The sequence below is a fragment of the Bos taurus genome, chromosome 4 (assembly GCF_002263795.3).
Source record: "Bos taurus isolate L1 Dominette 01449 registration number 42190680 breed Hereford chromosome 4, ARS-UCD2.0, whole genome shotgun sequence".
In the NCBI taxonomy this organism is placed as follows: Eukaryota; Metazoa; Chordata; class Mammalia; order Artiodactyla; family Bovidae; genus Bos; species Bos taurus.
In genome coordinates this window covers 105249038-105370933 of record NC_037331.1, presented here as the reverse complement: position 1 = coordinate 105370933, position 121896 = coordinate 105249038, and the positions used below count along the sequence as shown (strand labels likewise).

The 121896-nt window shown below is 41.9% G+C and overlaps 2 protein-coding genes across 5 annotated transcripts; one reads left to right on the top strand and one right to left on the bottom strand.

Moving 5' to 3' along the window:
- Nucleotides 1-781: 781 nt before the first annotated feature.
- Nucleotides 782-97316, bottom strand: MGAM (maltase-glucoamylase). Of its 4 annotated transcripts, XM_059885968.1 has the most exons (50): nt 96969-97316; nt 93567-93662; nt 89869-89953; nt 85493-85619; nt 83081-83199; nt 71326-71446; nt 70100-70206; nt 69101-69252; nt 68054-68225; nt 64466-64565; nt 58494-58606; nt 57770-57895; nt 56757-56888; nt 56490-56606; nt 55281-55394; nt 53682-53766; nt 51559-51676; nt 50384-50555; nt 48970-49086; nt 47166-47320; nt 44681-44765; nt 43808-43864; nt 43150-43274; nt 39864-39952; nt 38638-38687; nt 38047-38214; nt 35240-35392; nt 33554-33754; nt 30784-30938; nt 29318-29486; nt 28937-29033; nt 27760-27872; nt 25583-25708; nt 23980-24108; nt 23627-23737; nt 23047-23109; nt 18198-18332; nt 17655-17742; nt 16685-16823; nt 15371-15504; nt 15221-15255; nt 14776-14892; nt 13304-13452; nt 12648-12732; nt 11674-11730; nt 7700-7824; nt 6140-6228; nt 4797-4846; nt 3665-3835; nt 782-1809 (listed from the first exon to the last, which is right to left on the bottom strand). In XM_059885968.1, exons 4-50 carry the CDS (start codon nt 85617-85619, stop codon nt 1726-1728), a joined length of 5496 nt encoding a protein of 1831 aa, XP_059741951.1. In that variant the 5' UTR covers nt 89869-89953; nt 93567-93662; nt 96969-97316; the 3' UTR covers nt 782-1725. The 4 variants fall into 4 exon arrangements, with proteins under 4 accessions (XP_059741951.1, XP_059741950.1, XP_024846967.1 ...); XM_059885967.1 differs by lacking the exon at nt 89869-89953; XM_024991199.2 differs by lacking the exons at nt 89869-89953; nt 93567-93662.
- A 7905-nt stretch (nt 97317-105221) lies between these two features.
- On the top strand, nt 105222-106425 carry TAS2R38 (taste 2 receptor member 38). The gene has a single exon (XM_002687080.3). The coding sequence runs from the start codon at nt 105344-105346 to the stop codon at nt 106349-106351; it is 1008 nt and encodes a 335-aa protein (XP_002687126.1). The 5' UTR covers nt 105222-105343; the 3' UTR covers nt 106352-106425.
- Nucleotides 106426-121896: the final 15471 nt, after the last annotated feature.

Below are 121896 nucleotides of genomic sequence, written 5' to 3'. Positions count from 1 at the left end.
CCTTATGGAGGCACTGACACATGAGTATAGAAGTATAATCTGGCTTCCTGGCATCAAAAAACAAAAAGAAAGAAAGGGGGAAGGTGGGAGTGATGAATTAGGAGTAGGGGCATTAATAGATACATACTACTGTATTTAAAATAGATAAGCAGCAAGGATTTACTACGGACATGTTCTCTGTGTGGAAACAGTATTCAGTATCTTATAATAACCCATAATGGAAAATAATCTGAAAAATACATATGTATGTATTAACATATACATATATAGCTGAGTTACTTTGATGTACAACTGAAACTAACACAATATTGTAAATCAACTATACATCAATTTTAAAAAGAAAAGAAATTAAAAAGACATAGAAAAGTAAACACTATCTCCAATATACTCATTTTCAAGTAATACTTAAATATCTTTGTTAAACATTAGTATGTAATTTCTTTGTTCTCAAATTCTAACCATCTAGTGTTTTAACCAATACCATTCCAAATTCTGTTTTTTCCAGGGTTGATATGTTACCCAATATAGTAATTTTTATGATGATTAAAACAACAATCATCCAAGTACACTCTCCCACAAACCTAAGCCTTAAGAGAAACCCATGCCAGAGACATAAGGAAAAGGGTGGATAATCACAGGTCTGTTCATTCCACTGGTGAATTACCCTGCAGGCACTCTGATGCCAAAGAGAACAAGACCAGTTCACAAGGGTTGGCTGAATAAGAAGTCTTAATGCCAAAGTGAGATTACCCATGGTCAAATTACCACAGAATTCAAAATCTCTTGTAAATCTGCTCATTTATTTTCCTTTGGCATATAAATTGCATGCATTTGTGTGAATTGTGGTTATGTACATTAGGCACAGAATAGAGGAATAAGATTTACACATTTCAAAGCACACCACAGTAAAAAGAAATAAAATAAGTTACTTTTTACATTCAAACTCCTTCCTTCAACTTCGCCTGCTCAAATCTCACCCCAGCCCTATTCCCTTGTGTTAAGAATTTCCTCCTAACCCCTCCTCTTGCTTTCAAATGAATTGGCTCTTCCTTCCTCCTTCTAATGAGGCTACTATTCTTCATATTTTTGCATTATCCTCTTACTTGTAATGATCACGTTTGTCCTTACCACCTGCTGTCTCTCATCTTTCCTACTTATCTTCCCTGCATTGGCCTTTTCTTCCCTTTGGATCATGCTCTTAGCATACTAACCCATCTCCTTATAACCACCTGGCAGATGTTCTTTCTGGATATTTTGTGTGTGTGTGTGTGTGGTGTTCGTTAACTCCAGGACCTGACCTGTCCTGGAAAGCTGTAGCTTATATATTTAGCAGGAGTGGGTCCATCACCTAATTACACACACATACACAGGCACACATGCTTCATCATGGACCCAGTGCATCTTCAGCCAATATATGATGAGCCATCAGTACATTCTAATCACACAGAGACATTAAGATAACCCACAGTTTTCCACACCTCCCTCCAGCCTATTCCAAAGGGCTAAACCACAGACCAAACAAAACAAAACTAAGAAAATATTTTAGCCATACTGGGTATACACTGATTAGCAACACACAATAATTTTATGAGCATGAAGCATTGGGTTGGCCAAAAAAGTAGGTTCAGGTTTTTCTGTAACATCTTGAGGAAAAACCCGAATGAAGTTTTTTGGCCAACCGAATATACAAGTAGTTTCAAAGCCATTTGAGGTTAGGATCTTGCTCTAAAAATTCGGCGTGCTTCTCCACATCAATGAAGTGAAATTATGTAGGCTGATGTTTCTGCTGGTCACATCAATATTTAACACCTGTTGGGAATCAAAGAAAAAGTATTGGCCATCTGGTGATGGAAGTTTCCTGCAGTTGAACAAAACAGACAGAAGCCAGTGATCCACAGACACTTTCACAAGTCATTGCCTAGCTTCCAGACCACCCTCAGATTTTCAGGTGAGAAGGGTGTTTCTTAATCCCTTAGAGTACAAAAAGCATTCAGTGATAGGGAAACGATGACAAGACCCTAAATAATGAAACACACAACCACTGCAGAGAAGCAATTGCACAGACAAATTGGAGACAATGCTCTCATTTCCATTACTCGGAGCTCTCCTTTTGTTTTCCACTTCTCCTATTCCCTCATAGTGCCTTGATGATTGTCCAGAAAGAGTCGATATTTCAGCATTTTTTTCTAGGCAAATACTTTCCATAGTTTCACCACACGTGCAGCAGTCAGCTTGTGTGTCAGCAACAAACTTGGGCAAAGTCCTTTATAAGCTCTTGGTAGAGCTGGGGAAGTTGGTTGACAAGAAAACCACAAACATGAGGAAACAAATAAAAACACAAAACTTAAGGAAATCTTTTGTTTCAGGCCTTGTAATCAGAAAGGATTATGAGAGAAAAAGAGTTCTGTGCAAAGCAAGAAGCAAGCACATAAGGAAACAGCCCATTTACTGTGAGGCTCGGTACTAGGACCACTACACTGCAGTAATTCCAAGGTGCAGATTTTTCACATATTTAATATTCAAGATCTGTTCTACAATCAACAGCCTCGGAATTACTGTGAACAAGTAGCTCTCCTGACGACTGTTCGTCTGTGCGTGTGTGAACTTCATTGTTATTACTGGTATTATGAATGGACGGACTGCAAACCACTTAAAGATTATTTCAGAAACGAATATAAATCTTGACTGACAGTAAAATAAAGAAAATGCTATGATGAAAACTTGTATAAGACATATAAGTGGCTTTGGAGAAAATTTCATAGACAGCAGTGAAAGAATTTCCACAAAAAGATGTATCACCAATACCTCTGATAATAGAGAGGAGATACCTTAACCAATTCCATGCCACATAGCCTCCTGTTAAAATAATAAAGTAAATTAAAAAAAATAAAGTAAATTAGATGTTACCATAGAAATTTAAATTAAATATTTCATGTAAGTTATTTAATTATGAAATTCAGTATTTAATTTACTTAATTGTTAAATATTAAGGCAAATATTTAATTTAAATAGTAACTTAAAGTAAATTAAAATTTTACATAGAAACTTAAATCGAAGAGAATGTGTGATACAAATTGGCTAAGATATGTCTAATATCTCCTCACATTCAGAGTTTACCTCTTTTAAATTATTAATACTTTGATGCAGATGTCTCAATGTCCATGTGTCTCTACCCAACATTTTCCTCTGTAGTATCATATTAAAATGATAAAAATCTCTGTTTAAAGGAGTTTTGTTAAAGCTTCTGTACTTTTAAATAGAAGTTTTAAGTGAGAGGAAAGCATTGTCTCATGCTTTTGTAATCTTGTTTTCTTTCTTTGTGGCACATGAAAAAATGCAGCAACCTTTAACTGATGGGTGTCTTATAATTGATGAAAGGCAGTAGTTAAAGCTGTTTGAGAAGTAGATCAAAGACAAGTTTTCCTTAAGTTTGCAGACAGGAGGACATACATGACAGATAAGGATCCAGACCATCAATTCCAGATGGTGACAAACTCTGAACTTTCCCTTCATTTCTATGTTGTCCACCCAGACACCCTGAACACAGAGGGATTCCAGAAAGGCTTTGCAGGAGAGGGTGTTGTTGGGAATGGGAGCAGGCAGGAATTGCACTCCATAGCTCAGGGTTGGGAAATACCATTTGGACTTTGAACTGGTCACAAACCTGTGTTGTAGAGTTGTAGGAGAAGGTGGGTGTTATAACCACGCCACTTGCAGAGATGCTGACACTGGAAATGGAGTCACTGCCCACTCCCCAGACCTCAAAGTAGCCCAGTCTCAAAGGGTTTGTATTGCTGATGTAGTTGTTGAAAATTATATGACTGTGCATCATATTCTGTCAATTGGAGACAAAAGAAACCAGAGGGGGGTGGAGAACAGCAAAATTTGTTCAAATTTCTTACAACCTCTTTTTAGGCACAAATGTAGAGCATGAAATAAGACAATTTAAGAGTCCCCACCTTGTGACCTTGTACAGTGAGACCATGGTTTTAACATTCTGCCTCCTATCACCAGCCATCACCCAACTTTGCACTGTTTAAACACCAGTAAGGTCTCTAGAGTCACCCCAACTCTAAGGAGACAAAGAATCTCAGCTAGCAGGAACCTTTATATTCCGCATGTGGAGAAGTAACAAAGCATGCCAATCATTCCAAGGCAACATAGGAACAAGGGCTAGAAAACATTGAAATGGTCTGTCCATCTTGCTTGGTGAATTGGACTAAGTTACTGATGAAATATGAGTGTGTTTAATCACAGAAAACTTCCTGGGAGCACTTGACATCTCTATCTGAAGTCTAGAGAAGGGTAAGATGCAAATTAGGGTTAGGACTCTTGAGAGTTTCTTGACTGCAAGGAGATCCAACCAGTCCATCCTAAAGGAGATCAGTCCTGGATGTTCATTGGAAGGACTGATGTTGAAGCTGAAACTCTAATACTTTGGCCACCTGATGCGAAGAGCTGACTCATTTGAAAAGACTCTGATGCTGGGAAAGATTGAGGGCAGGAGGAGAAGGGGACAACAGAGGATGAGTTGGTTGGATGGCATCACTGATTCAATGGACATGAGTTTGGGTAAACTCCGGGAGTTGGTGATGGACAGGGAGGCCTGGTATGCTGCGGTTCATAGGGTCGAAAAGAGTCGGACACGACTGAGCAACTGCACTGAACTGAAGGTGCAAATTAGTAACGTGAACAGTGAAGGAATTCTAAGTGATGATGTATATCCTACGACGTCCAGCACCCTAGTAAGCTGGCAGAACTCTACATTCACCCTTCATAGTCCCAGCCACACTCACCTGGCTGACGGAAAAGTGCGCCAGGTAATAGAGTCCTTTTTCATAGGTATCTGCAAACAAACAGCAAAGTAAGCATGACCTGGAACTACACCCTAGAATTCTAACGGCTTACCTATCTTGGTTGGGAAAGTAGGGATGTTTTTTGTTCGTGATCTTTTTAAATTTTATTTTTCTTCTTTACAGACTTTTGAGAGAGATGAGTCAGAATCCGCCCCCAACCTCAGTTTACACAGACTGTCTGAAACAAGTGTATACAGATGCCTCGGTCTAACAGAGTCCCCTCCTATAATGGCGTTTTCTAACATCATTCTTAATCCTCTTCTCTCTTTTGTGATTCCCAACTTCTTGGTAGTCACCTCGGAATTCCCAAATTTCTTCTGCTAGAGACACATATATGCACACACGTGCATGCACACCCACATCACAAACAGCAAGACTGGTGTGCAACTGGTCGGTTAATCTTGGGTGGTTTTAGGCAATTTTTTAAATGCAGTCTCCAGAGAAGAGACTTTTTTGTTCTTATCCTTAATTTATGCCACAGGTCCAGGGAGAATATCTTTAAGGGTGGACTAGCCAAAGCCTTATTATTACAGGTACTCCCCCCGCAACACACCCTAACTCTGTGGCTTCCTCCCTCTTCCCCAGAGGCTTGCCTCTTTCGGAGCTCCTTATCACTCAGTCAGAAGACATTGCCTATCCTCTAGAACTGTGCTGTCTGAGATAGCAGCCACTAGATGAATGTAGCTATTTAAATTTAAATTAATTACAATCAAATAAAATTTAAGCTTCGGTTGCTCAAATACTCTTGTCACATTCTAAGTGCTCAACAGTCACATATGCCTAATTGCTACCATGTTGGACAATCCAAATACAGATCATTTCCATTGTTACAGAAAGTTCTATTGGACACCCCTGGGCATAGAAATAACAATAGTACTTGAGACATCCTTCTGAGAGTTTACTAACTCCTGTAAACTCTTAATAGAAACCGCCTCCTCCGAATAATAGCACAGCTATTGCTTTTCTTAGTGGAACACATAATTAGGGAATTGCCTTTGAACATAAACCATATATGGAAGTATAGCTCAGTTGGCTGCAAAGAAACTTTCCCTACAGCTCCTTATATTGCCCTTTTTCACAATGGATTAGGACAGCTAGATAATGGTGAGAGATTCTGAACTAAGCTTCACATAGATGAGGCACAAAGATCATGTATTATGAGTAACAAACGGCTATATTTTAAAATGCACAATTGTCTTAACACATAAAAGGAAATTGTAGCCCTATAAGATATCCAGGAACCTGATATTGACATGAAGGAATTGGAAGCAGCCCTTACTCACCAATGCTTTGCCCATCATCCCAGAAGAGCCAGCCTTCAGCAGCCCCCTCATCATCCAAGGCAACCTTGAAACCTAAGAATTTCTGACGGCTGCAGTGAGGTAGGAAAAAGACATTGGGTAAAAACAAAGCCATAGCCACAAACCAAGCATTTTTGTAAAAACAAAAAGGAAGTGCTGCAAGATATAAAACTGGATACTAGGACTCTGGAGACTTGGGATCTAGCTCTAGTTCTGACTCCGTAGCTCGACAATTTCATGTCAGGAATGAATGAATGAATCAAGTGGAATTTTAAGGCTCTATAAACTCACAGGAGTTCTACAACGTCTACAAAGAACTATAAGCAAATGCACTGGTTTCCTTTCTTTCCCCACTGTGAGGAAAGCCTAATGTTTCAGTCTTTCTTCCTTCACAACCTTATCCTCACATGTACAGGGAGTTCTGCTTACATATGTCCTAAGTTCTTCAGTTTTTAACTGAATTTTTGCAATCAAATAAATAGAGCTTCAAGGATTTTAATTTGACATCAGATAGACATGGATTTTAGTCTCTGTTCAACTACTTACTAACTCTGTGACTCTAAGTTAATCATTTAACCTTCTGAAGCTTCTCTTTGCTCATCTGCAAAATGGGGACGATAACAGTACTAATACCAAGGGCTTAGTTTTCCTTTTGTTAGGAAAAATAGAAAATCTCTAAATAGAAGTCTCCATATTAGTACAGTTCTAGGCACAGAGCAAGCATTCACCTGATGTCAGCTATTATCAATTATTATATGGGTCTAGAATATATAGGTTATACATTAGGCTTAGAATTTTTAAACCTTGCATGTAAGGAATCTCATCCTCAGTTTCCATCTGGCTTACACAAGTTTTTAGCAATAATATTCTTAGCAAAGAGACAATTATGATCCAGATGGTCTTTTAAGGTTTTTTTGATGTGGACCATTTTTAAAGTCTTTATTGAATTTGTCACAGTATTCCTTCTGTTTCACATTTTGGTTTTTTGACCACGAGGTATGTGAGATCCTAGCTGCCTCACCAGGGATCAAACCCGAACCCTCTGCATCGGAAGGTAAAATCAAATCACTGGGCCACCAAGGAAGTCCCTGGTGGTGGTGGTGGTTTAGTTGCTGAACCACCTAGACTCTCACAATACCATGGACTGTAGCATGCCAGGCTCCTGGGTAGTCTTTTAAAACTAGCATGAACCGTGGTTGCTCCTATTTGACTTTCATTTCAAATGTCACTATTTAAACCTAACACCTCACCCACTTAGATCTCAAATAGCTGTTAATTAAGAATTGTTTGAAGAGTACAAAATCCAAAAAAAAGGCTAAAATCCACACAAGCAAGCAAGCAAACAAAAATGTTTACTATTGGGTTAGCCAAAAAGTTCATTCAAATTTTTCCATACCATCTTACAGAAAAACCCAAATGAACTTTTTTGGCCAGCCCCGTAAAAGTGCTTTTGGGCTTGAGGGTACAGTTTACAGATTGGGGGGCTTCACCAGGCTCTGAGTTAACAGGCGTGGAAAGGAGAAATCTGGGGCCCTTGTTCACCTTAAGTGGGTGTTCTGTGCAGGCTCTTGCCAGGGCAGGACATAGCCCCCACGGACATGAAGATTAATGTGGTCAAGAGGTGCCGGCAAGGACTTCCACTCACCCCGGGATTGAATGTCCACACCCTGTGGGCGAGAAGAAGGTCAGGGATGATAAGGGAACGCCTCTGTCTGGACAATGATCTACAAGCCATCTTGTCACGCTCGGGACCTGCTGCCATCTGGCATCGGTTATCACGCTTTTCCCAGGCTCACCACCTGCTATGTGGGCTCCAGGCTGCCAGGACATCAGGTCAGGATCCCAACCATAGCTGCCTCTCACCCTAGCCTCACTCCACATCCTGTTTCTGCCTCCAGCAGCACTGCCAGAGGAGGCTGAGCGATCCTTTTATTTTATTCGGCTCCTGACTCACTCCCCACAAAGACATGTCCAGACGTTCCCTTTGCTTGGTCCCCACTCTGCTTCCATCTCCCTCCACTGCCCCATGCCCTGCTCCCACCAACTTCACTAACACCTTTGACTCCTACTTGACAGAAATCATTAAAGTGAATGGACCTGCTTCACAAATCCTTATCTTTAAGTCACTGTATCTTCCTTTATGTTTTACATCTTGATCTTGCCCCATATGTGACAGGGAGAAGTGGCTCTCACCCCAAGCCATGAACCTCAATTATTTCCTAACATGTTCTCAAGCTGGAGCCCAGCTTCTCATATTCAGCACTATGGACATTCTGGGCCAGCTAACTCTATTGTGGGGGCTGTTTTGTGCTTTCTGGATGTTGACCAATGTCCATCCCCCAGAGGCCAGCAGCCTCTCCCCTACCTTCCACCACATTGTGACAACCAAAAATATCCCCGGGCTTGGCCAGTGTCCCCTGGCAGGCCAGTCCTCCCATCTGAGAATCACCACTTTAGGGGCAAGGAGCAAAGCTACCATTTCTTCACTTTTGGTCCCTGATGTTCATTCTATACAGATTTGATCTGTATCACATTCCCCGGGTCAGACTCTGTTTCAAGGGCAGCCTCAGGACTCCAGAGTCTACAAAACTTAATACAAATTCCAGCCCATATCTCTGGGCTTCTTCAATTTCCTCACTGATATGAGAAAAGTGAATTATATGTTCTCTAATGACAATTTATTCCAATATCTTATGAATACTGGACTGATGATTCTACCTTCAAGTGAATCTTGATGCATGTAAAACTGTCAATGTTATCTTCTTATCAAATTCTTTATTTCTTCCGATTTTTTTTCATTCTACCACACATTGTGGCTACATAGGATATGATACCTTCTCATGATTTCCTTTCTAGTACCTGATGAGTCACAAGCTTGTTTACTTTCCTTTAAATCATTTCTGACTGGGCTCGCCTAAAAAGTGCCTGTTAAAATATTCATAAAGACATGACTCTAAGGTCAAATCTTAAAGCAGCACTATTAAAATAAGAATAGACAACGTAACATGACTTTGTACAGGAGAATTCTCACCAACTGTGTAATCACTGAATATGACTGAAAAGCACTGTTTTTAAAATCCAGTATATAGTCTACACTGTAAACAAACAAAATGGCCACAAGTGAAGTAGATAAAAACTGATTCACACACACTGTATGCTCTTAGTCTTAACTAAAATAGGTAATCAATAAGACAAGTCAGAATAGTTCCCTGCTTCTCCCTGTCCCAATAGTCTACAAATGGTAATGTATGATAGAAAGGAAAGAGGGGTGGATAGAAGCCAACATCATGGCATGTGCAGTCACATAGGCACGACCAAGACAGGCAAAAACTCTGCGAAGAGCTATCAACTGCTGATTCAGCAGCTTGTTTAGAGAATCCGAGAGTCCAAGTAGATGAAGGTCAGCTTTGGCAGAAGTGCACCAGCCTGTCCTGCCTCAAGATACCTGCCCCTTCATCAAACAGGTGGGGCCTGAAGACCAAGAGTAAGCACACCATGTTGCTTTTGCAGTCAGATGAGCCCAGAAGGGACAGTGGGGGATGCGAGTCCACAACTACCCAGGCAGCAATGAGGAAGAGTCATGACGTCCCGGAAGTGGGAGCCACCAGATAGGGAGCTAGGAGTCTTACATTCTTCGCCCACCCTTCACGCAAGCAATTGCTCATTCCCAGTTCCACTGGACAAGCAGCAGAGAAAATGCGCAAAAATGGGAGTTCTCAAAACAAGTGGGGCTTTCTTATTTTTTCTTTTCCTGCTTTCCATCTCTTTGCCTGTCTGTTCTACTTTCTGGGTAATTTCCTAGATTGTACCTTATAATTTCCTTTTAAGCAAAATTCCTGCATCATGCCTTTAATTTGCAAGGATTGCTTTGTGAGTAAGTCTTGTTTAAAGTATGCTTTCTTATTTTAGGCATATCTTCTCATCTTTCTGAGGAAACAAATTTTCTAGTTAACTTATTAATAACATATGTACAGAAAATTATACAAATAACAAGTACACAGCTCAATAAAATTTTACCAAGTGAACACACCCATGAAACCACCACTTAGATCGATGACTATTACCAGCATCTCAAATGGCTCTCTCCTCCCCTCTCATAATAAGCACCACACCAAAGGCAGCAACTTTTCTGATTTTTATCATTTTTGCCTGGTTTTGAACTTGTATTTCATAAATGGAATCATACACTCTTTACTGGTTTGTATGGCCATTTGTGCTCAAGGTTATGTTTGTGATATTTATTATCTTTATTTGTGTAGCAACACTTTATTAGTGTTTAGTTTTAAAAATAGAATACAATCCACTTATCCATTTTACTGTTGATGGACATTTGGCTTATTTCCAGTTTGTTGCTCTTTTACAAATCTTGCTGCTATGAAACCTTCTTGGACTTTTTTGGTAAAATATATACACTCTAGGAATAAATCTGTAACATTATCATTTCTTCCCAGACATACGTTAACATATACATAGCTATATAATTAATTGGTATATATTAATTATATAATTGATTTATAATAAATAGTGATATATATGACATATTAAATAACATATAATTATATATGGTTACTAATATATAATTATATAATGAAATAGGTATTAATTATACAGTTAGCATATAATAGATAGTGATATGCTATCTAATATGTTACTTCAAGTTTGTTTTTATTTTCTGAATTGACAATATTATTTTAATGTAATCTGGGAGAATATAAAAAAATAACAGTCAAAAGCATTTCTGAAAAAGGATGATGACATATTGATCTGTCATATTATACCTATTTACAAAACCCTAAAAAATCTACCAAAAAGAAAAAAAGAATTAAACTCTGACTTCTCTGTATCCCAGCAAAAGGTCCCTGCTGGAACTTTCTGTGAAAGACTCTGTTTCCCCAGCTGAGTCTCTGGGGTTCAGACTAGCCCAGAAAAGTTGTATGATGGAGAAGGTTGTGTTCCTTCCCCATTTCTAAATGCAGTTACGTTACACCAGCTCACAGGAGTCAGGCCTTATGTTCTATGAACCTTTTATACACGCCAAGGACCTTGCTTACCTTAGAAAGTACATTCAACAACGCTTTGGGCATCTCTACTATAGAAGGAGGTATGTAAAAAGACAGAGAGGAAAAGGCTCCTAATACTTATGAACTTCCAGTCTAACAGGGAGGATATAAACAAAAACCATAGTTTCCAGCACAACTTCAAGCATTTTTCTAGTGTCTGCCATTACACAGCACTGTGAAAAGTGGTGGTGTAAGGAAAGAGACAAACTAGCAAAGAACACCCACAAAAAGCCAGGTACGGCAGGAGATGCCTTCATGCATTTCACAGCAACTCTGTGAGCAAAGTGGCCTTTCCACACCTGGAGGTGAGAAAGCTGAGTCCACGAGGGTAAAACTGACTCGTTCAAGAGCACACAGGTGGGTACGGAGCCAGAATTTGACCTGAGGTCTGTCAGAGTCTGAAGACTGAGTGCTACCATTTCCCCAGGTTCTATAGAGGCAATCAGAAAAACTTACCGTGTAGTAATCATACCAGCGGGCTCTAGGGAAATATGCAGTGACATCTCTGGCGTTCTAAAATTAAACAAAAATAAGGTGTGAGTGCAGTAGGCTCAGCTACGGAGGGCAGAGCAACCCATTTGCATAGGAGAGGAGCCAAAACAACAGTAATGGCCTTGGACCCACAGACCTCTCCTCTCTAGAGGTCACTGGTGTTGGGAATGGCTTCCTTCCCTGCCCTCTTCTCAAACTGGGAGATTTGCCTAACCAAAAGTGGTGGCTTCTGTAAAACCCTTTGGGATCCGGAACTTACAGAGGAAAAAAAAATCATCATTTGCCTATAGGCTTATCCCATATCCTCTTCAAAGAGACAAACTGAGGTTGGGTCTAGAGCAGAAAAAAAAAGAAAAAGAAAAATTGCAGGTTTATGGACATCAATACTTCAGAAATTACGATTAGTGCAATAAGTGTTGGAGAAAATCCATTTAACTGATATTTTCATCAGAAGCCTAATCATCGATAAAAGAAGTAAAGAAATGGCTGCCTAAGGACCTCTTTTGGAGGAAGGGAAGGGAAGGGCTGGCCAGTGATGACATTATACATATTGCTGCAAAAACTTCTTCTGAAAAGTTTTGCTTTAACAGTGACAGAGGGTAGGAAGGATTTCTTTGTATTAACAGTACTGCCCCCACCTGACTCCTACTCATTTCAATTAAAGAAGAAACAATTATATCTTCAAGTATAACAGAGGGTTTTTTCCTTCTCGACTGTTCAAGGAATCAGAACTTGATATGCTGATTTTAAAGATGAGGAAGCTGAAGACTGGAACATCTAAGTGAAGGACTTCAGTTCAGAGGGAGAAGAAGAGACAAAGGCAGATGAAGAATAAGAAAGCACCTCTCAGGACCCCAATCCGATGAGGCCTCTGCTCCTTAACTAGTCTCTGGCCTCACAGTTGGGATCCCCTATTCATCAGAGGCCTCCATACTCACAGCCTCCAGGACAGGGCTGACCAGGAAGGCTGGGCCCAGCAGGAACTGACTGTCTACATCCCAGGTCACCCGGTCTGACACAAACCTGGGGAGGGAAACCAAGGTATCACAGTTAGGATCCCCTCTACAGGAGGCCAGGTCAAGGCCTTGAAGAAACTCCTCAAATTCATACCTAAGTTGGAAATGCAGCTGCATTCTATGCCATCTTTATTCTTTCCCTAGATCTACCTTAATCAGATACATATTCACTTTCTACATGTCATGTTCTTCAAACCCAGAAATGGTTGGGTTTAGACATGTCCTCTGCTATCAGTATGTCCAACTTCTTAAACTTCAGTGCAAGCATGGCCTTCATTCCTCAGATATCCCCCTGGAATGCCTTCTTTTATGATGTGAGCTACTACAAATGCCCAAATTAGAAAGAAATTATTCTATGTTGCATTGTCTATCATTTTGAATTTTTTAAAATATTCAGTAGCCTTTTATCACAGAGTGAAGGTGTGACTGACACCATGCTTAGAAGAGTCATAATGTATGGTCTGTGCCTAGAGAGCTTTTGGGAAAGACAGTCATGTCTTTAATTTGGAAGAATTCTGCAACAGCTACTATATAGATGGAAATTATCACAGTCATTGGGATCCTGGCTGGACACTCACTCATGGAGGAGAGGCCGCACGACGGTGCTGCCCTCTGTGCTGGCCTTGTGCATCAGGGTGTAGATATACGGCAACAGGGTGTATCTGGTCTCCAGGACACTCTTGGAGATTGTCACGAAAGTAGAATTCCAGGACACGGGGTCTTGCCTCTAAGGAGAAAAAAAAGAGTGTTCGGTGCTTAGGGGAGCTAGGGGACTTAAAGAGGTCGCTGCACGGTTAGTCCAAAGGAAGATCACACACAGCTAAACCAACAATGACTACAGACGAGGCTCAGCGAATATGTTTAATAGACTGAAGGAAATCACTGAAGCCTTCCCAGGACGGTTGAAAAACTTTCTCGTAAGAAATTGGGCTGGGGGCGGGGGGTACATATCTGGTACAATGCCCAAACCAAAAAAATAATCTGAAGAACATTGAGGAATATGATTCACTGAAACATGAAGATTCTTTCATGTATCTGTTGGCTATTTGTATATATTTTTTTGGAAACCTGTCTATTCCGTTCCTCTGCCCATTTTCAATTCAGATTGCAGGATGGACAGAGATGGATTGTCAAAGTATAAAAACTTCTTGTTAGAAGTTAAATATTTCTGGTGATTAGATGTGCAGCATGGTGCCTATAACTAATGACTGTTGTTCAATTGCTAAGTCATGTCTAATTCTTTGAGACCCCATGGACTGCCACACGCCAGACTTCCCTGTCCTCTTCCCTGTCCTTCACTATCTCCCAGACTTTGCTCAATACTTAGTTTTATTATAGTTAACAATACTATATAATAAGGGCTTCCCTGGTAACTTAGTGGTCAAAGAATTAGCCTGCCATTGCAGGAGACATGGGGTCAGTCCCTGGGTCAGGAAGATCCCCTGCAGGAGGAAATGGCAACCCACTCCAGTATTCTTACCTGGGAAATCTCACAGACAAAGGAACCTGGCGGGCTACAGTCCATGCGGTCACAGAGTCAGACATTACTTAGTGACTAAACAACAACAACACTGTATTATAAACTTGAAAGTTGCTAAGAGTATAGATGTTAAATGTTCTCACCACAAAAAAAAGAATGGTAATTATGTGAAGTGATTGAGGCGTTAACTGACCCTACTGTGGTAATAATTTCATAATATGTTTCAAGTTTTTTTTTAAAAGAACATAAGGGTTTAATGGTTTATAAGATGTCCTTGGGGAATATAAACAACATTGTGTGCTATGTCTGACTCTTTGCGACCCTGTGGATTATAGCTTGCCAAGCTCCTCTGTCCGTGGAATTTTCTAGGCGAGATACTGGAGTGGGTTGCCATTTCCTTCTCCAGGGGAGCTTCCCAACCCAGGAATTGAACCTTCATCTCTTGTATCTCATGCATTGGCAGGCAGAGGCTTTACCACTGCACCAGCTGGGAAGCCTATACATTGCTTGTAGTTCAAATGGGATTTTATGTTCCTGGTGAACTTTTGAGCTCTGAGCTCAATGTCCTACCTTGGTCCCAATGGTATTGTGATTCCTTGCGAAGGGGTAGAAGGCCCCTAGTTGCATCCAGCGAGCACACATTTCATATTCAGCATCTTGAAAGAATCCACAAATATCTGCTCCTGTCTGAAACAAGACAGAACAAAATGGGCCAGTTAATGATTTCTGAAAGATGTCACCATCTGCATCGTGATTAGGAGTGATCCCAAGGACACCACAGGGACTTCCCTGGTGGTCCAGTGGTTAGAGTCCCCCTTGCAATGCAGGTGACAAGGGTTCAATCCCTGCTCGGGAACTAAGATCCCACAAGCCACGGAATAACCAAGCCCACGTGCCGCAACTACTGCATCGGTGTGCTGCAATGAGAGATCCCACATGCCGCAACTAAGACCCGAGGCAGCCAAATAAATAAATAAAAGCTTTTTTTCTAAAAAGAACAGAAAAGGACACTTACGTAGGATATACCAAAGAGACTAAACTCCATCATGCCTGCAAGAGAACCATGGCTGGGTCAGACGAGACACTCATGACCTGCCTCCTCCTCCCTCCCCAGAGAATCCTTGATGCAAGATCCTGATTCCTCTCCCTCCAGCAGCCCACACACCAATGATTGACTTCTTCAGCTGGTCCCATGCAGCCGTGTTGTCACCCAGCCAGTGTCCTCCCCAGCGGCCAGAAGAGGGGAAAGTGGAGCGAGTGATGACGATCCCTCGCTGTCCCGTCACCTCCTGCACAGCTCTGCTCAGAGGGGGACAAGGGCGTGACTTAGCGCAGAGCAGGGGAGGAAAGCCCCAGAGCTCCTGAGCCTACGGCTCAAGGACAAAGCATCTCATGTGTCCCAGAAGAGAACATGGAAAACCGGGTCATGAGGTCCTGACTGACTGATTCCAGGTGATGGAGATCATATTAAAAACTTGTGCCTTTATATGGTATTTACAATGTTTTATAAAAACTACAGAACATAATAGACTCACTGGATCACCTAAAAATAATAGCTAGTCACTGAATCTCACTATCTATTTACTCAATACTCAGTTTAATATACTAGGGAAAGAAGAAGGTGAATTCCTGTATAAGGTTTTCCTTAGGATAATTCTTATTAAGCATGGACTGAGCACACAAAATGAGGCAGGGATAATCCAGTAGAACACCAGTTGGCTAGCCAACAGGAATGACAAAATAAATAAATAAATAAATCCCAATAGAGATGAGTCACTTCTGAAGTCAAGGAAAGAGATACCCAGTCCTCTGTGTTCCCTTCTAATAGCTAAAGTTATTATAGCATCGTCCACACCCTGTGATGATTGCCTGTGTTTCCATGTGTGTTTCCTCCATGAGGACTATTAGCCTTTCACCAGCACGACCAGCTCTTATTTAAATCTGTCCTCCTCACTAGGATCACAGGCTGTGATCCTAGGATCACAGGCTCCATGCTCATGAGTGTTTAATGCTGGGTTGGCAAAAGTGTCCATTGGGGTTTTTCTATACCATGTTACAGAAAAACCCAAATTTTAAGGCCAACCCAATAAGTGAGAATTGCTATAGAGCTATAATTAAAATCTACCCAACTCTTGATGCGAAGAAACCGACTTCATTGGAAGAACCTGAAGAACCGACTTATTGGAAAAGACCCTGATGCTGGGAAAGATGGAAGGCGGGAGGAGAAGGGGACAACAGAGGATGAGATGGTTGGATGGTATCACTGACGCGATGGACATGAGTTTGAGTAAACTCCAGGAGCTGGTGATGGACAGGGAAGCCTGGTGTGGTGCAGTCCATGGGGTCGCAAAGAGTCGGACACAACTGAGCGACTGAACTGACTGACTGAACTCTTGGGGGAGGGAATGAAAGGAGGAGCTTCCCCAGTCCCAGGCTGTCCCCTCAGGCTGTCCCACCGGAGAAGGGCATGACGACTCACTCGTATGTGGGTCTGGTCTGGGCCCACCCGTAGAGGCTGTGCACGTCGTAGTGGCGCACCGGTGAGCCGTCAGGCAGGACCTGCTGGCTCTCCATGCACAGGGTCTTGCTGCTCAGGCCCCGGTCCCTGGACTCCAGATCTGAGGAGAAAGATCTAGCAATGTGACATTGACCCCTGCCTGATCCTATTTAGCCTTGACCTCGCTTCATGGGATTGAAGCAAGGCAGTGTCTGACTCTTAAGGCTAAGCTGACCTCTGCATGGGTCCCTCTTCTCCCCAGCGTCCTGGAAATGTGCCTGGCTCTTAGTTACAGTAGCATCTGCAGGTGTGGTCAGCACCCAGGACCCCAGAGGAGAAAGCAGCGGTGTGCAGAGGACACAGTTGTCAAACATGGACAGGCTCCAACCGAGCTTCTAGCATGTACATTATTTCATATAATTCTTATCATGATTCTTTGAAGAAGATATCATGATCCTCCTTTTACAGTTTAAAAAACTGAGATTTGGAAAGAGCAAGTCATCTGCTAAAGCTCATACCACTCATAGAGAAAATAATAATTGGATCCCAGACATGAACACAAGCACAGTGCCGAAGTCACTGACTCCATGGTAAGGGGAGGCTGTTACTGTCCACCCGCTGGTGACACAACAAATTCCTGGGGAGGGACTCGCATGAGCCTGAGGCAGTAAGACACTGAACTATAGAGTCTGTGGGAGACATTACCACTTGAGTTTCCTGAAAAAAACTGAGAAATTCACTCAAAGGGGCCAATAACTTGCCCACACCCAACTGGGTAAAGTTCTCAGGAATGGACTTGTTACTTTGCTGCACCCCCCTCCACACCCCTGCAAAACAGAGCATCAGTCAGGATGTCCCTGAGCATCAGGGTAAGTGCCAGGTTGCTGGGCTCTTGCAGGACTCACTCCCTGTACTCATGAAGCTGCCAGTAGAGAAGGCCAAGGGTCCTCACATGGCATATAGGGAGGGTGGTTCAGAGTGGCATCCTTGCAGCCTGGAGGGACTGCTCCATTCACGAAGCTCGCTGGTTCATTCATATCCTAGAAATATCAAACCCAGAAGTACTTTACTTTTAAAAAGAGTTACATCCTGTCAACCCAGAGACAAGGAAGCAGAGAGTATACGGTTCACCATCCAATAGTCCCATAGATAGCAGCCCAGGGAGATTCATCACATCCAGCTTAAGAAGATCAGGGAAGCCCTACAGAAGGACTGGCTAGAGGATTTGAAAAAACTCTCACTGAGGGTGTAAAGTAGGCTCGGTTCCAAGGAATTCCTGGTTATCACCTTGGACTTTTATAGCCAGAGCTTCAGACACGGTACAAGCTAAGAGTGGGCCGGTCCTGACTGGAAGAGCTGCACTCTGATGCGTTCAAAGTCTTTCCTGGATGACTATTACCTCTTCGGATTAAAGGTCAGGGATACATATACTGAGGCACGCAGAGCTAGAAAGGCAACTGTCCCCATGTACGCAGACACAAACGTGCACACTTACAATCCACAAGCCATCGAACTTCAAGCTCTTCTCTGGTTCCCGTGGATTGGTGTACAGTTCTCTCAACTCCCTCTTCCACCATGTGGTGGTTGAATTACGGAAAAAGTCTGGAAAGGCCACAAATGCCCGGTATTTCTGTAAGAAGGAAATTTATTTGTCCCAAATAAATATATTAGACAGAAAATTGGCATTTCCTGAAAGCTTAACTTACAAAACCTGTACTGTGTGGTGATAATTAATCCAAACAGAGCTTAAGGAATGTTCTTAGCTTACTTGAAATACAATGAATGCAAAGAATAGAAATGAGCACAAATGAAACCCCTTCTTATCATCTGGAAAGCATTCATGGACTGTTTTCCTCTTTGATTCAACACGAATGGTAGCTACCAACACCCTGAACTCACTGTTTCATCTGTTAGATACCCACTCCTCAACCTCCGTCCTGACGTTTCCTAAGCTCTCCTCAAAGACAAAGCATGAGCCAGGGAGACTGCGGCTTGAAGGGGGCAGAGAGCAGATGTATTGTCAACAGGTTGGAAAGAAACATCCAGGTGATTCTCCCCTATTTCATTCTCGGGAGGAAAAGGCGGTAAGAGGTAAGGTTGCATTTTATTACATTAAACTATCTAACCGATATGTATCTGGGTTTTCTATGGTTTCAGAGTCACCTGAAAAGTGCAGTGTCAAATACTTATTGCATGACCTAGGCTTTAAATATGTACATCATTTCATGTAATTCTTATCCTAATTCTGTGAAGAAGAATTAAGTGTGTGTCAACTAAATTGGAAGAACTTAAAGAGAAAGTTTCAACTCCCCTTTCTCTTATCTTCTTCAAATGATAAAAACAGTGTCTTTATTTTAACCTGGAAAATGGACCCAAGGTATAACTCCAGAACTATAACCCTTTGGAGAGGAAGGCCCTCGTTGACCCTTGTATTCCCCCACCACGCTGAGCTTAGAAACTGCATAATTGTGAATTCATTCCACTTAACAACAGCAAATCTTCATAAATTTCTACATAACCATGATGCTTGTTATGGACCTTTATGGTCCTTTGTATGTCTTAGTAAATCGGTTCTTCTGTGTTCATCAGTGCATTTCAAGAGTTAAAAGCTAAATAATGCTGGTGGCAAGGGTGTGGGTGGCGTGGGAACAGCAGAAAGAGAGCTTGGATTAGGGAACTTCCAGTTCTGATACACAACAGATAATAGGCAAGTGGAAACCAACATCTAGATAGAAGACCACAAGGAACAGCAAGGAAAAACAAAACAAAAATGGATCAGCACACAAGGATCCAGCCCACAGAGAACGTCAAGGTGTTGAGTCACATCACTGAGCATCTTGTGAAGGGGAAGCATGTCAAGAAAGCCTTTTTTGTTAGAAAATGGAGGTAGAAATATAGAAACAACAAACCAGAACCTTTCACCAGAAACAGAGAGCTCCAGCTCAGGCAGAGGAGGAAAATGGAGGATTAGAGTAGACAGAGTCAATACCGGTCATGTCTAAGAGGTAACTGAATTTCGAATGAGATACAAGTGAGCGATTTGACCATTTTGATTTATGAACCCCACTAAAAGGGCTCTTGCCCATGAAATGAAGAAAATTCTGCTGTTCTCCAAGGTCCTAGTTCTACCTCACTCCAGTCTGTGTTCCACTCTTGCTTCATTGCTTCTGCAATGTTATTTCCCCTCATCCTCAACCCATGATGTTCCCACCTGGCCCCATTTCTTAGCAGGTAAACAAAAACAACAACTGGTAAGAAAAAAAAATAGATACATAGATCAGTGGAACAGAATAGAAAGCCCAGAAATAAACCCATGCATATGCAGTCAATTAACCTTTGACAAGGATGAAAGGAACATAAATGGGGAAAGGATTGCCTTTTTTGATATTTGGCAAAACTAATACAATTATGTAAAGTTTAAAAATAAAATAAAATTAGAAAAAAAAAAAAACAGTGTTAGAAAAACATGAAGAGAATTCTCTGGTGGTCCAGTGGTTAAGACTCCATGCTTCCACTGCTGGGGGCCTGGTTTCAATCCCTGATTAGGGAACTAAGACCCTACAAGCTGGGTGGAGCGGGCAAAAGAGAGAAAAGAAAAATGTGGATATCCACATGCAAAAGAATGGAACTGGGGCTTCCCTTGTGGCTCAGTGGTAAAGAATGCAATGAATGCCAATGCAGAAGACACTTGTTTGATTCCTGAGCCGGGAGGATCCCACTTGCTTAGGAGCAACTAAGATCATGTGTCACAACGATTGAGGCTGTACTCTAGAGCTCAGGAGCTGCAGTTACTGAAGCCCGCATGCCCAGAGCCCATGTTCCACAAAAGGGAAGTCACAGGGAGAAGCCTGAGCATCACAACTAGAGAGAGGCCCCCCTTGTCCCAACTAGAGAAAAGCCTGTGCAGCAACGAAGACCAGCACAGCCAAAAAAAATTAAAAAAGAATGAAATTGGACTCCTATCTTATACTGCTCATAAAACTTAATTCAAAATGAATTAAAGATTCAAAAGTAAGACCTGAAACCATAAAACTTCTAGAAGAAAACACAGGAAAAAGCTCCTTGACACTGGTCTTGGCAATGACATTTTGGATTTGACGACACCAAAAGCACTAGCAACAAAAGAAAATGAAGTGAAATACATCAAACTAAAAAGCTTCTCCAAAAAAACAATCAACAAAATGAAAAGGCAGCCTACAGAACAGGAGAAAATATTTAACATGCAAATACCCAAATGAGTTGACATTTTAAATACATATGGAAGCTATAAAGCTCAATAACAAGGAAAATAACCCATAACTAAATCGATTTTAAAATGGACAAATGACCTAAACAGACATATTTGCAAAGAAGGCCTACAAATGGCCAACAGATACATGAAAAGGTTCTTAATATCACTAATCATCAAGGAAATGCAAATCAAAACCACAATGATAAGCTGTTTCGCAGCTTTTATGAGAAAGATGACAGATAACAAGTGTTGGCAAGCACATGAAAAAAAGGGACTTCTTGGACACTGCCGGTGGGAATATAAACTGGTATAGCCAGAAATACAGAAAATACTATGGGGTTCCCTCAAAAAATTAAAAATAGAACTACCAAGTGATCCAGCAATCCTACTTCTGGGTATATCCTCTAAAGGAAGCAAAATTGGTATCTTGAAGAGATATGTCCCATGTTCACTGAAGCTTTACTCACCATAGCCAAGATGTTGAAATAACCTAAGTGTCTGCCCACAAATGAATGGATAAAGAACATGTGGTGTGTGTGTGTGTGTGTGTGTGTGTGTATACAGTGGAATATCATTCAGCTAGGATAAAGAAGGAAAACCTTCCATTTGCAATACCACGGATAAACCTAGAAGGCGTTATTCTAAGTGAAATAAGCCAGATAGAGAAAAACAAACACTGTATGATCTCACATATGTGGAATCTGAGAAAAACAAGTTGAACTCTTAGAAACAGAGAGTAGAATAGTGATTACCAGGTGCCAGGAGGTGGGGAAATGAGGAGATGCTAGTCAAAGGTTGCAAGCCTTAATTTATCAAATGAATGAGTTCCTGGACCTGATATCCAATGTGGTGATTATAGTTAATAATACTGTATTGTATACTTAAATGGTGCTAAGAGAGTAGATTCTCCCCACACAAATACACAAATAGCAACTATCTGAAATGATGGATGTGTTAATTAACCTGATTCTGGTAATCATTTCATGATATACATGTATATCAAGTGATCACATTGTGTACTTTACATATATACAATTTTATTTATCAATTATACCTCAGTTAAGCTGGAGGAAAAAACTAAAAACTAAAATAAATAAGTAAAAGTCAGGGAGCCCATGACCCTGAACTTCTCTGGCAGATGCCTATGTCTACGTGGCCTGCCTGGGCCACCAATCTTCAAGTGATCTTCTGTGAGAAACAATAGAGATTGCAGGAAGCTAGGTTCTCTCCCTTGGATCCTCATCTGAGATCCATGGTAAGTGAGAACCTGTTTCCAGGAGAGAGAAAGTTTTAACATATGGCTAGAAACGTGGAGATACGATCAGAGTTGAGGGACTTCCCTGGTGGTCCAGTGTTTGAGAATCTGCTTGCCAATGCAGGGGACACAGATTTGATCACTGGTCCTGGAAGATCCCACATGCTGCGGAGCAACTAAACCTGTGTGCCACAACTTCTGAAGGCCACATGCCTACAGCCCATGCTTTGCAACAAGAGCAGCCACTGCAGTGAGGAGCCCGTGCACCACAACTAGAGAAAGCCTACGCGCAGCAACAGAGACTCAGCACAGCAAAAGAACGAAAAAAAGATCAAAGCTGAGAAGCCCAAGGAAAGATGGGGGGATTTATAAGAGTGAAGATGGAGAAGTCTACCCACAAAAAGAAAGATGTACAGAGAAAAATACCCAATCAGTAAAGACAGGGGTGAGAGACTATTTGAAGAGGATACTCAAAGCAAAAACTGCAAAAGGAACAATAAATATACTAATTCAGTCAAAAGACAGTGTTTCTTAGAGGTTTCATTCAGTGGAAATTTCCTGGATGTTTGTAATCTGAGAGCCATGGAGTGGAAATCATCACTCTGTCACCTGAAACCATGGACACAAGTAATTTAAGATCTCTGAGTCTTAGTTATGCAAAGCATAAAAATACCTACCTCCCAACTGGGGTAAAATATTGCACACAAAGAGATGGGCACGAGACAGATGCACAGGACACGTTCCCTACATGAGTTTCCTCATCTCGCCCGTGCTCACGGCACAGGGATATCCAGTATCCTAAGCACGGTGGCACCTTCTTGACATCCCTGATCCCCCACATCCACACAAGCCCCTTACCTCCACTTGACTGTCCCAGTCTAGAGAACTGTTTATTACCACATCAGGAAAATCAGGCCAGACCTGTGAAGAAAAACATGTTTTAAAGCAATGCACTAGATAATTTCTCTTATATAGCATTTCCTAAGAAACTATAGGGCTTTCAGGTGGTAAAGAATCCACCAGCAATGCAAGAGACACAGAAGACACGGATTCAATCCTTGGGTTGGGAAGATCCCCTGGAGGAAGAAAATGGCAACCCACTCCAGTATTCTTGCATGAAAAACCCCATGGGCAGAAGAGCCTGGTGGGCTAAAGTCCATGGGGTTGCAATGAGTTGGACTCAACTGAAGGGTTAAGCACACAAGAAATTATAAACCTTGTTCTAGGGGTGATAGTACTTCGATTTTCTTGTAGGATTGATCTAGAGAAAAGTGGATCACACAATGTACACACACATTCCTTTAAAATTCCTTAATAGTGGTGACAAATACCAATGGAGAATATGAGAACTTCTGACCTCAAAGTCCGAATGGAAAAAAGAAAAAAATGCAAACACACTGACAGTGTGGGGATTAGTGAATCACTGCTCAGAGCGTACCTTTCCCCAGACAATGCTCCCATCACTCGGATCTTTGATGAAGACATCATCCTCTACACCCCGTGTGAATGGCAGATAGGGCTTGGTCTCGTTGCCAGAAATGGCTGGGTCCTAAAATCAAAGCACAGGTCAGGTGAGGAAACCAAAGCCAGAGAATGACTCAGGGTAGGGAAAGGGAGAATTTCTCCCAAGAGGATGCATGCCTTCCATCCGTGCTATAGAGCTTCTGTGAACCCAGGGAAATATACTTCATTTCTCTACTCATAGCATGGAAGAAAACACACATAAATCTTTCTCCACCAAACTCCATTCAGTCTTCCAAACAGACTCCACCCAGTCACATAGCAACTAACCAGAATGATAATGACTCGCATCCCATCGGCCCTCATGCGAGTAATCAGAGCTGGAAACCCCTCAAACTCGGCATCAAGGGTGAAGTCCAGCTGCCGCTCCATGTAGTCAATGTCCGAATACTGCACATCCTGGAAGAGAAAAGAGGAAACTCACATAAGCCCAGGTCCACGTGAGAACAATGGTCCAGTAACCAGGGGTGAAGTTCAGACGGCATCTGCTTCATTCTTTCAAACCTCCCTCTGTTACTTGCTAGGCATTAGGTTCTGGAAAATTCACCTAATTCTCAAACTTTTAGTAGTAAAACTAGGAAAAAAAACCTAAATTAGCAAAAAGCAGAATGATAATGTCGACCTCCACAATTTTGTCTGTGGAGATACGTGAAAAAAGTCAATGAGAGTGCTTTGTAAAGGGCCAGAATAAGGAGCGAACAGAGGATGAGATGGTTGGATGGACATGAGTTTGAACAAGCTCTGGGACTTGGTAATGGACAGGGAAAGGCTGGCGTGCTGCAGTCTGTGGGGTTGCAAAGAGTCAGACATGACTGAGCCACTCAACTGAACTGAAAGAGCAAACATAGTTATCTCTTCCAGGAAGCCAACTCAGGTATCAGGGGTTCAGATTCAGACAAAATAATATACTAACACAGTACTAGCACAGTACTAACACAACATGGACAGTAAATCCACTAAAAATATAACAAACAAAAGCATCTGTAATTGCTTTGGAACAACAATCCTGGGGGTAATCAGACACAGCTTTCTTATTAAGAATAAAATATTGCATGCTAGACTTTCCATTAATAGGAAACAAGAGAAAATTCAGAGAATAATATTGATTAATGGAAAAATCAATGGCTCAGCAGTAAAGAATCTGCCTGCCAAAGCAGGAGATGCGGGTTGAATCCCTTTGTCGGGGAAATCCCCTGGAGAAGGGAATGGCAACCCACTTCAGTATTCTTGCCTGGGAAACCCCATGGATGGAGGAGCCTGGAGGGCTGCAGTTCATGGCGTCACAAGAGTCAGATATAACTTAGAGACTAAAAAACAACTCTTCAAGTAAAGGTGAAGTTTGTCTCCACATGTATCTCTTCTGGAAACCAGTCCCAAGATCCCTACATTCAACCAAGAATTAGATCAAAGCTGGGGGAACACTGAGCTTTAGTGCTGGCAAAGTGTCGGAACTGAGGTTATATCTATAGACACAATGGTTTGACTGAATTTGGGTCAATTTCTTTTAATGAAGCAAAACTATTCTCTGGGCTACCTTTTATATGATAGCAGGGATGTTTTAAACTAGATGCCATGAAGTCATGTGAAAGAAATGGAAGCGTGATCTAGTAGACAGAACCCTAGAGCTGACCCAATGCCCTCCTCCTTTGGCAAATCACTGTGACTCTTCGAGTTGGGGACAATGACACCCCTCCACCCGCTTATATTATAACCACTGGGTAGGGTGAGACTGAGTGTGATCCTGTATGTGATCCTGTATGAGAAAGTGCTCTGTAATTTCGTAGAGTCTGACAAAAATCAGACAAATGCAGACATCGAGACAAGGGCTGACCATGAGGTCCCAGAGCCAGAACTCCACAGGCTGACGACATACATAGGGGATCTGTGCAGCCACCATAGCATCGTACAAGCTGGCGATCTCAGAGTCGTTCTGGTATCCATAGCGACACAGCTGAAACCCCAGGGACCAGTAAGGAACCATCACTGGCCGACCGATCAACTAGAAAATAAACAAAATTTAGTCCTTAAAAAGAAGAATTTGGATTAAAGTTGTACACAAAGTAATAATGTTTTTCCAGTGTCCCCAGTTAGATAATCGGCAAACTCAAATCCAGAGAGAAACGAAGAGGATGCAAAGCCACTAGGATAACTTGGAGAAATCATCCTGCCAGGCTTGGCCTCTCTTGAAAATCTGACTTTACTCCTATTTCCAGTGATTTCTAGCTTGCTGGTTAAGAACATGAAATTCAGAAACAAAATGCCTGGGTTGCCCTATAGGATCCAATCTCTGCTGGCTATGTGACTCTGGACAAAAGTGAAATAACCTCTCATACATGTTTCTTCACTTGTAAACCGAGGATAAGGATGTATTTGTCTCATAGTGTTTTGTGACGACTGAGTGAATTAACATATGGAAAGTGATCTGACGTGCAGCAAGTAATATATCAGTGACATAACAGTAAGTTTTATAACACTGTTTGCGGCTGATGCCAAAGCAACTGTGATGACCTCTGCGACCACAGTTATCATGTCCACTATCCCCACCCTCTCCACAATTACCACCACCACCACCACCACCACCACCACACCACCACCACCATCACCACCATCACCACCATCACCACCATCACCACCATCACCACAACACCACCTTCACCACCACCACCACCATCACCACCATCACCACCTTCACCACCACACCACCTTCACCACCACCACCACCATCACCACCACCACCACCATCACCACCATCACCACCACACCACCTTCACCACCACACCACCATCATCACCATCACCACCATCACCACCTTCACCACCTTCACCACCATCACCACCATCACCACCACACCACCTTCACCACCATCACCACCATCACCACCACACCACCACCACCACCATCACCACCATCACCACCACACCACCACCACCACCATCACCACCACACCACCACCACCACCATCACCACCATCACCACCATCACCACCACCTTCACCACCACCACCACCACCATCACCACCTTCACCCCCATCACCACCACCACCATCACCACCATCACCACCACACCACCTTCACCACCATCACCACCACCAACACCACCTTCACCACCATCACCACCACCACCACCACCACCACCACCTTCACCACCACACCACCTTCACCACCACCACCACCATCACCACCTTCACCACCACCACCATCACCACCTTCACCACCACCATCACCACCATCACCACCTTCACCACCACCACCACCACCACCATCACCACCATCACCACCTTCACCACCACCACCACCACCACCATCACCACCATCACCACCTTCACCACCACCACCACCACCACCACCATCATCACCACACCACCATCACCACCATCACCACCTTCACCACCACCATCACCACCATCACCACCTTCACCACCACCACCATCACCACCATCACCACCTTCACCACCACCACCACCACCACCATCACCACCATCACCACCTTCACCACCACCACCACCACCACCATCACCACCATCACCACCTTCACCACCTTCACCACCACCACCATCACCACCATCACCACCTTCACCACCACCACCACTATCACCACCATCACCACCACCACCATCACCACCTTCACCACCTTTACCACCACCACCACCATCACCACCATCACCACCTTCACCACCACCACCACTATCACCACCACCACCACCACCACCACCATCACCACCATCACCACCTTTACCACCACCACCACCATCACCACCATCACCACCTTCACCACCATCACCACCACCACCACCACCACCACCATCACCACCACACCACCTTCACCACTATTACCATTGCCACTGCCAGCTATAACCAGCAGTACTATTATTACTTCTGCTACTCTGCCATGCTCTGAGAGGCTATGAATTTAACAGTTATTGGGATGGATTTATTGTTCATTATTCTATAACCTACCTGTCACCCAGAAAGACCAACAGTTTCAGTTATCATCTAAGAACTACAGAAAGTGCTGTATAAATACTGGGTAACCAACTGAATTCCCTCCTACCTCAGTGTACTGCTGAGTGACAAGCTCTGGAGTTGGCCCTAAAACCACATAAAAGTCCAGAATTCCTCCTGTGGTACGGTATGTCAAGGCAGGCAAGGGCTGGAAGGTCACATCTGGAAATGCAGAAAATATCAATCAATATGGAAACCTTCAAGTGAGAAATTACCCCTGAAATTCATATATTCTCCTTCTTCCTATGCCTCTATTGTAGAGTATTGAGAGAAGGTAATTTGTACTATACCTCACAGAATTTTAAAAGTTAAGTGAATGTCTTCAGGGCATATGCCTGGATTTTTTTCTCTTTGATGCACCTATTACCTTATTATATGTTTTGTCCTTCTGCTCTTTTTAAACTGCTATTATTGATTTTATTTCAGAACAGTTTAAGACTTATAAGAAATTGCAAAAATAGTACTAAAACTTTTCTTGGACACTTCCCCCAGCATCCCCCAATGATAACTCTTATATAACCATTGTATGTCATCAAAACCAGGAAACCAATGTTGACATAATACTATTAACTCAGATACAGGCCTTACTTATTCAGATTTCTCCAGTTTTCACAAGCACGCTCTTTAACTCCACTTCTTGATTCCCCACCCTTTTTCCAATATACTACTCAAATTTTCTTTATACTCTAGTACCCCAAAAGTGAGTGCTCTGACCCAAACTCTCATCACTAAGTCAAATTATATAAATGGCTCCCACTGACTAACCTCTAGGACATGGGACTCCCTTGATTTTGCTATCCCATCCTACATCGTTTATGCCAAATGAGTTAATTCTTATTACTACACTTTGTTGTTGTTTAGTTGTTAAGTTGTATCTGACTCTTGTGCAACCCCATGGACTATAGCCCTCCAGGCTCCTCCATCCGTGGGATTTTCCAGGCAAGACTACTGGAGTGGGTTGTCATTTCCTTCTCCAGGGCATCTTCCTGACCCAGGGATCGAACCTGTGTCTCCTGCATTGGTAGGCGGGTTTTTACCGCTGAACCACCATGAAAGCCCATTATTACATGTTACTGAACTGAAATAAACAGAGTGAAGAAAAAAAAGAACAACACTGTCCACAAGATAATAATTGTGACTTCAGGGGCAACATGATTGAACACATTCTGAAGTTCCTCAAGAAGGACTGATTCACAAAAACAGAGAAGGTGCCAGCATCACCTTACCCATGGCATTGCTGTTCAGCAGGAGCACTCCGTGGGCGCTGCCATCCTCCTCCAGTGCCATGTAGTAGGGGTGGACACCATAGGAGTTCTTCTTGTACTGAGAGAGTCATGGGGAGAAGGGCAGGAGGTTATAAGACAAAGACTGAAAAGAGAGATTGAGAAAAAAAAAAAACTCAACAAATTGATCAATAAGATGTGTCTAGTCTTCTCTGTGAAATAAACACGTAAGAAATAAAGGAGTCTGAGAGTCGACCTGCTTGTCTAAAAGCAGACTGTGAGCATCCGAGTGGGAAGTGGGAAGAGGAAACACCCGCTGTGTGACGTGTACACAGTGTGGGTGGACAGAAGCAACAACCCAGATCCCAAGTGCTCTGCCCTTACCCCCGGGGGTTGGTCTCGGGAGAACATCCCCCACGTGTTCCATTCCAGGTCTCTTCGGAAGGCTGTGTGCTCAGTTTCCCCAAAGCCATAGAGGTACTTGGAGGGGAGGCGCGTGGAGATGCGGATGAACATGTCATTGAAGGTAAAGCCGAGGAGCTGAGAGTCCCAGCTGCAATACAAGAGGGTATGTTTGGAAAAGAAATGGGCTGTTCTAATGACTTCAAGCAGCTAAAGTCTCAGGGAAATTGAACTCTTGATTTCCTGTGGACCTCCCACATAAAACATTAAGTCTGTATGATTAAAATACTCCCAGCCGCCAGGGCTGCAAGTCCAGGAGCCAGCATCTTTCTTCTACTTTCCTTTATCACTCCCTCCCTTCAGTGGTCCCTCCAGGATACCAGATCCAATCATCTTCATCATCTCAGTTGCCCCCACTTCACAGCAACCCTAGTTTCTGCTCTTGCCCCACCAGAGTCCACTTGCTATGTAGCATCCAGAGTTATTTTTTTTTAAGTATCTCACATCATGTCAACCCCTGTTTACAATTCTTCAGTGATTCTCATTGAAGCATCTTGTGAAGTCTTCAAAGCCATTCCTGATCTGAAGCTACCTAAACCCCAGCCTTATCTCCTGCCACTTACCACCTTATATGTGAAACTACTCCACCCACACTGGAATTTTTCCCTTTCATAAGGCAAATTTACTCCTATTTCATGGCCTGTGCACTGACTACTCAATCTGTCTGAAATGTTGCCCATTTCTCCTATCTCCACATGAGAGGCTCCTTCTCCTCCCCAAGGTCCTATTTAAAGCCCACTTCCTTGGAGACATCAACTGTGACCACAGTATCAAAAGCAGTCACCTCCCTATAATTATCAATTACCCTGTGATTTTTCTGGGCTTCCCTGGTGGCTCAGAGGTTAAAGCGTCTGCCTGGAATGTGGGAGACCCGGGTTCGATCCCTGGGTCGGGAAGATCCTCTGGAGAAGGAAATGGCAACCCATTCCAGTACTCTTGCCTGGAGAATCCCATGGAGGGAGGAGCCTGGTAGGCTACAGTCCATGGGGTGGCAAAGAGTCAGACACGACTGAGCAACTTCACTTTCACTTTGTGATTTTTCCTGCATAGTGTTGTCACTATCTAAATCGCTGCATATTTTAACTTAAATTATTTTTGTTATTTCCTTATTATTTTTGTCATAGAAAGAGAGACCTCATCTTCTATAACTACCTAATATGGAGAAGGCATTCCATCAACATTAGTTGAATGAACCCCTAGGTACATGCAATTGACTCAGGAATTACTCCCAGGACACTAAAGATTTCTCATAAGAACAGAAGGAAATGACTTATTCAAGAATCTGGAAATGGCGGGTGCATTGCTTTGAGCAAGGTATCTCCAAGGACACTGGACCTGGCAATGACATGGGGGATCATCAACTCCAAACCAGACTAAGAGCCACTAACATGACAGTGCCTGTACTCTTGCGGCGAATTTCAATCCCAAATGGATTCTTCTTAATGAGGACAGCATAGAGTTGACTCTCAGAGGTGCCAGATGGAATGCTGGGTATGTTGAGAGGGACTGGAACTTCATACCGGTTGTTGCTGGGATCATAAATCTAGACCAGAGGAGACAGATTTTAGGTAAATATAGTAGTCATGAAACCTATACCCTTAGCAGAAACCTCATGTCTTTGACAAAGAGTCTGAACACTATATTTGTCTTCTTTAAGCTCATGATACTGGGAACTTAATTAACAAATGGAAGAACAATGTCAGATTTATCATTTTGATCTGAGTCTGCCATAACTTATGTCTTATGTAATAATGTCTTATAGCAACACATTATTTTCACATTGGTTCTACCTTGGAAAATCAGTCTGGAATTTATGGATATATTCTTTATTATTTTGTTTGTTGGTGTGTCAGTGTACATGACTACCTGAAAACTTTTCTGAATTGAAAAAAATTTCTCCCTTAAAAAACATGAACTCTTCTTGACTAAAATAATCATAGATATTCTCCCTAAAAACTGGGGTCTAAGTTGATTCACTGTGTACCTACTATATTCCTGCCTGATTCTGTACTAGACACAAGGTTTACAAAACTGAGTAAGACACAAGGTCTACTAAACTGAGTAAGACACAGTTACTGCTTTTAAGAAATTCACATGCTAAGAAATTCACATGAAAGGTGAAAGAGCGTGCCCAAAACACCTGAGTGATACATACTATGTACAGCTATACAGAAGTGTTGTAAGATTATAAGGAAGGAAATGCCTATCAGTGTTTCCAGAAGACTGAGATGGTTTCATGGGGAAAGGGGCTGAATCTTCAAAGCTTTATAGCCATTAATCAAGCACAGAAAGAAAACCAAGTCATTCCTGGCAGAGAAATAGACACAAAGGCACAGAGAATTGAAAGAAAGAGGCAATTATTTTGGAGAGAGCTATTGTATAATCCAGGAGGTAGAGCAGGGAAGTGTTAAACCTGAAAAGTTGAGTGAGTTCATTTATTTCAAACCCATTAGGCGCCTACCACATGCCAGTACAAAGGTGAGGATGGAAAGATAGCATAGCATCATCCCTGCATTACAAAATGTGGAAGAATTCATAGTCCAGGTTGATATCAGATTGTGAAGAATCTTTCAGGCAATGCACACTGACCTGAATCTTTACTCTCTCAATAAACATTGAGAACTTACTATGTTCTCGGCTTTGTGTTACATCTCAGAAGTACAAAGATGAAAGGACAAATTCTTGTCCTCGAGAAACTTATAGTTCAATAGTGAAAAAGACCGTAAAAATAGCCCATCACTAATGGTACAGATGAACATATTTTCAGGGAAGAAACAGAGGCACAGACGTAGAGAATGGATGTGTGGACATGGCAATGAGGGGATGGATTGGGAGAACGGGAATGACATATACACACTACCTGTGTAAAATAGCTAGTGGGAGCTGATGTATAGCACAGGGAGCTCATCTCAGTGCTCTGTGGTGACCTAGAGGGTGTGATGAATGGGAAAGAGGTCCAGGATATATGCACACATACCGCTGATTCACTGCATTGTACAGCAGAGACTAGCACAACACTGTAAAGCAACTATATCCCAATGTTTTTTAATTACATAAATAAAAAACGAAAAGCAGACCATCACTTGTCCTGAGATGTCATTAAATCATGAAAGGAAAAGAAACCAGTACACTCTCATAGGTATTTCATATATCCCAAATTCAGTGTCCAAAACTGAATTCATCATTGTATTTTGCCTAAGCCCAAATCTTTCCAGTGTTCCCCTTCTGGTTCCCCTTCATAGATGACAGCACCATCCATGTGGAGACACAAGCCAGAAACTTGGCGATTGTCTTGATGTCTCTCCCTCCCTCATGGCCTGTTTGTAATCAATAACCACATCCCATGATGCTACTTCTTATTCTATTGAAGTTGTCCACATCTCCCTCTCCTTTCTGTACCTGGTCTAAGCTCAATACCTCATCTGGATTACCTAACTGGTAGCGTCCTAACTTGTCTCCTGTTTCACCCTTGTCCTCCCGACCATTTTTCTTACAGTAGAAACAGTAATCATTTGAAAGTGCAGTTTAGGCCAGGCCTCACTGTCCCATCAATGGTCCCAAATTACTCTTAGGATAATGATCTAGTATATTGTGTGTGTGCTCAGTCACTCAGTCATGTCCAGCTCTTTGTGACCCCATGGACTGTAGCTCACCAGGCTCTCCTATCCCTGGAATTTTCCAGGCAAGAATACTGGAGTGAGTTGCCACTTCTTACTCTAGGGGATCTTCCCAACCCAGGGCTTGGATCTGTGTCTCCTGCATCTCCTGTATTGGCAGGCAGATTCTAGTGCCACCTGGGAAGCCCATGTAGGATAAAATATGTACATCAGCTAATTTTCAATGTGTTTTCAGTTGCTGAAAATCACTAATTTAATGCGTGCAAAAATTCACTTGTCAAAAAATCAGAAAAAAGCCTTCATTGTCAACAGTGCCTCAAAAGCCCATCTGAAATATCAAGACACATTTGCCTTGCTTGATACCTGCCCCAAATGGATGGAGAACAAAACTCTGAAAGTGTGTGCCAAGGACTCGACAGTTTTCAATGGCTAACTTAGAAGAGCAAACTGATTGCATGGTTCTGTGATCCTGACAAGCAAAAAATAATGAAACTAAAAAAGTGCAAAGTAGGAACTTGATACATATACTGTCAACACATACCTTAAACTGCAGCATGTTATCCTTATGGTAGGTCACAGTCAGGCGCAGGGAGTTCACTGGTACTGAGGGGAAGGAGTGGGCATACAGAGAAGTCTTTAAGGTGATGACAGCTGAGGCCCCATGTGAGTCATACTGAACATCACTGACAGAGTAGAGATCATTGACGAAATAGCAAAAAGGGACTCCATGAGAACTGGACTCCTGAAAAGTGAAGGCAAATTCAGTTAAGCATGAGCTCTAGGATGACCAGATATAAAGGGGCTAGAAAACGCAATTTTCAGGGAGATAAAGATGAAATCAGTCATTTTCTTATATACTCTTTGGTAGTGACATAAGTTTTCACTCCTGGTCTCTGTGTAAAATTTTGTTGAAAAAAAAAAAAGACCCATTTCTGTCCCATCTATTCTTCACATCCAGATAAAAACTCAGGTTACTTTGGAAGTCTGCCCTTTCTATAGATTTTAAGTAGTGACGTAGGCACTGGTGCCATGCTCATGAAATTGTAGATGGAGTGTAAAGGATTTTACAAAATTACTATGAGGTACCATGCTACATGGGTCAGAATGGCCATCAGTAAAAAGTCTCAAATGCTGAAGAGAGTGTGGAGAAAAGGGAGCCCTCCTACACTGCTGGTGGGGATGTAAGTTAGTGCAGCCACTGTGGAAAACAGTATGAAGGTTTCTCAAAAAACTAAAGACAGAGCTGCCGTAGGATCCAGCAATCCCACTCCTGGGCATACATCCAGATATAACTGAAATTCAAAAAGATGCATGTACCCCAAAGCTTATAGCTGCACTATTGGCAATAGCCAAGTCATGGTAACAATTTAAAGGTCCACAGAAAGATAAGTGGATGAAGAAGATGTGATATATAGACACAATGGAATACTACTCAGCCATAAAAAAGAATGAAATAATGCCATTTGCAGCAACAGGGATGGAACTAGAGATTATCATACTTAGCGAAGTAAGTCAGAAAGAGAAAGACGAATACCACAAAGACAGATATCACCTATACGTGGAATCTAAAGCATGACACAATGAACCTATCTACAAATCAGAAACAGACTCACAGATGTAGAGAACAGACTCACAGTTGCCAAGGGGAGGTGGGGGAGGGATGGACTGGGAGTCTGGGGTTGTTGCTGCTGCTGCTGCTAAGTCGCCTCAGTCGTGTCCGACTCTGTGTGACCCCATAGACGGCAGCCCATCAGGCTCCCCTGTCCCTGGGATTCTCCAGGCAAGAACACTGGAGTGGGTTGCCATTTCCTTCTCCAATGCATGAAAGTGAAAAGTGAAAGTGAAGTCACTCAGTCGTGTCTGACTCTTAGCGACCCCACAGACAGCAGCCCACCAGGCTCCTCCGTCCATGGGATTTTCCAGGCAAGAGTACTGGAGTGGGGTGCCATTGCCTTCTCCAAGTTTGGGGTTAGCAGATGCAAACTATTATATAGAAAATGGATAAATGACAAAGTCCTACCGTACAGCACAGGGGACTATATTCAATACCTTGTGATAAACCATAATGGAAAAGAACATGAAAAAGATAGTCATATATTAATATATGTATAACATAATCATTTCGCTGTACAGTAGAAATTAATACAACATGGTAAATCCACTATGCTTCAATTTAAAACAAAGTGTAGAGGATTTTCATGTATATTAACACCGTCAGCATGGTTACCTCCCAGGCACAACCGCGGGCAGTGCAGTTTTCTGCAGAAACACCAGTCTCATCAGGATAACAGTCTATTTTTTCTTCATCCCTTATCTTCACATCCCACTCCACCGTGTATGTTCCTCCCAGAACAAGATCAATTTCTGTGATAAGGGCCACCTGTAGGAATGGGGAAATATCAAGGAAATGCATCCTCAGGACAAAGACCACGCAAGGTATGAGATTTCTTTCAGGAAAGAAAATAAAAATCAGACCAGTCTCTCAGGAATCCAAGTAACATAGCACTGGAGCTTCCATGAAGAGAGAGGGGTGGGGTGCAGGGAGTTAGCCAATAACCACAGGGAAAATGGTGCAATTCTATCAGAATCTTGTATATAACATTTTGAAAAGAATCAGGTCAACCGCAACCTTCTGTAATCACACTTTTCTCTCCTCCCCTGACTCCTCTTCCTCTTCCTTATTTTGTCACGAAGACTCTCTTCCTGACAGCCCCCTTGTAGCACAGCACACACAAGCATGTGGTGTCATCCTCAGCTGAGCCCATCTTCTTGCCCTCCATCCCCGAAACCAGTATTCCCCACAGGTCTGGAGTGGGGGCAAGAACAGAGAAATAAGAATCATATGGCCTGGGTTCTCCCCTCCATCCCACTGAGGAAACTTGGACAGATTCTTTCAAATTCCTTGGGTCTCAGTTTACCAATTACAAAATTGATAAGTAGACAAAATCGTATCTCCTTCCATTTTTAATATCCTAGTCTCTTTACTAGTCCAAGCCCAGAGCCTCAAAACTTGAAACTTTCTTTGAGTTCCATTCACTAATTCAAATATTTAATTTTTTCTATGTGTTTTTCTTCTGGTTGTCTCCTTGTAAAATAGTAACTTCCATAGTGAAAATTCTCATTTGTCTAGAGTCATAAAATCTCACGCTAAGGATTATCATCCTTCCAGTCTCTCCCCAGTCTACGTTCATCTCACATTTCCCTATACCTCAAAAACCACCACAGAACAACAGTCTCACAATGGTGCATATTGATTCAAGGATCAATAGGAGACCCTTTGAGAATTAGATCACATCCTTCTTAGTTTGGCACCTAAGACCCTCCAAAAGCTGACCACAAGTTAATCTGTCCAAACTAGGCCCTCTTCTAGATGTGGGTCCTGCCTATTCCAGTTATACAGACTCACAGGCTAACAAAAGGCTTTTCTTAGTCCCAGGATTGGCTTATGCTAATACCCCAACCTTGACTGCTTTACCTATGCCAATGCCCTTTCTAGGATAATGGTGCCCATTTGTGAAACAGACTTCTAGCCATGTGCCCAATGGAAAATTCCCTTCTTACTACTTCAGTTTGGAACACCAAACTTCCCAAAGAAGAACTTTTTTTTTTAATCCATGTAACACAGCTGCAGCCATTCATAGCTGAGTGCACCGGAAGTGGCTGGCCAGGGGTTTCTTTCTTGATTTAACAGCCTACCCCTCCCTTTCTTTCATCGTCACCTTTCCCTTTTCCTTCCAGCTCCTTCTTTGTTTTAATTTTTATTTTTTTCTTCTAACAAGGCAAGAGTGACTGGAATTAAGCTATCACTTCCAATCACCAGAGAAGAAAAGACCTCAACACTGACAATCCTGAGGCACTGAACCAATGCCAGAAACTGAGCACTTCCTAAACTCTCAACACCATAAGGGAAAAAAAATCCGTTTGTTTAAACTACCATTTTGCTGAGTTCCCTGTCACTTGCAGCTGAACAAATCTCTACACAGATGTACCATCTTTAAGGTCCAACTCTAGACCTAATGCCACCAAAGCTTTTGCTCAATGACTCCATTAAGCTTTGAACATGAAATTGGAAAGAACATAAGTTAACATTTCCTAAAGGTAGGATTGGGTTGCCTGTCCACCACCTAAATTCAAATAATAACAGAGTTCTTTTGTTTGTATATTTATTAATCTATTTATCAAACTGGTAATTAGTTTATTTTCATATGAACATCTTACAAAGGACTTGCACTTTGCTGCACACATAACCAGTCATATAATACATTATTTCTAACTTTATAACGTATGCATACTCAATGTATGTTGTTAGGACAAAATGTCCAATGATACCAATATATCATTTTAGTAGAAGACAAAATTTACTTATTTGTCTCCAAATTTGGAAGGTTCCTCACAAACCATGATGACCCCACTGCTCCCTATCCCAGATTATCTTGAACCCCTGTAGAAAACAGTGTTGGGGAAAAGGATCCCTCATAATGCTAAAATTTCAGAGGAATTGATAATAACCTATTCAAGAACACTGTCTCAGTAAAAGCGATGAAAAATTCTTGTATTACTGTCACCTAACCAAGTAAGTAGCATTAGCTAAGCTTATCAAATTCATTGACTCAAAATATTTCCCAAGAATGTGTTGGAGTGAGAATCTAGCTCTATAGAGTAAAGAAAAAAAGAAAAGCATCTGAAATTTTAAATTAATGGGAATCCCACCTCAACCCTTCTAGCACCAATCAATCGGCAGCTTTCAGACCCAGTTTTCCTCTAATCCTGTTCCCCAGATTCCTGTCTTTGCTCTTCTTTTGTTCCAGGCAGAGAGAACAGAAGACTGAGGGGCAGATAAGGGAAAAGAGAGGAAAGGACCAGTTTACTCCCTCCCAGTATCTCAGCAGCCTCCTTGTTCATCCCAGCTCTGGCTCCCTCTTTTATTTTTTTCTATCCTAACCCTCTAACTTCCCCACTTCTGACTTCAGAGTGTGCCCTGGTCCTTTAGGAACCAATGCAACCTTGGCAAGGAAGAACATCTAAGCTATTTACCTGTAGGTTGGAATCGTAAGTGACATTAGGAGAAACTTGAATTGGAACACCGTTCTGTTTCACTGTAACCTTGTTAGGCTCCTGGGTTCCAAGGATTTTAATTTCTTTAAATGCTAAATTATTGGGGTCTGTGTAGGTTGATTGCAGAATCTTAACCTCCAGGCGGTTCTGCAAAACAATTAAACACAAAGATCTGCCTTGAATACACAGATGCTCAAGTCATTCAAATAGTCTGTCCTAGACCAGCTACCCAAATGGCCCTGAATGCTTCTTAGTTTTCTCTACTAATGTGCGCTCCAATACAAACTTATTTTTCCCCTGAGGCAGGGAGAAGAAGGGTGAGAGAAACACATACCCACACAAAGGAATTTTTTGAAAATTCATTTTAAAAGACTGACTGCTTTGATTTATCTGTATCATCGCCTCTTTTTACTAACATAGATAATCCGATTATTGGACATTAAGCCATAAACAGAAATGTGTCCCCCTATTGTTATAAATGAAGCTACAAATACACATATACACAAACAGATAGGAGCTAATCATCAGACCAAAGCTCACACTTAAGATTCATAAAAATATACTACTCACTTGGGTGACGGAGAACTCACATAAGAGATAAAGGTTGTTGGCCACAGTATCTGAAAGGAAGAGAAGGGCAAGTCAGACTCTGCCCAATACAGAAAAACAGATTTCATCCTGGTGCTCCTTGAAGCTGTTACAGGGAAGAAGAAAACCTGACTACAAGTTGGATCTGTTTCCTTTACTTTAACCTCTGTTTCCCATTGCTTTTGTTCATTAAAAGGATACTGTCTATACATAATGGCCTGCCTCGGGGAACCCTGCCCTACTCCTAAATGTTAAATCAAAGTGCCTTTGTTCAGGGAGACATCCTTACCCTAAGGGCCTGTGAACAGCTGCAGGAAGGAAGAAATTAACATACCCCCTCTCCAAGGCTGGCCATTCCAGGAGCTAAGTGTAAGACTTAGAATCTTTTGACTTCTTCACCTCCTCATCCTCTAATCTATAAAAGAACCTGACATCCAGACCTTGATATGTGGTTATTTTGAGACATTAGTCTGCCATCTTCTCTATTTGCCAATTTTCTGAATAAAGTCCTTATTCTTTGCCTCAACACCTCGTCTCCAATTTATTGGCCTGTCATGTGGCAAGCAGAGCAAGCTTGGACTCAGTAACAGAGCTTCATGTTGAGAATGACAGATTATAGAGTTTCCAAGGCTGAGCCACTGTTTTCTCTTTTCCTTCCTACCTTAACCTTGAAAGGGTTCCCTCCCTCCCAAGTGCTTCCAAAGCATATGCCTCCAGTGAATCTGCTTCCTAAGCTTCAGCCACAAGAATTCTTAGTGACTGGAGACAGACAAATGAGCTGAGAAGTATGGCTAGATGCAGGTGCACTAGGAAAGTGTCCTCTCACTGCTTCACTAGCATGGGCATGTTTTACATGTCCTCCATGCTTGTTCATAAGCATTTGGAGTGAAGGAAAATGCACTGAATGGCAGAAACAGCCTTGAAAACATATTTCAGGGGCTGATTGAAAATCAAATGAGAGCCTATATATATATACAATATAGCTGGCCAGTGGGAGAATTCTAAGAGATGGAGGGGAGTTTTCCTTCCATCCAAGGAAAGCATCTACCATCCTTTCATCTACCACTATTCCTAAACTGCACAACCAAAACCAGAATTCTTCTCTCGGGTGATAAACGCTGCAGTGCCTGGTGAGCTGTCTCCCACCACTGAATGAGCAGCAGGAGAAACTCAAAGATGACGTCTGGAAACCCCAACGTGGTGCTCACCTTTTGTTTCCCCATCATCCCAGAAAAGTTCTCCTTTTGCTTCTTTGTTCTCATCCAGGGCAATGATTAGACCGAGAGGGTTCCGTCGACTATGGGAAACAAGATTTATGTGAGAGCCAAAGACTTGGGGCTCAAAGAATTTTGCTAAATGAGCTGTGAAGGATTCCATCAGATTTCAAGTGGGAAAGGTTCCTAGCAGCAGATGGCTCTGCTCGTCTTCAGGCACAAAGGCAAAATCTACAGGGGCATCATTTTCCAGAATCACTAGTGTCACAGGAGACAGAAATACGCCAAACACTGGCGAGAAACATCTATGTAGGAGGCAAGAATTTAATCACCAGCATTGCTACAATAAAAGCTGTTAATGCTCTTATTATTTTGAATACAGACTATTAGAAGAGAAATCCTAGATGATAATTGGTTCAGCCTAATTATTTTATAGCTGATACATGCAGGGGAAGTATTCACTGAAGTCAGGAGGACATATTTTTTTCCCTGCCTAAGAACTACGTTGACTAAGAAACCAAGAAAATACAATAGAATCCATCTGTATGAGGACAATTTTCCTAACTTGATTATTTTCAGTTCATTTTGAGACAGAAAAAGGAAACATTCTAATTATTTGCTACATAACTTAGAACAGCAGTCCCCAACCTTTTCGGCACCAGGGACCAGTTTCGTGAAAGACAACTTGCATGGAGCAGGAGTGAGACAGGCGGTTTTGGGATGATTCAAGTGCATTACATTTATTGTGCACTTTATTTCTATTGTTACTATATCAGCTCCACCTCAGATCATCAGGCGTTAGATCCTGGAGGTTGGAGACCCCCACTTAGAAAATGAAACACATGAAACCACTCAAAAGATGCTGAAATATATGGACATAGAAAGGAAGAGCAACGGCATTTGAAAATCTCTCCCTATTTCATCCTCCCCTAAACCACCTCCCAATTTCTGGCTCCTGCTGCACCCCTTACATCCCCTACTGTATTCTTTCACAGTTCAGCCTTCCACAGTGCCCTGAGCAAGCCAGATTCCATTATCAACAAAGGCACTTGCTTTCATTCAACACACACAAACTGAGTAGCTTTCAATGCTAGGAAGTCTAAGAGATACAAAACCAAACAGACCACAGCTCCACTGATGACCTTAAATATTGTAAGAAATATTAAACATATTTACCAAATAATCAAAGCAGAAGGTTGAGTGGCACAGAAGTTAAAATCCTTTCAGGAGTCCATACTGATATTTCTAGCATTATAGTAGCCAGATATGCTGGAGGCTGCCGTATACTCTGAAGATGTATGTACATGCTTAGTTGCTCAGTCCTGTCCAACTCTTTGTGACCCCATGGACTATAACCCGCCAGGCTTCTCTTGGGATTTCCCAGGCAAGAATACTGGAGTGGGTTGCCATTTCCTACTCCAGGGGATCTTCCTGATCCAGAGATCAAACCCACATCTCTTGCAATCTCCAGCACTGGCAGGCAGATTCTTTACCACTGGGCCCCCTGGGAAGCCAATAGCCTGAAGGACTCGTCCACTAAAACATTACTTGGTTCAGATAAATTAGACACCTGAATGTTGCTAATGTGAAACCCAAGGTGACAGCAATCCTCGTTTGCAACCGAAAAGAAGGCTAATCATCTCTGAAGGAATAAGACCTATAATTGGATTCTCGCAGTCACCGCATTTGAAAAACAAAAAAATTACTAAACACATAAGGTAACTAGCCAGCATGAAAGATAGATGGCAAAAGCAACTAACAAGAGATTTATTACGAGTCTACTAAGAATTTCAGAGACTAGAAATCTCAGCTGCAAAGTATAAAGTAACTATGATTGAAATACTTAACAATGTTAAGAAGGGGGGAAAATTAGCTAAGCAGTAAGAAAGTATAAATAATAAGCAGAAAGCTGCAAGTAGCAGCACTCCCTGTGCTGGAGTTTTGGGGGAGGATTTCCCACAGAAGAAATCTGAGTTTAATTTGACAGATCATGCCACTCCAGGTTCGATGCACGATACTGGATGCTTGGGGCTAGTGCACTGGGACAACCCAGAGGAATGGTAGGGGGAGGGAGGAGGGTGGAGGGTTCAGGATGGGGAACACATGTATACCTGTGGCGGATTTATTTTGATATTTGGCAAAACTAATACAATTTTGTAAAGTTTAAAAATAAAATAAAATTTAAAAAAAAAGAATGTACCAGGCAAAGAATGTTGAAAAGGACAATAAATAGAGAAGCCCAAAGGCAGGGAAAGAGGTGAGTATGTTTGGAGAATAACAAGATTTTTGGAATTGCTAATCTAAAGATGTGTAGCAAGATGTGTCAGGAGACACATTTGTTAACTTGAAACCAGATTATGTGGCCTTTAACACTCTGCTAATGACAGATTTTGGAGTTTAACCTGGGAAGCAATAAGTTGATATCCTCATTTTGGAAAGACAGTTTTGGTACCAGTACGCAGAACAGCATAAAGCTGAATAAAGAAAAAGAAAGCAGGTGGTACTGGGTGTATAAATATTTTCCATCAGTATTACAAAGTCAAAATTTGAAAAATTATGGTAGGAAGGAATGTTCAAAAGAAAAGGGTTCCTAACCTCCAAAAAAATTCCCTATTAAAAGCTAATAAGCTAATAATTTAGAGACATGAATATGAATATGAGTCTCTTTAGTATCCGATGGAATGTATAATTTGAGAATCAAAATCATCAAGGAGAAAGTAATGACATGAAGGAGATTTGAACTGCACAGGAAATAATTATTGAACACTGTTTTGCATCACAAGATGCTCATGGCAAGAAAGGAACAGGAAACTGAAATTATAGGGGAGTGGAAATGGACCCAACTCCCTAGAAATGGGGTGTCCGGAGCATAGCACAGTGGAATGATGGTCCAATTAAGGCAGCTGGGGAGATCAACAGACCTCCTTTACCCGGAATAGAGATGTTCCCCAAAACATGAGACTTTCAGGGCTAACACTGAAATGGTTCTAGGAAAACTAGGAAGGTTCACCACTGCAGATGTCCGTCTGTTTCAAAGAGAAAGTCAGAAGGGTTAAGGAAGGACAGAGATTCAGGTCTTTGAAAATCCATCTGGATGCAGCTCTAAATCACAGCTTCTCCAGAAGAAGCCTAGGGAAATCTAGGGACAGAGTTTGATGACCTCACACACACACACACACACAAATGCCCTTCCTCCCCACAGTCCATGCAATGCATCAGCCTCTTCTACGTAGACAACAGATGGGAACAGAAATGACGGAAACCCCCGGCCACACTGTACCTGGCCACCGTGGTCGTGGCTGGCTGCTGCGTGGGGAAGATGTAGCCTCCTCGCAGGTGAAGTCCAATTTTGTCTCCAGGAAGTTCCATCTCCACTTTTTGCTTCCTCCATCTCACTCGGCCCCCCTGAGGCACACAGACAACTCAAACACGTCCACATGCACAGGTCACCTCTTAATCACACGCTGACTTACTTACAGCTGTCTCCTTCTCCCACCTAGCTGAATTGCTGTCTAGCCAGGAAATCAAACAAGAAAAGGGAAAGAATTTAATAACAACAGGTTCTGGAATCAGTTGATGGCTTGGGGGAACACAATGTCTCGCTGAGGCTATTTGACATACATTGTGGGAATTGAGCGTGCTAAATAAGAATCTGGCTCAAAACCAGGCTCAAATTGTCTACTGGCCCCAGTATTTGCCCATGAGACCTTCTACTTCCGTCTAAATTTTATTGCTGAATAAAGTACATGGAAGTATCTTTTTCAGATTTCATCATGACTGATGTCAAGTGACCTAGGCTCACTTTATTGACTCAGCTGTGAAATTACTACTGGAAGCACAGCAGAAACATTCCTCAGTACACAGATAAATGTTTCTCTCTGCCTAGAGGTATCCTGTCTATGAAGCTTGAAAAGTGGAGAAAAGTCAAAGCTACTTACAGTCTCATAGTCATACCAGACAGCGTCAGGCATGTATGCGGTCACTTTCTCTGCACCCTGAAATTAAAACAAAACCTTGTCCTTCATGGCCCAGCCTCTGAAGGAGGAAAAAAAAATGGATTTCTTAGCATTCCCTAGGGAAATTCTTCAATGTGTACTGAGAATGCATACATGGCCTTTCTTTTCTCTGTTATCAACTCGTGCTTTTCTTCTAATAGAGGCGATAACTTGGCAACTCAAAGAAGAACCCCAGGTGGAATCACATTAGGAAGAAGAATAATAATACTGAAACACATGTTGTGATAAAATAACAGTTCCAGGTTTACACTGTATACCGCATTTAACCTCCCCAAGAGTCCCCAGTGATACGGGCTATTGTTATCTCACCTCACAGCCGAGGAACTAGCCCGTCATTTCCCCCAGATGTCACTGGTGTCAAGTGGCAGAGATGACAACCAACACCAAGGTCAGCCTGACCTTAGAATGAGTGCTAGGGCACTGCTCCATCCTGTCTCTCCATCACGGAGCAAGTTATGATCTGCTAGGTGACTCTGACAATGCATAGGACCGTTCTTGATCCCAGAGTCACCCATAGATGCTTCTACATTGATTGGAAACTTGGTCAAGGACAAAAGGCTCCTAGAGACAAAATGTGTACCCGTCTTCCCCAAACTCCAGCACACTGCCTTTAAGGCTGCCCCAGCCTGCATGTAGGAAATGGTTTGGGAATAGGAAGAAGATACATGGTTGCAAGAAGGGAGGAGTTTGGAGTTTGGGAATAGGAAGAAGATACATGGTTGCAAGAAGGGAGGAGTTTGGAGTTAGCCTGAACAAAAGCAGAGATCGCCATGGTTACTCTGTGGGAACACTTGCCTCATCCAGGACTGGAGTGATGAGGAGGCCCGGCCCCCATAAAAACTGCTGGTGCACATCCCAGGTGTTGCTGTCCTGGTAGAACCTAGACATGGAGAAATCGTCCCTGAGATCTGGGCCAGAGCTTTCTGGCGGCTCTCCCCCAAGCCTGTCTAAAACCTGCAGGCTCCCTGCCTGGGGCAAATTCTCCCAACTATTCTGTGACCCCTATTCAATCCCTAGCCCTCCCCGCACTCCTGCAGGCAGACCCAATTTCCCAGCCTCTGTACCCTCCTATGCTTCCCCTAATTTGGACAGAAATTCCTATTTCAGTACTTGTGCTGGGCAGGTTCCAGGCTATAATTCTATTTGCCATATCTCCCTTCAAAAATACAACAAGCAGGATATTTGAAAACTTCAGCTGACTATCCAAAAAGAATTGGATCTGATCACCCTCCTTCAAAAAAAAAAAAAAAAAAAACCAATTAAAAACTTTACTCTTTTCTCTTTTAGGATACCTGCGTTTTAACAGATAATTCCAGGAGATAGCAAAACCTTACCCACAAGAATAAATATATATCATAATATATATTATAATAATATAATACCTGAAGCCTAAAATGTCAGAAACATAAGGAAATTAACTGTGTTTTGATTTTGACAAGAAAAAGTCTCTTTATTTGTAGAGTGTAAAATTATTCTGTTAATTTTAATAAATGAGACCTAGATTCTATTTTTTTTTTTATTGTGATGTGACCAATATAGACCTCAAAGATGTCCCCATTGATTACCAGCAAGTATATTCTCCAATATCCAGGTATTTGGCTTTCAGAACATCTGTGCTCAAAACTGTTAGAATGAATCACGTACAAGCCAATCAATAAAACTGGTTGAATTCTATGTCCAAACTGAGGCTTTGATCTAATTAACAGCAAACACTGCTGCTGCGTCGCTTCAGTCGTGTCCGACTCTGTGCGACCCCATAGACAGCAGCCCACCAGGCTCCCCTGTCCCTGGGATTCTCCAGGCAAGAATACTGGAGTTCAACCTAATATCTTTGTTTTTGTGGGTCGCTTCAGTCGTGTCCGACTCTTGGCCACCCTATGGACTGTAGCCCGCCAGGCTCCTTTGTCCATACTATTCTCCAGGCAGAAACACTGGAGTGGGTTGCCATGCCCTCCTCCAGGGGATCTTCCTGAACCAGGGAATGAACCCGAATCTCCCCCATCTCCTGCGCTGCAGGCAGATTCTTTACCCACTGAGCTACCCGGGAAGGCCAGTTGAGGCAGGGTCCCCACCTAAACCACAGCCTCTGTCTCATGCCGGCTAGCTCCACGTAAGCTTCCCAGCATCATTTCAATCCTCAGTTTCTGAACACGGCTTCCTTCTGCTGATGCTGCTGGGGTCACTCAGAACGCCAACCCCACCACAGAGCTACTCATTCTGCAGCCACTAGAGGGCCCCACAGCATCATCTCGGAAGCAAGGACACACCCTCTCCTAGAACAAATCTCTACCTAGTGAGTATTTCCTCACAGCTGCTTCCAGCCCAAAAACAGGATTGCCTGAAGACCCCAGAGATACCTGCTGGCTAATCTGTTGAGGCATCAGTTCATACTAAGCGACCCTAAGGAGAGTCTCTTAAAAGTGCTCTTTGTTAGAGTCAAATTAGATACTCATTGGGTGAAGATAAAAATTCTGATTTCTGGAAATCCTGCATAGTAGTATTCTTATCAGTGTGTAAATGACAGGCTCATTCCTAGAGCCCAAACAGGGTGCATTACAAAAGCGACCATCAGCTCCAAGATATCAAAGCCTTTAAATCAATGGTCCCCAACCTTTTTGGCACCAGGGACCAGTTTTATAGAAGCCAGTTTTTCCATGGACTTGGGAGAAAGGGGTGCTGGTTTCAGGATGATTCAAACACGTTACATTTATTGTGCACTTTATTTCTATCATTATTACATCAGTTGCACTTCAGATCATCAGGCGTTAGATACCAGAGGTAGGGGACAATTGCTTCTCTTGTGGCTCAGCTGGTAAAGAATCTGCCCACAATGTGGGAGACCTGGGTTCCATCCCTGGGTTGGGAGGATCCCCTGGAGAAGGGAAAGGCTAGCCACTACAGTATTCTGGCCTGGAGAATTTCATGGACTGTGTATGGTCCATGGGGTCGCAAAGACTGGGACTTTCACTTTCAGAGAAGCTAAGGAAGAAAGAACTTAAATGATTTGTCTAAGGTATGGAGTTAGTTGGGAGAACAAAGACCCCAACTCCCATGACTTTTAGAACACTTCTCGTTCCCAAAGGGATAAGGCTATACCACTTAAATATACTTAAAATAGCATTGACATATAGGCAGTAATAGAATTGTAAATGCCAAATGATTATTCAAGTTGAAAAAATATATCTGATTAACTGGATTGTTTTAATTTTCCCACTTCCATTTGATGATACAGTTTCACCCAGTTGTATTGATAAAATTCCTGTGGATTAGATGAACTTACTCATGCAGAAGGGGCCTGGCCACAGTGTCCCCGCGGCTGTGAGCACGGTAGAAGAGTGTGTAGAGATAGGGCAGAAGGGTATAGCGGATGGTCAGGTAGTGCCTGGAGGAATTCAACAGCAGTGAGTCAGGGCCAAAGGAGGCTGGATCCTGGGCCTGGGAAGAAACAAGAGGTGGTAGTTGTCATCTGGTTTTGATCTCGGAGAAGCAGCAGTGAGCGGTGAGTTCCCTGCTCAGGAATTGAACCTGGGTGACCTGAATCAAAACCAGTAATCCTAGCCACTAGACCAGCAAGGGTTTAGAGGCAAGAAGCACATTTTCCCAGGCTCTTGCCTCTGTTTGAAAGCAAGAATGTTTCAAGGAGGGGAACCATAAAAGCAGGTGCAAAGTTTATTATTAGAGACAGCACAAGTGTGAGCGCACACAGAGAAACAGCCTGTTTAATTAAGACAGAAGCAAGGCAGAGAGGCATACCTGGATACACAGGGTGTGGGCATTCCCCCCCCACCTCCCCCACCCCCGCCACTGCCCCCGGATGGAGGAGGGGCTCAGTGAACAGGTGGTTAAGTCATTTATATGGGGCAGTTCTTCTGGGTCTCTGTTTACCTTTGGCCAACTATCTAGTTTCTTTTTCCACTTCTGACCTGTCCTAGGACTCTCCCCAACATGCAATGTGCAACTTTTTCCCAAGATGGGGAAAAAGTCCAGTCCTATGGGGGGCCTTAGCATCACCTATTCTGGGGTGGTACACTCTCTTTTCGATCCCCAAAGAGCCTTCCTGAACATGTGCAGTGTTTCCCTTGCCCCAGGGAGGGGAAATGACCTTGATCCTTTACTCAGGCAGGGTTTGACTCCTCTCTGTTCCTGCCACGACAGTTAAAAAGTGCCCCGTCTGACTATTTACCCTGCTCTTGTTTGGTTGGTTTTTTTCTATCTCAAAGTGCAAATCGGAGGCTGTAAATACCTAGCCTAGGTTGTAAATACCTAGCCTGGAGTCCACTTGCCTCCTTCCTCAGAAAATGCAAACAGGAGGCTAGTGATAAATGCCTCGCCTGGAGCCCATCTACCTCAGAAGGATCTGCAGAAACCAGATTCTATTCATCGCAACTAAGAGTTTTATTCCTGCCAGACCTGGAGCTACCTTGCAACTTTGCTTCTGAGCAATAGGGTTGAGAAAAGAGAGTTCATTTCACCCAGTCAGTGGATGCTCTTCACCCTGTAAGGCCTTCCCCTCGTTCATTCTAGGGGTGCTCTCTCGGCAGTGCATGCTTGCTTAGTTGCTCAGGCGTGTCTGACTCTGCAACCCCATGGCTCCTCTGTCCATGGGATTCTTTCCAGGCAAGAATACTGGAGTGGGTTGCCATTTCCTCCTCCAGGGGATCTTCCCGACCCAGGGATTGAACCTGAGTCTTCTGTGTTTCCTGTATTGGCAGGTGGATTCTTTACTGCTGAATCATTGGGGAAGCTCTTCTCTCTTGGTAGACTCCATTTAAATATCTGAAGTATTTCCTCATTTTTATTCAAAATGAGTAACATAGATAATGTGTCTAGAGGTTTGATTGAAAACCTTCACAGACTTGCCATTTCTTTGACTGCTGCAGCAGAAATAGCAGCAGCCACGGCAACAGAGCATTGTAATGGCACACCAGGAGTTCTGGTCAGTTGCAAACAGTGGTCCCAGTTAGCCTAAGTGAAGCACCAGGGAGGAGGCTAGCTCAACAGATTTCCAGGTGAGGATGAAGGTAGATCCAGTCCTACTGAATGCCAAGTCTATTTTGATCATGTCTCCTGGGAGACTAACTTGCCTTGTAGCCTTGGCCATTGTGATTCCTGGAAAATGGATAGAACGCTCCCAGCTGCATCCACCGTCTGCAGAGCTCTTCAGAAGTATCCAGCATAAAGCCACATATGTCAGCGCCCACCTGGAAGGACACACAGACAGTGAGAGCACGTGGGCCTCACTTCCACTGCTGCCCCTGCTCCTGGGCTGTGCTTTCTACCGAAGACCTGCCAACCCGGCTTGGCTGACCTCTCCCTGAGAAGGCGAATGCAGTGTGATGGAATTGGGCTGTGTCCCATGTCCACTCCTTACTGCCAGGTGACTTCAAATGAGTTCCTCAACCCTCTGTGCCTCAGTTTCCTCATTTTATTAAAGCAGGCACTCTAGGGTTTAGTAAATGAGATGATATAAGTAAAACATGTGACGTACAATAGCTTTTTGGTGAATAGTAACTAGAAATACTGTTGATATTATCACTTTTACCACAGCACTGGCACAATTAATTTTCCAATGGCTAAATCTAATCAGGTCATTCATCTCTTCAAAAATATCCAGTGTCTCCTACTGCTCGTCCTCCTGGTAACTCATGGTAACTGGCTGCAACTCACCTTTCCAGCATCATTTCTCATTCCAGTCCTACATACCCATCCTTACAGATACATCAAATGCTCCCTCTTGCTGGTCTTGTTCAAGTTTATTTCTCAGTCTTAAGATGATCTCCCCTAACCGTTAGTCTGATAAACATACCCACTTTTAAGGTTAAACTCAAGTGCCATCTTCTTTATGAAGTCACTATTGACTTCTTCCCGTGACTCCCCTTGTTTCTTGTAATCTGATTAGAGTTGAAAATTCCCTTTCCTGGGATTTCTTTTAACATTTAAATTATATGTTCCTGTTGGCACTATTACCCTAGCTTGCCATAATTATGTGTGTGAGCTTGTGTATAAACTTGGCGGGGAGGGAAGGAAGGTGTTTCCATTACTATATGTATGTTTCTCTTCATGTACGCCTAGCTCAATACTTTGCTCAGAGTAAGAGCTCAATAAATAGATATGTCGAATTTAACTAAAATATCCCAAAGCCATCTCTAGGACGCTGATAGTGTTGTGCTTCCTCATTTGGATGCAAAATACACAGATGTGTTTCATTTGTGAAAATCCTCATCTGTAACCTTATAGATATGTGCACTTTTTCACATGTAGGTTGTACTTTAATTTAAAAAAAAAATGTTCCAATGATACCACTTCAAGGTGGTATCAAGCTTCTATTTTTATAAGGCAGTACAGTAAAGAATGTCATGGTATCAGTGTCATACTAATGTAGATGGAGCAGTGCTCACCAGACCCTTAGCCCTGGGCTGCGGAGGGCAGAGGAAGGAAGGTTTATTATTTGGAAGCCATCTAGAATGAGGCATTCTGGGGACTGCCGTGTGGACTCACCATGGGGATACCAAACAGGTTGAACTCAAGCATGCCAGGGATGGACCATCGAAGGTCGCTCCAGGTGGCGGCATTGTCTCCTAGCCAGTGGGCTGCAAACTTGCCAGAACCCGCAAACGTAGAACGGGTTAAAATGAGGCTTCTCTTGTTGGGGAACACAGTCTTGACAGTTCTAGAAAGGGAGAGAGGGATTCAATGTGTGACCTTAGTGAGTCTTAGCCCAGAGGTTAATGTGATGCTACTGAAGCTCTCAAGTTAATACCCTACTCTTTTCTTCTAGTTCTCTCCTGTAGGGCTAGATTTGCTATGGGGAGCAGACTGCCCCACTGGGTATGTTTATATTTTATTTTGTTTTAGGCATTCTATGTACACCATTAACTCCATAAAATCAAATTTCAGTACAAGGATACTGAGGTGGTACCTAAAATCCCAAAGCACATGAAGTCTGTAAGTTACTTAACCCTCCGTACACCAGTCTATAGAGTATGGCAGAGAGGAAAATACATGAAACCTTGGACTCGTGCAGAAATGAGTCCAAACTTTGCTCTTACAATTTATTAGCTGTTTGACCTTGGTCGGGTTACTTCCCTTTCTTTCTTCCAATTTTCCATTCATGCATGTATTCATTCTTTCTTTCATTATATACATTCCATAAATATTTATTAGCTTCCTTCCTCCCTTTGGGTTTCCCTGATAGCTCAGTTGGTAAAGAATCTGTCTACAATGCAGTAGACCCCAGTTCAATTCCTGGGTCAGGAAGATCTGCTGGAGAAGGGATAGGCTACCCCCTCCAGTATTCTTGGGTTTCCCTTATGGCTCAGCTGGTAAAGAATCCACCTGCCATGAAGGAGACCTGGATTCAATCCCTGGGATGGGAAGATCCCCCGAAGAAGGGAAAGGCTATCCACTCCAGTATTGTGGCCTGGAGAATTTCATGGACTGTATAGTCCACGGGGTCGCAAAGAGTCGGACATGACTGAATGATTTGCACTTGCATTTTCACTTTCTTATCTACGTGCCCAGGATTTTCTTTATTCATTCAATAACAACAGCCTTACTTATCTTGCCAAATTCTAAAAAATAATAGTAGCACCTGGAATCTGACAAGACTAAGAATCTGGTCATGTATTAAGTCTCTCTGATCATGTGTTGAGCCCATGTGATAATGGCCTTACTCTGCAGTGGTGATGGCCATGGAGTAGCCGTACAGATTGTGGACATCGTAATGCTGCCCCCAGTGCTGCACTGCGTCCATGCAGATGCTCTTGCTGAACAGGTACCCATCCAGGATTTCTGCGACAAAAGAGGGTTCGGTCAATGACAGCCTGAGCTACACATTCCCCGTTTCTCAGCTATCACCAGACAAGGCGGCTCCCCGAGCAGGCAATTTTATGGCCATCTTGGAAGTGGACATACACCATCCGCACAATCAGAGAGCTATATACACAGTAGTTTCTCTGTTATGCAAAACAATTGGGCTGACTTGACACCCACACACATCCTCCCACCTGGGTGCTCAGGTGACCAGAAACAAGAACTTAGAAGTAAGTGGGTCCAGTTAGATTTGAAGTTAAATCTGAAGTCTGCAGACTTAGCTGAGTGATCCAAGAACAAAAATATTTATTAAAAATAAATTTCTATCCCTTCTCTCTGTTGACCAGATACTATAAAGGATGATCGACCAACCTGTCTTTCATTCATCCAATCTTCTCTGCTCCCTTCACACCACTCTGGTTCAGATCCAAATTACTTTGGATCTTAACTCTTGCAATCATTTCCTTAATGGCTTATTTACCTCTGATCTATTGACTTTCTAATTCATATTAGAAGCATACATAATGCCAGATCAGTATTTCCAAAACCATTTGACTGCCCTATTTCCATTACTAAAATATTAGTAATTTCCATCAGCAAAAGAATGAAGCCTCCCATCTAAGTCCCTCACTGTTTAGTCTTGATCCCTTTGTTACAATTTCCTGTTTTCTTGTCAGATTCAGTTCAATTCAGTTGCTCAGTCGTGTCCGACTCTTTGCGACCCCATGAACCACAGCACACCAGGCTTCCCTGTCCATCACCAACTCCCGGAGTCCACCCAAACCCATGTCCATTGAGTTGGTGATGCCATCCAACCATCTCATCCTCTGTCACCCCCTTCTCCTCCTGGCCTCAATCTTTCCCAGCATCAGGGTCTTTTCAAATGAGTCAGCTCTTCACATCAGGTGGCCAAAATATTGGAGTTTCAGCTTCAACATCAGTCCTTCCAATGAACACCCAGGACTGATCTCCTTTAGGATGGACTGGTTGGATCTCTTTGCAGTCCAAGTGACTCTCAAAGGTCTTCTCTAACACCACAGTTCAAAAGCATCAATTCTTTGGCACTCAGCTTTCTTTATAGCCCAATACATGACCACTGGAAAAACCATAGCCTTGACTAGACAGACCTTTGCTGACAGAGTAATGTCTCTGCTTTTTAATATGCTGTCTATGTTTGGTCATAACTTTCCTTCCAAGGAGTAAGTGTCTTTTAATTTCATGGCTGCAATCACCATCTGCAGTGATTTTGGAGCCCAGAAAGATAAAGTCAGCCACTGTTTCCACTGTTTCCCCAACTATTTGCCATGAAGTGATGGGACCGGATGCCATGATCTTAGATTAGAAGTCTTCAAAAGATGCTATAATTTTAGCAGTTTATTCCTTTCTTAATCAAGACACTATTTCTCTGTGAGTCTCTAGTTTTCTTCAAAATACAACAAATGCTGTGATCCTAGCACCACACCCTGGGAGATGCTATTGGTCAAAGTTCAATCAGATCTCTCTAGCATTCTATTCACTGACACGGACTTTGTCCTCCCAAGCCATGGGTTCTGGCTTCCTCTCATCCTGTCATCCAAATCTCTTCTTCACTCTCTTGACTTGACCAAACTTGACTTCATCTGAAGACCAAACCTAGTTATCTGGTCTCTCTCTGGTAAGCCCTGACCTGTCTGGGTCCACACTTGAGAGCAGAATGAACTAACTGCTAGCCTCTGGTTTCTGTACCATATCTTCTCCTGACTTTCCCCTAGAAACAGCTCAGATGTAAGCAGAAGGACTAGGTTGCCCCTTTTGAATTTATGCCTCATCTAAGAAAGCAGGGTGTTTTGATTTTCTTCTCTGGTTTTCTTTATATGGTACCCACATTTTCCTTCCTCTATGCAATTTATGTACAAAGACCCTCAGCAGGTTGTTCATATCTATCCTTATGAATTTAAAATATGAGATATGTGTTGCCACTTTAATCAGACTAATCAATGCTTACTGGGAGTGAATGGGGGATAATTTAGATTGCTCGTGGAACATCCTGAAACTGAGCCATCCACAAAGTTGGCAACTTCATTCATATCCTACAAGACAAAGAGCAAAAACTATTAAGAAAGAGTAACATTTCTTCATATGTTCTACAGATGGTGTCTTTTTTTTTTAAGGACTCAGAGAAATAATTCTACACATTTCTTTTCTAAAGAGGTCCTTAGGTTAAAGAGAGAAACAGATGGTCCTGCCCTGTCTTCCCTACCCATTGAAGGCTTTGTGGAGAAAGTTGTTAAAATCCCTTCAGAATGACATATGTCTTCAATCATTTAAACTGAAATATTTCTCAAAATATTGGGTTGGCCAAAGGTTCATTTGGGTTTTTCCATAACATCTTACAGAAAAACCTGAATGAAATTTTTGGCCAACCCAATATTAGGTGAATCATATTTCAATTTATATGATCCCATATAAATCAACTTATATTGATGCATTCTCTAGATATGCAAATATAGCTATGAATGTACACATATATAAATGCATTTGCATATATAAACATATGCGGAGAGAGTGAGTGAATAAGCAGGTACCCACAGCTGTGCAACTGAGAGGTCTGTAAAGATGCACACGGAAATACTGATAGCAGATGCCCTTCGTTGATATCATTTTCACTCTTCTCATCTGTTTAGCTCTTCTGTTTGCATTTTCTACCTTTCCCTTATAAATAGAAAGAATTTCAATGCTAACACTCCCTAAATTGTGTTGAACACCTCTGGCTCTGCATCAGTTTTCATTCAATATTAGTCTATGAGACATTTGTCTGTTCTGTAGCCACAGTTCTGTCCACACCTGAGTACTCTGGCTCTGGTCAGTGTATCCAACTTGTCTGAATGAAAGAGCCCTGAACTGGCCGTTGAACCATTCAGTTACTTTGTGACAATAACAATGGCTTCCCTGGTGGCTCAGATGGTAAAGAATCTGCTTGCAATGCAGGAGACCCAGGTTCAGTCCCTGGGTCAGAAAGATCCCCTGGAGGAGGGCATGGTGATCTACTCCAATATTCTTGCCTGGAGAATCCCATGGACAGAGAAACCTGGTGGACTACAGTCCATACGGTTGCACAGAGTCAGACGCATCTGAGCCACTGAACACACACAGACTTGGATAGAACTGATTCCTGAAGTAAAACTGAGTTTACTTCCAGTTCTAACAATCTGATTTTGAGTCTAAGCTACCTGTCTTGGTAAGATTATTTGAACAGTAAGAGAGGGAATACTTAGAATTACTGCCACTCTTGCTTTCCTCTCCTCTTGACCCTGTGCTCCATGATTCAGTGACATAGAGATACACAGTCTGAATGTTAGCTGCCTACTCAACAGAATGTTAAGAACTCTAGATAATAATTGAGAACCTACTGTATAGCTCAGGGATATTTACTCAGAGCTCTATGATGACCTAAATGGGGAGGAAATACAAAAATGAAGGGATGTATGTATACATAAAGCTGATTCACTTTGCTGTACAATAGCAACTAACACAACACTGTAAAGCAACTATACTTCAATAAAAATTAATTTTAGGGAAAGAGAAAAAAATGTTAAGAACTCACAATCCAGATTCCATCAAACTCTACTTGACTGTGGAAAAGCTCAAATTCATTTGTCCACCAAGCAGTACACTTAGGGTTGGTGTAATCAGGAAACACAGTTTTTCCAGGCCAGACCTGCAGAAAGAAAAGAAAATAATTAATCAGAGAAAGTTAAATGAACACAGAATAAAATAGAGTAGAGTACTTTACAAAGAAATTCCTAATATGATTATGGCAACAGAGCTGCCCAGACATAGGTCATTTTCAGTTAAGGATGTGAAGCACTTCAAATACTTAGGATAAATAGGAGTTGTCAACTTAGGATAAATAGGAGTTGTCTTCAAGTTAACACTTGAAGAAAAGAAGTTATTAAAAAAAAAAAAAGATTAAATCATTGTTAACGTTCAACTCCCAATCCCAGGAATGATAAATGAGAGAATGGTGGTGGTTTAGTCACCAAGTCCGGTCCGACCCTTGTGATCCCATGGACTGTAGCCCGCCAGGCTCCTCTGTCCATGGGATTTCCCAGACAAGAATACTGGAATGGGTTGCCAGTTATTCTCCAGGGGGTTTTCCTGACCCAGGGATCAAATCCAGGTCTCCTGCATTGCAGATGGATTCTTTACTGACTGAGCACAGGGGAAGCAAATGAGGAAGAGCACTGTGTAATTTCAACTGATGCATCACAAGTTGTATGTTCCAACCATCAATCACTCTTCTCTATTGTCTTCCTATCCACTTCCTGTCAGACACTATGCACTCAGGTCAGCAGAGATATTAGAAGTGAAGCAGCAGATAACACTTTGATGGAAGACAAGAACAAATAGAAATTTGAGAATGAACATCAAACTTGTCAGATAACAGAAAATTGAGTAAAAAAAGGAATTAAAAAGTTCCACTGGATTTCCCAATTTGAAAATAACTGGTTCCATTTGTCAGAGGAGGGATGGGGGGAAAAAGCAGACTGAGGTCAGCTAAAGAGCAAATGGGGAGTGAAGAAGGAAATATTCAGTATCTACGTCTATTGTTCAAAGGGACTTTGCTATGAAGGGAATGTAAGAGCTCAGATGGCTGGTAGGTATTTGGAGATAAAACCACAAGGGCAAGTCGATCCCCAGCAAATATGACAACTGAAAATGTAAAACAAAACAATTATACATACACACACTCACACACATATAACACAGCCACAGCCCCCCCTACCAGCTCCTAGCTTCCCCATTAAGTTACCTCCCCAATGAGTGGAGTCACCCCGTCTGAAGTATTCACCCATATCTTCATATCTGAACCCCGGTCATACGGGCCATAGGGATTACTTAGGGAAGAGTTGTTGGAGATGGCAGGATCCTAAGAAGGAGAAAAATACAGTAAGGAACCTAGCTTTAATCCAGAGGCACTGAAAGGAGATTGGAAATTGGGGATGAGGTGGGGAGAGGGGGCTTCAGTGACAAAAAAGAGCAAGGACCTGATGTGGGGGTATAAGAGTACTGCCCATACCACAATGATGACCAGTTTCTGTCCATTATTGTGTAATTCTTTAACAAACTCAGGGAAGCCCTTGAAAGCTACTGGATCATAAGTGAAGTCCTTTCTTGCGTCCATGTAATCAATATCAGCATGCTGAACATCCTGAAAGGATACACAAGGTCCACAATTTATGGGCCCATCCCTGGAATCACATTAGCTGCATCACTCTACCTTGTTGTCTGGCCCTCTATCATTAAAGTCCAATCTAACAGACAAACCACAACAATCACAAGAAAAATCACTAAGGCTGTCAAAACATATCCATTACCTAAATGCTATGTCATCTGCAATAAAGAAGGGAAGGGGCTGTGTCTCCCACCTCCTCTCCCTCATTTGACTACCCACATTCTGTTTTGTTGCTTCTCTTCTACTTTGAGCCTTCTTTGACATTTATTCTTTCCTAACCTTACTCTTACAAAAACAGTGGAGCCCAGAAAGAAATTGACTCCTGCTCTAGGACCTAAATGTCTGCCTCCAAGGGCATGGGGTAGAGGAGAGAAGAGGATTATTCCAGAGAACTTTGGGCTTTTCCCTTGACATCTCTTGCAAAACCTCACTACTCATTATATAATAGACACATTTAAGTGCAGTCATTTAAAACATAAAAATATGTTATTACATGCATGTACTATATCCTTTCGCTAACTTAAACTAGGAAAATAAATGTCTTGAGAAGTCAAATAAAAAATTCATTATGTGAAATGTAATCAATACAGTAAGCATGTTTTACTATCAAAACATGTGGTAAGAAAAATAGAGAAAGAAACAGATTGTATCCCAACCCCATAATTATGGTCTCTATGTACTATTTCCTGAACCAGTTGCTTTAAAGGAATGGTTGGCCTGACAAGAGTCTGGCATTCTGAATATGTAAAAATATTTTTGTTATATATTAAAAAAAAACTCAGGAGGAGAAAGTATAAACAGATGTTCTTATTCCCCAGTTCTTTTACTTTTGGAGCATTTTTTGAAATCTTACTTACATAAGGCAGCTGCGCAGCACGGTTTCTCTCCACGACTTCTTTCATGTTATCTAGGGTTCCATAGTCATAACGACTGAGATGAAACCCAAGAGCCCAGTATGAGGGTAGGGCTGGCCGTCCAACGAGCTGAAAGAATGGTGTAAAATGAAAGTTAGGAAATACTCTGTTTTTAAAAAATTTTATTCTGAGCATTAGTTTGGGGGCACAAAATATACCCACTTCCCAACACACTATTTCATTAATGTTAGATGCTAGTCTATTTTTCCAATCCCTTTATAAATCATGGAGGGTAGGGTCAAATTGTGGGAGAAGGCAATGGCAAGCCACTCCAGTACTCTTGCCTAGAAAATCCCATGGATGGAGGAGCCTGGTAGGCTTCAGTCCATGGGGTTGCTACCAGTTGGACGCAACTGAGTGACTTCACTTTCACTTTTCACTTTCATGCAATGGAGAAGGAAATGGCAACACACTCTAGTGTTCTTGCCTGGAGAATCCCAGGGATGGCAGAGCCTGATGGGCTGCTGTCTATGGGGTCGCACAGAGTCAGATACGACTAAAGCGACTTAGCAGCAACTTAGCAGCAGGGTCAAACTGTAGTAGCACATTTGTAGCAGCTACTTATAATATTAACAGCATATGTTTATAAGTCACACTTATATTAAATTTCATTTTCATTGTGCTATTTAGGATTTCCTTAATCATAATGATGATATCATAAGTTTACCTCTAGATATTCTTGAACAACTTGCTCTGGAGTATTCCCCAAGAACACGTAGAAGTCAAGAATGCCCCCAATGGTGCGGTAAGTGACAGCTGGGGTGGGCTGGAGGAAAACCTCTTGAAGATTAAAAATGAAGCAAATAAACATTAGAATTTGTTCTAGAGTAATAATCACAAAGTTTTAATTTGTAGACCAGAAGATCCCCAATCATCTGAACACTAATGAAGTGATTCTAATACCTAATTTTTGTATAAAAAGGTACAAACTCTGATGGTCAAAGTCCACCCTCACAGCATGAGAGCGGTCAAAGCATTTGTTCTTTAGCAGATTTTCATACTGGTGACTGGAGTATTTTCAGTGTTGTATCAGGATTTCATGAAAAAGAAACCAGTTTTGTGAAGGGGTTCAGAATAAGCCACTGTGGCATAAGAATCATTATAAGTCGAAGATGTTTGAGTTTCTGAAATCCCTTGTCAACCTAAACACGGAGCCTCTCATAAGCACTCTGCTGTCAGACTTCCCTGGTGGTCCAGAAGTTAAGACTTTGACTTCCAATGCATGGGGTGTAAGTTTGACCCCTGATCAGGGAGCTAAGATACCATGTGCCTTACAGCCAAAATACCAAAACATAAAACAGAAATAGTTTGTAACAAATCCAATAAAGACTTTAAAAAATGTCCACATCAACAAAATCTCTAAAATTAAAAACTTCTAAGAAAAGAACTTACTTGTCATAAACCCCCTACCCTAGAGCAAAACTAATATTCTCTGAGACAATAAATTGGCAGCACACCCAAACAGACACGGCCACAAGAATATCCAACTCTCACTATTCTCCTGCTGCTGCTGTTGCTAAGTCGCTTCAGTCATGTCCAACTCTGTGCAACCCCATAGACGGCAGCCCACAAGGCTCCCCCGTCCCTGGGATTCTCCAGGCAAGAACACTGGAGTGGGTTGCCATTTCCTTCTCCAGTGCATGAAAGTGAAAAGTGAAAGTGAAGTTGCTCAGTTGTTTCTGACTATTAAGCGACGCTATGGACTGCAGCCCACCAGGCTCCCCTGTCCATGGGATTTTCCAGGCAAGAGTACTGGAGTGGGGTGCCATTGCCTTCTCTGCACTATTCTCCTAAGGACTCTCTAATCTTTCCAGAAAGTCATTTGTTGTCCCATTAAATGCCTTCTCATCCCTTCAGGGAGTTATTTGTTTCATCCTAAGTAATTTTCTACCTCTACCTTAGGATGGTAATGTTAGTTGCTCAGTCATGTCTGACTCATTGCGACTCCATGGACTGTAGGCTGCTAGGCTCCTGTGTCCATGGAATTCTTCAGGCAAGAATGCTAGAGTGGGTAGCCATTCCCTTTTCCAGGGGATCTTCCCAACCCAGGGACCGAACCCAGGTCTCCTGCATTGCAGGCAGATGCTTTACCATCTGAGCCAACAGGGAAACCCATAGGATGGTATGTAAATTCTAACCCAAATTCTAACCACCCCTTTGAGCTACTTGTTGAGCACTCTTGTGCATATGTATGTCACACACGTAAATAAACTCGGTCTTTCTCTTACTAACCTGTCTTTTGTCAGATTGATTCACAGGCCCCCAAATACCTAACTTAAGAGGACAGAGAAAAAAATTTTCTCCTCAGGCATTCACAACTACAGAACATGCTCTTCCAATCCCATTACCCATCATAACTACAGAAATATAACCCAGCTACACTCACAGAGGTCATAGCCTCCGCGGATCTCATATCGAGCAAGAGCCAAACTAAAACAATGTCAGAGATGATATTATAAATTCAAAATCTCTCTAAGCCCCCATTGCAGTTTTCAAAGATGAAGTCTCCCCATCACCTTGATTTGCATTAGGGATAATGAAACTAGAATACCTCGTAACACGATACACAAAAATAAATTCAAAATGGATTAAAGACTTAAATGTAAGGCCAGAAACTATAAAGCTCTTAGAAGAAAATATAGGCAGTAGACTCCTTGACATAAATCACAGCAAGATCCTCTATGACCCATGTCCTAGGGTAATGGAAATAAAGACAAAAATAAACAAATGAGAGCTAATTGAACTTAAAAGCTTTTGCACAGCAAAGGAAACTATAAACAAGGTGAAAAGACAACCCTCAGAATGGGAGAAATAATAGGAAATGAAACAACCAACAAAAGGTTAATTTCCAAAATACACAAGCAGCTCATGCAGCTCAACACCAGGAAAACAAAAATCCCAGTCAAAAAGTGGGCAGAAGACCTAAAAAGATATTCCTACAAAGAAGACATACAGATGGCTAGTAAACACAAGAAAAGATGTTCAATGTCACTCATTTTCAGAGAGATGCAGACCAAAACTACAATGAGCAATCACCTCACATTGGTCGGAATGGCCATCAATCTACAAACAATAAATGCTGGAGAGGATGTAGAGAAAAGGAAACCCTCCTACACTGTTGGTGGGAATGTAAATTGATCAGCCACTATGGAGAATAGTATGGAGATTCCTTAAAAATCTAGGAATAAAACTACCATATGAGCCAACAATCCCACTACTGAGCATATGCCCTGAGGAAATCATAACTGAAAAAGACATGTGTACCCCAATGCTCAGTTCAGTTCAGTCACTCAGTCGTGTCTGACTCTTTGTGACCCCATGAATTGCAGCATGCTAGGCCTCCCTGTCCATCACCAACTCCCGGAGTTCACTCAGATTCATGCCCATCGAGTTGGTGATACCATCCAGCCATCTCATCCTCTGTCATCCCCTTTTCCTCCTGCCCCCAATCCCTCCCAGCATCAGAGTCTTTTCCAATGAGTCAACTCTTCTCATGAAGTGGCCCAAGTACTGGAGTTTCAGCTTTAGCATCATTCTTTCCAAAGAACACCCAGGACTGATCTCCTTCAGAATGGACTGGTTGGATCTCCTTGCAGTCCAAGGGACTCTCAAGAGTCTTCTCCAATACCACAGTTCAAAAGCATCAATTCTTCGGCGCTCAGCCTTCTTCACAGTCCCACTCTCACATCCATACATGACCACAAGAAAAACCATAGCCTTGACTAGACGGACCTTTGTTGGCAAAGTAATGTCTCTGCTTTTTAATATGCTATCTAGGTTGGTCATCACTTTCCTTCCAAGGAGTAAGCGTCTTTTCATTTCATGGCTGCAGTCACCATCTGCAGTGATTTTGGAGCCCAGAAAAATAAAGTCTGACACTGTTTCCACTGTTTCCCCATCTATTTCCCATGAAGTGATGGGACCGGATGCCATGATCTTCATTTTCTGAATGTTGAACTTTAAGCCAACTTTTTCACTCTCCTCTTTCACTTTCATCAAGAGGCTTTTGAGTTCCTCTTCACTTTCTGCCATAAGAGTGGTGTCATCTGCATATCTGAGGTTATTGATATTTCTCCCGGCAATCTTAATTCCAGCCTGTGTTTCTTCCAGCCCAGTGTTTCTCATGATGTACTCTGCATAGAAGTTAAATAAGCAGGGTGACAGTATACAGCCTTGACGTACTCCTTTTCCTATTTGGAACCAGTCTGTTGTTCCATGTCCAGTTCTAACTGTTGCTTCTTGACCTTCATACAGATTTCTCAAGAGGAAGGTCAGGTGGTCTGGTATTCCCATCTCTTTCAGAATTTTCCACAGTTTATTGTGATCCACACAGTCAAAGGCTTTGGCATAGTCAATAAAGCAGAAATACATGTTTTTCTGGAACTCTCTTTCTTTTTTGATGATCCAGCGGATGTTGGCAATTTGATCTCTGGTTCCTCTGCATTTTCTAAAACCAGCTTGAACATCTGGAAGTTCACGGTTCATGTATTGCTGAAGCCTGGCTTGGAGAATTTTGAGCATTACTTTACTAGCATGTGAGATGAGTGCAATTGTGCAGTAGTACATGGACACAACCTGGATGTCGACTGACAGATGAATGGATAAAGAAGTTGTGGTACAAATTGTTGTTGCTGCTGCTGTTGTTGTTCAGTCACCAAGTCATGTCCGACTCTTCATGACCCCATGGATGATAGCACACCAGGCTTCCCTCTCTCTCACCATGTCCTGGAGTTTTCCCAAGTTCATGTCCATTGAATCGGTGATTCCATCCAACCATCTCAGCAATATTCCATTGGAATATTACCAGCCATAAAAAGGAATGTATTTGAGTCAGTTCTAATGAGGTGGGTGAACCTAGAGCCTATTGTACAGAATGAAGTAAGTCAGAAAGAGGAAAAGCAAATATCATATATTAACACATACATGTGGAATCTAGAAAGATGGTACCGATGAACCTGTGTGCAACGGAGCAATGGAGATGCAGACAGACAGAACAGACTCACAGACACAGTGGGAGGACAGGGTGGACGAATAGAGTAGCACTGAATTATATACATTACCACAGGTGAAATAGATAGCTAGTGGGAATTTGCTGTACGATGCAGGGAGCTCAACCTGGTGCTCTGTGGCTACTTAGAGGGGAGGGATGGAGTGGGCGGTGGGAGAGTGGTTCAAGGGGGTTGGGACATATGTACACCTATGGCTGATTCATGTTGATGTATGGCAGAAACTAACACAACATTGTAAAGCAATTATCCTCCAATTAAAAAGGAATAAATTCTTAAAAATCCGTCTGATCAGGCTTAGAGGGAAAGGTCACAGGATCCTAGATACTCTAAGTCTACTCAACTTGTTTTCTGGTTCCTTTCAGCCACCGGAAACTGCATTTGCAATACCTCAGTCTATTCTTTGACTATCAGGTAGCTTAGAATCATCTAAGATTCAATTAAGTATCTTAGAATCATCTTGTATCACTCTAGTTATTCTCAGTCTGGTAAAAAACAAAAATCAGAGCCTAATTTTTCAAATTTCTGATTCTTTGCAAACTGATGCTTTTGTAAAATAACACAAAAATGAAACACTAGAAAAAAGGTTCGTGCATGCACTTGGATGCTATAGCAGTGTTTACTTTCAGTTTCTATATTTATGTTACTGTAGACCTGAAACAGTCTGTGAACCTTCCACGAACCACACTTTGAGTGGCCCTGATCTAGTACACTGAGTCTCAGTTGAGAAATCGGTGGGGATCAGTATCCTATGCTGATCATCAACTCTGGGATTCTGACACAATTGATCTTCCACTACAGTGACTGAATCATTTCCCTGGGATTGTATGTGATGGTGCAAGTAGAAAAATAGTTAAGAATCATTGATCTGGTCTAAAACCTTCAGAGATAAGGGAGTGAGCTACTTTCTGGAATCCTATGCTATTACCATGAGATCTTAAACAGTCTGAAAATATTCAGCCTTCAATACTCACCCCACTTTACCTTGCTACCCTTGGTGTCTCAATGCAATATTCACTGCTCAGTTGTATCTCCTTGGTTAGGCTCAGGTATTATACCAATTGGACTTCCCAGGTGGTTCAATGTTAAAGAATTCAGCTGCCAATGCAGGACATGCAAGACATGCAGGTTTGATCCACGAGGTGGGAAGATACCCTGGAATAGGTAATGGCAACCCACTCCAATATTCTTGCCTGGAAAATCCCATGGATGAATAAGCCTGGCGGGCTACAGTTATGGGGTCACAGTCAGACACAGAGCATGCACACGATAGAAGAATTACCTGTTTTTTTTACCAAAGCTGATATTACCCCCTGTACTGGATGGATGTCTGAGGAAGGAGAAAAATAAATTGGTAGAAACTGCCTCAGAATAGATTATAGGGAAGGTTAGCTGTTTTAACTCAAAAATAGAAAATTTTCCAACAGAACAAACAGACTGAAGAAAACCATAAGCTAGGAGAGGACACTCAACTCATGGCCACCTTGGGTCAACAAGTAATGAAATAGGGATGATACAATCAGAGAACATATGAAACCCTAAAGGGCACCATTCCTTTATCATGATGCTGTCAGAAAGGGACTGAAAGTCATTCTTGAGTAGTCTTTTCATGAATATTCCTTTAGTCTTTTACCCATGGCATTGCTGTTCAGCAGAAACACTCCAAAGGACAATCCACTAGCATCTTCAAGGCATAGGAAGAACGTCTGTGCACCATACAAGTTAGTTCCATCCTGCATAAAGACAATTTAAAATAAAAAAACTTTACAAATAAGCCTCCCGTGGCCAGAAATAGCTTAGGAAATCAGTATTAATCATGCAAGAAATGGACAAAAGAACTTGTGGTCAAAGAAGACACAGATTTCTAATACAAGGTCTATATTTGGTTGATGTTAATCAAATGAATTAGTATTTTCTTATACAATGAGTTGGCTGTGAGAGCTTATGATGTGTTAAGATGTAGGAGAACAGAAGTTTTGAAACTGTAGTTCATAACAGCTCTTCTTTATAGGTATCAAAAACAAACTTATGGTTGCTGCTGCTGCTAAGTCGCTTCAGTCGTGTCCGACTCTGTGCGACCCCATAGATGGCAGCCCACGAGGCTCCCCCATCCCTGGGATTCTCCAGGCAAGAACACTGGAGTGGGTTGCCATTGCGTTCTCCAATGCAGGAAAGTGAAAAGTGAAAGTGAGTCGCTGAGTCCTGCCCAACTCTTAGCGACCCCATGGACTGCAGCCCACCAGGCTCCTCCATCCATGGGATTTTCTAGGCAAGAGTACTGGAGTGGGGTGCCACGAAGGGGAAACTTGGCGGGGTGGAGAGGGATAAATCAGAAGCTTGAGATAAACATACACACATTACTATCTATAATATAGATGACCAAAAAGGATCTACAGGGAATCTACTCAATATTTTGTGATAATCTATATGAGAAAAGAATGAATATATGTATATGCATAATTGAATCACTTTTCTGTACACCAGAAACTAACACAACATTGTAAATCAACTATACTCCAATAATTTTTTTTAAAAAAGCAGCTCTCCCCTCAAACAGGCTTGACCTTGACTCAAAGAGGTTTGACCTAACCCCACCTGCAAAAACTCTATCAAGTCCTAATATAAATCAGTTCAGTTCAGTTCAGTTGCTCAGTCGTGTCCAACTCTTTGTGACCCCATGGACTGCAGCATGCCAGGCCTTCCTATCCATCATCAACTCCTGGAGTTTACCCAAACTCATGTCCATTGAGTCGGTGATGCCATCCAACCATCTCATCCTCTGTCGTATACAAATCAGGCACCATTTCATTTGCAACTAGATGGAGATCTATTTAAGATATCTGGTCTTCTAGTCTTTACAAGAGTAAACATTAGAACTTGAGCTGGGCTTCTAGACTTGGGAACAGTAGTTCTCAACCTGGGCCACATTCCACCTCAATTGAAACAGAGCCGCTGGAGACAGAAGCTGGCAGCTATAGTTTGTTGAATTTCCCAGGGTGTTTCCAAAATGTAATCATGTTTGAGAATCACTGCTCTGGGCCAGTATGTCTCAAAATTTGGTGTGCATAAAAATTCCAAAGGGACTTAATTTAAGTGTGGGTTCTAATTTAGTAGTTAGAAGAGAGAGCTGAGAGCCCAAATTTCTCATGTGGTGTTTCCTGTGCTGCATACTTGAAGCAGCAAGGATCCTAGGCTCCTTATTAAACAAGCATCAGCAGCCATATCCCAGATGACCTGCTCTGAATCAACACCTGTCCTGTTTTTCTGATAGGATGTGGTATGGTAAGGAGCATGGGCCAGGGGTTAGATCTTATCTCTGTTCCTTACAACTATTTTTTGTTGTTGTGTTTGTTGTTTAGTCGCTCAGTCGTGTCTGATTCTTTTTCGACCCCATGGACTGTAGCCCGCCGGGTTCCTCTGTCCACGGGATTTCCCAGGCAAGAATACTGGAGTGGGTAGTCATTTCCTTCTCCAGGGGATCTTCCTGATTCAGGGATCCAATCCACATCTCCTGCATTGGCAGGCAGATTCTTTACCACTGAGCTACTAGGCAAGCTCTTGTTTGGGTTTTTGGTTTTATTTATTTATTTTTTTAACATTGTGCTATTTATCTGGCTTCTCTAAACCTCAGTTTCTTTATCTGTTAGATGGAGTAATTAAATTATTTTTTGGAGTTCTTTTGGTAAATAGAGATAATGTATTTTTAAAAGTCATTTAATAAATTATTCCTCTAATTTCCTTTCATCCAGTCACTAGTTCTGCTTAATCAGGAAAGTTGCTGAACAAAACCTGAATGTAGTATTGCTGAGTCTAGAAAATAGCTCTAGTTTGAATTTTAGCAGTAAAAACAAAACAGAAAAAAAATAATAACAACAGTGAAACTTTATTCATTCTATTCTCTCACTGCCCCCAAACATTCTTCAAGGAACGAATGATTAATACAGAATTTTAGTTGATATTTTATCCTATTTTGCTGACAAATCTGGTAAGTTGGTGATTTGTAAAGGTCAACCTAAAATGTGGTGATCAGAATCAACATATTGTGCAGAATCAATATTGGTTTTTCCCACAACTAGTTAGTCCAAAAGGAAAATAAAATAAAAGTAGTTGGTATTTATTGAGCACTATGTGGCAGACACTATTATAGAGACTCTATATGTATCTGTTCATCTAATCACCATCACAACCCTATAAAGTAAGTATACTACCCCCATTTTATGAATGGGGAACTAAAGATACAGAGGAGAAACCTGCCCAGAACCACGTAACTGGTGAGTGCTGTTGTTATTGTTCAGCCACCAAATCACGTCTAACTCTTTGTGACCCCATGGACTGCAGCACATCAGGCCTCCTGTCCCTCACCATCTACTGGAGTTTGCCCAAGTTCATGTCCATTGAATCGGTTATGCCATCCAGCCATCTCATCCTCTGTTGCCCTCTTCTGCTACTGGTGAGTAGCAGTGCCAGAATTCAGACCCGGTAGCCTCACCCTAGCAGCTTGTTCCTAACCATTATAGTGTACTGCATGTACATCTCTTCATGACTAATAGATGGGGAAACAATGGAAACAGTGACAGATTTTATTTTGGGGGGCTCCAAAATTACTGCAGATGGTGACTGCAACCATGAAATTAAAAGACGCTTGCTTCTTGGAAGAAAAGCTAAGACCAAACTAGACAGCATGTTAAAAAGCAGAGACATTATTTTGCTGACAAAGGTCCATCTAATCAAAGCTATGGTTTTTCCAGTAGTCATGTATGGATGTGAGAGTTAGACCATAAAGAAAGCTCAGCACCAAAGAATTGATGTTTTTGAACTGTGGTGTTGGAGAAGACTCTCAAGAGTCCCTTGGACTGCAAGGAGATCCAACCTGTCCATCCTAAAGGAAATCAAACCTGAATATTCATTGGAAGGACTAATGCTGAACCTGAAGTGAAAAACTGACTCATTTGAAAAGACCCTGGTGCTGGAAAAGATTGAAGGCAGGAAGAGAAGGGGACGACACAGGATGAGATGGTTGGATGGCATCACTGACTCAATGGAAATGAGTTTGCGCAAGCTCCGGGAGTTGGTGATGGACAGGGAAGCCTGGTGTGATGCAGTCTATGGAGTTGCAAAGAGACAGACACAACTGAGCGACTGAACCAAACTGTACTGCTAGGAGTGACCTTCATGAAGAGGCTACGATATTTAGTGAAGGGGGACCCATCTGAAAGCTTACCCCATTGGGGGTTGTGTCCCTGGCAAATATGGGCCAGGTCTTCCAGTTCATGTCATGCCGGTACTGCTGGTGCACGTGTTCTCCCAGCCCATACACGTTGGCACTAGGCAGTCGGATGGAGAGCTGCAGGAACTGGTGAGCAAACAGCAGGGGCCCGATGCTGGAGTCAAACCTGGACAAAGGTAGAAAACATGGGACACGTGGGCAAGTAGTGTGGAGAGAATGCAGCTGCTTAGAAAATTGTTCTTATGGCTCAAAGACTCAGTGTGCTGTGCTGGGCTGTGCTCAGTCACTCTGCTGCGTCCACCTCTTTGTGACGCCATGGACTGTAATCCACCAGGCTCCTCTGCCCATGGGATTGTCCAAGCAAGAATACTGGAGTGGGGTGCCATTTCCTTCCCTAGGAGATCTTCCCAACCCAGGGATGGGACCCAGGGATCTCCTGCATTGGAGACTGGATTGGATCTCCTGCATTGGATTATTTACCACTAATGCCACCTGGGAAGCCTTCAAAGACTCAATGCTCCCTGTTTAATTGGCTCCATTTGCCCTCCTGTGATATTTTCCAATGGATAACAAGAAAGAGATCAGGTATCGTTTGGCACATTTCTTAGATTTGTCCCCCTAATACTCTATTATGTGATCAGATTACTCTTACATTATAGTAGCTGCTCCACAGACAGCTACTGGTGCATAGGTGTTAGAAAGATGGAAGGAAAAAAAGGGACAATAAAGAGGAAAAATGACCTAATGGAAGGAAGAAAAAGAAAAAGGACACAGCCCAGTGCCTGGCCTTTAATAAATGCTTAGTAATAACAGAGGAGGAAGAGGAGAAGGGAGGGGGAGAAAGAGAAATAGTGGAGTAGGAAGAAAGAAAGAGGCAGAAAGGCAGTGAAAAATATGCATTTGAAGGTGGAGAGTCTATTCACCATCAATGAGCTTACAGCCTTCTAGAATATTATAGAAAGTCATTCTTTTTCATGTTTACAAACCTCCCTCCTCCATAATCTTCAGACTCAGCTCTCTAGGTAAGTTTCCAAAACTTACAGAACACGATTGTTGCTCGTTCTGATCACTTTGATGCCAAATGGCTGTTTGGAGACCTCAACTTTATACGTCAAGGAAGAGGCAGCATTTCCTGTGAAGGGTTGCACATGTTCATGGGGCACTTCGTATCTGTTCTGGTTTTGGTCAGTTAACTGTCCAGAGAGGTTAGCAAAAAAAAGTCAAAATGAAAACATCTCTACTTTCTCTAAAACAGAAGCATGCCTACCAACACCATGCTTCCCAACACCTATGCTCCTGGCACTGGAATTTGGGCAGCAGATGACATTCTAATCTGAAATTATATCACCCATTTCAGATGTTTAACCCTTGGACGTAAGTTAGTTTTTAGGTAGAAACATACACTGTAAGTCTGCAGACATGACTTATCTCTAGAATTTTCAAAGCTGTGATCATTCTTTTCTTCCCCTCCCTACCACATTTCACATGGGGTATCGAGGGAAAATTCATGAAAGCCAAAACTCACCAGTGAACCCTATAATACATATCTGGGAACTTATCACACTGAAGGAAGGCAATAGGTACCTTCAACATACAGGTGCTAAGTAAGAACATGACAGTAGAGAAAAATACTCTACTAGCAAATTTTTCTCTTTTGTAGTCCTCAGGAAGGGAACAAGAACCTCTCAAAATTTTTTCTAAATAAGCAGGTATCATGTGATACCACTTATATGTGGAACCTAAAATATGACACAAATGAATGTATTTACAAAAGAAAAAGACACAAAGACATAGAAAACAAACTTATGGTTACCAAATGGGAAAGGGGGTTGAGGAGGGATAAACTAGGAACTGGGGATTAACAAATGAAATCTATAATACATAACATATATTAACATATATATGATACATAACAAAACTATAATATATAGCATAAATATTTAAGAACAAGGTCCTACTGTAAAGCACAGGAAACTATATTCAATATCTTGTAATAAACTGTAATAGAAAATAATATGAAAAATATAAATAAACTACAACCTTAAAATGGAAACGGTTAGATGTCTGGTATTCTGCTGTGAGAAGGACATTGTTGACATCATTTCCAAACAGAGGTGAAGACAACCTTTTCAGCTGGGCTGTGAATCCTAACATGAAAAGGAAGAGAGTTTTCAGAGCCAGCTGTGTAAATTCACAAACAACAGCCACATACAAGTAAGCTTTGTGTCAAAGAGGTTGGCGAAAAGCCTTTACTTCCCATCAGAAGAGGAGACACAGATGTGGACCTCATCATACACACATACCACATTGGACCAGATTCTGAAGCTAGGTATTGCTATTACCTTATTCAAAAGCTATGCCTCTCTTCTCCAAAATCTGAACAGAAACATCCTTCTCCTTCCATCAGCCCACCAGTCACTCCTATACCCTTTACACTCTCAGTCCTCAATGCGTTCATATCCATTATTCCCTCTCTGTTGTCTTCATGTTACATCACAGGTGATCGTAGGCACTAATGCCATCTCCTTAGTTAGGTGACACACCAGATGAGAGTCCAGACCTTCTTAGAAAAGTCCATCGGGCCAAGAGGCCCTGGAGGAAGAGCATGCCTCTTCCTTTATGCTAAGAGCCTCCCCCAAGTGGTCAACTTCTGTTACCCCCAGAATCTTCATTATTATGCCTGTATTTTATGATGGGAGAAAAGAAGGGGGGATGTTTAGTCCATGAACAGTGACACTAACTAGCTAACTTTAATAAAATGCTGATAAAATTGGAATTGTTTCCATATCACTAAAATTGCATTATATTAGAGCTGTTGGTAGTCTCAGAGGTGACTGAGTCCAAAACTCTCTCTTTAAAAGTTAGAAACTTGGGGAACAAAGAGATCACAAGGGATGGACAAGGTTACATAAGGAAATGGCAACCCACTCCAGTATTCTTGCCTGAAAAATCCCATGGACAGAGGAGTCTGGTGGGCTACAATCCAAGGGGCCACAAGGAGTTGGACCCAACTGAGTGCACTCGCACACACATAAGGACAAAGACAGGAACAGGACATGTCTCCCAACTCTTAAGACAGAGAGTGATCTTTTCCCTTGATGCCAAAATAGATTCCAGTCCATGCTTAAGGGCAGTGCCCATCCTATCACAGGCCCTGTGGCTGCACAGAGCAACACCCTGCCTACTGCTACAGCTCTCTCCTGCAGTGTATAGAGCCACCCTCCAGAGGACCTGTAGTTCCTTCTTCAGGGCACAGTTCGGCTTACCTGCATTTGTGTTCACGAGGTCGCCCCCTACTTGATAGCCATGACTTTTAGAATAGTAGCACCAGGGCATACTTATGGTTCCCTGAGGACTCCAGCAACAGCCACGCTGGTCACAGGTAGCCTGAAATAAGACATCAGACAGAGTAACTCCATTCATTGATAAATGTGATTGGAGCTTGTGGTCTCATGAACCTTGTTTTACAAATAAGTAACCTGATAGTCAGAGGAATCGTGCCACAGCCCAGTCAAAGCAGTGTTTGCCCTCAAAACTCATTTTTCTGGCTAACATCTTTCTTTGTTATTGTTATCCTATAACACTATATGATTGCAGTGCATTCTATACCTCTCATCAGAATAAACCTGATAAATTTATTTAATGATTCTAAACTACAGTATAGTTATATCACCAGGAAGCCAAAATAACAAATAACAAATAACAGCTTCATTAATTTTGGTTTTGGCTTTTTAAAAAAGGACTTTGCAATTAACTTTATTCAGAAGCTTTGAAATCAAAGTAAATTTGCTTTGACTTTTAAATGTGTATATTATATATCTGTGTATTTAGTATAGGTGACATATATGCATATATATTATGTATATTCATAAATATATATACACATTTTTATATATAGTCTCTCAGTTCATCCCAAGGCAGAAAGCAACTGTTCCATGAAACCCAAATAGATTCTAATTCTTATTTTAAAAAGTTGCATGCCTTTAACTAAATTAAGACTCAATCACATGGATACTACAGGCTACCCAGGTGGCACTAGTGGTAAAGAGCCCTCCTGCCAACAGAAGAAACATGAGAGATGTGACTTTGATCCCTGGGTGGGGAAGATCCCCTGGAGAAGGAAATGGCAACACACTCCAGTATTCTTGCCTGGAAAATCCCACGAACAGAGGAGCCTGGCAGGCTACAGTCCATAGGGTCACAAAGATAGGACATGACTGAAGCGACTCAGCCTGCACGCACATGGATAACTAAAATGAAGACAATTGCTTTCTCATATCAACTAATCTGGAAGAAGCAGTCAAATTAAATACAACAAAATGCAAAGAAAGTGCTCCTCTTGAAATATTATAGCAAAAATAATAGGTTGTAGCTTCCAAGATCAGATTACAGAATGTCTCCTGTCTTACTCCCTGTCTTTCCCTTGTTCTGTTGGAGCCCTCACTCTGGGAGAAGTGAGGTGCTGGACTGCAGAGTGACCCACATGGTGAGGAACCGAGAGAGGTCTGTGGCCCACACCCAGCAAGGAACTCAGGCCCTCAGCCAAACCATCCTTGAGCGGCTGAATTCTGCTAATAATTACAGTAATCACAACACTCTCCCTTGAAAAGGATCATCCCTCCATCCCAGCAGACACCTTGACCACAGTCTGTCAGAAGCCTGTTGGCCAAGAGCACCCAGATACACAGAGGCCAGATTTCTGACCATAGAAACTGTGAGGAAATAATGTTTGCTGTGCCAAGCCATCATTTTGGAGATAATTTCTTCCACAGCAACAGATAACGAGCACACCCTGCTACATTTTACAGATGAAGAACCTCAGGCCACAGAATTCAAAGTTCACAGGGGTGAAGTGATTTGCCAAAGCTCACTAAGTTAGCTACTGAGAAGGCAAGGATCAAAATTTAGTTCTCTTGTCTGTTTCTTTGTTTCCATAGTCTGGGTTAAGTATCTGCTGAACATACTTTCAGGGGGATATGGGAATGCTTTATGAATGTAAGACACATAAAAACTGCTTAGCTATATAAACAATTAGATTTAATCAAATGCTAATTTTTTTATTAATAACTGATATTAAAGATCAAAAAATGGTGTTCTTCTATGGCTTCTATTGCTATGGAATCAGGCTTCATTGTGAACTCAACTAGTCCGCAGGTTTTGTTTTTTCTTTTCAAAACCCATTCAGATGAAACTTCAGTATAACAGGAAAAGAGAAAGGTGTTGAAAAGAGTGTTAAGTAGAATGGTTTCAGGATGCTCCCCAGAGCTTAATAATCTCTTCATTGAACTGGAAAGGGCAAAGATCAAAGAGTGGCCCAGGCAGCAGGAGAAGTTCTGGCTGCCTGGAAACCCCAGGCCCTGCAGCTGAGCTAAGCAGTGATGAGAAGCAGTGTGGGAAGAAGCAGAGCCCAGGGACACAGACAAGAGAGTAAAGAGTATGCGAAATATCGGAAGTGGGTTGCAGAGAAAAGCTATGAAAAACACAACATGAACAGGATCAAAGGCACAGAAAAAGAATCACACCTAAACCCAAGACACAAAACACCCCTTGAAGTCAAACCTAAGGATTAAAATTTAAGAGAAGCTGCCAAAATAATATAGGGTGTAGCATTTTCAATACAGTGCTAAGGGGAAAAAATTCTTAATGCAAAAAATAAGGAAAGAAAACATGTATACAGGAGTGAAGGTGAGTGGGGAGCAGTACATGAAAAAAAGAACAAGTGGAAAACACGAAATGAGACTGTAGTTTTTCAGGTCAATTACTATATGGCTTAATTAATTTAGAAAACAAAGATGATCTGATTACATTTACAGAAATACATTCAGCTGAAGTTGCTTATAGACAGCACACCCAAAATTTAAGCTTAAAAAAGCACAGAAAATGGGGGAAACAGCTATGTGAGAAGAATACTAACCAAAGACTGCTGCTAAGTCACTTCAGTCGTGTCCGACTCTGTGTGACCCCATAGACAGCAGCCCACCAGGCTCCCCCGTCCCTGGGATTCTCCAGGCAAGAACACTGGAGTGGGTTGCCATTTCCTTCTCCAATGCGTGAAAGTGAAAAGTGAAAGTGAAGTCGCTCAGTTGTGTCTGACTCTTCGAGACCCCATGGACGGCAGCCTACCAGGGTCCTCCATCCATGGGATTTTCCAGGCAAGAGTACTGGAGTGGGGTGCCATTGCCTTCTCTGAACCAAAGACTAGAACAACTATAGTAATAGCTGACAAGTAGACTTTAAGTAAATATTCATTATTAGGGAGACACAGAGTCAGTATATGAAGATGAAAGCTCACCAGGAAGATATGACATCTCAAATCTGATATGCACCTGATAATAAAGACTCAGGAAAAAAAATTTAAAGAATCAAAACGTAAACCCGAAAAAGATATTAATTATATCATGGACTAGTTTTAAAGAACTCCCTCAGTAATTGATAGATAAAGTAGACAAAAAAGTAAAGCTACTTTGCTTTTTGCTTAATAGATACATACAGGCTCCTACACTAAGACAGAGGGAGACACTGGGTTGAACTCAGAGATGGTGAGAAACCAGACGCTGAAGACACTGTTTGTTGAGCTCTGCTCCACCTGAGCCTTTCTCCTCCACCCTTCAATCCTTCTTAACATTTAGAGAGAGGAAAAGAAACAAAAAAGCAAGTATTTAGCATCATAGTCAAACTTGAAAGAAAAAGGAAACCTAGAATCTAGTCTTATCCATGAATGTAAAAACCTAAAATAGCACATAGCTTTAACAAAATAAATCAGCCACATATTAAATAAAGAGCAGGTGGTGTTTCTCCCAGAAACACAAGAATTGTTTAATATTAGGTAACCCACTGGCACCCCACTCCAGTACTCTTGCCTGGAAAATCCCATGGACGGAGGAGCCTGGTGGGCTGCTGTCCATGGGGTCACGAAGAGTCGGACATGACTGAATGACTTCACTTTCACTTTTCACTTTCATGCACTGGAGAAGGAAATGGCAACCCACTCCAGGGTTCTTGCCTGGAGAATCCCAGGGATGGCGGAGCCTGGTGGGCTGCTGTCTATGGGGTCACACAGAGTCGGACACGACTGAAGCGACTTAGCAGCAGCAGCAGCAGTAGGAAACCCACTGTATAATTTGTCATAACTTATTAAAGGAAGTGCACAATACAACCCTTTAAATTGATCAGCTATTCAAGATAAAATTCTTGGCAAACTGAGAATAAAAGTAAATTTCTTAGTTGGATAATGGGTATCTACCTAAAACTTATAATAAGCATCTCACTAAATGTGAAATGTTAGAAACATTCCCTTTAAAATCAGAAAAAAAGGTAGATGACCCATATCTATGACTTATTATAATTAAATATGTATAGGAGGTCCTAACACTACAAGACTAATAAGAAAATAAAATTTGCTGTATGACTCAGGGAATTCAAACTGGGGCTTTGTGACAACAGAGAGGGGTGGGATGGGGTGGGAAGTGGGAGGGAGGTTCAAAAGGGAGAGGACATATCTATATCTATGGTTTATTCGTGTTGATGTATGGCAGAAACCAACACAATATTGTCAAGCAATTATCCTTCAATTAAAAATAAATGTTTTACACGTGTACACCTGTGGTGGATTCATGTTGATGTATGGCAAAACCAATACAATATTGTAAAGTAATTAGCCTCTAATTAAAATAAATAAATTTAAATTAAAAATATATATGTTTTAAAAAGAAATATAAATTAATTAATTTTTTTAAAACTGTAAAACAAAAAGGATGAAGCTAAGACGTCATTATTTTCTGACATAATATTGTGTAATTAAAATCCAAGAAAATTTGTAGAAATAAATTTATACTAAATAAGTTAATTATTATATTAGATCTTCTGTTTTCTTTTAAAGTTATAAATTTTTTTCCTTTTTTGCTTTTAGTGTTCCTAGAATTGTTCCTTGAGATTGAGCTTGATTACACTAAAATATAAAACATCTGATCATTAAGACAGCATAAAATAGGTTAACACTACCTCATTACAGCAGAAGACATTTGCAACATGTATAATAAAAACAAGGAAGAGAATCTAGAATAAGGTGAGCAAGAAATGTGTACAAATCAGAATGAGTTGAAAATAAGATAAGACTACATATGCCTTGGAATGTGTTGATCATTAGGTCATTAGGAAGCAGCAGATCTAAGATTAAATTGAAAAATCAGGACCTCAGCAACTGTAGCATTTATAAAAGATAGAAAGCAAGGTTGCAAGGACAAACGAAAACAGGCGAGAAGGAAACATCCCAGGTGCGATGAGAGTCAGCATGAGTGAGTCAGAATTAGCCATCTCCTGCTGCTGGAGGGAAAGGATCCACAGTGGGCCTTGCTCATTCAGCCCTGCCAACCATCCTGTATCAGGTACTGGTTCCTCTAACCCTCCATCCCTCCATCCTGTTCTTACTATACTGTCCAGTGGCTCTCCACATGCTTTATGTTTACCAATACCTGCTCTGATCAAAATTAGAATGGATAAAATGGCTGCATGTCTCTGACACATGCACCATCAGGAGATGAGGTCTACCATTGACTGAATCTGGGCTGGCCTCTGACTGATTCGAGCAACAGAGTGTAAAAAAAATGATGCTACATAGGCACCAGGTCTCATCTTGCCTTTAGAGGCTTGGTAGCTTTATCTCCATCTCCTGCAGCCCCAAGCTGCTGTGTAAGAAGTTGAACTACCCTGCTAGAGAGATTACTGACAGAGAGAGAAGGACTCTGAGACCATATGGAAAGGTGGTGGGGCCCAGGTGAGGTGAACCTCAGAACCATCTTCACCAAGGTGCCAGACATGAGTGAAGCCATCCTGGACCCTCCAGAGCCCATCGGCCTGCAAGTGTTCTGGTGTAGCCATCCCAGTCCACACCACACAGAACAGAAGAACCATCCAGCCAAACCCTTCCCAAATCTCTGACCCATAAAAATGGGAGATGTTACAAAGCGATCGCTGTTCTGCATTTGGAGTAGTTCATTTGGCAGCAGTGAATAAATACAGAGACCATGCTAAGAAAGAAAATAGGGTACCTAAACAATTTAAGTCTGGTTTTTTTGGTCCAACATGGAGGGAATGTGGAGCAGGTATGAAGCAGCAGGGCTCATAGCTGCCTAGCTCTTCTCAGAACAGTTTTATCACTGACCTACAGGGAATCTGAAAACACTGGATGCATTCATTCAAATGAACTAGATCCCAAATCCAGATATAAATATATTTTTAACTATTCAGTTTCTGTATCTCTCCTGCCCTCTGTTGTTATGAATAATAAAGACTTTTCTAAAATGCCAGGAAAGCTTGATGTTGTGAATAAATGTAGAACCAGAAAGTTTTTACACAAAGGCAATAAGAGTGAGGAAAGGTATCCCATTCTCAAATACTGGCAGCAATTTTACAAGTTGAAAAATACTTAACAAAAGACTTCCAGATCACCTTCTACTTAGTCAGACATTACCTGAACAATTTTATGTTCAGCAAATTTTACAAGTTAGTGAAATTAATCTCAATTTATTAAAGTGCCTTCAGTTCAGTCCATTTCAGTCGCTCAGTCATGTCCGACTCTCTTCAACCCCATGAATCGCAGCACGCCAGGCCTCCCTGTCCATCACCAACTCCCGGAGTTCACTCAGACTCACATCCATCGAGTCAGTGATGCCATCCAGCCATCTCATCCTCTGTTTTCCCCTTCTCCTCCTGCCCCCAATCCCTCCCAGCATCAGTCTTTTCCAATGAGTCAACTCTTGGCATGAGGTGGCCAAAGTACTGGAGTTTCAGCTTTACATCATTCTTCCAAAGAAATCCCAGAGCTGATCTCCTTCAGAATGGACTGGTTGGATCTCCTTGCAGTCCAAGGGACTCTCAAAAGTCTTCTCCAACACCACAGTTCAAAAGCATCAATTCTTTGGCACTCAGCTTTCTTCACAGTACAACTCTCACATCCATACATGACCACTGGAAAAACCATAGCCTTGACTAGATAGGACCTTTGTTGGCAAAGTATAGTCTCTGCTTTTCAATATGCTATCTAGGTTGGTCATAACTTTCCTTCCAAGGAGTAAGTGTCTTTTAATTTCATGGCTGCAGTCACTATCTGTAGTGATTTTGGAACCCCCCAAAAATAAAGTCTGACACTGTTTGCACTGTTTCCCCATCTATTTCCCATGAAGTGATGGGACTGGATACCATGATCTTCATTTTCTGAATGTTGAGCTTTAAGCCAACTTTTTTACTCTCCACTTTCACTTTCGTCAAGAGGCTTTTTAGTTCCTCTTCACTTTCTGCCATAAGGATGGTGTCATCTGCATACCTGAGGTTATTGTGCCTTAATTATAGATAATATCGTAATATGCACTTTAAGTTTGGTTTAGAAAGTTAACCTGACCACTTCTTTCTATCCCATAGTGAAGTCTGACAGCAAAGAACATGCCATGTCTACAATTCTTATGATCTAGAATCTCAAGTCCCCTAAATTATAGTACAGTGAAGTTCACAGAACATCTGTCAGGGCCTCAGAGGCACTATTTTAAAGTCTTGTTAACTACAGCGTTTAGTAGCACTCCTGGCACTTGCTCAGTAGTCATCTGTTAATGAATAAATTTCAGTGTCCACATTGTCTCATGTCACTGATAAGGTCTTAACAGTCTGCAAGGGAAATGTGACTTAGTGACCAAGTGGCAGAGTTTTTCAGAAGTACAGCCAAGACCAGAAGTTAATACCCTGGCTCACCTAACATGCTGCTGCCCAATGGCTACACTATTGGTTCAAGACAACTTAAGTCTATATTCAGGCTTTTGCAGCTCACTGCCCTTCCCAGTACAATGGCCCTTAATTAATGTTGTGTGGACACAGAGTAATTCTGAGGTTGGAGACTAATAATGATCTGATATATACTTGCTAATATACTGTAAAACTTGCTCCATTAAACACTTTTTGATAAACTGGAATTTGGAAAAAGATATAAGTAGTAAGTAGATAACTACCAAGTGTGTTTGTTATCAAATATGACAAAGTTTCTGAATAAGAAATAGGGTGACAACTCAAATATCATTGAAAGATTACCATTAGTAGTATTATTAATTGTATCCACAGGAAACACATAATTGCAAAGTGTTCTCAGCTTAACTAAATGGTTCCTCAGGGATTGCAGGTTTAACCATGTAAATCTCTTTTTATACAATACATTCCAATCCTGAAAACCAAAGAGTTGAAAATTATTACCTACCAGCTCTCTCCCAAGCTCGATATCTGGAATTTATGCTAAATATTTCTGCTCCCTGCCATCAGTGGGATCGTTCAACTAAATTCTGGAATAGTGGATTAAAAGGCTTCATCAGCTAGTCCAGAACTAGAGATCAGGACTAGAGGTTTAGCTACTAATAACTGAGCCATCTTTCCTTCTGAGACCCATGAAAGGGGCTCTTTGAGCCCGTTCTCTCTAAAAAGGCTCCCAAGAGCAACTGGCGGGTGGTTGACAGATGACTTTATTCTGTCCTGGACACAGGATTCCCTCCCTTTACTGGGATAAGAAACAATGGAATTTACAACAAAGAATCATCTGAAGGGAGATTTATACTGTTAATTCTTCAACCCCAGAGGAGAGAAGGTAAGAGGAGTAAGAAAACATTATAGCAATGGCCTCAGCAGTAAGACATGGTGCCCAGCCTGGTGTCATGTTCATAATTTCTTCCCACTTCCCTCCCCCATATAGCCTTAATACTTTCCTTCAATAAATACACTTACCTATATGTATATAGATACTTTAATATTAAGTATCTGTATAGCTATTTATCTATATCTATACACACGCATATACATCATTACTCATAGAATCAGAGCCTCTCAACAACAGCCTGGATCACCATATAGCACCCAGGATACTTAAAACACACAACAAATTACCTAAGAAATACCGTCTATGAAAAACCCAACCCCTGAAAGTGCTTTCTAGAGTCTTTCCCTCTGGCTGCGCTGAAGAGGAGCAGGCCAGTGACTGAATGCCAAGATCATAGATTAATTCCTTGGGTATAACACATAGAAGAAAGGCAAAGGTTGTTTGCTGAACTACGATCTTGATACCACAGCGTTTATTAAAAGGCCTTATAATAAAACGAAAGACCAGTTCCTGAGGCAGCAGTGACATGTGACATTCACGTGGCCAGCAACAAGACGGGGTGTTGCAGGAGGGTGAACAGACCGAAGATGCATTAGTCTTCCAGGCAGGCTTCTGAGCAAGTAGTTTCCTAGCACGCTATCACAGGGGCAGGTAAACGGGTGTGGATCAGCTTTCTGGAAACATCCTGCTTCGGCACAACCTGCCTAGACCACAACTTCCCATTCCGGTCGACAAAGCAGCGCAGCGATGGTCCTCTACAGCAAGCTCCAATCTGCCTTATAATCCCGAACACTACATGCTCTCTGGCGCCCATCCTGTAACTGGCCACACGGGACCACTCGCTATGTCCCGTGTGCGCCCCACACGTCCTCTTCTGTCACTTCTGTCACTGTCTCCTCTTTTCTGAACTCACTTTCCCTTTCTCTCATCTCTGTCAAAAATCCTACTTACTGCTAATTCCAGACCACCACCTTCTCCTTGGTGATAATCTCTTCTGTTTTGTGATCCACACAGTATTTTATTTACAACTTATAAATTTTTGTTTTATAGTCTTGTTATTTATTTACTTCAGTTATCTCCTCTACCTATTGAATCTATCATCTAAAACACTAAACTTGTTGACATTTGGCCCCAGATTGAAGTGCCTTCTTTTTCTTTCTCTCTTCTACCTTCTTTTTCCTTTATTTCTACATCTTTTATTCTCTCTCTTCTTAGTTTCTGATTATATTATTTCGTTCAGCCCTCAGTGGCTTCTCCTAGATGCTCTATGTCACATAAAAAAATAAACCCCTGTACCCCAAATCCAAGGTCTTCCAAAATCTGAATCCAGATTTTCTGCTCAGATTCATTTCTTCCAAAATCTGAATCCAGATTTTCTGCTCAGATTCATTTCTTCCTACTCCAAGCAGGCATGTCTCTTCACCAATCTAAGAGTGGGTTGCATTCATTTTTCTCAGGATAAGATGCCAGATGAAGGGTGCAAGAGCTTGGTGAGATGAACTGGTCTAATTGGGATTCCTTCTGATTTTGGCAGGCAGGAGGAGAAAGGGGCAGCAGAGGACCAGATGGCTGGATGGTATCACTGACTCAACAGACGTAAGTTTGAGCAAACTCCAGGAGATGGTGAAGGAAAGGACAGGGAAGCCTGGTATGCTGCACTCCATTGGATCGCAAAGAGCTGGACATGACTTAGCAACTCAACAAAAAAAAAACAACCATATTGGAGCTCTCTCTTGCCTTCAACATGGCCTCTGAGCTTCCTGACTGGTTCTGTCAAATCACTCTTCTCCTAACTACAGTAATTTGAACAGAGACACACATACACCCTTGGAGAATGCCATGTGAAGACAGAAGCAGAGAATGGAGTGATGTAGCTTCAAGCCAAGGAACACCAAGCATTGTGGCATCAGCAGAAGCTAGGACAAATGCATGAAACAGATTCTTCCTCAGAGCTCTCAAAAGGAACCAACCCTAGACTTCCCTGGTGGTCCAGTAGTTAAGACTCTGGCTGCCAATGCAGGGGACACAGGTTCAATCCCAGGTCCAGGAAGATCCCACGTGCCACAGGGCCACTAAGCCTGTGTGCCACAACTAGTGGAGCCCACGCCCTAGAGCTCATGCTCTGCAACAAGAGAAGCCACCACGATGAGAAGCCCGCACCCTGCAACTAGAGAGTAGCCCCACCCCCCGCCACAACTAGAGAAAGCCCGAGCACAGCCACAAAGACCCAGAACAGCCAAAAATAAATAGATAAAGTTATTTAAAAAAAAAAAAGGAACCAACCCTAACAACATCTTGATTTTGGACTTCTAGCCTCCAGATATATGAGAAAAAAACATAGAAATACAATGCTTTTTGGTATTAGGAACTTTAGACAAACTAAAATAGTATCTCTCAAGAACATCACAGATTTTTCCAGCCCACAAACAATAGGACAGCACAGAGGTAAATGTGAGGGTGCCACATGCCCAAGACTCACAGGCAGCAAGCATCCTCTCCGTGCCTGATACAAACCTACCATTACACGTCAGTGGACTTCACTCAGAAGCCTCCAACGTGAATATGACTGATATGGTGTGTGCAATACACTTTATAATCCTAATATCCTGCTGGATTTCAGCTGATGATCAAGAAACATTGCCCTACAGTAAATGCCCAGATGTCTGTACTATCTTTAATCTGGTATTTATTACCTCTTCCTTCAAAACTTGGCTCTGGAAAGTGAAAGTTGCTCAGTCGTGTCCAACTCTTTGCAACCCCATGGACTGACTATACAGACCTTGGAATTCTCCAGGCCAGGATACTGGAGTGGGTAGCATTTCCCTTCTCCAGGGGATTTTCACAACCCAGGGATCGAACCCAGGTGTCCCGCATTGCAGGTGGATTCTTTACCAGCTGAGCCACAAAGGAAGGCTCTGGAAACTGTCCTTATTTGAAATACTGTTTTGTGCCTGTGGTTGACTTTTTATTGTATCCTAGATAACCTGTTGGAAATGTGTAAGGAAAAAAAGAGAGACAGGCAAAGGAGAGAAGAAAGAGTCAGAGAGAACTAGTAACCAAGCAGTGTTACCAGATAAAAGACAAATACATTTTTAGTATGAGTAAGTCCCAAGTCTTACTTGGAACATATACTAAAACAAAATTCTGAAATATCTGAAATTAAATTTAACTGGGCAGCCTATACTTTTATGTGCTGAATCCAGCAACCCAAGGGGATTTTCTAGTTCTTTTCCTAAAGCTGCACTGTCATTTAAGCATGAATACAGGATTACTTTTTCTGAATCAGCAATAATTGCAATGCAAACAACAATTCTAGGGACTACAAACAAACAAACAAAAAACACTTTATCCAATCGCATAAACTCTTAAATGAAAACCAGATCCATAACTCAAACCTTTGTTGGTGATTGGTCAGGGATGCAGTTTATCCGTTCAGAGTCATTTACCACTGGGCACTCAGCAGAACCAGGGGTGGTACTTGTCCCAGAATCTGGGCTAACTGTCGTCCCAGGATCTAGGATTATCCCAAAAACAAACATAAAATGAGACCATCAGACAGAATTAACATCACAGGCATTTGATACCCCCATAGCTCTCAACACTTCCGATTATATGGATGTCACTGCTGATTGGGCTTCACTCTGTGACTTTGAAGTGTACATATTCACTTTATAAAGCTTCATTTTGTTCTTGCTGACTGCATTTAACCCTATATATACCTGTACCTGGATAAGAGCATGACAACCCCCTCCAGTATTCTTGCCTGGGAAATCCTATGGACAGAGAAGGCTGGTGGGCTACAGTCCACAGGGTTGCAAAGAGTCAGACACAACTGAAGCAACTTAGCATGTATGCACACCTGCACCATCTCCTTCTACCAGCAAGGCCTCCCCAAGTGCATACAAGAGCAAGGAGTTGGATTCCACCATTAGATTGGAAGCTCATCAAAGATTTCTTTAGGGCTATCTACAATAAGTTCATAACAATATCAGGACAAAACAATGAGGCTTTTAATAAGCTTTCTTTTCACTAGGGTTTCCAATTCAAAGTGGTGGATTGAGATTTCCCTGGTGGTCCAGTGGTTTAAAGACTTCATTTTCCAATGCAGGGAGTACAGATTTGATCCCTAATTGAGAAGCTAAGATAAGATCCCACCCACATGCCTCAAGGTCAAAAACCAAACATAAAACAGAAGCAATATTGTAACAAATTCAGTAAAGACTAAAAATGGCCCACATCAAAAGAAAACTAACAAACAAAAAACTTAGAAAAAAAAAGGCAAACAAAACACCCCAAAAGTGATGGATTAAAAGAACTTGTTTGTGCCAGTTTCTGCATGCAGGTTTTATTTTCATCTTCAGGATCAGAGAATTTTAAGAATTTAACAACCTTTGAGATTATTTAATCTAGCTTCCCACAAAAGTAGAAATGGCATGGCTGAGAATAAGGGAAGGAGGGAATAGTCTTTCTTCTGGCTACATACTGGCCCTCATTGCCTGCCCCAACTAGGAAGCTGCTCTTAGACGAAGCCCAGATACAAAATCATGGATAACTCAGCACAATCTAGCCCTGCTTTGAAAATAATACAGCTCGATAAACTTTTAATAAACAACTCTATTTGCTGTTATTTTTTTAAAGAACAAACTTGGGCCTAATATACTTTACTTGATTATATACTTATTTGACTATGTTTTATATCAGTTCATTCACTCAGTCGTGTCCGACTCTTTGTGACCCCATGGACTGCAGCACACCGGGCTTCCCTGTCCATCACCAGCTAATCGAGTCGGTGATGCCATCCCACCATCTTACCCTCTGTTGTCCCCTTCTACTCCTACCTTCAATCTTTCCCAGCTTCAGGGTCTTTTCCAATGAGTCAGTTCCTTGCATCAGGTGGCTAAAGTATTGGAGTTTCATATAAGGGTATTATTAATTATTATTGTGAAAAAATACAATTATTTAATGAAATTTGGCCAATATATTTCAAGTGCCAGTTGTGGAATCCTGTACTAGGCTAAACTGGGGGATAAAAGTGTCAGAGTTAGACCTCAATGTATGCCTGTTGTGCTGTCACATTATTTTGCTGACAATATTGTAACACATTCAATAAAGACTAAAAATGGCCCACATCAAAAGCAAACAAACAAACAAAAAACTTTCAAAAAAAACAAACAAAATACCCCAAAAGTGGTGGATTAAAAGACAAAAGTCCCTCTAGTCAAAGCTATGGTTTTTCCAGTAGTCATGTATGGATGTGACAGTTGGACTATAAAGAAAGCTGAGCACTGAAGAATCGATGCTCTTGACCTGTGGTGTTGGAGAAGACTCTTGAGAGTCCCTTGGACTGCAAGGAGATCCATGCTATAGGAAATCAGTCCTCAGTGTTCATTGGAAGGACTGATGCTGAAGCTGAAGCTCCAATACTTTGGCCACCTGATGCAAAGAACTGACTCATTGGAAAAGACACTGATGCTGGGAAAGATTGAAGGCAGGAAGAGAAGGGGACGACAGAGGATGAGATGGTTGGATGGCATCACCGACTCAATGAACATGGGCTTGAGCAAGCTATGGGAGTTGGTGATGGACAGGGAAGCCTGGTGTGCAGTCCGTGGGGTCACAGGGAGTCAGACACGACTGAGCGACTGAGCTGAACTGCGCTGTCACAGTTTGAGTTGGGTGGTCCCCAACACACACATACAGGCTCACACCAGTCAACATGAAAGCATTACTTACTTCCCTGCCATTTATGAGGTTTCTGCTTTGAAAAGAGCAACATGTGGAGGGATAACTCCAGACCTCCTTGTTACCTTGTGATTCCAGGGAATCTCTGGCTGAAAGCACGAAGATGGGAATAGTGATGATAAACACCACAAGCAGAAGAATACTGAGCATGAGCTCCAAAGTAGTGAACTTTTTCAGCTTCTTTCTTGCCATCTACAAAGAAAGAGAAGCAAGTTTAGATTTGAGTTTTCTTTCACATATAGTCAGCGAAGTTTTTTTAATGGAAAAGCTCAAATGTATATACAAGAGGAATGAGTAAAATAACAAAGGCCCAGGTACCCATCAACTATAATTATCAGTTGGGTAATTTCACTCTAAAGTAAGTGTTAGTCAGTCATGTCTGACTCTTTGTGACCCCATGGACTGTAGCCCGCCAGGCTCCTCTGTCCATGGGATTCTTCAGGCAAGAATACTGGAGTGGGTTGTCATTTCATTCTTCAGGGAAACCTTCCTGACCCAGGGATCAAACCCAAGTCTTTTGCATTGGCAGGCAGATTCTTTACCACTGAGCCACAGGGGAAGTCCAATACTATTCTAAATAATATTTCCCATGTAAAGGAAACATCTCTAAGGACTCCTTAGAGATGTTTAATTTGAGCCTGGGGCAGGAAATGTACAGAAGGAGCTTAGGTTATCATGTTAAACCAGCAAGAAGGGAGCTACCAAAGAGTACCAGGAACCAACCTGAAGAGACTCTCATTGGGTTAAGTGGGACAATATGAGCATTAATAATAATAATGCCGTCAGTGGACTAATATGGATGAAACGTATTTAAATCTATGAATTCATAAAGATTTTGGACTAAAAATTCTCATTGATCCCCTTTGGAGGATTCTAGGGATAAACTCCTTAGTTTGAAAACCAGTAAATAAAAAGTCAAATGTTTATCCTACCTTTCCACTACAAACTGTTCCTGAATAAACCAAATGATAGACGAGGGAAAATTTCTTTCTATAGGAATATTTCATTTAATAAGTAAACAAAGAATGATAAAATTACAGTGTCACTGCATCACAACTCCTAATGAAATAGTGGAGTGAAGAAATGCTCCCCAATGGCTGTGAACATTTAAAGCAAAAAAAGAATCTGTTAGATTTTATGTATGTCCTGCTGGAAGATGCTGTTCCCATCTATGCACCATTCATGCTATAGAAAACAAATCTGTATCTGTCAAAGCTCCAGGTCTAATAATTTACAGGAAATACAAGGATGGAGAGACATGTTGGGCTGCATGGAGATGCAATCAGCAAAGTTAAGTATTCCAAACCCACAGGAATTGTAAGATAATAAATGTTTATTGCTTCAAGCTGTTAAATTTGGGGCAATTTGTTATGCAACAATAGATAATTAATATACATGAGTAAATATGACTTTTGAAAAAATACCATTTTTAAAATGATACGTTTTTAAAATATACATTTTTTAAAAATCTGTTTGCCTCTCATCAAAATGGCCTTCTGCATTATATATTTAAATATGGTTACCTGCTCTATGGAACAAAGATAATAAGTTTCTAGCTATAGGAGAGACATATTTCCTTAAGCCTTAAAGAGAAAAAATCCCTCATCAGCATCATCTGATTGACCTCACTTCCCAAATTATAGGGGTCTCAGTGGTGAAACCTTACCATGTCCTAAATTGGAAATACGATTCAGGAAAAATTAAGGTCAAGAAAAATGACAAACATGTATACTTATGGCTGATCCATGTTGCTGTTCAGCAGAAACCAACTCAACTGTAAAGCAATTATCCTCCAACTAAAAATAAATTTTAAAAAAATTAAAGAAAAGAAAAGAAAAATGACAGGAGGCAAATAGAATAAGGAAGCAATTTAAATAGATTTAACTGCTTTTACAGAAAAATTGTTAAAAAAAACAAACACCTACTTAGCAGACTGTTGCCAATCTTTGTATATTCTATTTCATGTGACAAGCATAAACTGTGCAATGACAATGATAAAAATCACTACCCACAATTGAGTAACGTGCTAATAAGATTACGTAATTTGTTGCACGCAATCTTCCTAACAACCCTCAGTGAGTTATTGCTACCATCTTCACTTTCAGATGAGGAAATTGAGCTTCAGCAAGGTCATATAACCTGCCTGATTTCACACAGATGATAAGGGGCAAAGTCACAGTTTGAATACCAGCCCTTTGGAGCTCGCAGCCAGAACTTGTAACCACTACTCTGTTGTTCCATGCCATGATGCCCACGGTGCACTCCCGAGAAAGCTTTTGGCGAGATTGTGCTTTTATCAGATAGTGTCTGGGTCATTAAACAAGTGCTTAGAACGGGTGTGGCCTGGGGTGAGGTGCATAACATGCATTATTTCGTTTTGTCCTGACAACTATCCTCTAAGCTGAGACTGTACGACAGGTTGGACTTTGATAAGTGCTCTGGAGAAAAATAAGGCTTGGGTGGGGGGAGAATGAGGAATGGAGGAGAATGGGGGTGGTGGTTGCAATGTTAATTAGGGAAAGTCTCCTGGAAAAGCTGAAAGTTATTGCTGTACATAAATCATGTGGACTCCATGGTCATTTTTTTCCCTCTTAAATTAAAACGCTTATATGAATAATTGCCAAAGCTCATTTTCCTGGTACTGCTCTAATCATTTAGGCAAAGTAGATAGATAGTCAGGTGGGGCCCAAACTTGAGATGGCTACTTGAATTCTAGATAATTCAGATAAACTAGATAATCCATTTTCATTTTTTTATGTATAGCCGATAGCTGATTGGCATATGGCAATTTAAGTCTTTTAAAAATTCTTTGATAACACGAGGCAAGAGCTCTTGTGGGCAAGAAAGGGTTCATTTTACAGAGACTGAGAATAACTTGCAAAGAGGACCCCAGCAAGTCATGGCTATTCCTCAAAACTCCTGGGTAAAATTTATTGGCCTGATACATTGTCATCTGGATATTTAAAGAATGGGAAGGAAAAAGGGAGCTAACGGTCTTTTTCTCCCAAGTCTTGTCACATCCAAAGTGCAAAGATCTAAAAGCTTGACCTAACTTAGCTGTGTGACCTTGGAAAAACTGCTGAACCCCTCTGGGCCTCATTTTCCTCATCCGAACCCCAAATGCATCATCTCTGGAAGACAGCTATGACCCTATTCTCACCCCAGCAGCAGGGTGTGCAAAGGCTTATTTTGTCCATCACATTTGGCAGTTTTGGAAATTTTCAGATGGAAAATCTCTTCTTCTAGGGCCATCTAGCCCTTAGTATTCCATGCTCAGGGAACAGTTTACATATAAAGTATTGGTATTAGCCCATCAAAATTCATTGGTAAGGGTTGCCTGATGCTAAAAATCTTTGGCATCTGTGCAAGAGTGAGTGAAACAGTGACGTGCTAGCTTAGTTGGGGGTACAGAACAGAAGGGTCCCCCCATCATTTGGTCCTTCCCAGCACAGCAAAACAAAGACCCCTCTCTCTTCTTCCTGCCTGCCTACCATGCACACACACTGTTCCACACTGTGATAAAGAGTAGTAGGCAGTTTAGAGGTTCGGAATACTCCTTCCACACAGGAAAGCCACCATTCAGACTCTCTACTGAAAACCCATGGAAGCCATTTCTAGTGAGACCCACTGGATTGATCGTGGTTTCCCTTCTGTTTCCCCAATCGCAACTCTTCCTTCTCACCTCCATGGCTCATCGGAAAAGGAATGCCCACTGTGTTCAGCTAGACACTCAACAACCAGTGAAGACAGGACTCTCTATTACTTCATTTTGTCAGAGAGGGTCCAGCAACGATCCATCACCTTTCCACTCCCCTAGGCACTCGTTTCATTTTTACACGCGACAGTCAGTCCAGACATCGAGGCTTTCCCTTCATTTCCTTCTTCCAGACCCCACAGGAAATCTCCCGACATACCAAAGCAGGTACACACCCCAATACTTCACACACATACACACACACACACACACACACCCCTTTAGACTCTTACCCATAACAATCTTTATTTGATCAGCAAAGGCACCAAACTCAAAGGGATAGAAACAAATTTCTCAAGTTGCTGACTGTGATGGATTCTTGAAACACCACTTCTCAATCACAGCTCCATGTCATTTTAGAAGGAACATCCCAAATTGCCCTCATCTAACTCCCAAATTCTAACTCCTTCCCCTCACTTCCCCCACCTCGTCTCAAGAATCAGAATTCACCTCGAAAATTAAATCAGTCATCGCCACACACACACACACACACACACGTCTCAAGGACAAAAAGAGTTGTGTTTTGTTTAATATGTGTTTGTATAATTTTGTGGTTTGTTATTGATGCTTATCTTTGTGTTTAACCAGTTAACAAGGGCATCTGATTGAAGGAGATGAGCACAAGTCCACACACACTTGTACACACGCATCTGTAGCCATCAGTGAGCACACAGTTTAGGAACATACCTCATAACCCCGAGGCTGTGTCCTCTCTCTGAAGGATGGGCTGGTAATCCGTGCAGAGCACAGTCCAGAGAAAGCAGCCACAGCCCTGGTAACCAGTTACGGTGCTGATGTTAATGGAGTTCAAATGCAAATCATTGCCCAGCTTTTTCTCAGGCTGATTTGCTGGTTAATTAGTAATCAAGGTCTTCCTCTGAGGTGAACATCCTTTAAGACCTTGGGGCAAGAAGCGACCACCCTGAACCCAGGAACACAGAATGTCTCTGCAGCAGTGACGCTCCATGAGCCTGCTAGCAGAGCAAGACCGACTCAAAGTGTAGATGACAGAGAAGAACAACAACAAAATGATCCAGGTAGCCCAGAAGAGCTCCCTCTCTCCCAGCGACCCCAATCTCATTCACTGATCAGTGTTTGAAGGAAATGATTCTGAAAATGTTTACAAAATAGTTCTCTTCTTCTCCTGCCTCTTTTTAAAGCTGTATGTGTGTGTGTGTACGTGTGTGCGTGGGCTAAAAAGACCCTTTGGCCATCTTATGCTTCCTCTGGACTTCTCTTAGGATTACATTTTTTTATGCATGAGACAAAATACAGAAGTACAAAATAAGGATACCAAAGAAACTAATTTCATTGAGTTACAGTTACTAATAGATAGATAGATAGTGAAGTCGCTCAGTCGTGTCCAACTCTTTGCGACCCCATGAACAGTAGCCAACAAGGCTCCTCCGTCCATGGGATTTTCCAGGCAAGAATACTGGAGTGGGTTGCCATTTCCTTCTTCAGGGGATCTTCCCAACCCAGGGATCGAACCCAGGTCTCCTGCATTGTAGGCAGACGCTTTACCTTGTGAGCCACCAGGGAAGTCACACTTACTAAAATTCTTCTTAAATTGCAGTATAATAATGTATGTTCTTTTTTAGTTCACTCACTCAGTCATGTCCAACTCTTTCCCACCTCATGGACTGCAGCACACCAGGCTTCCCTGTCCATCACCAACTCCCAGAGCCTACTCAAATTCATATCCATCGAATCAGTGATGCCACCCAACCATCTCATCCTCTGTCGTTCCCTTCTCCTCCTGCCTTCAATCTTTCCCAGCTTCAGGGTCTTTTCCAATGAGTCAGTTCTTCGCATCAGGTGGCCAAAGTATTAGAGTTTCAGCTTCAGCATCAGTCCTTCCAATGAATATTCAGGACTGATTTCCTGTAGGATGGTCTGGTTGGATCTCCTTGCAGTCCAAGGGACTCTCAAGAGTCTTCTCCAACACCACAGTTCAAGAGCATCAATTCTTCAGCACTCAGCTTTCTTTATAGTCCAACTGTCACATCCATACATGACTACTGGAAAAACCATAGCTTTGACTAGACGGACCTTTGTTGGTAAAATAATATTTCTGCTTTTTAATGCTATCTAGGTTGGTCATAGCTTTTCTTCCAAGAAGCAAGCGTCTTTTAATTTCATGGCTGCAGTCACCATCTGCAGTGATTTTGGAGCCTAAAAAAATAAAGTCTCTCACTGTTTCCATTGTTTCCCCATCTATTTGCCATGGGATCGGATGGCATGATCTTAGTTTTCTGAATGTTGAGCTTTAAGCCAAATTTTTCACTCTCCTCTTTCACTCTCAAGAGGCTCTTTAGTTCTTCTTTGCTTTCTGCCATAAGGGTATTGTCATCTGCATATCTGAGGTTATTGATATTTCTCCCAGCAATCTTGATTCTAGCTTGTGTTTCATCCAGCCTGGCATTTCGCATGATGCACTCTGCATATAAGTTAAATAAGCAGGGTGACAATATACAGCTTTGATGTACTCCTTCCCCATTTGGATCCAGTCTGTTGTTTCATGTCCAGTTCTAACTGTTGCTTCTTGACCTGCATACAGATTTCTCAGGAGACAGATCGGGTGGTCTGGTATTCCCATGTCTTTAAGAATTTTCCACAGTTTGTTGTGATCCACACAGTCAAAGTGCTTCTTTAAGGATATATTAACTAACAAACCTAGCAGTTACTACAATTTCAAAACAGTATAGACAGTATTTTGAGATTATCTTAGATATATGATATAAAAGTAACCGTGACCTCTCTTGGAACCAAAGTCTGGATACTGCTCACACGACGGTGATTCATGGCCTGACTTTACACTTTGACAGATTAAATGTCAGTATTTCAGCAAAGAAAAAAGCATAAATATTTTCCCCTTCCAATTCACCTACTTTCTGAACTAAATGCATGAACCCCAGGTTAAGAACTCTATTGCTAGGCAGACCCTCCCTCAAAGTAGGACAGATAAGATACAGCATTTTTTCATCTACATTTTGAGTCAGTCTTGCTCTGTTACCAGGCTCATAAATAGGCAGATTGGGGTTGACATATACACACTACCCTATGTGAAACTGGTGACTAATAAGGACCTACTGTATAGCAGAGTGAACTCTACTCAATAGTTTATAATGACTTATATGGGAATAGAATCTAAAAAAGAGTGGATGTATGTGTAACTGATTCACTTTGTTGTACAGCAGAAACTAACCGTGTAAATCATCTCTACTCCAATAAAGTGAAGTGAAACTATCAGTCCCTCAGTCACGTCCAACTCTTTGCGACCCCATGAAGTGTAGCCTGCTAGGCTCCTTTGTCCATATAAGTTTCCAGGCAAGAATCCTGGAGTGGGTAGCCAAAGGGGATCTTCTTGACCCAGGGATCAAACTCGGATCTCCTGTATTTCAGTTGGATTCTTTACCATCTGAGCCACTAGGGAAGCCCCAGTGATGCCAATGATCCATGAACCGATTATTGCCAGTCCCAAGGAAATAAGTATTAAAACTGAGGATAGGTATTTACAAACTTTTATTACCACTTGTCAGAGAAATTTCTGTCTCCTAAACCTAATAATAAAAAATGGAGCTTGTGTTTGTATATATATGTGGTTTTTAATTTAATTCTCCTGGCCACTTATTTTTATTTCAAATTTATGAAAGTCTCAATCTGTGACCTAATGGAAAAATTTTTTAACCTTTTTTTTTTTAATGACAGATCATTTTAAAAACTCAGCTCAACTATGGTTAATGCCTGGTCATTTGCTTTTCTGGATAAGAGAAAATTCAGGGAAAATTCAGGCTAAGGGACCTAAATTTATAAACTGTGTATCACCTAGAAAAACTAGACAAAAGTCAACATCTATTATCATTATTTCATTGTGGACACAGACTATTAAAAATAGAATGAATTTATCATTTTGAAAAGTTTACTCTCTTGTCATTTTTCTCATTTCATCAACCAGTGGAAATGATGGGAACCAGGAAAACCTGCAGACCAGGTACTGGAAATCCCCCATCTACTGTGTTTGTTTGGTACCACAAAGAACTCAGAACTAGAAGAGGAAGGAAAGGAAAACTAAGGTGCATGGAGGCCTGCTGGGTACTGCAGTCTTTTATTGACGTTATCTCATCAGTATTCACAAGGGTCCAAGAGCAGCGAGGGTCTGAACTGCCAGATGGATGCTCGTCAACTCTGCATCAGAGCCCACATGGTCTATTTAGTATTAACCCTAAAGAACGTTAGAGATCATCACATCATTTTACAAGTGAGGAGACTGATCTGAGTTCAAAACCCAGGTCTGTTTACTGGCTGGGGAAGTACAGCCACGTAAATCTCATTTTCCTTAACCTAAATGAAGATCAAAGTGGCACTAGAGGTAAAGAACCCACCTGTCAGTGGAGGAGACGTAAGAGACGAGGGTTCAGCCCTGAGGTGGAGAAGATCCCCTGGAGGAGGAAATGGCAATCCAGTCTGGTCATTCTTGCCTGGAAAAGTCCATGGAGAGAGGAGCCTGGTGGGCTACAGTCCATGGGGTCACACAGAGTCAGACACACTGAGCATGCACGCACCCACACCCCATCAAATTATGAAGATTAAACCCTATAGCACAAGTAAAAGACTTGGTGTTACACAATAAATGGTGTCAGGTACAATTATTATGATTACTATGCATCTGTCACAGCTGTGACCAGAGCCCAGACCCTGGACTCCCAACCACATGTGCTTTCAAATAGGCCAATATCTCCTTCTCTCCTAAATCAGGATTTTGATTGAAGTTGTTGCTCAGTTTCTAAGCCATGTCCAACTCTATGTGACCCCATGGACTATAGCACAACAGGCTTCCCTGTCCTTCACTGTCTCCCACAGTTTGTGCAAACTCATGTTCATTGAGTTGGTGATTCTATCCAACCATCTCATACTCTGTTGCCCCCTTCTCCTACCCTTCATCTTTCCCAGCATCAGGGTCTTTTCCAATGAGTCAGCTTTAGGCATCAGGTGGCCAAAGTATTGGAGCTTCAGCTTCAGCATCAGTCCTTCCAATGAATAGTCAGTGTTGACTCCTTTTAGGATTGACTGGTTTGATCTCTTTGCTGTCTAAGGGACTCTCAAGAGTCTTCTCTAGCACCTCAATTCAAAAGCATCAATTCTTCAGTGCTTAGCCTTCTTTATAGTCCAAGTCTCACATCTGTACATGACTACTGGAAAAATTATGGTTTGACTACATGGACCTTTGTCCACAAAGTGATGTCTCTGCTTTTTAATACACCGTCTAGGTTTGTCATAGCTTTTCTTCCAAGGAGCAAGCATCTTTTAATTTCATGGCTGTAATCATATGTAGTTATTATATGTGTGTTATAACTGAGGGTCTGTCAGAATAGCAATGACAGCAACATTTTTGCAACACGTATTATGACCCATACATTACATTAAAGGATTCACAGACAAGATTTCAATTTCTCCTCATAACTACACTATGAGGCAGGGACTGTTATCACCCTAGTTTTATTTTATCTCTCTTTTTTTTTTTTTTGCCAAGTCACACAGTATACAGGATCCTCGTTCCCCAACCAGGAATCAAACCCATGCCCCCTGCAGTGGAAGTGCAAACTCTTAACCACTGAACCACCTGGGAAAGCCCTATTACCCCAGTTTTCAAGTGGAGAAACCTGAGGCACAAAGAGCAACTGCCCACAACTTGTGTAACTAACAGGAAGTCAAACCAGAGTGCAGACGCAGGCAGTCTCATCAAGCCTGCACTGGAATACAAATGTGAGTAATGTCTCCATAACCTCACAGCCAGGAGCAGGTAAGAAGTTAAATGGCTCTGCTGCAAAAGACAAGAGAGCACTGAAAAATGCCACTGGGAAAAGAACAACCCCAACCAGGAGGGACAGGAAAGAAACCAAAGGCCAAGATAGATGGGAGTGGGAAAGAAAAGAGAGACTGAAGGAGACTGGGGGCTAAGGAATCAACAAGGCACCAAGGTTAGAAGAATGAGACCTGCTTTAGAAACTTTAGCAAAAAGACAGGGGAAGACAGTTGTGGTAAAGTCAGGGACAATATTGTAAAAGTATGCTAGAGCCACCACATCATGGAGATTCTGTTAGCAAGAAGACTCCCACCAGCAACAGGGACCCACCGCAGACAACACACTGCCCAGGCTATCATTAACATGAAATAGATTTCTGAGCCTAGGATTTCTCTGCCTAGGATTCAACGTGCAGGATTATCTGTCACTGTGAGTCTTTACTGAGAATATTGCTTCTTCCCACACCTCCAACAAAAAAAAGTCATAGTCACAGAGAACACTGGGACCTGTGTAAGCTGCATGTCCATTGGAGTGGCCCAAAAGTATGGAACTCTGCTACCATGAGATCCTCCATGGGCATTCCCTGAAGACCAAAGAGCTGGTGGATCACAGTCGATCTTGAGCAAGACCATGCAACCGTCTCCAAACTTCATAGTCCAAACAAAATAGGCATGGTCTATTCTTCAGGATGAATTTCAAACTCTTCTTTCTCTCTTTAAGGCCCTCCTTGTCATTTTGACTCCACTAATCCAGTAATTTTTCACTAAGCACCATTAAACTTGGCTCATGGCTGCTTCTGCACCATTGCCTGAGGGCAGCCCTCCTCCAGGGCTGGATCTACAACCTCTTGTCCTCTGTCTTCTGCAAAAACCCCTCTCCTCTTGCAAAGCTAAGCTTAAAATCCACTTACTTGGTCTGAAATTTTCTCTAAATGCTCAATTTAACATTTTTGGTTCCCCATTTCTGAACAGCTAAAGTCACAGTACATTCAACACTGGTGCTCTGTTTTATAGGTGAGCATACCCCCAAATGCTCAGAGAACATCTAGCCTCCCATCAAGTCCCTGCTGGTTGAGGTCTCTGAGAATGTCCATCAAAGCCCAACCCAAGCAAGGAGCCTGGACTGACCTCTGAGCAGAGAAGGGACAGATGACCGCCCAGTGTGTTTTCCATTCTCCAAGCATTGAACATGACAGTGGAGTCTCCCTTCTCAGAATAAAATCCTGATAAAAACTAAGATACTCATCTGTCTGGGTTTTACCTGCAGTGGACTGTGGGTGGGTTAGATGATCCTGAAAGTATCCATAAATAAGCCAGTTAACTTGAAACAGATGGATGTAACATTGAAATCAAGTTAAACCATCTCTTGGACACTGTTTCCACGTTAAGTCTTCTAGAAAGAGCACGCGGTTTGGAATCAAACAAGCCATGGTTTGAATATTGGATTCTCTTCTATGTGCCACAGACCTTGGGCAATCATTCCAATGTTCGGAAGGTCAATTGCCCTCTCTGTGAATTGGAGGTAATAATAGGCTTGACATATATGACTTTGAGCCTAAGCTGAGATAGTAGGTAACCTGATATCCAGGGTCGCAGTTTCCCCAGTCCCTCCCCAACTGTGTTTTCTTAAAGTTAAAGAAAACCCAGCAAGTGGAACCATTAGCTTAAATTCTGTTAACAACACTTCCTTCAGTTCATCCACCCCCAGAAACAGCCTCACTAGTGTGGGCTGGAGGAAGTGGTCTCTTCCCTCCCTGGACTACCGACAGACAAATGCAGAGCATCAGCGCCTCCCACACTGAACCACAGGCTAAGGGAGAGACACCAGTTGAGCTCCTGACTGTGTTCGCCATGGTTCCTTAACACTCCTTCTTCCCCCATCTTCCCTCACCCCCTTACACAAGCGCATGCCATCTCCACACCTTCATGTCACAAAGCATCTCTCACAGTCTCCATAGCCTACAAAATTTTATAAATCATACCTCTTTTTAGGGCTTCCCTGGTGGCTCAGATAGTAAAAAAAAAATCCACCTGCAATGCAGGAGACACAGGTTTGATCCCTCAATTGGGAAGATCCCCTGCAGAAGGGAATGGCTACCCACTCCAGTATTCTTGCCTGCCTCTTTTTATTGCAACCAAGTTGGTTGTCCTTCTTTTGCCCCCAAAATAAGCTCTTCACATCAGAGGCTATTTGGCAATGAAGAAGTTGCTTAGAGTGAAAGTAATTTGCCCGCCCAGAAATGTTCAAAGGAAGGTGAGAATAAAGCAAACGGGGCATTACAGCATTTCCTCCTCTTGTGAAATACCTATTATTCAGCAGTTTTGCACGGCCTTTCATCCTTTTCTACCTCTCACCCCCATGGACAGGAACATGTGCAAATACCAGCGTGAGTCCAAGGAGAGAGTGATTAGGGATACTACTTAGTATTCACATGTTCATGATAAAACTTTATATTTGTATAACATCTTGCAGTTTTCAGAGCACTTTAATCTGTATTATCTCTCTGATCACCACAAAGAGATAAGGCAGGATTATTTTTAAATCCCATGTATAATGAGGAAACAAATTAAGGAAAATGACTTGCTAAAGGTCATTTAAAGAGTGGCCCAAGTTGAACCTGTGCTAACTTACTTTTAATCTAGTAATCCAATGTTCACAGAGTATGAAGGCAGTAAATCCAGAAATTGCTTTTTTCAGATTAAATATTTGTTCATTCACTCAACAAATTCAAAGTTCACTCTCCACCACGTGTCCCAAAGAGGAAACCTCAGCTCCCTTCTGTTATCAAATTCTACCATCCTCCCCTCATAGGCAGCTATGTCTCTTCAGTTCAAATCTTGTCCTAGAGATTTCTACCATTTCCTCCATGTCCCTCCTCCCCAAAATGTAAGGTACACCAACAAGCTCCTGTAAGGGACCCTACCACAGCCCTGCTCACTGGTCCCAGCTGACTGGACCAGCACTGGACAGATGATCCAACCTGTTCCAATGGGGTGCTCTCTCCCAGAAATTAGGATTTGACACCTAGAGTCTGAATCATACTCACATGTTACTGAGAGGCAGAAATTAAAGCTTTATTGAAAATACCTGTTTTCCCAAAAGAGACTAGAATAGACACATAGAAAGTAGCAGAAGAGATTATTCAACCCCAAAGAAGAAGAAGTAGAGACAAGCTGCCAGTATTTTCCCTATTCTGTGAAGAACAGTGCACAACAGAATTTCATGTGATCCTCCTGCTTCTTCACCAAAATACTATATATATTACTACCACTACTGCTTCTACTACTAACCCATCACCTCCATCACCACCACCACCATCATCCTACCCCCACCATCACCACCATCATCACAACCATCGCCATCACCACCAGCACCATCACCACCACCACCATCACACACCCCCACCATCACCACCATCACCACCACCACCATCACCACCACCGCCATCATCCTACACCCACCATCACCACCATCATCATAACCATTGCCATCACCACCAGCACCATCACCACCACCACCATCACACACCCCCACCATCACCACCATCACCACCACCACCATGACCACCACCGCCATCATCCTACACCCACCATCACCACCATCATCACAACCATCGCCATCACCACCAGCACCATCACCACCACCACCATCATCACCACCATCATCACCACCATCACAATTACCATCATCACCACCACTACCATCACCATCATCACCACCACCATCACCATCATCAGCCTTTCCTGAAGCCATGCTCTATGAGTTTCTATACCCAGCAATCCAACAATTTCTGCTGGCCCTGCTCGTACAGACTCGTCTCCGTTTGTCCAGTGTAAAAACCTTCACCAAAAATCTCTAACCACTCCAGTTCAATCTAACAGTAGAATATTGTCCATACTTTGTTGGCTTCAACAACAACTTGCAATTGTGTGCCCTTCAAATCCTCACAAGTTGCCTCTGAATTATATGGCCTCCCCATAGAAGTGTCTTTTTTAGTTCAGGATACATGTAACCTGGGGCTATGTGGTGATCCACGGAGAGGCACACACCTTGGAAAACTGACTTTAGTCAGAGATCCTTGGAGAATTTCCCTGCTGGTCCAGCGGCTAAGAATCCATCTGCCAATGCAGGGGACATGGACTTACTTCCTGGTTGGGGAAGAGTCCACGTGCCTCAGGGCAACAAAGCCCATGCGCCCAACTACTGAGCCTGCTCTACGAGCCCCAAGCTGCAACTCCGAGCCCATGTGCTGCAACTATTGAACTCTAGAACCCGTGCCCTGCAATAACAGAAGCCACCACAGTGAGACGTCTACAGCCCACAACTGGGGAGTAGCCCCCCCTCGTCGCAACTAGAGAAAGCCTGCACCCAGCAACGAAGACCCAGCACAGCCAAAAATAAAATAAATAAATTTTTTAAAAAGGCCCTTGGAGAAGAATCAGCAATTTGAATCAATATTTGGGAATTATGAAAAATATGGCCGTATAAAGTAATGGCATGCATGAATTTTTTTCAACCCTGAACACTAAGCTTACAGAAATTTTCCTCTGTGATGAGCACCTGGTAAATCTGCTTCCCCCAGGTCCCCACCCCAGGAGAAACCGTGAAAAGAATGCCAGAGGGAATGTCTTCAAGGCACCGACAATGTCTCTCAGCCATGCTCAGGCTCTGGCTGTCCCTGGTACCCTCTTGCCCGGCTCCTCCTCTCTCCCACAAACTCCCTCTCTGTTCCCCTCTCTGGAAATCACCAGGTCACACCACCACCCTCCGTCTCTGCTGGACAGTGAACCCTCACAGTGTCTGCTTGAACACTGCTGCTCCATGGTCTCTTCCTATTTCCACTAGAGTGAAACAGAACAGGACGGATGGTCGGCCAAGGTCTCACAGTTCTATCAGCATTTACTTAAAACCTCCTCTTGCATCATTCATATTAGTGGACAAGACAAAGCTCAAGGAGGGGTCCAAGCACCTTCTAGAGGAACCCTACCCTGAGGTCCCTGCTGGGGAAAGTGACCTATGTATGATTCTAATCACAAGGTTCCGTGCTGGCCCCTGTGCTGCTTGAACCTGGGATGGGCATGAACCCAAGAGAGCCAGGCCTCCAGCTGACTGGCATCTCCAGACTCTGCCTGCTGTGTGAGCACCAGACCACTCAGGTTCTTGTTCTGAATGGAACACACAGAGAATCTGTAGCAGGATTAGTCAGCAGCAGGAGCAAAGTTGAAAGATGGAGCAACAGAAATAAGAGCTGAGTGAGACCATCTTTAAATTCGTCTCCCCGGCTACCTCTCTGCCCTCCTCCCTCTGTCAGTTCAAAGTGGACAGAACACGCTTTGAATCAGGGGTCCCTAACCTCCAGGCCATGGATCAGTGGCCCCGCTAGGAACTGGGCTGCCTAGCAGGAGGTCAGCGGCAGGGGGACGGGCAAAGCTTCATCTTTATGTCCAGCTGCTCCCCATCCTTCTCATTACCGCCTGAGCTCTGCCTCCTGTCAGATCAATGACAGCATTAGAGTCTCAAAGAAGCACAGTGAACGTAATGCACTTGAATCATCCAGAAACCGTCCCCCCGCCCCACCCCATCTGTGGAAAAACCGTCTTCCACGAAACCAGTCCCTGCTGCCAAAAATATTAGGAACCGCTGCTTTAAACGCAGGGAGCAGAGGCTCCGTTTCATTTCCTCTCCTGCTTCCAGTTTTCTGCCTCTTCATAAGTGAACCTAGACACGGGGCTAGCTGGACAAGCTGCCCTTCCCTCAGTCCACTTCCTGGCTTCACGTGCTCAGACAGGCAAACGGACTCAGAGCCATTCTCACAGGCAAGTCATCGGTGAGTCACGGCGTTCGGCTTCCAGTCACAGAGGCCCAAGCACTGTGCCTTAAAGACAGAAAGCGATGACCTTTCTCACTTTCTCTGCTCCCTCTGGAGCACAGTAGTCGCTGGTGGGTTTCAAGAACTTGTAAAACTGCAGGGTTGAGATTCTCTTGGCTTTTCCCTCCTGGCTGGTGCTCCAACCACAACATCCAAGTTCAGGCCCAGACAGAAGAAAAGGAAATGAGGGCTTTCGAAGGGATTTTCCCAACCAATGTCTTCTTCCTGTGTTTCACTGGACACTCTAACCTGAAAGAAAGATGGCAAATGCAGTTTATATTTAGTTAATATTGACACGCCTGATAATACGTCGGCATTGAAAAGGAAAGAACTAATAGTGTGCAGGCAGTTAGCAACAACTGCCACATTGACTCAGCGGACATGAATTTGAGCAAACCCTGCGAGATAGTGAAGGACAGGGTAGCCTGGTGTGCTGCAGTCCATAGAGTCACAAAGAGTCGGACAGGACTTAGCGACTGAACAATAAGTGCTATTGAACAGAATGGCAAGTTAGATGCATGGACTCTGCCTTGGTCTATTGCATGCTCCAAACCAACTAGTATCAGAGCTCTTTCTTGGGAGCTCTTAGACGCAGGTCTAGCTTTTAATAAAGTAATGCACCTTACACCCAATTTCACAGTTGCTCCTTTCATTTGATAGAAGTGATTGTCAGAGCTGGATGGAGGAATTCCCAGGACTCTTGGCTAAATCCCATCTAAAGCATCAGCATCCTAACTCCTCACTTAGTAATTTAGTTACCTTGGCCCAGCTACTTAACGAACCTTTCTGAAACTCTACCTTGTCATCAGTAAAATGGAAGTGTCACCACACTCTTCACAATTCAGCCTACCACAGAGTGATACATGATGAAGTCTTAAGATTTCAATTCTGTAACATATGAGGTCACAGGGTTGCAAGATTAAATCAATGGCTGGGGTGAGCTTGCACAAAGTGAAAGGAACTGAAGTGAAAGTCACTCAGTTGTGTCCGACTGTTTGTGACCCCATGGACTATACAGTCCATGGAATTCTCCAGGCCAGAATAGTGGAGTGAGGAGCCTTTCGGTTCTCTAGGGGATCTTCCCAACCCAGGTCTCCCGCATTGTGGGCGGATTCTTTACCAGCTGAGCCGCAAAGGAAGCCCAAGAATACTGGAATGGGTAGTCTATGCTTTCTCCAGCGGATCTTCCCAACCCAGGAATCGAACCAGGTTCTTCAGCGTTGCAAATGGGTTCTTTACCAACTGAGCTATCACAAGGAGGCCAGGAAGTCCAGACCTCACAGTGGTCTGGTGCCACCTAGTGGCAGCTGTTGAGTAATGATAGGAAGATTCTGGATCCCAAGCTGGCTTGAACTTGGAAAAACGACAGTGACGTGGTTCCATTATCGACTCATCCTCAGGCACCATGCTTCCTGAGAGCCAGTTACCTGGTCTTCCCCACTGGTCTCAAACAATGCTCCATAACTGCCTACCCACAGGGTAAGAAACTCGCCACTCCCCAGGTAGGAATGGGGGCAGGTGCCAGATGAGAAGCCATCCATGGATCACTTTATATTATAATTTACACAAAGGAGAAGGGAACCGGTCTTGGTCAGGAGCCCAGCCCCTCCGATCTCACCTCCTGCTACAAGGCATCCGCTGGCCTCCTCTCACCTACCAGAGCACAGGGCACTTTCTGGTGGACCATGTCCTCCTTCATCACCGTGGCCCTGGTTGAGAACACCACCACCCCAGCCATCTGTTTCCTGTCAGTGATCTGTTCCACTAACATTACCTTGCTTCTTTCAGTTAACCCGGTTATCTCAAGTCACTTAGCTGTGCTTTCCTCTCTAAATTAAAATGCGCTTTCTCCCAGAGGGGTATGCTCATGTAAACCGCCATTTACTCACAGTCCCTGTTGCCTTTGGCTCACTTGCCCCAGATCTCATGGTACTCACTTCTATGTCATGTCTCCCCCGTCACCCCTTTGCTTTGCATCTAGATAATCAATTATGTGAGGGAGGAAAAGTTTGTAGGGACTGTGGAATCTCAGCTCAGTGATGTTTCAAACAGGAAGCTCACTTTGTCCTAAAAAATGTACATACTTTCTTGCAATAGCCAAGATATAGAAGCAACTTAAGTGCACATCACACATGAGTGGATAAAGAAGATGTGGTATATATACAAATACTACTCAGCCATAAAAAAGAATTATATTTTGTCATATGAAACAATATAGATGGACCTGGAGGGTATTTCACTTAGCAAAAGTAAGTCAGAGAAAGACAAATGCTGTATGTTTTCACTTACATGTGAAATTTGTATTTGATGAGAACATATAAGTTTTACTCTCTGAGAAGATTTTATTTATACAATTCAGCGTTATATATGATATGTTACATATCAGATTCTCAGACTTTATTCATCTTCTAGCTTTAAGTTGGGGGCTTCCCAGGTGGCACTAGTGGTAAAGAACCTGCCTGCCAATGCAGGAGATGTAAGAGACGTGGATGGGTTGGATCCCTGGGTCTGAAAAATCCCCTGGAGGAGGGCACAGCAACCCACTCCAGGATTCTTGCCTGAAGAACCCCAGGAGGAACGTGGTGGACTATGGTCCATGGGGTCGCAAAGGTCGAGCACAACTGAAGTGATATAGTGCGCACACACACGCCTGCATTAGCTTTAAATTTGTACCTTTTTACCAACCTCTCCTTGTTTCTCCCACCTACCAAACACTGGAAATCACTTTTTTACTCCACATCTATTAGTTTAACTCCTTTTTCTCATATACAGTGTAAGTGATACCATGCACTATTTGTCCTTCTCTGCCTGACTTATTTCACTTAGCACAGTGTCCTCAAGGTCCATCCCACATCACATGGGACCCATGCAAAACTGGGTTTGGGAAGTCAAGAAAGCATTTCCCTTTCTCATGCCTGAGTAAGATTCCATTGCATCCATTCATCCATTAATGGACACTTGGGTTGCTGCCATATCTTGGCTCTTGTGAATAATGCCACAATGAACATGGGAGTATGGATATATCTTTGATATCCTCTCTCATTTTCTTTGGATATATACCCAGAAGAGGAATTGGTGGATCCTATGATGGCTCTGGAGGCCTGGCGTGCTGCGATTCATGGGGTCGCAAAGAGTCGGACACGACTGAGCGACTGATCTGATCTGATCTGATGATGGCTCTATAACTAGCACTGATTGACTGGACTTCATGGGCCAAGTGTTAGTCACTCAGTCATGTCTGACTCTTTGTGACCCCATGGACTGTAGCCCACCAACCTCCTCTGCCCATGGGATTCTCCAGGCAAGAATACTGGAGTGGGTTGCCACTAAGCACAATCTCAATCATGTTCCATGCATCAATTCAGGTAACCCCTCTGAGATAGGTGTTATTTTGATTGTCATCTCCATTTCATATAAGATGAATTAAGAGGGTTCAGTCATTTGCCAAGTTTGCACAGAGAGGATGAAGCAGAGCTGGGCCTTAACCTGAAAGAGCTTGGTTCCAGAGCCCACACTGTCAACAGTGAGCAGCCTTCAGATGAGGACATCTGAGAAGGGAAGGAGGTCCTGATTATATACCCAGGACCGCTAGGTCACTGTGAAAACTCAGCTGAAATGATGAGGAGGATGGGGGCCCTAAAGGTTTGAACAGAGCAATGACATGATCTTAGTTACATGCTAACAGGATCACGACTGCTGCTTTGTAGAAAGTGTGGTGTGGGAGTAGGGGTGGGAAGCAGAGAGAGCAGTTGCAAGACTTCTGCAATGATCCAGGCCAGATACTCCCCGTTCCCCCTCCCTTCATAGTAAGATGCTGCCTTGTTCATGTCAACGGTCCTCTTGCCAAGCGTGGCACCTGGCATAATGATGATGGCTGAATGAAGTCTTTGCCAACAGCAGTCATACTAGTCAAACGGCAGAGGAACCATGCCTGCCCTTGTCCATATTAAAAACATAGTCTGTGATTCAGAGTCACCCTCGGGGTGATGGAAGGTATGCAAATGGAAAGAGGCACTGTTTCAAACCTCAGTTCACGGAGACTATATGCTTTGCCTGCTGTCAGTTTACTGAAAACCCATAAACAAATTCTACTCTCTTCACCACTCATGGGCGCCCAGATGGGCATGCAAAACTGGGCTTGGAAAGTCAAGATCCTATCCTGTTTGCATCCCTGATGTCATGCCCTGGCCCTCTGGGAAGGCTGTTGTTACAGAATACCTGGGTTTATTCAAAGCTTCTGCGTCAACCAAGAGACAGACCCATCATTCTTCTGCTCTCACGATGAGCATCTGTGTGTATCCAAGGGATATTCTAAAGAAGCACTGTCCCTCTAAGTTTACTGTCTGAACTTTTGATGCACTCACCTTGGGATAACTCTGGACCAAGAGCTGATGCCTTGTAAAGGAAGGTCCTGACTTAGCACACAAATATACTTTCTCTCCTGGGCAGTACATGAGTCTTAGATTAGCCAAGTCAGAAGAGGCATCATGGTGACTCTGACTCACATCGTATCTGTGCCCTCTGAAGTCAGGAATGCATTTCTGTTCTTTTCAGTCCTGGAGTTTGCAGTAGGGATCCTACTCAACGCCTTCATTTTCTTGGTCAATTTCCGGGACCTGGTGAGGAGGCAGCCACTGAGCCACTGTGATCTTGTCCTATTGAGTCTCAGCCTCACCCGGCTTGTCCTACACGGGCTGCTCTTTCTGAAGGCCATCCAGCTTACTCATTTCCAGCGGATGAAAGACCCGCTGAGCTTCAGCTACCAGACCATCATCGTACTCTGGATGATCGTCCACCAAGCCGGACTCTGGCTCACCATGTGCCTTAGTCTCCTCTACTGCTCCAAGATTGTCCGTTTCTCTCACGCCTTCCTGCTCCATGCAGCAAGCTGGATCTCCAGAAAGATCCCCCAGATGCTTCTGGGTGCTATGGTTCTCTCCTGTGTCTGCACTCTTCTCTGCTTATGGGACTTTTTTAGTGGATCTCATTTATCAGCTGTAACTAGGCTACTCATGAATAACAGTACTGAACTCAATTTGAACATTGCAAAACTCAGTTTCTTTCATTCCTTCCTCTTCTGCAGCCTGGCATCCATCCCTTCTTTCTTGCTTTTCCTGGTTTCCTCTGGGATGCTGGTGTTCTCCCTGGGGAGGCATATGAGGATGATGAGGGCCAAAACCAGAGGCTCTGGGGACCCCAGCCTGGAGGCTCACACACGGGCGCTCAGGTCTCTTGTCTCTTTCTTCTGCCTGTATGTGCTGTCACTCTGTGCTGCCTTATTCTCGATACCGTTGCTGATGCTGTGGCACAGCAAGGTCGGGGTGATGGTCTGCATAGGGATAATGGCAGCCTGTCCCTCAGGACATGCAGTCATTCTGATCTCAGGGAATGCCAAGCTGAGGAGGGCTGTGGACACCATTCTGCTTTGGGCAAAGAGCAGCTTCAAGGTAAGGGTGGACCACAAGGCATATCCCAGGACGCCAGATCTGTGTTGAGAGCGGGCACGAAATGGGCCCTGTGTGGCTATGCCTTTGATTGTTCATACAGCCTTCAGAAACCCACTCCAATTTCTTCTATAAAATATAACTCCAAGTCTCTCTACATCAATAGGCCCATCCACAGTAGAATAAAACAATGAAAGCTCTACACATGGCATAGGCAAGTAGAATGGCATTGATTGCCTAGGTTTCTCTTGACAGAAAGTGGTGTCAGTCGCTCAGTCATGACCAACTGTTTGCAATCCCATGGACTGTAGACCGCCAGGCTCCCCTGTCCATGGAGTTCTCCAGGCAAGAACTAGCCCAGGAGACTTATTAACCAAAGCCCTAAGTTGACCTTTTCCAGAAAAAGGTGGTCGGAGATAACCCCCTGTTAATGTCAAAAAAGTTGGGGAAAGGCACAAAATAATAAGACAGACAGATTCTGGTTTTGGGGTAGATGCTTAAACAGATCCAGAGAATCTCTCAAGACATGATCCGCCTTGCTCGTCATGGCTCTTCCACATGACCTTGTCATGAGTGAGATCTCCCATGGTGGCTCCCGGCACCAGCAAATGACTTTTTCCATACACTTTCTAACTTTATTTCAAAAAAAAGAAAACATTCTGCCTACTATTTTTAGCTATGCTGCTGTGGCCGCTCTACTTCTACTTCTCATAATTATTCTTCCTTGTATTGTTAGAACTCTTCAACAGAACACTCAAAAGCTCGAAACTGAATTACATCTGGCTGTCTTAAAAATTAAAAAGGGGGACATGCCGGGAGCCACCACGGGAGATCCCACCCATGACAAGGTCATGTGGAAGAGCCATGATGAGCAAGGCGGATCATGGCTCGAGAGATTCCCTGGATCTGCTCGAGCATCTACCCCAAAACCAGAATCTGTCTCTCTTACTATTTTGTGCCTTTCACCAACTCTTCTGACATTAACAGGGGGCTATCCCCGACCACCTTTCTCCGGAAAAGGTCAACTTAGGGCTTTAGTTAATAAGTCTCCTGGGTATGATAAGAGTGTTTCAATTCAAACTCTTGCAATTAACACACATGATTGTTCACAACTCCCCAACCTTGAAAGACACAGGAAGCCAAAACATTCTAAAAGTCCTAATGAACATAGAGTCCTTTAAGGGATAAAAAATTATTAAAATAGATAGTACTGGTAAAGGGCTTCATTACTGGGCCAATGCTTGCTGCCAAGTTCCCATATCTCTTATCCATTGTGCACCTGAGAGTGCATTGGTTAACATAATTGAAATGTAAGAAAAACAAGTAGCAGCCTTGGAATTAACCACATCAGACCTTTGAGCTAATTGTTTTTGTTGTTGTTGTTGTTGTGACCCACTGCACTTTTGCTCCATGAGAACGTAACTCTGTTTAGTACTTTCTGAGGCTGAGAGAGAGAGAGAGAGAAAAAAAAAAAAAAAAAAACACACTTTAAAGAAAAGTAAGTTTTTTGGTTGAGCAGCCTTTATCAAAAAAGTGTCATAAAATGTCCACAGGCCTCCAAGGCCAGAAGATAATGTACACAACATTGTTTATGGGAAATATATGCAAAAAAATCCTGGTTTTGATAAAGACAAAACAGATGTAATGTTTGGGCTGACTCTGTATGACTTTGCGTCTTTCATTTCCCTCTATGTACAAGTCAAGGTATAAAAGTTCCTTTTGAAAATAAAGTTATGGGCCTCAGTCACCAAAGCTTGGTCTCCCCATGTCATTCTTTTTTCCTTTTCTCTCCTTTTCTCTCTCTGTTCTTCTTTCAGGATGACTCCTTGGAACACAGCTTTATTGACTTTCTGTGTAAACCAAAGAAGATCAAGCCTCTTTCTCTTCTCTTTTATCTATCCCTAATCGCCTATGCCATCATCCTTAGGGTACCCCTAGATCCTACTGAGGCTAGACCCCGACAAGCCAAAGCATGGAAACAATCTAAATGTCCAACAACAGATAAACAGATAAAGATGTGGCACAGGTATACAATAGACTCTTATTCAGCCATGAAAAGGAATGAGACTGGGTCATTCATAGAGATGTGGGTGGCCCTAGAGTCTGTCTTGCAGAGAAAAGTAAGTCAAAAAGAGAAAAACAAATACCAAATATTAATGCATATATGTGGAATCTAGAAAATGGTACAGATGCACGTATTTCCAGGGCAGGAATAGAGACACGGATGTAGAGAATAAACATGTGAACACAGTTTGGGAAGAAGAGGATGGGACAAACTGGGAGAGTAAGACTGACTCATATACACTACCATGTGTAAAATAGATAACCAAAGTTATCCTGTGTGTGAAAGTCATGTCGTGTCTGACTCTTTGCGACCCCATGGACTATACAGTCCATGGTATTCTCCAGGCCAGAATACTGGTATGGGTAGCCTTTCCCTTCTCCAGAGGATCTTCCCAACCCTGGGATTGAACCCAGGTCTCCTGCATTGCAGGCGGATTCTTTACCACCTGAGCCACAAGGGAAGCCCTAGGTTTCCCTCAAAGACAGTGATCCCCACTCTTGGCTGCACATTAGGGGAGCTTTCAAAATCTCAATGGCTAGGCCACACACTAGGCTGATTAAATCAGATCTCTGGAAGTAGAACCCAGGCAACATTTTTTTAAGGACCCCAGGATTACCAGGGTACAACCAATGTTGAGATCCCCTGTTCCTGTCGCTCTTATTATTGAGTGGGACGATGTGATCCTTCAACTGAACTGTACTGTGACCCTTTAATTCCACCTTCCCCTGGAGGACTTGGAGGACTATGGAAGAGAATGATAAAGGACATCCTTTCTTATTTTTCTTCCTCTTGTTTTGCCTAAACTCTCTCTCTGGACATGTCTCCATTACATCTTACTGCTCTCCACAGCTTTTTTAGCATTATATTTTGACATAATCTTATAGTTAAAGTTGCAAGAATTTCCATATACCCTTTATACTCATTTCTTTCACTTGCCCCATTTCTCTCCTCTCCTCCCCACAATTCCAACCCAAAAATATAAGGTTCACTTTAGTCTTCTTCTTCTATATATTCATAATGCCTTTAACCATGAGAAATATCTTCCATTTATGTTCAATATATTTGCCCATTTGCGTACATGCAGCATACAGAAAAAGTGGTTTCATAATTTCTAGTCTTCCCTGGTGGCTCAGATGGTAAAGCGTCTGTCTACAATGCGGGAGACCTGGGTTCGAGCCCTGAGTTGTGAAGATCCCCTGGAGAAGGAAATGGCAATCCACTCCAGTACTATTGCCTGGAAAATCCCAAGGACAGAGGAGCCTGGTAGGCTACAGTCTATGGGGTCGCAAAGAGTCGGACACGACTGAGCGATTTCACTTTCACTTTCTTTCACTTTCACCCTATAACACTGCAGAAGCAAAATAACAAGAGTTCAGTAATTATTTGCAGAATTTTTTCATTTTTAGGCAAAATTTATACACAGTAATATGCACAGGTATTAAATATAAAACTTGATAAATATGTATATACTTACATGTATATATATTCATGTAACCAATACCTCAAATATAATATATAATATTCCCATCAGCGCAGAAAGTTCCAGTATTCCTCTTCCAATAAATCTCCACCCACCATGGGCAACCACTATACTAATTTCTTCACAGTTTATTTCTTCCCATGGATGAGTTTTGTCTGTTCTTTTATGGAATCATGTGGTTTGGACTCTTGTCTTGCTACTTTCACTCCACATAATACCTTTGAGTTTTATAGTTTCTGGTCTTACATTTAGATCTTTAATCCATTTTGAGTTTATTTTTGTTTATGGTGTTAGTAAGTGTTCTAGTTTCATTCTTTTACAAGTGGTTGACCAGTTTTCCCAGCACCACTTGTTAAAGAGATTGTCTTTAATCCATTGTATATTCTTGCCTCCTCTGTCAAAGATAAGGTGTCCATAGGTGCGTGGATTTATCTCTGGGCTTTCTATTTTGTTCCATTGATCTATATTTCTGTCTTTGTGCCAGTACCATACTGTCTTGATGACTGTGGCTTTGTAGTAGAGCCTGAAGTCAGGCAGGTTGATTCCTCCAGTTCCATTCTTCTTTCTCAAGACTGCTTTGGCTATTCGAGGTTTTTTGTATTTCCATACAAATTGTGAAATTATTTGTTCTAGCTCTGTGAAAAATACTATTGGTAGCTTGATAGGGATTGCATTGAATCTATAGATTGCTTTGGGTAGTATACTCATTTTCATTATGTTGATTCCTCTGATCCATGAACACGGTATATTTCTCCATCTATTGGTGTCCTCCTTGATTTCTGTCACCAGTGTTTTATAGTTTTCTATATATAGGTCTTTTGTTTCTTTAGGTAGATATATTCCTAAGTATTTTATTCTTTTCGTTGCAATGGTGAATGGAATTGTTTCCTTAATTTCTCTATTTTCTCATTATTAGTGTATAGGAATGCAAGGGATTTCTGTGTGTTGATTTTACATCCTGCAACTTTACTATATTCATTGATTAGTTCTAGTAATTTTCTGGTGGAGTCTTTAGGGTTTTCTATGTAGAGGATCATGTCATCTGCAAACAGTGAGAGTTTTACTTCTTCTTTTCCAATTTAGATTCCTTTTATTTCTTTTTCTGCTCTGATTGCTGTGGCCAAAACTTCCAAAACTTGAGTTGTTGAATAGTAGTGGTGAAAGTGGGCACCCTTGTCTTGTTCCTGACTTTAGGGAAAATGCTTTCAATTTTTCACCATTGAAGATAATGTTTGCTGTGGGTTTGTCATATATAGCTTTTATTCTGTTGAGGTATGTTCCTTCTATTCCTGCTTTCTGTAGAGTTTTTGAATAAACATTCTTGAATCCACCTTTTGGTGACCGCAGTTTTCATTTCTCTTAGATAAATTCTTAGGAGTGGAATTACTGTGTCATAAAGTTGATGTGCGTTTATTTTTACAAGACACTGCTAAAGAGTTTTCAAGACTGAATCTAGCATTTCAGGTTCCCATCAACAGTGCAGGAGATTTGTTCTACATTTTCAAAAACATTTGGTACTGTCAGTCTTTTTTAATTTGGGCCATTCTAGTGGAGGTGATTAGTATCTCATTGCAGTTTTAATTTGGATTTCCCTGACAACTAGTATTTGCTTTTCTCTGTCTGGCTTATTTCACAAATGCAAAAAGGGAAAATGGTTGTCTGAGGAGGCCTTACAAATAGCTGAAAAAAGAAGAGACGCTAAAGGCAAAGGAGAAAAGGAAAGATATACCCATTTGAATGCAGAATTCCAAAGAATAGCAAGGATAGAAAACAAAGCCTTCTTCGGTGAACAATACAAAGAAATAGAGGGAAACAATAGAATGGGAAAGGCTAGAGATCCCTCCAAGAAAATTAGAGATACCAAAGATGGGCATAATAAAGGACAGAAATGGTATGGACTTAACAGAAGCAGAAGATATTAAGAAGAGGTGGCAAGAATACGCAGAAGAACTATACAAAAAAGATCTTCAAGACCCAGATGGTCATGATGGTGTGATCACTCACCTAGAGCCAGACATCCTAGAATGTGAAGTCAAGTGGGCCTTAGGAAGCATCACTACAAACAAAGCTAGTGGAGGTGATGGAATTCCATTTGAGCTATTTCAAATCCTAAAAGATGATGTTCTGAAAGTGCTACACCCAATATGAAAGCAAATTTGGAAGACTCAGCAGTGGCCGCAAGACTGGAAAAGATCAGTTTTCATTCTAATCCCAAAGAAAGGCAATGCCAAAGAATTCTCAAACTACCACACAATTGCACTCATATCACACACTAGCAAAGTAATGCTCAAAATTCTCCAAGCCAGGCTTCAGCAATATGTGAACTGTGAACCTCCAGATGTTCAAGCTGGTTTTAGAAAAAGCAGAGGAACCAGAGATCAAATGGCCAACATTCACTGGATCATCAAAAAAGCAAGAGAGTCCAGAAAAACATCCATTTCTGCTTTATTGACTATGCCAAAGCCTTTGCCTGTGTGGATCACAACAAACAGTGGAAATTTCTGAAAGAGATGGGAATACCAGACCACCTGACCTGCCTCCTGAGAAATCTGTATACAGGTCAGGAAGCAACAGTTAGAACCAGGTGTGGAACAACAGACGGGTTCCAAATCAGGAAAGGAGTACATCAAGGCTATATATTGTCACCCTGCTTGTTTAACTTATATGCAGAATACATCATGGATGAAGCAAAAGCTGGAATCAAGATTTCCAGGAGAAATATCAATAACCTCAGATATGGAGATGACACCCTATGACAGAAAGTGAAGAGGAACTAAAGAGCCTCTGGATGAAAGTGAAAGAGGAGAGTGAAAAAGTTGGCTTAAAACTCAACATTCAGAAAACTAAGATCATGGCATCTAGTCCCATTACTTAATGGCAAATAGATGGGGAAACAGTGAAAACAGTGACAGACTTTATTTTGGGGGGCTCCAAAATCTGAAGATGGTGATTGCAGCCATGAAATTAAAGGACACTTGCTCCTTGGGAGAAAAGTTATGACCAATATAGACAGCTTATTTAAACGCAGAGACATTGCTTTGCCAACAAAGGTCCATCTAGTCAAAGCTGTGGTTTTTCCAGTGCTAATGTGTGGATATGAGAGTTAGACTATAAAGAAAGCTGAGTGCCGAAGAATTGATGCTGTTGAACTGTGGTGTTGGAGAAGACTCTTGAGAGTCCCTTGGACTGCAAGGAGATTCAACCAGTCCACCCTAAAGGAAATCAGTCCTGAATATTCGTTGGAAGGACTGATGCTGAAGCTGAAACTCCAATATTTTGGCCACCTGATGCAAAGAACTAACTCTTTTGAAAAGACCCTAATGCTGTGAAAGATTGAAGGCAGGAGGAGAAGGGGATGACAGAGGATGAGATGGTTGGATGGCATCACCAACACAATGGACATAAGTTTGAGTAAACTCCAGGTGTTGGTGATGGACAGGGAAGCCTGGTGTGCTGCAGTCCATGGGATCACAAAAAGTCAGACATGACTAAGCAACTGAACTGAACTGAACTGAATGTCCCTCAGGTCCATCTATGCTGTTATGAATGGCAAATGGCAAGATGGCAAGATTTTCTTCTTTCTCACAGCTGAATATTATATATATATATATATATATATATATATATATATATATATATACACACACACACACACACACACACACACATACATGTATGTGTATGCACACACATATCTTCCTTATGCATTCGTCAGTGAACACTTAGGCTGTTTTCACATTTTAGCTGTGGTGAATAATGCTGCAATGAACATAGAAGTGCCCACATCTGTCTGAGATACTAATTTCATTTCCTTCACAATATACACCCAGAAGTAGGACCGCTGTATCATATGAGAGCCCTGTGGGGCTTCCCAGGTAGCTCAGTGGTAAAGAATCCACCAGTCAATGCAGGAGAGGTGGGCTCTATCCTTGGATCAGGAAGATCCCCTGGAAAAGGAAATAGCAACCCACTCCAGTATTCTTTTTTTTTTTTTGGTGTAAGTTTTTTTTTTTTTTTTAACTTTTTTAAAAATTTTATTTAACTTTACAATATTGTATTGGTTTTGCCATATATCAAAATGAATCTGCCACAGGTATACATGTGTTCCCCATCCTGAACCCTCCTCTCTCTTCCCTCCCCATACCATCCCTCTGGGTCGTCCCAGTGCATCAGCCCCAAGCATCCAGTATCGTGCATCGAACCTGGACTGGCGACTCGTTTCATATATGATATTATACATATTTCAATGCCATTCTCCCAAATCATCCCACCCTCTCCCTCTCCCACAGAGTCCAAAAGACTGTTCTATACATCAGTGTCTCTTTTGCCGTCTCGTATACAGGGTTATTGTTATCATCTTTCTAAATTCCATATATATGCGTTAGTATACTGTATTGGTGTTTTTCTTTCTGGCTTACTTCACTCTGTATAATAGGCTCCAGTTTCATCCACCTCATTAGAACTGATTCAAATGTATTCTTCTCAATGGCTGAGTAATACTCCATTGTGTATATGTACCACCGCCTTCTTATCCATTCATCTGCTGATGGACATCTAGGTTGCTTCCATGCCCTGGCTATTATAAGCAGTGCTGCAATGAACATTGGGGTACACGTGTCTCTTTCCCTTCTGGTTTCCTCAGTGTGTATGCCCAGCAGTGGGATTGCTGGATCATAAGGCAGTTCTATTTCTGGTTTTTTGAGGAATCTCCACACTGTTCTCCATAATGGCTGTACTAGTTTGCATTCCCACCAACAGTGTAAGAGGGTTCCCTTTTCTCCACACCTTCTCCAGCATTTATTGCTTTAGACTTTTGTGTCGCAGCCATTCTGACTGGCGTGAAATGGTACCTCATAGTGGTTTTGATTTGCATTTCTCTGATAATGAGTGATGTTGAGCATCTTTTCATGTGTTTGTTAGCCATCTGTTATGTCTTCTTTGGAGAAATGTCTATTTAGTTCTTTGGCCTGTTTTTTGATTGGGTCATTTATTTTTCTGGAGTTGAGCTGTAGGAGTTGCTTGTATATTTTTGAGATTAGTTGTATGTCTGTTGCTTCATTTGCTATTATTTTCTCTCATTCTGAAGGCTGTCTTTTCACCTTGCTAATAGTTTCCTTTGTTGTGCAGAAGCTTTTAAGTTTAATTAGGTCCCATTTGTTTATTTTTGCTTTTATTTCCAATATTCTGGGAGGTGGTTCATAGAGGATCCTGCTGTGACGTATGTCGGAGAGTGTTTTGCCTATGTTCTCCTCTAGGAGTTTTATAATTTCTGGTCTTAGGTTTAGATCTTTAATCCATTTTGAGTTTATTTTTGTTTATGGTGTTAGTAAGTGTTCTAGTTTCATTCTTTTACAAGTGGTTGACCAGTTTTCCCAGCACCACTTGTTAAAGAGATTGTCTTTAATCCATTGTATATTCTTGCCTCCTTTGTCAAAGATAAGGTGTCCATATGTGCATGGATTTATCTCTGGGCTTTCTATTTTGTTCCATTGATCTATATTTCTGTCTTTGTGCCAGTACCATACTGTCTTGATGACTGTGGCTTTGTAGTAGAGCCTGAAGTCAGGTAGGTTGATTCCTCCAGTTCCATTCTTCTTTCTCAAGACTGCTTTGGCTATTCGAGGTTTTTTGTATTTCCATACAAATTGTGAAATTATTTGTTCTAGCTCTGTGAAGAATACTGTTGGTAGCTTGATAGGGATTGCATTGAATCTATAGATTGCTTTGGGTAGTATACTCATTTTCACTATATTGATTCTTCCAATCCATGAACATGGTATGTTTCTCCATCTATTAGTGTCCTCTTTGATTTCTTTCACCAGTGTTTTATAGTTTTCTATATATAGGTCTTTTGTTTCTTTAGGTAGATATATTCCTAAGTATTTTATTCTTTTCGTTGCAATGGTGAATGGAATTGTTTCCTTAATTTCTCTATTTTCTCATTATTAGTGTATAGGAATGCAAGGGATTTCTGTGTGTTGATTTTATATCCTGCAACTTTACTATATTCATTGATTAGTTCTAGTAATTTTCTGGTGGAGTCTTTAGGGTTTTCTATGTAGAGGATCATGTCATCTGCAAACAGTGAGAGTTTTACTTTTTCTTTTCCAATTTGGATTCCTTTTATTTCTTTTTCTGCTCTGGTTGCTGTGGCCAAAACTTCCAAAACTTGAGTTGTTGAATAGTAGTGGTGAAAGTGGGCACCCTTGTCTTTTTCCTGACTTTAGGGAAAATGCTTTCAATTTTTCACCATTGAGGATAATGTTTGCTGTGGGTTTGTCATATATAGTTTTTATTATGTTGAGGTATGTTCCTTCTATTCCTGCTCTCTGGAGAGTTTTTATCATAAATGGATGTTGAATTTTGTCAAAGGCTTTCTCTGCATCTATTTAGATAATCATATGATTTTTATTTTTCAATTTGTTAATGTGGTGTATTACATTGATTGATTTGCAGATATTGAAGAATCCTTGCATCCCTGGGATAAAGCCCACTTGGTCATGGTTTATGATCTTTTTAATGTGTTGTTGGATTCTGATTGCTAGAATTTTGTTAAGGATTTCTGCATCTATGTTCATCAGTGATATTGGCCTGTAGTTTTCTTTTTTTGTGGCATCTTTGTCAGGGTTTGGGATTAGGGTGATGGTGGCCTCATAGAATGAGTTTGGAAGTTTACCTTCCTCTGCAATTTTCCGGAATAGTTTGAGTAGGATAGGTGTTAGCTCTTCTCTAAATTTTGGTAGAATTCAGCTGTGAAGTCATCTGGACCTGGGCTTTTGCTGGAAGATTTCTGATTACAGTTTCAATTTCCGTGTTTGTGATGGGTCTGTTAAGATTTTCTATTTCTTCCTGGTCCAGTTGTGGAAAGTTGTACTTTTCTAAGAATTTGTCCATTTCTTCCACGTTGTCCATTTTATTGCTATATAATTGCTGATAGTAGTCTCTTATGATCCTTTGTATTTCTGTGTTGTCTGTTGTGATCTCTCCATTTTCATTTCTATTTTTATTGATTTGATTTTTCTCCCTTTGTTTCTTGATGAGTCTGGCTAATGGTTTGTCAATTTTATTTATCCTTTCAAAGAACAAGCTTTTGGCTTTGTTGATTTTTGCTATGGTCTCTTTTGTTTCTTTTGCATTTATTTCTGCCCTAATTTTTAAGATTTCTTTCCTTCTACTAACCCTGGGGTTCTTCATTTCTTCCTTTTCTAGTTGCTTTAGGTGTAGAGTTAGGTTATTTATTTGACTTTTTTCTTGTTTCTTGAGGTATGCCTGTATTGCTATGAACTTTCCCCTTAGGACTGTTTTTACAGTGTCCCACAGGTTTTAAGTTGTCGTGTTTTCATTTTCATTCGTTTCTATGCAAATTTTGATTTCTTTTTTGATTTCTTCTGTGATTTGTTCGTTATTCAGCAGCGTGTTGTTTAGCCTCCATATGTTGGAATTTTTAATAGTTTTTATCCTGTAATTGAGATCTAATCTTACTGCATTGTGGTCAGAAAAGATACTTGGAATGATTTCAATTTTTCTGAATTTACCAAGGCTAGCTTTATGGCCCAGGATGTGATCTATCTTGGAGAAGGTTCCATATGCGCTTGAGAAAAAGGTGAAGTTCATTGTTTGGGGATGAAATGTCCTATAGATATCAATTAGGTCTAACTGGTCTATTGTATCGTTTAACATTTGTGTTTTCTTGTTAATTTTCTGTTTAGTTGATCTATCCATAGGTGTGAGTGGGGTATTAAAGTCTCCCACTATTGTTGTGTTATTGTTAATTTCTCCTTTCATACTTGTTAGTATTTGTCTTACATATTGCAGTGCTCCCGTGTTGGGTGCATATATATTTGTAATTGTTATATCTTCTTCTTGGATTGATCCTTTGATCATTATGTAGTGACCTTCTTTGTCTCTTTTCACAGCCTTTGTTTTTTTGTTTTTTTTTTTTTAACAGGTGAAAATCACACAAAAGTTTAATAACATGTTTACATGGGAGAGACCCAGAAAAACAGGGTAACTCTTCAAAATGCCTGAAGCCCTCATTTTAAATACCATCTTCAGCTAAAGACAAAAGAGGATGTTGGAAGCAGTTGTTTGTGACTTCAAGGGGGTAACATGCAAAGCATAGCAAGATGGAAAAGCAGATGTCTGGTGAATAAATGTTTGCTGGGCCGTACAGAGACAGTGGGACACAGAGAGAAGTTCTAACAAGCAGATTTTGCTGAGTTCCTCCTATCTACACTAGGGTGCCTCTTAGTTCATAATATAGTTGTCTAGGGTGATTGATCCCTTCCTAGAATATGTCCCCTATCTAATATTCTTTTAGGCAGCTGGGGGAAGGTCAAAGTTTCTTCCTGAGTCTTTTGGGCCGCGATTGTTTTCAACTCAAAATAATCCACATGCTGGGGACACTGTGGGGTGGCACACTTTGCTCCCCAGCAGTTCCCAGCTAGTAACATCACCCCAACCCCTGCCCCCATTGTTCTGATTTGTACCAACATATACTGATTTTGTCTGTTCTTAAACTTCATATAAATAATCATATTATATGTTTTTGGTTTGTGAATGCCTGGTTTCTTTTTTTTGTGTGTGTGTGTTGCTTTTGTTGTTTATTTTTATAGTTGTATATATACATATGTATACACACATGCTTGTGTGATTTGGAACAATCTCAAACAGAAGTGCTAGTGTTGGACAAAGAACTTTTCTTTTCTGAACCATATGGAGAATATTGTTGAAATCTCTTTCAAATATGTTTGTGTGTAATTTTTCCAAGGGTGTTCTCCTGCATGAGCACAATACAGCCACCACATACAGTCAGAAAGTTAATGTTGCTATGTGACTACCATTTCACCCTCAGACCTCATTCAAGTCCTCCCCAACCACGTCCTGTAGAGCAGGAGGGTCGGGTTCAGAATCACAAGGGGCATTTAGTTGTCGTGTCTCTTTCAGGCTGGAGTAGGTCCTTTGCTCTTTGACTTCCACTACTCCAGCAATTACACAGGATTTTATATTTGGAAGCACTAATAAGACTCCACAAAGCACACTTATTTAAGGTTGTCATAATTCAAAGGATACAATATAGCAGGAGGAAGAAAATATAGGCTAATATCGGGAAGGGCCAGAGCACTCAGTACACCTGCCAGGGTCCTCAGAGCCGCTGGGATGCCATTCATTCCCGCATCACAAGCCATCAGGATGTGGGTCTCCATCTCAGGGAGGCAAGCACAAGCTTGCTGAAGGGTCTTTTCCATTCCGTTGGTCATAGCCCAAACCAGCCTGTGTAATCTGGTAAGCCGGATGTAGACCACAAATCTATAATTTTCAATCAACAGTGTAGACAGGCTGATAAGAGGCTGCCTCCAACAGGAGATTTAGACTTGACCAGCATATTATAAATGATAGAAGCTAGTACCTGGGCTTCTTCAGTGGCCAGTCCAGGGTTCTTCTCGACTGTTCTTGTCCAACCAAACATGAGATGGCAGCATCTGGACTTGCTCTGGTTTGTTGGGGAAGGAGAGGCAAGAGACAGCCTTTCTGATGAGACAGTTGAGTGGAGTTTCAGCCATTTAGACAATAAGAATTCAGAACTTCTCAGCCCCTCTCATTTTTCTGTTTCTAATCTCATCAGATAGTTATGAATGCCGGTCACAGGCCTAGGATGTTAAAGATTAAGGTGAAAAGAAAATGCCTGTTTCTTTTTTTTTTTTTACTGCTAACATTTAGTTATTTGTTATTCTTTGAGGATATGTGGTATGACAGATATGCAGAAATCCATACTCCACATGTGCATAAGCTCCATAAGACAGCAAAACAATTTTAAGATATTATAAAATAGTCTTGTAAAGGAACGCAGCTTACATTCTGTGAGTTTTTTTTTTTTTTTTTTTTATGAATTTGCTTATTTGAGATAGCTCATGCAAGTGGAATCACACAGTATTTGTTCTTTTGTGACTGGGCTTATTCCATTTAGCTATTTTCAAGGTCTATCTATGTTGTAATCTGTGTTAGAATTTGCTTCCTTTTTATTTTATTTTATTTATTTTTTATGTTAATAAACTTCTGTTTGATTTTGTCCTGCTATTCTGTCATTTCTTACAGAGGTCCTCAGCTAAGAACTCAGAAGGGTAAAGGGAAATAAGCCTCTATGTCACCCTAAGTCAGCTTCAATAATTGCCATAGTGAGCAGTCTTTTTTTTTTTTTTTTGGATGAAATGTCCTATAGCTATCAATTAGGTCTAACTGGTCTATTGTATCGTTTAACGTTTGTGTTTCCTTGTTAATTTTCTGTTTAGTTGATCTATCCATAGGTGTGAGTGGGGTATTAAAGTCTCCCACTATTATTGTGTTATTGTTAATTTCTCCTTTCATACTTGTTAGCATTTGTCTTACGTACTGTGGTGCTCCCGTGTTGGGTGCATATATATTTATAATTGTTATATCTTCTTCTTGGATTGATCCTTTGATCATTATGTAGTGACCTTCTTTGTCTCTTTTCATAGCCTTTGTTTTAAAGTCTAATTTATCTGATACGAGTATTGTGACTCCTGCTTTCTTTTGGTCCCTGTTTGCATGGAAAATCTTTTTCCAGCCCTTCACTTTCAGTCTGTATGTGTCCCCTGTTTTAAGGTGGGTCTCTTGTAGACAACATATGTAGGGGTCTTGTTTTTGTATCCATTCAGCCAGTCTTTGTCTTTTGGTTGGGGCATTCAACCCATTTACGTTTAAGGTAATTATTGATAAGTATGATCCCGTTGCCATTTACTTTATGTTTTGGGTTCGAATTTATACACCCTTTTTGTGTTTCCTGTCTAGAGAATATCCTTTAGTATTTGTTGGAGAGCTGGTTTGGTGGTGCTGAATTCTCTCAGCTTTTGCTTGTCTGTAAAGCTTTTGATTTCTCCTTAATATTTGAATGAAATCCTTGCTGGGTACAATAATCTGGGCTGTAGGTTATTTTCTTTCATCACTTTAAGTATGTCTTGCCATTCCCTCCTGGCTTGGAGAGTTTCTATTGAAAGATCAGTGGTTATCCTTATGGGAATTCCCTTGTGTGTTATTTGTTGTTTTTCCCTTGCTGCTTTTAATGTTTGTTCTTTGTGTTTGATCTTTGTTAATTTGATTAATATGTGTCTTGGGGTGTTTCGCCTTGGGTTTATCCTGTTTGGGACTCTCTGGGTTTCTTGGACTTGGGTGATTATTTCTTTCCCCATTTTAGGGAAGTTTTCAACTATTATCTCCTCAAGTATTTTCTCATGGTCTTTCTTTTTGTCTTCTTCTGGGACCCCTATGATCCGAATGTTGTAGCATTTAATATTGTCCTGGAGGTCTCTGAGATTGTCCTCATTTCTTTTAATTCGTTTTTCTTTTATCCTCTCTGATTCATTTATTTCTGCCATTCTATCTTCTAATTCACTAATCCTATCTTCTGCCTCTGTTATTCTACTATTTGTTACCTCCAGAGTGTTTTTGATCTCACTTATTGCATTATTCATTATATATTGACTCTTTTTTATTTCTTCTAGGTCCTTGTTAAACCTTTCTTGCATCTTCTCAATCCTTGTCTCCAGGCTATTTATCTGTGATTCCATTTTGATTTCAAGATTTTGGATCAATTTCACTATCATTATTCGGAATTCTTTATCAGGTAGATCCCCTAACTCTTCCTCTTTTGTTTGGTTTGGTGGGCATTTATCCTGTTCCTTTATCTGCTGGGTATTCCTCTGTCTCTTCATCTTGTTTAAATTGCTGAGTTTGGGGTGTCCTTTCTGTATTCTGGCAGTTTGTGGAGTTCTCTTTATTGCAGCATTTCCTCACTGTGTGTGGGTTTGTACAGGTGGCTTGTCAAGGTTTCCTGGTTAGGGAAGCTTGTGTCGGTGTTCTGGTGGGTGGAGCTGGATTTCTTCTCTCTGGAGTGCAATTAAGTGTCCAGTAATGAGTTATGAGATGTCTATGGTTTTGGGGTGACTTTGGGCAGCCTGTATATTGGAGCTCAGGGCTGTGTTCCTGTGTTGCTGGAGAATTTGCTTGGTATGTCTTGCCCTGGAACTTGTTGGC

Coding starts and splice junctions, on each gene's coding strand:
- TAS2R38 (XM_002687080.3), top strand. CDS start 105,344: ATGGTGACTCTGACTCACATCGTATCTGTGCCCTCTGAAGTCAGGAAT.
- MGAM (XM_059885968.1), bottom strand. CDS start 85,619: ATGGCAAGAAAGAAGCTGAAAAAGTTCACTACTTTGGAGCTCATGCTC. Junction 25,709..27,759: donor TCACTCAGCAGTACACTGAG/GTAGGAGGGAAT, acceptor TTTATTTTCTAG/TTGATCGGTCGGCCAGTGAT. Junction 16,824..17,654: donor CCACCCTCCCTATATGCCAT/GTGAGGACCCTT, acceptor CTTTCTCCTCAG/ATCTGGAGTCCAGGGACCGG.